Raw genomic sequence first — 144,179 nt, 5'->3', positions numbered from 1 at the left:
CTTGGGGCAGATGGGGTCTCCAGCTGACTCTCTTCCCACTCCTCCTCTTTCTTACAGTAACTTGTCTTCCTCTGAATGTCCTCTCTTCATTGGCCAAGTTGTATTTTACTCCGTGGCAGATTTATGCAAAGAATTCATCAGCACTTGCCCATCACTTGCTGAAGACTTTTGTAACTTGAAACAACCATAGTCAGCACTTGTAAAATCATAGCAACAGCCAGAAGAAATCATGTACAAGTAAAGTTTAAGTGTCACAAGTAGGCTTACATTAACACTGCAATGAAGTTACTGTGAAAATCCCCATACTCTGGCGCCTGTTCAGTACACTGAGGGAGAATTTAGTATGGCCAATGCACCTAACTGGCACGTCTTTCGGACTGTGGAAGGAAACTGGAGCACCCAGAGGAAACCCACGCAAAACCCACACAAAAGGGAACCTGCCATAGAAAGTGATCACTCTGTAATTGTACCCTCTGGCTTGTGATCTGGTTCAGTGTCAATATGGTACCTACAATAGAGGGAAAGTGTAATAAAAGTGTGGCAAGTTTGCGTTACAAATGGGGACATTAGAATTTCTGATGTAAAATCTTTACGTATGTAGATTTGTACACGTGTATAAAATTTGTGTCCTACCACATATGAGACTAGCAGTACCCATGAGACTTGCTAATGGCTCAAAAATATATTGAGATTAGGCTGTTATTAATTGGTTACAATCTATTACAATTATATTTTTCCTTTATTGGTTGGTTCTTTTTGTGCTTCCTCTGTCCGTGCCCCCGTTTGATAGCATATACTCATCCTTGAAAGAATAGACAGTTATTCTGGTCCTCAGAACGCTTGCCAATGCCACTCTGAACCATTTGGCAGGAGGTACTTGAGATCAGGTCATATTGAGGATCTCTTTAGCTTTCTTTTCATTTTTGGATGGTTTGGTTGATCCCGGTACTCACTAAATCGAGAAACTTTGGAGTTCAGTTTTGACATTTAGGAGCAATCGTATAACAACGGTATGTTTCATACATTTGTATGAAACATTTCACTTGGGATTTATCCAGGTCTGTCTTGAATGCACTCACTCTGTTAGCAGTCCATTCCATACTTCATCACGCTCTCTATAAAGCACTTAAATCTAAACTGTCCATGATAGAGGAACTAACTGAAGATGCTGGGAATCATTCAAATACTGTACCTACCAACATAAAAAATCACTTGGTGCCAAGAACAAGTTTACAACTGCATTGTCTCACTTGGTAGCACAGGCACTGACTGCACCAATGTGGAACATCAAAGGCTCCCTCGGTAAATTTATCCAAACACCCAGCTGATAAATGTCTTCGTTTTAGAATTTTGTGCACTTCATCAAACTTTATTCCAATATAAAGACTTCTAATATAAAAGCACAAATGTCATTTTGAAAAATAAATAATCAAAAGTAAAGACTGTTAATTATTTCTGCTGGGCCTAACACACAGCAATAAAGAAGATTACAGTTCAAATGAAAGGGCACTAAAACTTAATGAAAAGGTTCGATATGGAAGTATTGATTGAGATGTCAAACATTGTTATCTAGGTTCACTTTTCCATGTGTATGCATGTCAAAAATCATCATATCTTTCATGATAGCAATAGATGCAGTTTGACATTGTTGTTATTGATTGAAGATTTTTAGTAGCAATAGACCAGTCAATCAACTTGAAAAAAAACATGGGTGGCATCTCAGCATACCATGTTTCATATTGATTCTGTTTCGCCACCAGTTGTATCCTGTCTTGGTTACTGATTGTCCATAAGTCCAAATATGGTGATGGCTGTTACCCTTATGTCAATGCATATGTGTAAACATTCTCTGAAACTTTGAATGAACTTTGCTTCCGTTAGGTAGCACATAAGTCAAAAACATAAAGTTCCATTACTTTTTGCATCCTTGCATTCACTTCTCTCTCCCATGGTTGTGATGAATGGCAGAGCAGGCTCCAAGGGCCAAATGGCCACCTCCTGTTCCTATCTTCTATGATTCCCATTCTCACCTGAAAAGAGTACTTTGGTCTGCCAAAGCAATTTGGATAACTGAAAGCTGCTTTTGAGTAGTTCGGAAAGATTTGGACTAGCAACACATTAACATGGCTGCCTCACAGTGTCAGGGACCGAGATCAATTCCGGCTTGGGTCACTATCTGTGCGGAGTTTGCACGTTCTCCCTGTGTCCGCATGGGTTTCCTCCAGTTTCCTTCCACAGTCTGAAAGATATGCTGGTTAGGTGTATTGGCTATGCTAAATTCTCCCTCAGTGTACCTGAGCAGGCACTGGAGTGTGGCGACCAGGGGATTTTCACAGTAACTTCATTGCAGTGTTAATGTAAGCCTACTTGTGACACGAATAAATAAACTTTAAAACTTTATACAGAGAATAAGAGAGTTAGACAGGGATAGTAAATGGCACTTGTTAGCTATGTCCAGTACTTGGTGTTTAGGGAGCAAGACCACAAAGCAATCTAACAGTAAGATGTTGGGAAAGCAGACGGAAAAAAGTAGCAAACTGTGCATGTCAAAGATTATAATGAATAATGAGGAAGATTGATATTGGCTCAGGATTTGACCTTATTGGGGTGAGTGCATACAAATACCTGTAGTTTGTCACAAACCACGCTGGTGTTATCGATGAGAACACCTTGAAGTAGTACACCAGTTCATGGTGGTGTATATTATTGTTTTTTTTAACGGTATAAGGAGTCTCATGAAACCACCCATGAGAATAAGCAGCCCAGTCGTAGTGTACCAATTACTAAAGGCTATTTATTGAATGAAAGAAAAGTTAACGACACACAAACAGGACTATAATTCTATAAGGCACAAAAATATACATTCAGTTTTATCTAGAAATTACCGCTTGTTCCAAACTATGTCCCTAATATTTTAACTTAACAAGACTTCCTCGTTCCCCAAATAACATCCATCTTAAACACATCTGAAAGTTAAATCTAGCTTATAGTGTCACACATTGCCAGGAGCATGATCCAATCTGAGAAGTGCCTTTGCTTGGTTCAGTGATTGTAGGTAATCTGCCTTTGTGAGGGTTTCTTCATTAACTTCGCAGCAAAACTTTTAAACTGACCTCTGTTGTTAGCTAGCTTGCTGTTGGATGCTACTCTGGCCATCCTGTGAGATGTTAAGCTGGCCTTCCAAAGAGATATTCAATTGGCCTATCTGCTTCTGCAGCAGTTGACAATTATATCCCTGGCTCTCTTTGATTTTGCTCACCATATATTAGGCTGTCCAGCTATATTAGCTGGAGAATGTCTCTCCTACATCCCTGACTCTAGAAAATTAGCATCTGCATGCCTCCCCTCACCTCTCAGTCATCTCAGTGAACAACTTCCTGATTGCAAGGCCATTAACATCTTATCTTATCTAGATGTCTGCTAATCTTAATACTGGGAAAATGACAAATCTCATCAGCCCCTTTTAATGTGGGCTGCTGGCAGATTCTCCCTTGTTGCTAGGTAGATTACAACCCATCATTTGTTAATTCTGGGTTTGGTTGTTATCGGGCAAATCCATGACAAGTTATGGTGTGGGTTATCTGAAAGGGAAACGGAGGGTAGCAAACTTCACGCACAATTCAACAGGGGATGTCTGGGAGTGAGGTAGAAATTAAAGTTTGGATGGGAACCAATGGTGCAAGAAAAGAAAGATGAAGTAGAAGACATTGCAGTGAGGTCTGACAAAAATTGCTTGTTGAAATAAACCTCTTTAAAATAAATGGGTGTACTGCTCTGCGAAGATGGAAAAGGGATGAATTCAGGTGAATACATTAAATGTTCAAATCTATTATCCCACATCATCACAAGGTCACTTTCTGCTTCTTCATGACAAGGTAAACCTGTGTAATGATGTGAAAGTGCAAGTATTGTGTTGTCAGAGTGTTGTTTCCTCAAAGCATAAGATGTTTGCCTGACCTTCAGCACGACATTAGGAAAATAATTAAATTTCTAAATCTAATTTTCTTGGGGGAGGGGGAAGCTGAAGAAATGTAGAAATAAACACATTATAATTGTGTTTTAAAATTACAAACTGTGATATTTAATCTTATAATACATTTGAACTCTCTGCTCAGTGCTTGTCACTCAGCATGTTTGTTGAACAATTACTTTCTACTGCTATGTTTAATAAAATGTGTCTTGACATGTTGCTGATTGGCATTTGATGACTATCTAATGTTGAGAAATCAATCTGAAGCCATGGGAGACCAAAGAATTTTTAAATTTGTTTAAGAGTGGGCATGTTTCCTATTTTATTACACATAAATCAAAGGATTAATGAATAATAGGCACGTGTTTTTTGTGATCTGGGTGAAAATTGCCCTCAAAATTGTGCAAGTTTTTAGAAGCATTTTTTCTTGCTTCAGTTTCCACTCAAACTCATTTGCAAAACCCCAAGTGTAAAATCTTCCATGAACCAGCATAATAAAGTATTTTAGAACATGGCAGATGGAATATAATATCGGAAAATGTGAAATTATGCATGGTAAGGAGAATAAAGGAGCTGAACACTATTTAAATGGAGAAAGACTGCAGAAAGCTGCAACACAGATGGATTTGGGGGTCCTGATGCATAAATCCCAAAAAGCTAACATGCAGGTAATAGGGAAGGCAAATGGGATATTGGCCTTTATTTCAAAGGGAATGGAGTATAAAGAAGGGAAGTCTTGCTAAATGTATAAAAGACACTGGTTAGATTGCACCTGGAATACTGTCAACAATTTTGGTCCCCTTATCTAAGGAAAGATATACTGGCATTGCAGGCAGATCAGAGAAGGTTCACTAGGTTGATACCATTATGGGGGGGATTTTCTTATGAGGAGAGGTTGAGTAGGTTGGGCCTGTACTCAATGGAGTTTAGAAGAATGTTTAAGGCTGAGATAGGCAGATTTTTAATCAGTAATGGTATTAAAGGTTATGGGGGTAAGGTGGGAAAGTGGAGTTGAGGATTATTAGATCAGTCATGAATATTTGAATATTGGAGCAGACTCGATGGGCTGAATGGCCTACATTTGCTCTGAGATCTTATGGTCTTATAACTTTCCAAAAAAATTGACAAAATGTGTGAAAAAAAATCTTCTCAAATATATTTAAGAATGGCAATCTGCTGTAGTTTTATTAATATAATTGAAAATGGCTTTCTCGCACAAAATATATGCATTTGGAATCAGTGTCTAGTCCTCTAGTTGTGTATAAACTGATTTTGATTAATTGAAAATGACTTTAAAAAGCTACAAAGAACCATTTATTGTCTCATAAGTACAGTAGTGAGTTTTGCATCAATTATTTAGAAAAGCTTTTGAAAGGTTCCCATTAGTACTGTTGCACCAAGATAAACCTTCTCATAGTCCCACAAGCAGGCAAAATTAGTGGAAAGATTTGTTTGCGGGGCAAGCTGCCAGCACATTGTTTTTTAAATTAGTGCAAAAGATCATGGAAATTTGATTTGCGCTGAACATAATTTGTGCTTGAAATTCCCCGATCTTGTTCAGTTATGGCCAAATTGTACTGAAAATACAGCACAACCTAATGAAAACTCCAGCCCACAAGAACAAAACTTTGTAACATGGGGAACATCAATTTTTGCTATTTTGAGCATAGTACAAATTCCAAACAGGGTTTATTACTAAAACTAAAAAGTAGGAAAATAAACCGCATTGTTTATTCATTCATCCATGGAGTGTAGATGCCACTGGCAAATTAATTTAATTAAATCAGCAGAGATTAAGAGAGACAGCTTGTCTCTGAGAAGTGAGAGATTAAGGGGTAAAACATGTATGCATTTGTAATGAGAGTCATGATGTGGAGATACCGGCGTTGGACTGGGGTAAACACAGTAAGAGTTTTTAACAACCTGGTGTTGTTAAAACTCTTACTTTGTAATGAGAGGCCATGGTGAAGTGGATTTACAAGTCAATAGGTTGAGTTTTAAAATTTACATTTGCAGATAGATTGGCTTTTCAGCTGTTAAATTTCAAAGGGGAGGTGAAGGGACTTTTACAACTTATAAAGGTTTCATAAGTAAACAAGGCAAGTGTAATAAGTCCTCGGAGGCAGAAGTCTCCTCACCAAAATCCCTGTATTTACAAGTCTGACAACAGAATACGGAGTGCTTTCAGTTAGCTGTCTACATTAGGTGTCATGATGTGGAGATGCCAGCGTTGGACTGGGGTAAACACAGTAAGGAGTCTCACAACACCAGGTTAAAGTCCAACAGGGTTATTTGGTAGCAAAAGCCACTAGCTTTCAGAGCGCTGCTCCTTCGTCAAGTAAGTGGGAGTTCTGCTCACAAACAGGGCATATAAAGACACAAACTCAATTTACAAAATAATGATTGGAATGCGAGTCTTTACAGGTAATCAAGTCTTAAAGGTACAGACAATGTGAATGGAGAGAGGGTTAAGCACAGGTTAAAGAGATGTGTATTGTCTCCAGACAGGACAGTTAGTGAGATTTTGCAAGCCCAGGCAAGTCGTGGGGGTTACAGATAGTGTGACATGAACCCAAGATCCCAGTTGAGGCCATCCTCATGTGTGCGGAACTTGGCCATCAGTCTCTGCTCAGCGACTTTGCGTTGCCATGTGTCGTGAAGGCCGCCTTGGGTAAGCGTTCTCCAAGGCATATATCTCTGGAGCAATGACTAATGTGAGGCTATCTGATCTCTGGTACAAGGTACCCCAGAAACTTATTATGATTTTGCATTGTTCAGATTAAATGTTAACCTGAGTCCCTGTCTGTATTCTTAGATGGGCATAGAAGATAAGATGGCACAGTTTCAAAGAACCCCAGTGTCCTGATCATCATTTATCCCTCAACAAACATCGCTAAAACAGATTAGGCAAATGTTATCGCATTTCTGAATATGGGACTTTGTTATGTGCAATTCGATGTTGCAAGTCTTTGCATTACAATATTGGCTTTACTTGAAAAATATTTCATTGACTGTACGGCACTTTGGCACAGGTAGTGAAAGGTGTTGTGTGAAAGCAAGTTCTTTCCTTTCTAGATGATGTGATGCTAAAATTGTGAGGCAGTGAGGTTCTTTGCCTCTATGGGAAAATCCTGTTGGGAGACAAAGGGAATATTTAAACTATTACCGAGTTTAATGTTGGGAGTTTAAGAGATCAAAGCCAGTGAGACTCAGAAGGAAGCTCAGAACAAAATGGGTGGCATGGTGGCAGAGTTGTTAGCACTGCTGCCTCATGGCGCTCATGACCCGGGTTTGATTCTGGTCTTGGGTGACTGTCTTGTGAAGTCTGCATGTTCTTCCTACATCTGCGCGGGTTTCCCCCGGGTGCTCTGATTTCTTCCCATAGTCCAAAGATTGGCCATGCTAAATTGCCCTTAGTGTCAGGGGGATTAGTAGGGTAAATACATGAGGTTTATAGGCATAGGGCCTGGGTGGGATTGATATTGGTGCAGGTTCAATGGGCCAAATGGCCTCCTCTGCACTTTAGGGATTCTATGATTCCAAAATGTTTAACTTTGCAGACCGAAAGGCAGTTATTGAACATAGAACATAGAACAGTACAGCACAGAACAGGCCCTTCGGCCCACGATGTTGTGCCGAGCTTTATCTGAAACCAAGATCAAGTTATCCCACTCCCTATCATCCTGGTGTGCTCCATGTGCCTACCCAATAACCGCTTAAATGTTCCTAAAGTGTCTGACTCCACTATCACTGCAGGCAGTCCATTCCACACCCCAACCACTCTCTGAGTAAAGAACCTACCTCGGACATCCTTCCTATATCTCCCACCATGAACCCTATAGTTATGCCCCCTTGTAATAGCTCCATCCACCCGAGGAAATAGTCTTTGAACGTTCACTCTATCTATCCCCTTCATCATTTTATAAACCTCTATTAAGTCTCCCCTCAACCTCCTCCGCTCCAGAGAGAACAGCCCTAGCTCCCTCAACCTTTCCTCATAAGACCTACCCTCCAAACCAGGCAGCATCCTGGTAAATCTCCTCTGCATTCTTTCCAGCGCTTCCACATCCTTCTTATAGTGAGGTGACCAGAACTGCACACAATATTCCAAATGTGGTCTCACCAAGGTCCTGTACTGTTGCAGCATAACCCCACGGCTCTTAAACTCCAACCCCCTGTTAATAAAAGCTAACACACTATAGGCCTTCTTCACAGCTCTATCCACTTAGTGGCAACCTTCAGAGATCTGTGGATATGGACTCCAAGATCTTTCTGTTCCTCCACAGTCTTCAGAACCCTACCTTTGATCCTGTAATCCACATTTAAATTTGTCCTACCAAAATGAATCACCTCACATTTATCAGGGTTAAACTCCATCTGCCATTTCTCAGCCCAACTTTGCATCCTATCTATGTCGCTTTGCAGTCTACAACAGCCCTCCACCTCATCCACTACTCCACCAATCTTGGTGTCATCAGCAAATTTACTGATCCACCCTTCAGCCCCCTCCTCTAGGTCATTAATAAAAATCACAAATAGCAGAGGACCAAGCATTGATCCCTGTGGCATTCCGCTAGCAACCTGCCTCCAGTCTGAAAATTTTCCATCCACCACCACCCTCTGTCTTCGATCAGATATGATGTGGAGATGCCGGCGTTGGACTGGGGTAAACACAGTAAGAAGTTTAACAACACCAGGTTAAAGTCCAACAGGTTTATTTGGTAGCAAAAGCCACACAAGCTTTCGGAGCTCCAAGCCCCTTCTTCAGGTGGGCTTGGAGCTCCGAAAGCTTGTGTGGCTTTTGCTACCAAATAAACCTGTTGGACTTTAACCTGGTGTTGTTAAACTTCTTACTTCGATCAGATAGCCAGTTACCTATCCAATCTTTCCCTCTATTCCACACCTCCTTAGTAGCATAAGCCGACCATGGGGGACCTTATCAAACGCCTTACTAAAATCCATGTATATGACATCAACTGCCCTACCTTCATCAACACACTTAGCAACCAAGAAAATTGAGAATTTTCTTCGGACAAGTATTGTGGACAATGAGAATTATCTGCAAGATGACAATTATAAATGGTTTCACATCTATTGTTAGATGTTCTCAATTTAGGGAAATGGGTATATTCAATATTATCACGTTACATTGTTGAATTAAGTATAAGTGGCATGTGGCAAACAAAGAAATTGTGATCAGTCTTGCAAGGATGAAGTAACTCTTTCATTTGTGTGGCATATAGAAAAGGATTGACACATTCGTGATTTCTCAGCATTACCAGATCATACCTGTTCATGATTATTTAAATAGATTCTAAATGAAACAAGTGTGACGGAATCGTTTTTTTAAAGCAAAATTATAACATAATTATCGGTTAATCAAACACAATTGTAGGCTGTGATTCTGAAAAACATCTGCAATTGTTACTTCACTATAATTAATCCATTCAACTCATTAACATGGATCATTATTGCTTCAAAGTTATTCTGAATGATGTTCTTTTCATTGCAATGTGACTTTTTTCCTCTTGTAGTTAGGTGGCATCATTATTATTAATGAATACGGATGAGGCCATCAAGTTGCCATTATATTTCTCATGAACGAGGAAGAATTAGCAATCAGAATATCATGAAATATGATCGCAAAATCAGAGCCCATTAAATTTGTGAGTAATTTATTTACCATTCACCACCAAAAACTTTTGACAATATTTCAGTCAGAGGAATAGTTTAAGGAAAAGGAAAATCATGCAAGAAACTCCTAAGGTGAGTCAGTCACAGACGTGGGTAAGGCCTCTCTAGAGCAGTTTTGTTGAATGTTATTTTTCCTTCACTCTTATTTCTCTCATTGAATTGCAGAATGTCATTCTCTTAAATTTAGCATGGGGGCTGCACCACCTAGTTCATGTTGCATGTTTTAAAATGTTTCTAATCTTCCTTAATATGCATATCTATTCTACTGATTTCTCACTGTGCCTACATAGAAATATAGAATCCCTACAGTGCAGAAGGAGGTCATTTGGCCCGTCAAGTCTGCTTACCCAGGCTTACCCTGTGATACCACATACTTACCCCGTTAATCCCCCTAACCTATATGTCTTGGGCCACTAAGGGGCAATTTAACATGGCCAATCCACCTAACCTGCACCCCTTTGGACTGTGGGAGGAAACCGGAGCCACAGAAGAAACCCACGCAGACATGGTGAGAGCGTGCAAACTCCACACAGACTGTCACCCCAAGGCCGGAATTGAACCCAGGCCCCTGGCACTGTGAGGCAGTAATGCTAACCACTCTGTCACCGGGCTGCCCCAAAAACCTCCTCCTTACTACTGAAACTTAACTGATGCAGCTTTTCCAATCAAGCACACTTAAACAGGAATCTTACCAGTTGCAATACTGTTTACCTCCATTTATTAAAGCAGCCACTTGTTTGGCATTTGGCAGGCTAACAGTTCATTCAACATAATTTACATACAATCTGATAGGGGCAGCACAGTGGCATTGTGTTTGGCACTGCTGCCTCAGCGCCAGGGTTCAATTCTGGCCCCTGGTCACTGTCTGTGTGGAGTTTACACGCTCTCCCTGCATCTGCGTGGGTTTCCTCCGGGTGCTCTGGTTTCCTCCCACAGTCCAAAGATGTGCAGGTTAGGTAGATTGGCCATGATAAATTGCCCCTTACTGTCAGGGAGATTAGCAGGGTAAATAAGTGGGGTTACGGGGTTATGGCCTGGGTGGGATTGTGGTCAATGCAGACCTGATGGGCCAAATGACCTCCTTCTGCACTGTAGGGATGCTATGATAGATGGGCAGTCTTGTAGTATACCTTTCAGATGTGAGTATGCCCTGCATGTATCACCAGAAGGGAAATGATATCGAGACAGTGTTGTAGTTTTTGATTCACTTTTGCTTTAAGCAGCAAACAATACAACTCCTAATGTCTCCAAGCTTTACAACAATGCAAGATTGGTCTCATGTGTCTAATCTTAATAAATGAATCCACAATGTGTTTACCCAATTCCTTATCATTGATTAGTACTTTGTGTTTTACACAGCAAATAAGCTGAAATACTTATATCATCGTAAGAACAGACAGACAGTCTGGGATTACCAAAAATTCATTTCAGGCCTAATGGAAACAAACAAAAAGCACAATCCAAATAGAAGGAATGAACCAATGGCGAAATTTACTTAGATACGGTACATTGCTGTACCGATCCTCCGTACATACTGAGCCAAATGTTTACGTGCAATATGAACAATCTGTACACTTCAGATACAGGAGAATAGGTCAGACTTCTGAAAGAACCAGTTTCTCGCAGAACAAATCCAGTGGCTGGGATTTTCTGCTCCCGTTCACATCGGGCGCATTCGGTTATGGGAGCAGAAACTACCGTGAGAAGTCGTGTTTTATGTTGGCATAAATACATGACATGATTGTCCCCTCCCCTTGTCAGTGGTGGGGTGTGTTTCCTGATTTCAACGTCAGGAACATCATTATAATAAATTAACATATCATTATCAGGCCCAAATGCCAGAATCATTTCCCCACCCCATCGAAACATCCTTCCATGGCAGCACGATGGCAGAACGGTGTGAAAGCCAACTGGTTTCCAAAGGCATGCATCTGGTGAGCAGATCTCCCAGTGGAGTTTGTGAGTGCCATGCTTAGGGGAGACAGGGTCATGCCCGAGCACTGTCTGGGCACCCTCCTGACACTGCCAAGGCAGTGTTGGGGTGGTGCCCAGGGAGGAGGAGTTTCCAGGGGAATTTCAGGGTTAACTGGTTTTAGTTGCTGTGAGCTGGCGTGGCCTTTCGAAATGATCTTCATGTTTCTACTTCGCTGGTGGGGTCGGTGAATCAGAGGCCGATGATAACGTCGTGGGACCCAATACTTGAAGTTTCCTTTCTCAAAGTGCTGCGCTGTGTGGTGGAGAAAGCTGCCATTGCCATTTGCATGTCAACGCCATTTTCCCCGCCTGCCAACGGCTTTTGTCGATTTTTGGGAAAATCTCACCCATTACGTTTTTCACACAGAGAGTGGTGGGGGCCTGGAATGCGCTGCCAAGTAGGGTGGTGGAGGCAGACACGCTGGCATCATTTAAGACTTACTTGGATAGTCGCATGAGCAGTCTGGGAATGGAGGGACCAAGGAGCGGCACAGGCTTGGAGGGCCGAAGGGCCTGTTTCCTGTGCTGTACTGTACTGTTCTTTGTTCTTTGTTCTTATTATATCATCTTAATGTTTGGAAAATAATTCCAGTGACTAAGTGAGCAGCCGAACTGTACAGACAAGGCAAGTGTCAGGTTTGTTCTCTAGCGTGCGCTTAGTTAGCTGAAAAGTAAGTTTTTGTACTTGATTTCAGATAATTTCGGGTCAGGGTACTTAACGCTAGCCAATGAAACCCTTCACAAAATATGAAAGACATTCGTCAGTTTTAATAGAAAGCTTTCTAGAAATGTTAGTTAAACTTAAGTTTTATTGAAAGCTTCTAGACAACCTCAACTGGAGCAACTAGAAATAGGTAAAACACTAAGATTTTCCTCTCTTGACTATTAATGGTGGGAGGTTTCTCAAGTATATGGACCATTAAATTAAGGTGATTCTTTTAAGAAAAACTGTAATGATAGATCGCAAATTATTTTGCTGCTAGAAATCTGAAGAAAATACCTGGAATGAAGAGCTTGTCGTATGAGGAACAGTTGAGGATTCTGGGTCTGTACTCGTTGGTGTTTAGAAGGATGAGGGGGGATCTTATTGAAACTTACAGGATACTGCGAGGCCTGGATGGAGTGGACATGGAGAGGATGTTTCCACTAGTAGGAAAAACTAGAACCAGAGGGCACAACCTCAGGCTGAAGAGACGATCCTTCAAAACAGAGGTGAGGAGGAATTTCTTCAGCCAGAGAGTGATGAATCTGTGGAACTCTTTGCCGCAGAAGGCTGTGGAGGCCAGGTCATTGAGTGTCTTTAAGACAGAGATAGATAGATAGATTCTTGATTGATAAGGGATCAGGGGTTATGGGAAAAGGCAGCAGAATGAGGATGAGAAAAATATCAGCCATGATTGAATGGCGGAGCAGATTCAATAGGCCGAGTGGCCTAATTCTGCTCCTATGTCTTATGGTCTTATACAATGATAATGGATAAATCACATCTTTGGGTTGACGTCTGACCAGTTATAGTTTTATATTCAATGAATGTATCTGATTATTAGAACAAGATTTGCAGCCATTAACAAAATTACAGAGTGCTTCTGAACAGTGATGGTTTTGAAGAAAAGCCAGCACACTCTCTTAGGCACCATGTCTAACTCAGTGCAGTACGTTTAGGTAATATTATTGATTGGTTGAAAACCTATTTAACATTATTTAATTTACACCAAACATGGAACTTCTCTGCCATGCTGCTTTCAAAATGTGAGTAAAATTAAGTTTCTTCTGAGGCAATACTGATAATTAAATCTCCAAAAACGATGTTAAGGTGTTCGGAATGATTTGAAGTGGCACTTATCTATGCAGAGGCACAGAAAGGGTTCTGCACCTAAGGGAAAAGTGCTGCGTATCCTCGTGCCAAAGGCCTTTTCCAAACTGCTTCACTATATCTGTCAAAATAGTCTTCGTGGCGACATGTTGCCTCTTATTTGAATGCTGAGCATAATTCTTTTTGCTGTAAAACAATTCAAACAACATCGCTATTGCAGCTTTAGAAAGCAAAACACAAACTGCATTTTTATTGTTGCATTTTAACCAAAACATGGAAAAAACTTGACATGTAAAATCAAACAGCTGTGTTTTTAAAACCAAAAATTCCGACATTGATCTTTAATTAACTTTTGCGGGGGTGGGGGAGGGGGAGAGACATCTGGGTTTGAAGTCAGCTCAGACTGATGGATGAATCCCTTCACTCTTAACAGCTGCATATGGTCCCATATGAAATAATTTTACACCATCTCAGCTCACTTCCTACGAGATGCAAGTCTACAGTATAAAAACAGTACATAATTCAGCACTAATTGGCAAGGGAAGGATTGCAGACATTTACAGGATCCCTCATTGGCTTGGTCTTGTAATTTGTCCCTGGAGTCATTTGGATTATTGGAAGCATACTATATTCACTCTTGCGCAGTGAATGCATTACTGATTCATATCAACATCACCCAGCTAGAGAGAGGATACCAATTTACAGTGACAAAGTGTTGCTGCTGGATTGAATATCACTGGGTTTCTTTTTGCAGTAGATTATTTCTGAAACAGGCACTTTAATTGCTTTAATTGGGTGAAGCAAAATGTGATGTATGTCTATGTATATCACGTGACCCCACTCAAACAAACTATTCTCCTTCATTCTGACATTTTCTGTCGGTTGCTATTAGTTGATACCTCCCAAGATGTCCATTTCTTGCAGATAACTTCTTAAAATTTATTTTGAAAAGAATCCTTCCTTATTTTCGGTGGTTATTTACTGTGGTTAGCACTGCTGCCTCAGAGTACCAGGGAACCGGGTTCAATTTTGGCCTCGGGTGACTGTCTGTGTGGAGTTTGCATACTCTCAACATGTCTGCATGGGTTTCCTCCAGGTGCTCCGGTTTCCCTCCACAGTCCAATGACGTGCGGGTTAGGTGGATTGGCCATGGTAGAATTGCCCCTTAGTGTCAGGAGGATTAGCTAGGGTAAATACATGGGGTTATGAGGATAGGGCCTGGGTGGGATTGTGGTCGGTGCAGGCACAATGGGTGGAATGGCCTCCTTCTGTACTGTAGGGATTCTATGACTTTTAACTCCCCATAGTTTTATAGTTTAACCTTCTCACTGAACTGATCAGCTAACCTGTGAGCATATTGCAGGGCAAGTGCTCTCTGTCACAAAGGATGCAGCACTGCTGCCCAGCTAAAAGCTCACAGAATAAGCAGCATTGTGCTGAGAAAGTAACAGTGATCTTAACGTGTAAACTGTTATTCATGCATAAATAACCCAGCAATTTAGGGTGAGAGGTGAGAGCTGTGTCATGTGTTGTAAATCACCACAAATTGTTGGTGTTCTGTTGTTAACCTGGATCTCACTGTCAACCTGTTAGTATTAAGAAATTGCTGCATTTGCCCCAGAAATATGAATTAAACTTACTACAGAAAGTAAGGACTGGTATTTAACAACATAAGACCATAAGAACATAAGAACTAGGAGCAGGAGTAGGCCATCTGGCCCCTCGAGCCTGCTCCGCCATTCAATAAGATCATGGCTGATCTTTTCGTGGACTCAGCTCCACTTACCCGCCCACTCACCATAATCCTTAATTCCTTTACTGTTCAAAAATTTTATCCATCTTTGCCTTAAAAACATTCAACGAGGTAGCCTCAACTGCTTCACCTCAACTGCTTCACTGGGCAGGGAATTCCATAGATTCACAACCCTTAGTGTGAAGAAGTTCCTCCTCAACTCAGTCCTAAATCTGCTGCCCCTTATTTTGAGGCCATGCCCCCCTAGTTCTCATTTCACGCACCAGTGGAAACAACTTCCCTGCTTCTATGTTATCTATTCCCTTCATAATCTTATATGTTTCTATAAGATCTCCCCTCATTCTTCTGAATTCCAATGAGTATAGCCCCTGTCTACTCAGTCTCTCCTCATAAGCCAACCCTCTCAACTCCGGAATCAACCTAGTGAATCTCCTCTGCACCCCCTCCAGTGCCAGTCTATCCTTCCTCAAGTAAGGAGACCAAAACTGTACACAGTACTCCAGGTGTGGCCTCAGCAGCACCTTATACAGCTGCAACATAACCTCGCTGTTTTTAAACTCCATCCCTCTAGCAATGAAGGACAAAATTCTATTTGCCTTCTTAATTACCTGCTGCACCTGCAAACCAACTCATTGAGATTCCTGCATAAGGACACCCAGGTCCCTCTGCACAGCAGCATGCTGCAATTTTTTACTATTTAAATAATAGTCCATTTTGCTGTTATTCCTACCAAAATGAATGACCTCACATTTACCAACATTGTATTCCATCTGCCAGACCCTCACTCACTCACTTAGATTATCTATATCCCTTTGCAGACTTTCAGCGTCCTCTGCACACTTTGCTCTGCCACTCATCTTAGTGTCATCTGTGAATTTTGACACACTACACTTGGTCCCCAACTCCAAACCATTTATGTAAATCGTAAACAATTGCGGTCCCAACACTGACCCTGAGACACACCACTAGTCACTGATCGATGAGAATTAACAGCCTGGAAATTACAGGCCTCTTGTCAACGAGCTGCCACTTGTTGCTGTCATTATTTTCTGGCTCAAAGGGCCGAATGGCCTGCTCCTGCTCCTAATTCGTATGTTTGTGTGATGGCAACTTCAGGATTTAGTGCAAAAGTGCTGATTGATATGGAAATGCTGAAGTTGCGATCTGTCACTCAATGCATCGCCACAGGCAGTGCCATGGACCCCACCCCCCCCACCACCTTTCCCATGTCCCCACTCCCTCTCCCACCTCCCCATCCCCTCTCCCACCTCCCCATCCCCTCTCCCACCTCCCCATCCCCTCTCCCACCTCCCCACCCCCTCTCCCAACAGCTCCAAAGCAACTATCAGTGAAATCAAAGGTTCCTAATGATTTTTTATTTACAAGGGAGTCAAATGTAATGGAGGACAAGCAGGAAAGTGGTGTTCCATCATGATAAGATTCACCATTGTCTAACTGAATGATGGGGTAGTTTCGATGGGCTAACTCACCTGCTCGTGTTTGTATTCCTTATGTTTTTATGTCCTTAAGTCAGTTAATGTGATGAAAATTTCCATTCTCACATGTTTAAAATCCCATTAAAACATTACACTTTGTCTAATGCAGTATAACTCGGTGTATAAAGGCAATCTGAGTAACAACTACTGCTGAAATCTGATTTAGGCCTGAAAAGTATATTATATTGATGCACTGTTTTTAAGTATCTCTGGTATATTTAATTGCCAGATTTTTGGATAGAATTCATTTCTTTTAAAAATTTGTTCTTGGTATTTCAGTTTCTATGTGGCTGTCTCAATCTGTATTTTGCTCTCTATCAAATGTTTGAAAAGTGATTTGATTGTATGCCCACATATCTGTCCTTAGCCTGCTACAATGTTCCAGTGAAGCTCAACGCAAACTGGAGGAACAGCATCTCATCTTCCGGCTGGACACTTTACAGCCTTCTGGCCTCAACATCAAATTCAACAACTTCAGATGATTAGCTGTACCCCACCTCAACCCCTTTGTTTTCATTTACTTTTTATTTCTTTATTGTCTTTCTTTATTTTTCTTTCTCTCTTCCCCCCACCCTCCCCCACTCTTTCCCCCTTTTATCCCCCCTTTCCTTACATTTTCTCCCCCTTTGCTGCCCCTTTCCCCCTTTTTCTTAATTTTATCTCTCCCCCCCCCCCTCCCCCACACCTTCATCTATCACAGTTTACCCTCTGATTTCAGCTTCTCTGCCGTTTGGCCAGTCACACCTTTTATTCTCTCTGTGGACTGCCATTAGCAGCCCTTTACCCTGGTTTCTGTGGCTATGAATCATCTTTCATTCTCTCACCCTGCAGTATAAATATCTCCCACTTTCTGTGCCTTTTAGCTTTGACAAAAGGTCATCTGGACTCGGAATGTCAGCTCTTTTCTCTCCTTACAGGTCCTGCCAGACCCGCTGAGATTTTCCAGCATTTTCTCTTTTGGATTTGGTTGTCAGTTTTTTTTCGTTCTCTCATTGGCTCCTGGCGATAATTCTTTAATGTGATTGGCTGCTTGGACAGCTTGATAATATCACTGCAGCTTGGTGCTAGGAATCCACAATTAATTACACGATGAGGGAGTTAAACTTCGAGCTACAGAGATTGCTAAATCTCCCGGTGCAGTTTTCTTCAAGGTCAGCAGTGAGCAGCCTTGCTTCATTGCTGACTGTATAGCCTGAGCCTGTGTTCTTACAATGACACTCGCCCACGGAAGTCTAGAACAGGAGCAGTTGTAACTGTGGAGTTTCACAGATTAACCTGGTGTTGTTAAACTTCTTACTGAGTTTCACAGATGCAGGCAGTAAATTGTTCTTAACAGTTTTTGAAACTTCAACTTTTTACTATCTTCCTACTTTTTCTTTCTTGGGAGATGAGAATGATTGCCCTTGAGTCCAAAGCAGAATTTGATTGACTGTGGCATCAGGAAGTCTGAGCAAAATTTAAGTGAATGGGAATCAGAGAAAAAACACTCTCTTGGTTGGAGTCATACCTAGCACATAGGCAGATGGTTTGTGATTGTTGAAGGCCAAACATCTTATCCCCAGGATTTTATTGGAGGAGTTCTTTAGCGTAATGACCTAAACCCAATCCTCTTCAGCAGTTTTAATGACCTTTCCTCCATCTTAGGCCAGAAGTGGGGGGTGCTCACTGTTGATTGCACAATGTTCAGCACAACTCAACTCCTCTGATGATAAAGCAGTCCATGCCTGCAAGAGCAGGACCTGGGCAACATTTAGACTTTGGCTGATAAGTGCCAAGTGAGATTGATGCCACACAGATTCCAGGCAATAATCATGTCCAGCAAGACCACCCCACCTCACACTACTGCCCATGACATTCAATGGCATTACCATTGCTGAATTCCCCACCATCAACATCCTGGGGGTTACCATTGACCAGAAAGTAACTAGACTAGCCATATAAATACTGTGGCTATGGAAGCAAGTCAGAGGCTGGGAATTCTGTGGAGAGTAACTCACCTCCGGACTCCCCAAAGCCTGTCCACCACCTACAAGGCACAACTGGTCTCAGACTGTTCACTAGCTACATTCCCACCTGGAACTTGAAATCAATTCCTCAGTGTCTTGGGGCACATATAGAGAATGGTTGAATGGTTACAGCACAGAAGGAGGGCTTTCGATTCATCCTGACTGCACCAGCTCTCTGAAAGAAGGGGCTTGGGGGAGATTGCGGCAAAGTGGTAATATCATTGGACAGGTATTTCGGAGGCAAAGGCTAATGCTGTGGGTTCAAATCCCAGCATGGCAGCTGGTGAACTTAAATTCAGTTAATTTTTAGAAAAATAATCTGGAACATGCTACTCTCACGAATGGTAACCTTGACCGTTATCAGCGATTGTTGTAAAAACTCATCTGGCTCACTAATGTCCTTAAGGGAGGAAAGTCTGCCACCATTACCCAGTCTGGCCTACATATGAGTCCACATTAGTAGCAATGTGGTTAACTCTTAACTGCCCTCTGAAATGTCTTGGCAAATGGACAGCAAATGCTGGCCTCACCAGCAATGTCCACAGCCCATGAAAAAATGAATAAAAAGAACAATTCAAATAGTCCTGCTCTCCTCTACCTTTTGCCGGTAACCCTGCAAATTCTTTCATTTCAGATCATTTTCCAATTCTCTTATAAAGGCCTTGATTGAATCTGGCTCCACTGCACTCATGGGCAGTGCGTGCTAGATCCTAACCATGCGCTGTATTAAAAGAGTTTTTCCACATGTCATTAGTTGTCATTCTTATGACAATCACTTTAATGGCCTAGTCGTATTATTGCTAGAATATTAATCCAGAAACTCAGCTAGTGTTCTGGGATCCGGGTTCGAATCCCATCACGGCAGATGGCAAAATTTGAATTCAATAAAAAATATCTGGAATTAAGAATCTACTGATGACCATGAAACCATTGTCAATTGTCGGAAAAACCCATCTGATTCACTGATGTCCTTGAGGGAGGAGATCTGCCATCCTTACCTGGTCTGGCCTACATGTGGCTCCAAACCCACAGCAAAGTGATTGACTCTCAGCTGCCCTCTGAACAAAGGCAGCAAATGATGGGAAGTAAATGCTAACCAACCAGCGATGCCCATGTCCCATGAATGAATAAAAAAAAATCTTTAAATCAGTGACCTCTGCTTCTCCCCCCTAACATCAACAGGAACTGTTTCTCCCTATCTGACCTGTCCAGACCACTGATGATTTTGAACACCTCTATCAAATATCCTTGTAACCTTCTCTTCTCCAAGGAAAACAACCCCAACTTCTCCAATCTATCGGTTCCTCACCCCTGGAAACCATTTTCAAGAAACATTTCTGTTCCCTCTCTAATGCCCTCACATTCTTCAGTGCACGGGACTGGATGCAATACTTCCTTGCTTTATGACTCAGTGCTCCTATTATAAAGCCACAGATGCTGTATGCTTTATTAACTGCTTTCACAATCTGCCCTGCCACCTTCAATGATTTGTGCACATATACCCCCAGGTCCTCGGCCAGCACTCCCTTTACAATTGTACACTCTATTTTATATTGTCTCTTGCCATTCTTCCTTCAGGAATGAATCATTTCACACTTCTCTGCATTAACATTCATCTGCCACTTACTTTTTTAATTTCTCTGGCCTGTCAATGTCCTTTTGAAGTTTATCACCTTCCCTACAGTTGAGAATACTTCCAAGTTTTTGCATCATCTGCAAATTTTGAAATTACACCCTGTACACCAAAGTCTAGGTCATTATTATTCATCAAGAAAAGCAGTGGTATTAACACTGAGCCTGGGGAACCCCACTGGATAACTTACCGGCCAAGTTTGTACCCATGCTGTCACCATCCCTTTTATTGCATGGGCTTCAGCTTTGCAGGCAAGGCTGTTATGTGACATGTTATCAAATGCCTTTTGGAAGTCCACATACGTCACACCAACCGCCTCTGTTACTTCATTTGAAGTAAGTTAGTAAAACACGATTTATCCTAAATAAATCCAAGTGAGCTTTCCTTAACTAATCCACATTTGTTCAAGTAACTGCCAATTTTGTCCTGATTTCTAAATGCTTTCCCATCACCAAGATTAAACTGACTGTCTGGGTTTATCCTTGCACTTTTTTAGAACAGGGATGGCACATCATGGTGGCACAGTTGTTAGCACTGTGCCAAGCACCCAGGTTCGATGTCAGCCTTGGGTAGAGTTTGCATGTTATCCCCATGCTTGCATGAATTTCCTCCGTGGGCTCCAGTTTCCTCCCACAGTCCAAAGATGTGCAGGTTAGATGGGCTGGCTGTGCTGAATTGCCCTTAGTGTCCAAAGATGTGCAGGTTAGGTGGATTAGCCATGTTAAATGCACGGGGGTTAAGGGGATAGGGTGCGTGGGTGGGCCTGGATAAGGTGCTCTTTCGGGAGAGTCGGTGCAGACTCAATGGACCAAGTGGCCTCCTGCTGCACTGTAGGGATTATATGGATATGGATGTGGCATTAGAAATTCCCCAGTCCTCTGTCATGACCTCTGTATCAAAAGGAGGATTATAAGGTTATGACCAGTGCCTTTGCAATTTCACCTGATGAAGGAGCAGCGCTCCGAAAGCTAGTGATTCCAAATAAACCTGTTGAACTTTAACCTGGCGTTGTCAGACTTCTTACCGTGCCCACCCCAGTCCAACGCCGGCATCTCCACATCTTTGCAATTTCCACACTTGGATGCATCTTTAGATGCATCTCATCTAGCTCTGGCTACTTATCAACATTTAATACAGCCAGCTTTCCTAATACTTCTTTTTTAGCCCATGTAGTGTTTCAGCTACCTCCTCTTTCACTATGACCTGGACAGTATCTTCTGCATTGATAAAGACAGATGCAAAGTACTCATTTAGTATCTCACCATGCCCCCCTGCATGAATTCCCTTTTTGGTTCCTAATTGGCCCCTCTCCTCCTCATACCACCCTTTCACTATGTATGTGTCCGATGAAGATTTTTGAATTGCCTTTCATGTTAGCTGCCAGTCCCTTCTTGTACTCTTTCTTTGCTTCTCTTATTCCATCTTTCATTTCCCCCTCTGAACTTTACACATTCAGCCTAGTTCCCAATAGTATTTTCAACCTGATATCCACACTCTATCACTGCCACCATCAAGGGAGATCTGGATTTGTTTGTCCAAGCTTCTTCCATTGGAGAGGCCTCTACTGTGTCCTGAATTATCTCCCCTTTGAAGGCTGCCCATTTTTCTGGTGCAGTTTTGCCAGAAGACTCCCAACTGGGTGAGATCCTTGGGAATATTCCCTTACCCCCACCATTAGAAGTGGACAGAAAGCTTCATAACCCTTCAAGCTGTTATAGGAACTAAAGGTGATTTGTCGTTCAGGGAAAATAAATTACCAGTGAATCAGATTTGCATAACTCACTCTTTGGTCTCAGGAATTATGTGTCTGATGTCGCTTTGTGATTTAATTTCTTTTGTGTAATTTTTTTGAGCCCTGCTGCGTATTCCATACATAATGCATTAGCGTGAAGAGAGCAGTATGAACCACTTCGAAATTGTTGAATAAAGAGTGTAAATGGGGGGAAAGAAAAGAGGCAGTTAAGTATTTTCAAGCTTCCTCTGCTCTGGTGGGTTGACAGCTCAAAGCTGTCTGACTCTGATAAGCCACAGTGCAGCTGCTGTTTATTTTCACACCCCACAGGAAGCTGAACCAGTCCCAAGCGAAGAGCGGTGGCACTGCGCACCCAGAATACCAGTCCAGAGACTGACATCCCAACTCGAACATGTCCACCCCACCCTTCAGCACCATGAGATACGGCTCCACAAAATTCAACCGCTAAAATGATTGAGAATTGCCAATATTCATGTTACGAGAGCCTCCTCAGTATCCTCAAGAATGAAATGTAGCAGTTTTGAACCAGTTCATTCGAAATCAATTTACCGTCTATTTAATGATATCCATCATGCCCTTATTCTTCACGGTTCCCTAGTGAAAAGATACTAGTACTGCTGCTTATTGTTATTACAAGTGCTACATTTCAAATGGATTCTTAAGAGATGTCTCCATACCTATAGCCCAGCGAGAAAATGCTAATTAGTCCTGGCCCTTGGAGAATGGTTTCTGCTGCGTGCCTGTTGCCTATAATGGGCACTTTGGTCATATGGCCAATACTGTGCCCAGTTGATGTTCAGCCCAAATTTTTCTCCCCTTCTCCCTAGGAATAGGTAAAATTCAACTTTGACGGAGTTGACAGTGGTACATTGGTTGCTCATGTACACCCGGCCCAATTTTCCATTTCATTGCAAGAATGTATGATGGGCAATCAATTTGCAACTGCCTGTTATGCGTCTCAACTGCCTCTTTGCTCTCAACTCTGACGAAAGGTCATCTCGACGCGAAACATTGGCTCTATTCTCTCTCCCCACAGACGCTGTCAGATCTGCTGAGATTTTCCAGCATTTGCTGTTTTTGTTTCATAGAATCATAGAAACCCTACAGTGCAGAAAGAGGCCATTTGGCCCATCGAGTCTGCACCGACTACAATCCCCTTAGCCCTACATATTTTACCCGCTAATCCCTCCAACCTACGCATCTCAGGACTCTAAGGGGCAATTTTTAGCATGGCCAATCAACCTAACCCGCACATCTTTGGACTGTGGGAGGAAACTGGAGCACCCGGAGGAAACACACGCAGACACGAGGAGAATATACAAACTCCACACAGACAGTGACCCAAGCCGGGAATCGAACCCAGGACCCTGGAGCTGTGAAGCAGCAGTGCTAACCACTGTGCTACCGTGCCGCCCATATTCCAGCATCAGATTCCAGCATCCGCAGTATTTTGCTTTAATGCCTGTTATGCATTGCTGCTAGAGTTGAATTTCATCTGAGATGTTCTCTAGATTGCATTACTTAATGAAATGCTGGCAATAAAACACTGAATTTTGAGCCAAAACAAACCTTTGGTGTTCTGATTAACTCTTGCCCAATATCTTCTCAGAAGCTGCTTTGTAAACTTCCATCCCCTTCTGAAGAAATATCTGAAAATGCTGGAACTCCCTTGCAGGTTAATCAGCATCTGATTATCATCACATCTTGGCTGTGAACCTCTCAAGATTTGATTTGATTTATTATTGTCACATGTATTGGGATACCGTTAAAAAGTATTGTTTCTTGCGTGCTATACAGACAAAACATGCCATTCGTAGAGTACATAAGGGAGATGGAAAGGATAGGGTGCAGAATATAGTGTTGCAGTTACACATAGGGTGTAGAGAAAGATTAGCTTAATATGTGATAGGACCATTCAAAAGTCTGATGGCAGCAGGGAAGAAGCTGTTCTATTTGAGAAGTAGTGAATAATTATCCCAGATATGTTTGTTTTTTTCTGCTTCGGATGCATCTGTTCTCCATTTCCATCGTTTTCTGGTCTTGTTTCATTCCCTGCTTTCTTTTTTCTCCAGTTGTTTCTGACCTCTCACTGCTACCTGAATGTTACCAGCTGCTTTTGCGGTCGTTCAGGGACATGTTTTTGTGCATTCATTGACTTCCTCTGGGGCGAGAAATTTCCTTATGAAAAATGTTACAATAGCTGGGAAATAAAGATCATTTATTGTTCTAAAGGAAGTTCAGAAAGTCCCTCTCTTTTTTTGGACACAGTGTAAGCATTTCTAAGCATCCTTTCTTTGCTGCTTTTTGGATTTTACTGTTCGCCTTCCTAAGCTTCAAATTATTTAGCATTGCACCAGGTACCTTGTGATGCCAAATACTGTATCTCTAAAGCATGCAATTCTGCAGTAAAATATTCAATACAATAACTATGTAGAGTCAGGTGTTATGCAGAGTGCAGACAGTGTCAGTTCATGTTAGTCTACATATTAATCTGGCAACTCAGTAAGTTGCTTGAAAAATGACAAGCGTTCAGCAGGAGGCTGAAACATATGTTTTCACAGAAAGCAACTCCTCTGGGCTGCAACTGAGAGAGTGGGCATAAAACAGACTATTCTATGCTTTCCATTTTATATTAAAGGAATCCATCACAGGTACCTTCAGTTTTGGCCCAAATAATTTGGGAAATGCTGGTGATGTACGCACGGATTTGATTGAAATCCTGCATGTTGTACATTACCATCCTGTACTCGACACGGTAAATGATAAACAAGAATAGAGGACGCTGGAAAAACTCAGCAGGTCTGTCAGCATCTATTAGGAGAGAAACAGAGTTAATGTTTCGAGCCCTTTTAACTCTTTGCCAGAATGGAAAGTAGGGAGAATGTGTTAGAACTGTAGGAACTGCATTAAAAAGGGCGGCACGGTGGCACAGTTGTTAGCACTGCTGCCTCACGGCACCAGGGATCTGGGTTCGATTCCCCACTTGGGTTACTGTCTGTGCGGAGTCTGCACATTCTCCCCGTGTCTGCGTGGGTTTCCTCCGGGTGCTCTAGTTTCCTCCCACAGTCCGAAAGACATGCTGATTAGGTGCACTGGCCATGCTAAATTCTCCCTCGGTATACCCGAGGGGACTAGGGGATTTTCACAGTAACTTCATTGCAGTGTTATTATAAGCCTACTTGTGACAATAAATAAATAAACTTTAAACTCTAAGTAGCAACCTTAAGAGCAAAGGCAGGTAGCCTGGTGTGGGAGGGGGAGAGGGTTTGCATCGAGGGAATACATGTCAGGAATTTTTATTTAAAAAGAGTTTAAGATGGAGGAGAAAGGTCAGAATCTAAAGCTGCCGAGCTCAATGTTGTGTCCCGGGGGCTGCACAGTACACAGCCGGGAGATGAGATGCTGCTCCTTCAGCTTGTGCCGGGCTTCACTGGAGCATTGCAGCAGGCCAAGGATGGACATGTGGGCATGAGAGCAAAGTGCTGAGTTATGGTAAATGATAAACCGGCTAATAACTCCGGAATTGTTGCTGCTGCCACAAAGAAATGTTGATGTGCCTTTAACGTTCACCTTGTCATTGCTGAGCATGAGATATTGTGCGTCAGTCTCTCACTTTTCCTTAAACTACGGGCAGAATTCTCCCAAAAAGTTTCAAAGTGTTGCCCCCAGCGGGAAAACCGGTGACGTTCCCGCTGGGTGGTTTAGTGTCAATCAGGTCGCAATTCACCCACACTTCAAAACTTTTTTGGAGCCTGGGAGGATCCTCAGTGAATTGACCCACATAGAATTAGTTCTGGAGTGGGCACCTGAAGACGCTGGCAAACACGGCTCCTGTGAAACGGGCTCTCCAACCTCCAGACAACTCTACACACCCCTTCCCATCCTATTCCCCGGTTAAGACACCCCCCACTCACTGGTACCAGCTCTCCCCACCCCCAAGTGAGTGACACCCCGATATGAGGTCGCTAAACACCCCCCCCACCCCCACTTTCACTCCATGACCCCCCCTTTCAAGCCCTCCCTGTGGCACTGCCAACATGCCACCCTGCCAGGGCACTATCCTGCTATTTCCTATGACCACATGAATCTTCAATGGCTTCTGAGCCTCCCCCTCACCGGCATGGCCATCACAGCTGGTTTCCATTTGTAGAGACCATAGTAATTCGCGCCAGGTTCCCGCTGCGCCCGAGGGTCGGAGAAATGCAGGAGCCTGGAGAATCCGACCCTGCATTTTTAATTAATATTTGAACATGCTAATCTGGTTACCACCCTCGCTGGCTGGGAGTCAGATTACGTTGGGGTGTGGGGGGCTGGGAGAATCCCAAAAGGGGTTCTCGCCGACACTAACTATGCTATGACCTCCCCCCTGCAATTCTCCAGAGTTAATGCAATTTACCCCTGAGCGCCCGGGACCAGAGAATCGTGCTGTATGTTTGTAAATGTCTTACTCCCAGATCCACTGTTGCCTTCTGTGTTTCCTATCACTGTTCTCAGTCTTGTAGCTTTGCCTCTCTTTGTGGCTCTCACCAAATCCCATTAGAACTGCAGTGACATTGTTTTCTGACAAATCAGGTTGTACACTGCTCTTCAAGGACAGGAGTGTTGCACCAAATGATTCACAATGTATTGTTCTGCCACTAAAATGGAATTCTACCCCTTTTCAGCCACAACATCTCGTTGCTAAGTAAGCACAGGTTAAGGTCAATCAGAGCGTATTTATTGTTTGGTCAGGCAATTTTGCAGGTTCAAAAACTCATTGCGAGTTTCAGGTTCTGTCAACATGTGGCTTTGTTTATCTTTTACAGATTATTAAGTGTGATTCTGGTATTCAATGGAGTTAGACAGGCCCAGCAGGTGGAAATTTTGAGGACTCGTAGCTATGGTGGGGTTGGCATTCAGCACTGGCAGGGACTGGCATTCAGCAGACAATTTAAGCCTGTTTAATGACTGCGGGTGGAAGGAAAAACAAATGCAATGTACCCAGTTTTCTGTGTGTAATACAGTAAAATCGCAATGCGTCAAACTTGGCCGACACAAAATTCAGGTTATGTTGAAGTCGTCAACCATTCTGCCAGCAGAATGTCAAATTCCATAGAAGGGGATGCCCATGATAAGCCGAAATTCTGCGCTGGGATTTCTGGACCAGTCAAGCTTGTTTAAGTTAACCATATGACCTCACTGACCAATCAGGGCAGGGTTGGACCGCACGAGCACAAAAGCATGGAACCCAATGAGGTCAATGACCCTGAAGAATCTGATGGATGTGCATCTGATCGCCCACTTATTTCCCGAGTCGATGCCACAAAAGCCATAGAGATGCTGGATGATTTTGCACTGTAACACAAAAAACATGGCTGACTGTATCATGCACATCAGGAAAAGTAAGAAGTTTAACAACACCAGGTTAAAGTCCAACAGGTTTATTTGGTAGCAAAAGCCACACAAGCTTTCAGAGCTGCAAGCCCCTTCTTCAGGTGAGTGGGAATTCTGTTCACAAGCAGGGCATATAAAGACAGAGACTCAATTTACATGAATAATGGTTGGAATGCGAATACTTACAGCTAATCAAGTCTTTAAGAAACAAAGCAATGTGAGTGGAGAGAGCATCAAGACAGGCATCAAAACTATACCGCAAGCCCACGGATAACCTCACGATGCTCCACTTCTCCAGCTTCCACCTTAAACACGTTAAAGAAGCCATCCCCTACGGACAAGCCCTCCGTATACACAGGATCTGCTCGGATGAGGAGGATCGCAACAGACACCTCCAGATGCTGAAAGATGCCCTCATAAGAACAGGATATAGCGCTCGACTCATCGATCAACAGTTCCAACGCGCCACAGCGAAAAACCGCACCGACCTCCTCAGAAGACAAACACGGGACACAGTGGACAGAGTATCCTTTGTCGTCCAGTACTTCCCCAGAGCGGAGAAGCTACGGCATCTCCTCCGGAGCCTTCAACATGTCATTGATGAAGACGAACATCTCGCCAAGGCCATCCCCACACCCCCACTTCTTGCCTTCAAACAACCGCACAATCTCAAACAGACCATTGTCCGCAGCAAACTACCCAGCCTTCAGGAGAACACGACACCACACAACCCTGCCACAGCAACCTCTGCAAGACGTGCCGGATCATCGACACAGATGCCATCATCTCACGTGAGAACACCATCCACCAGGTACACGGTACATACTCTTGCAACTCGGCCAACGTTGTCTACCTGATATGCTGCAGGAAAGGATGTCCAGAGGCATGGTACATTGGGGAAACTATGCAGACGCTGCGACAACGGATGAATGAACACTGCTCGATAATCACCAGGCAAGACTGTTCTCTTCCTGTTGGGGAGCACTTCAGCAGTCACGGGCATTCGGCCTCTGATATTCGGGTAAGCGTTCTCCAAGGCGGCCTTCGCGACACACGACAGCGCAGAGTCGCTGAGCAGAAACTGATAGCCAAGTTCCGCACACACGAGGACGGCCTGAACCGGGATATTGGGTTCATGTCACACTATCTGTAACCCCCACAGTTGCCTGGACCTGCCGAGTTTCACTGGCTGTCTTGTCTGGAGACAATACACATCTTTTTAGCCTGTCTTGATGCTCTCTCCACTCACATTGTTTTGTTTCTTAAAGACTTGATCAGTTGTAAGTATTCGCATTCCAACCATTATTCATGTAAATTGAGTCTGTGTCTTTATATGCCCTGTTTGTGAACAGAATTCCCACTCACCTGAAGAAGGGGCTTGGAGCTCCGAAAGCTTGTGTGGCTTTTGCTACCAAATAAACCTGTTGGACTTTAACCTGGTGTTGTTAAACTTCTTACTGTGTTTACCCCAGTCCAACGCCGGCATCTCCACATCATCAGGAAAAGATCATGGAGCTTTTCCAGAGCTAACTTCGACACTTTTCAATGCAAAGTTTCAGCCTTTTATGAGGCCAGGCCATTGTGAAGTTGAACAAATTGAATAAAGGTTTTTTTGCACATTTACTGCTCAACTGTGTTTTTGTTTGGCATTTGATACTGTTGATTTTGACGTGGACCAGATTTGTAGACATATTGGGTTACGAAGAGATGCATTCATGTGGAAATTGGACATCCTCTGACATCACAAAGTTCTACTTAACACAAATTTGTGGGCCCATCCCCTGGGATTCAGCAATGTAAAGGATAATGCATTTTCTTAAAGTATAGGTGTTGATCGAGTTACGCCTACATGGTGCAATTGCTCCATATTGCTGAAGCATACATTAAGCTGTAGATTACCCCCATGGTTTTATTCATGAGGGAGTTAATTTAGGAGCTGCGGATAACCTGGCTTTGGTATTGGGTATGATCCAGAAATTTGAATTAGACAATGTTGACACACTCCAGACTCTACGGAATGCAAGTTGTATGTATTTACTTTTGTCGGTCCCAGTAAAAATGCTCAGTATCTATTAGTGCTCATGACTAAATGTGACACAATGATTTGTCCTGTCTATACTTATTTCCTTCACCCTGAAATCATAACAGGAGAGGCAGCTGCAGCTGTTAGCCTTCTAGTTTACAATGAGTTTTAAGGTCGTATATAGTTAACGTAAGACACCAAATATTTGGCAGCATAATCCATCAGGCTTTACAGTCCCACCAACCTTTCTTAAAATGAAATTCATTCTAGCTTTGCAGACTCCGTATATTTATCACTCCTCTTTTTGTCCATGCTGTTGAAAGATGACAGTCATGTTGTTGGATCGTTTATTCAATTGGATGAATCTTTTAGCTTCGCAATAATGAGAAAAATTCCGAGGAACCTGGAGGAATTAGTGTTTCGGTTTCTTCATTCTTAAAGGTAAGTCAGCCAGAGATTGATTAGTCATGTTTGAATTGACGTCATTTTCGTTTGTGGAGTCCATAGGGTCGCCTTGCTGAACAGATGGCGAAGAGCTATTGGTGTTAATATGCACATGGTTCAGTAGCTAATGTTTAAGTTTTCCTCCCTTGCCTGGGGAGTGGAGAAAGCTACCCACCTGCATCATCTGCTGCTCCTGGTGATTTTCATTTCCTCCACTGTTTGTGCTTTTTCACACGGCCTAGTGGTCAGATTGTGTGTGTCCTTGCTTCAATCAGGACACAGCTCGCACAGACCGTACTTAATAAACATTTCTCCCTTTATCTATGCTGAATGCAATTACAGGGAATAATAAAGCCACCTTGATCCTGGATTTATTTTTAATTTCTTTGCCAATTTCTGATGATGTGTTCACTCTCTGGCAATTGATTGATTAAAAATTTGAAACCAACGTGAATTTAAATAATTAATAAGTTTGCCATTGAGTCAGCAAGTGCTGTTGAAACATCCGAACGTTCAACCCATTCAAAGACTGATGACATTCTCTGATAACAAGGCTGAAACTGAAATATAGCTTGATAACTGAGAAATTGACATACATACAACCTGAAAAATAGCTGATGAACAAACTGGGTTTAATTCTGTGTGATGTTTATACATTATTGTGCCAATTACTGAATGCAACCAAGAATCTTTATAGAATTTTTATAATGCCTTTACTTGCCTGGATATTTCATTTAGTTACTGTGTGCAGGCCTTGAAATTTGATTATACTGTAGCAGCTTTACAGACATATATAGTGGGCAATATGGGCGTGCTTAGTCCATGCTGGCAATACACTGCCTGCCACCTTGTATTAGCTCCGCTATAGGTGCCCAGAGCACATGTGGAATAACTGAAAATGCTCCTTATCAATTTAAAACAAGGGTTCTTGCTGTAGGGCTTCATGTGGAAGTGGTCTGCTCGAGCACTGGACTTCCCACAGGGTAAATGTGCTCAGTAACCTGTGGCGCTCACAGTCAGGAACAATCCTTCAGCAAGCTGATTTAAAGGATCCATTCGCTTCATGAGGGTTGGATGCTGATTTGCTATTTTAGGCTACTGGTTAACCTGGACAGTTTCTGCCTTTTCTTTACCTTCTACAATTGATTTGTGACTTCCAGCCACAACCTGCGGTGTGAAGTGCTTTGGTCTGCCTTCGAAACCATCATGAGTGCTAGGTCTGCTAGGTCTCCCTTTGGAACTGAAGGATCAAGCGGGGCAATAAAGAAGATAGGAACAGCTGGGAGAAGAGGCAGGAGGAGGACAGTGGAAAGTAGACCAGACCGTTTAGGTTTTTCAGGCGCTTTGCTTCAGCAAGGAGGCTATCACCAAAATACATCATCTGTTGCAACCACAACTCAAAATCTGGGTATGGACAACATTGCCTACGATTGCCAAGGTCACTGTGGCCTTTATCTTTGCTGCTTTGATTGCTTCCAGGCAGCAGTGGGTGATACTTGTGACATATAGCAGTTTACCATTCACTTTTATGTCAGGAAGATGACAGATCTCTGCCACAAGGAAGACATTCATCATGCTAAGCAGGATAAGAGAGCATCAGGCTTTGCCCACATTGCAGACCTTCGCAGTGCACCAGGTACCATAGACTGCACTAACGTTGCCATGTGTTCCCACCACCATCCATTGTTTTGTTTAATAAAATGCAATTCCACTCCCTCAGCATCCAGCTTGATTGTGAGTAAAGGCAGCACATAATGCAGCTCGGTCTCTGGCTTCCCAGCAACAGTTATGATTCATTCATCCCATGCTCGTCCTCTTTGCTTCCTTTATTCAGACCAGGCCATGAGGTAATTATTCTGGTTACAGTGCAACAAAGGGTTCCTCCTTTAGACATGGCTCCTGATCGCTGTCAGGAACACGGGCACAGCAGAACTGGCATACGAGAGCCATTGCCACGTCATTGAGAGCAGTCAGCATGCCCAACCAATAGCTTTACTGTCTGGACTGCCCAGGTGGAGGTTTGCAGAACAGCTGCATCAGCACTGGTCCCCAGAGTAAGATGACAGCTCTCTGAGATTTCATGGCAACAATTGAAATGATCAGAACTATCAACAGAGGTTACATCATGCTGGGACCTGTTATCAAGTTCATGGAGCTTGCTACATGCTCAGTATTGGACACAAGGGCTTCCATGCCCTATATGAAGCTATGATGCCAGCTGGAGCTGGACTTCCCCATGCTCTCAATCAATGCGTTCTAGCTTTCTGGCAGGCTGCCCAGTGTGTGTAGTATTTCTTGGTGTATGTCCACCAGCCTTCTTCGGTAACCTGGATCCTTGTAATCAATTTCTGAGTCCTCAGTGGTAGTTTGTGATCTTGTCTAGTGAGATGCCACTTATATGAAGTCCAGCCTTGGCCTTCAGTTCATGTTGTACATAGCTCTCACCTAAAAGAAAGGAGTATGTTTGTGATATAGTTTTGAGAATGTGCCTGTCAAAACAGAACCATTTTTATGTTGTGTCTTAGATGTGGGGTGTCTGGAATTGAGAGTTGCCAGGGTGGTGAGAGTAGGAAGTGAAGAATGTGAGTGTAGGAGAAGGTGGAGAGTGATGCATCAACTGTAAGTGAGTGAAGGGAAGCAGGGAGGAAATGACTGAGAGCAGTGAAACTATAGGGAGTGGATGTGTAATCAGAGTAAGGGAATTTAAAAGTTAGGATTCCTATCTTGCCAACTCTGGTAAAGTTATTGAATTTTTTCTCGCATTTTCCAAATTGCAGCCATGTCCTGGCAGCTAAATTTATCTGCATCTCTTACTGCTGGCAGCAAAAGTAGAGCATGTAGGGCTTTCCCTCCTCCTGTACTCCATCTGGACCAGGGCTCTATATAAACAGCAATCTGCGTGCAGGTATTGCAGTCATTTCTTTCAATACATGCATTCCCTGCTATTTGCAACCAGAGTGCATGTGTCCTTTTTGTAGGTGCTGCCTAGATGTGGCATTGGTGAAACCTGATTTCCCCACAGTCCAGTCTATTCCCCATATGGGTATGCAGCCAATGAATAGTGCGGGCGGTGCTGGCTCATTCATTGTAATGACTTGGTGATAACAAAAGCTCTTGTGCCGCTAGTTTCTAACACAATTGAATTTCTAGGTTGTAATATCCAAACATCAGAATCAGCCAATGCGGACTGAATTAATGTTTCTGTCACATGAGAAACCTGGTGTGCTGAGCTAATGTTGTTCTTCCCACCTGCATATCCCAGTTCTATCAAATAGCCCACATGCAATGTTTGCATTCTGCAGTCAGCAGAGATCCCACTGCCATAAATTTTAAATACTAGAAGAGTAGCTAGGAGAAAGGATATTTTTATGTGTCAAACTCCAAAGAAGAATGGTACTTTTCTCCATAGCTGGACTGTATGTTATCCATTGAATGTGGTTTGTCGTACACAATGGTAGGTCTCAATGTCGATTTCCATTTGTGGGGGAGAAATTGAAACTAGCCACAACTTTGTGAGGTATTTGATCATTTGTGAATGCCATCTGAATATTCTTTTATTTACAACAGCCGAACAGCCTGCACAGAGGAGTAGGCTGTCTGAAATCTTTAGTTTGAGGTTAGTCTTTACATAGCTTTTTATTTGATTTATTATCGTCAAATATATTGGTATACAATGAAAAGTATTGATTCATGCATGTGATACAGACAAAGCATACCGTACATAGAATACATAGGGGAGAAGGAAAGGAGAGGGTGAAGAATGTGGTGTTACATTCATAGCTAGAGTGTAAAGAAAGATCAACTTAAAATAAGATAGCTTGCTCATCTCAAGGGACAATATCAGTATGGTTGGTGAACATGCCATTCCTACTTGTATTTATTTGAACTTATTTTGGATTTTGGCTCTAAGGGTGTCAGTTTCTGCTGGTATATGTTGAAATTTCTTCCCTGCCACCAGACTTTTGAATGGACCTACCTCGTATTAAGTTAATTTTTCTCTACACCCTGGCTATGATGTAATACTACATTCTGCACCCTTTCCTTTTCTTCTCTATGAACGGTATGCTTTGTCTGTATAGCGTGCAAGAAACAATACTTTTCACTGTATATAATACATGTGACAATAATAAATCAAATCAAATCAAAATTTATCTTCCCAGTCTGGTTTTTGGTTATAGAATCATAGAATCCTATAGTGCAGAAGGAGGCCATTCAGCCCGTCGGATCTGCACCGACCACAATCCCACCCAGGCCCTATCCCCATAACCCCATGCATTTACCCTAGCTCGTCCCCCTGGCACTATAGGGCAATTTAGCATTGCCAATCCACCTAACCTGCAAATCTTTTGGACTGTGGGAGGAAACCGGAGCACCCGGAGGAAACCCACGCAGACACGGGGAGACATGGAAACTCCACACAGACAGTGACCCAAGCCGAGAATCGTACCTGGGTCCCTGGCATTATGAGGTATTAGTGCTAACCACTGTGAACCGTGCTGCCCTATTGATTAGATTCAAGGCCTTACTGAATGCTCACACATTTATTTCAGTAACTTGCCTGATAACAATGACATCTTCACTTGGCTGCTATTAACTGTTTTGATAGCTTTAATGGTCTTGCGTTCCGTTCTCTTGCAACCCTAAAGCAAATGATTCATATGTAACAGAACGCACGCTGCCAAAGCAGGGCTGAGTAATACATTCATATCACAATGAATTAAACTCTGATTGCTCATCTGACGCTTTTCAGCTGATATATGTCAATTGCTTTGCTGTTAAAGTAAAGATCAAGCTACCTTTCAGTTTTTTGCTTTGTTGTCAGGGCGGTGTCATCAGTCTTCTGTGAATGGTTTGAATGTTTCACATATTTTAACAGCACTTGCTGACTCAGTGGCAAGCTGATTAATTATTCAACTTTATGTTGGTTTCAAATTGTAATCAATTAATTGGCACTGAGCTTAAAAAGATTAGTCGAAGGTGGGCAGAGAAATTAAAATCAAATCTCACGTTAACGTTTCTCATTATTCTTAGCTATTGGGTTTTCTATAAAGGTCACTAGGCGGGAGATGAATAGCAGAGTTTTATATATGGAGATGGATAAATATTTTAAAGTTTGGCTTTGATTGCCTTTGGGAAGTGTTAATTTCGCCTCAGAAGATTAAACAGATGTGGGGGGGGGAGTCGAGGATAAAGACTGAATTGCACACGTGGACAGATTTATTGTTAACCATGTTAACCTGTCCTTTTAGCTTACTGAGGGGGTGGGGAGCATCTTAGCTCCCCAGAATCTTTGCTCTGTATATGGCTTCTTTTTCCCTTTTCCAGAGAGAGAACAGCCAGCATGAAATGTGCACTTGTGATCCAGGGTAGGTGTGCACCATTATCCTGAGTGACTTCTAATTTTACAAAAGATGTGCTGAGTTTACCAGCTAATTGTAGAATAGCACAGCCACCACAGTGATGGCTGGCTTCAACTGTAGGATGGAGCAGCATTTAGATTGGTGCCTCAGTAAGATTTCTCTTCCGCAAGCTCACTCGGCACTCAAGTAAGGTTTCCAGTTTGAACGATACTGAATGGAGCAAATTTTAATAGGACAAAGTTCATAACATTTAATATCCCTAAGTTACAAACATATGAACAAGCAAACAAATTAGGAGCAGGAGTAGCCCATTCGACCCCTAGAGGCAATTCCACCACAGGACAAGACATGGCTGATCTGAATGTGGCCTCTTCTGCCTACCCTTTGACTCCCTTGTCAATCAAGAATCCATCAAGCTCAGCATTAAAAATATTCAGTGACCCAGCGAACGATATTTCCAAAGTACTTGAGAGGGATGCAGAATGCCTCACTTCCAAATAGTGCCCCCAAGCTCTGTGCAACACTATTTGATCTGTAACGACACTAACCAGCAGCACATCTGAGATTGTGTCTTGTGCCATTGGGCTGCGGAGAGTGATCACAAATGCTGCTGGCTTTCCAGGGAATGTTAATGAACCTGCTTCCCTGCAGTTCCCTTTTAATACATGCACAGGACAGACATGTGCCTGGCAGTGTCAACACTGTAAGAAGTCTAACAACACCAGGTTGAAGTCCAATAGGTTTATTTGGTAGCAAAAGCCACTCGGGTTGACTACCAGTGTCAACACTACCAGAGAAACGCTGGTTTATGTATGACAGTTGCTTAACTACCAGCTAACTCGGGCAGTCCTGGAGAACTATTTTAACCATCAATCACTTGACTGGCTCAGGATACATGCCCCACACACCCCGGACACTCTCTCTTCCACCTGCTTCCATCGGGACAAAGATACTAAAGTCTGAGGACATGTACCAAACAACTCAAGAACAGCTTATTTCCTGCTGCCATCAGACTTTGGAATGGACCTTCCTTGCATTAAGTTAATCTTTCTCTACATCCTAGCTATGACTGTAACATTACATCCTGCATCCTCTTTCCTTCTCTCTGTGCAGTAAGCTTTGTCTGTATAGCGCGCAAGAAACAATACTTTTCACTGTATACTAATACATGTGACAAATCAAATCAAATACTTCTCATTGGTGTAACAAACTAGAATCTGCAGCAAGTATATTAGTGCGCACCTTCCAGTCATTCACTGGTAAATCCTTTCAACTGCAGTGTGTGGGGCTGGGATGTGGAATTGGCTGCATGCCGAGCCCAGAACAAAAATCCTATGCCTGGTCTCTCCCCTTCTCCCATCATTAAAGCCTCCAAATTGCTTCTGAAACACAGGGAGTGCTTTCTCTGGCCTGTTTCTCCATTTGTTACCTTTTGCCTTCCAGCCAAGGCTTCTGTTTGTCAAACTCACGTTTCATAAATACAGGTACCCTTTAAGAGGGCCAAGCTGCCTTTAAAAGGTCCATTGCTAATTGTGTGTGAGTTGTGCCAGCCATGCACACAGCTGGACACCCTGTCAAGCATGCAGCTGGGCTACATGTAACAACCATTAAAATGAGCAGGCAACATGCTGTTTTTGTGCTGTCTACCTCAACAGGACCGCCCGCCATCAGCTAATGAGCATCTCAATCCCTGCCCCTGAAAATGGGCCCATTGAATTTCTACCTCCCCCCACCCGTACTCTCACGAACCCTCATTATTTCTCTGGCATTTCCTTTTGTCCTTGATCCAGATTTGATCACCTAAGTCAGAAATCTGGTTTAACCATCCATTGCCAGTTGTAATTGGATCGTGTAAAGCACTCGGGATTTCAGCTTTATGATGTTAAAACTGTTCGCTATTCAGAGATCATTCTGGGATACAAATAAAATCCCTGGTTTCTCTTAAATTACCATCTTGTGCCTCCTCCAATGATAAGTGTAAGGGCTCATAGGTTTTGTGGACACACTGGGCCAAACTTCCTACTGTGCTCCCCTAATCCCTGAATTTGTATCTTTCTCTAGTTTCCACCTCCTGCTGCGTCCATTCTTAGCTCATACTGTCCCTAAGACCCATGTCCAGCTCCCTCAATACTGTTCCCATCAAACTGTTGACTGGCGTGTTTCTCAGCGGTGGGAGGTGGGCCACTGCTAACCGGTGGCAGTATCTTCTCATCCCACCATTACCCAACTGGTGGCAGTATCTTCTCGTCCTGCCACTGTCAATGGGATTTCCTATTGAATCCACCCCACCCGCCGCTGGGAAGCCCGGCAGGTCGGAAAATCCCAACAGGTGGAGAGGGTGGGAAAACCCACCCCAAAACTCCACAAATACTTGAACCAAAAGAAAAAATGCTGGAAAATCTCAGCAGGTCTGGCAGCATCTGTAAGGAGAGAAGACAGCTGACGTTTTGAGTCCAGATGACCCTTTGTCAAAGCTAACAGGCATAGAAAGTGGGAGATATTTATACTGTAGGGTGAGGGAATGAAAGATGAGTCATAGCCACAGAAACCTGGGGAAAGGCTGCTAATGGCAGTCCATAGAGAGAATAAAGGGTGTGAATGGTCAAACAGCAGAGAAGCTAAAATCAGAGGGTAAGCTGTGACAGATGAAGATATTGGGGGAGGCGGGGGAATGGGTGGGACAGAGGTAAAATTTAGAAAAGGGGAAGAAAAGGGGGAGAAAAGGTAAGGGAAAGGGGATAAAGTGGGGGGAAAGAATGGGGGGGAAGAAAAATAAAGACAATAAAGAAATAAAAGGTAGAGAACAGTAAAAAATTAAATTAAATTAAATTAAAACCAAGGGGTCGAGGTGGGGTAGAGTAAATCATCTGAAGTTGTTGAATTTGATGCTGAGACCGGAAAGCTGTAACATGTCTAGCTGGAAGATGAGATGCTGTTCCTCCAGTTTGCGTTGAACTTCACTGGAACATTGCAGCAAGCCAAGGACAGACCTGTGGGCATGGGAGCAGGATTGTGTGTTAAAATGGCAAGCAACCGGAACATCAGGATCTTGATTGCGCACAGACTGAAGGTGCTCAGCAAAGCAATCACCCAGTTTACGCTTGGTCTCTTCGATATAGAGGAAACCACATTGGGAGCAGCGAATGCAATAGACCAAGTTGAAAGAGGTGCAGGTGAAACGCTGCTTAACCTGGAATGAATGTTTTGGACCTTGGATAATAAGCGTGGAAGAGGTAAAGGGACACGTGTTACACCTTCTGCGATTGCATGAGTGATGGGAGAGGTGTTGGGTATAATGGAGGAGTGGACTAGGTTATCCCAGAGTGAACTGTCTCTGCGGAATGCTGACAGAGAGAGTGAAGGGAAGATGTGTTTGGTGGTGGCATCACGCTGGAGTTGGCGAAAATGGCGTAAGATTATGCTTTGCATGTGGTGGCTGGTGAGGTGAAATGTGAGAACGAGGGGGACTGTATTTTTGTTCTGGGAGGAAATGGAGGGGGTGAGGGTCATGGCGCGGGAGATGGACTGCACGCCGTTGAGGGCCCTGTCGACAACTGTAGATGGGAATCCACAGTTGAGGAAAAAGGGGCACATATTAGAAGCACCACTTTGGGAAGTGGCATTATTGGAACAAATGCAAAGGAAGCAAAATTGCGGAGAGAAAGGAATGGAGTCCTTACAGGATTCCGGGTGTGAAGAGCAGTAGTCCAGATAGCTGTGGGAGTCAGTGGGCTTGTAATGGATCTTGCCGGAAATGGAGACAGAAAGGCCAAGGAAGGGAAGGGGAGTGTCTGAGATGGACCAGGTGAAGGTGATGGAGGGGTGGAAACTGGAAGTGAAGTTGATGAATTTTTCGAGGTCTGGACGAGAGAATGACGCGGCACCAAAATAGTCATCAATGTACCGGTAAAAGAGTTGTGGGAGGGGACCTGGGTAGGCCCGGAACAAGGAATGTTCTACATACCCCATAAAAAGACAAGCGAAGCTAGGACCAATGCGGGTACCCATTGTTACTCCTTTGATTTGGAGAAAGTGGGATGAGTTAAAGGAGAAGTTGTTGAGAGATAGAACGAGTTCAGCCAGGCGGAGGAGAGTGGTGGTGGACGGGAATTGTTCAGGCAGATTCCAGCATCTGCAGCAATTTGCTTTTATCCACAAATACTTTCCCATTTTTCCATGTTTGAAATCTTACAATCATGTTTCTGACCCTTCCAGACTAGTAAAACAGGCTTTATCGAAGTCCCAAGTAAAATGTGACTGTTACCGTGGCAAAATAGCCCTCTTCAATTTCCCACCCTATCTGCAGTCTTCACAGTTGATGACACCATACCATCCAATACCTCTCCTCCATCACCTGGCTGGGTGGTAATGCCCTCATCTCACTGCATTCTCTGGCTATTGAATCCTAGTAAGAAGTCTCACAACACCAGGTTAAAGTCTAACAGGTTTATTTGGTAGCAAATACCATGAATCCTAGCCAGAGAATTGTCTGTAATGGTTTTTCTTTCAATTCTATTCTCAACGACATGCTGCCTCTCATCTGAAAATACATCAGGCTCCATATATCCACCAATGGCACTCCGCTGTATCTCACCATCACTTCCCTGCTCTGTCAGAGGTGCCCTTGTATATCCTGGGATTCGGCTGCTCCTATCTACTAGTTTCTCCAGTATGAATTGCAGCCACAAGAACCCTGGTGGAGTCATGCAGAGCTCCCGGCCTACATTGAGTGAATGAGGTGCCAGGACCTTCACCCCCATGAGGTAAAGATGGGCCAGGAAACTTCCTGCCCACCCTGCTCTGAGATTCACCAAGTTCCTCACATAATTAGTGAGTTGAGAAGTGGGAGATCACATGAGGTGGGAACCACACCGAGTTTCCAGCCTGCCAATGCACTTAGTTTCCAGAATGGTCAATGCTTCATCTGAAAGACTGCATTTCTACCATTGCAACAGCTTTTCAATACCTTGCTGAAGTACAAAAGCAAAACTACTGCACATTCTGGAAATCAGAAATGAAATCTGGAAATACTCAGATTTTGAACTAACTTTGCCAGTGAAGTGATGTGGAACATGCTGGGGAAGGGCAGGAACCTAATTTGAATGCATCAACGTATCACTGGGGAGCAATCACTGCAGATATTGAGGCTGCACTAATTATTCAGCTGGCACTGGTGTGACGCCACGCCAGTGCCATTTATGACAGCGCCATTGGAGCGTGAACTTGACGACTTCACCTCCGAGGAGGATATCGGAGGTGAGCGCTCCAATGGCCTGATTGAAGTCATTACAGCTGGCAAGATTCACATGGTGTGCTGCACGGAGAAGGCTTCTGTGCCAGAGAAGCAGGAGGTAAAATTTTCACCTGAATTTCTCTGCTCTTTCAACTAATGGAGAGCCCATCACTGAGGGATAGTCTTCAGCAGGTCCAGAACATCCTGCCGGCGGAAAGAGCTGGAAAATCCCGCCCGTGGAATACTTTGAGAGGTTTCGTAGTAACATCCAGATATTTCCAAGGAAAGGATGATGTAAGTGATCAAATAATGGACTTTGCTTATCTTTTATTGAATAAACAGATGTACAATTCACATACATTAATGCTTAACCTGATTTGTTTGGCAGTTCTCTTCCCTATATGTAGGAAAGTAACGCAATCAGATTTTAAGCACTTCAGCCAAGTTGTGCAATGAAAGGACAAAAAGTGCATTTCAAATGTGCGAGACTTTAAACCAATTCCATGTCAGACCGGCTGAGATTTTCCAGCATTTTCTGGTTTTGTTTCAGATTCCAGCATCCGCAGTAATTTGCTTTTATCTTAAAACCAATCCCGTTTGGTTTGTTTGCATTGATACAAACTGTATACATTTAATTATCTCATCTATACACCTCGTATTTAGGCAATTAAATCATTCAGTTACAATTACATGCAAAGCAGTTAAAAATAACACACTGAGGTTTACCCTAAAAATGCAGAATCATTGTTACGGGGGAAAAAGGTTCATTAACTAAACGGTGAACAGTGTTAAATAGGTGAAGACATTCTGATGATTCACAACAGTTTTATTGTGATACTTTAGTTCAGTACGCATATTGGTTTCACTCTACCTTTCTGGATCCTCTCCCTGTCCAGAAACAAGCCATGATGTGGTGATGCCGGCGTTGGACTGGGGTAAGCACAGTAAGAAGTCTCACAACACCAGGTTAAAGTCCAACAGGTTTATTTGGTAGCAAATACCATAAGCTTTCGGAGCACAGCTCCTTCGTCAGATGGAGTGGTTATCTGTTCTCAAACAGTGCAAACAGACACAGAAAGGCCACTCCATCTGACGAAGGAGCTGTGCTCCGAAAGCTTATGGTATTTGCTACCAAATAAACCTGTTGGACTTTAACCTGGTGTTGTGAGACTTCTTACTGAAACAAGCCTCCCACTGATGGAAAACCCAGCTCTTAAAGATAAGCTTCAGTGAACATCTGCTCTGAATTCACTGTGAAGCTTGTTTTGGTTTACTCTTAAAGGGACGTCTATTTCTAACACTGACAAACAGCATCATGTGGATTATTTTCAGTGTGTGATATGGCACATCTGAGCACTAAAGTAAACATCTCGTTACATTCATATCACTGATGGGGAGTTTGTAAGCTGGAAAATTAAGTCAGACGATTTATTTTAAAATTGTTACTTCCATTTTGTGTTGTCAGTGAAATCAGAATTCAGAAGCTTTATTGCAATAAAGGAATGTCTATTTAACTGAAAGAAGCCATCTGCTTTTAGAAATCAATCTGTCACCTCAGCAGCAGATAAATCATGATGCAGATAACATATACTTCTGTATAAACTATCCTTTCCTCTCCACTCCTGGGCATTGTAAAACTTAGGAAATTGTTTCTTCATTCACCTCGTCCTCCCTCTTTTCAACCTGTAATGCACTGGGGAGCTTATACATGTTTCTCATTCATGTTAACAGAATGTTTACCCCACACTCTGCAATTTGTATTTTCCATTGTAAGTACCAATGTTTTATTCTACCTCAATAACTGCTCTGTACTTTAATTCTTGCTCACGATATAAAAGCAGATTGAGTGTCTGTGTGGAGTTTGCACGTTCATCCCGTATCTGCATAGGTTTCCTCCCACAGTCCAAAGATGTGCAGGTTAGGTGGATTGGCCATGGTAAATTGCCCCTCAGAGTCCCAAGTTGTACAGGTAAGGTGGACTAGGGGTTACAGCAATTGCAGGGGGGGTGGGGTGGGGGGGCCTAGGTAAGATTCTGAGTTGGTGCAGTCCCGATGGGCCGAATAATCTCCTTTTGCAGTGTAGTGATTTTATGTTAGCTTAAAAACATAAAGAGAAAACACATGGGGCGAAATCTTCTGGATCTTCATGCCAGTGGGATCTCCTGGTCCTGCCGATGGTGCACACCTGCTGTGGATTTCCCGATGGTCTGAGGTAGAATCAATGGGAAATCCCAGTGATAGCGGCGGGACCATAAGATCCCACTGCCGGCCAATGATGCGCAGCAGGAAGACAAGAGAATTTTGTCCACCGTGTGTTATACGAACATTGACAGCAGTGAGTTGCAACATGAAAACAGACCATTGGACAACAGCAAAATGTACCACTTTTACTATAAAGCTGAGAATAAATTCTGATGTTTAAAGAGTTGCCATATGTAAAGAAAAATGCTTTCACATTTTGTTCATTTTGATGTCAGTTTGCAATAATGCTTAATTACGTGATACCAGTGGGAGCGACAGGATAGAAACCACTAGCCCCTTATAGAATAAATCGTGGACTACAATTATCGAGAGATTTGGTCGAAAGATTTCCCTATGTACACAATTACGAAGCAATGAATATGGGCCTCTATGGAATAGAAGTCGCGTACATTAATTTTGCAACACATCCCTACCATTGATTATTGAGAAGCTGGGATGTGCAGGCCCTGCTGTCTTTACAGTTTTTGTCCTTGTCAATATTTGTTCTTTGCAGAGAATTTAAAATTTAATTCTGAGTCCCAGAGTGAAATAAGATAAAGAAGTATTGGAAGTTTGGAGCTGTAAGACAAATCATCATCTCCTCCAAATTGGAAGGGTGCACAAGACACTTAACGGACATGCCAACTCTTGGGAATTGATTGCAGGAGTTGAGATTTCTCACTCATAATCAGTCTTACTCATGATCACACAGGAGGACACTGTAAACTCAGACTTTATAGCACTTGTTCTGTGCGTGCAATCCAATCAGTCATGACCACACATATTCAGAGCTGACCGGAGAGGAAATTGGAAATGGAGCCTGCTAAAGCACTCATCTAATTGTAACAGGATTTTAAAATTTAAATGGAAGTATTTGCTAATTCTGTAAATATTTAACTGTTTGTGTACTGTGATCTTGAAATAATGAATTGGAAATATTTTTTTGAGTTTAACTAAGAAAGAGGTTAGTTTTATTGTACTTTGCTTTATTCTTTCATGGGATATGGGCCTCACTGGCAAGGCCTGCATTTGTTTCCCTTTGAAATGAGTGGTTTGCTCAGCCTTTTCAGAGGGCCATGAACAGTCAAGCACCAGGTAGGCCAGACCATGTAAAGACAGCAGATTCCCTTCCTGACCAGACATTGATGACCTAGACGTGTTCTTACAACAATCAATGATCGTTTCATGGTCACCATTACTGAGACTAGTTTTACATTCCAAATTTATTAACTGAATTCAAATTCTACTAGCTGCCGTGGTGAGATTTGAACCCATGTCCCCAGAACATTAAGCTGGGCCTCTGGATTACTAGTCCAGGGGCTTGCACCAATCTGAATAAAATAATACAATGCATACCAACTTTCAGATGCACACACACACTCTGGACACACACACATGCACACTCGCACGCAAACCCACACGCAGACCACACTACACCACACCAAATCCACTTACTTCTCGATTTAAATTTCCAGCTGGTTAATCTGGTTATTCCTCTGGAGACCGGGGTGTTGAGTAGAAGTTCTGTTTTATGAATTCGGTTCAAGTAGGCACGCCTCTGGTTGATCTCAACCAACAAAAAGGTGTGAAGCATGGTAGGGAGAGAGAGCAAGACTCAACAGTTTCAGCTGCCTGTCCTCATCAGCATCGTAGTCTCAACTCTGCAAAATGTGTCTATATAGGAGTTTGCTGGTCATGTGCTCATGGCACAAGTGATTAGATTTAATGTTCCATCTCCAACATTTGAATCTCAGGTGCCTTGTCTTAATGCCTTGTTAATGGCGTAGGAGTTAGGGTCTTTCACATTCCATTGGGGCTTATTGTCCCTGGTGTGGTCTTCACAGATCCAGCACCTCCATCTGAATGAAGTGGAGTGTGGAATGCATGGTGAAACAAGTTAGGAAACCATTTTGTCTGTATTTTCTAGTCATCTTTTTTAACGTGTTGTTTTAAAAAGTCTGTTCTTAAAAATTCAAGTCCACATTTCCGAACAGCAGATTAAAAAGCAGTGTTTAAATAAGCACATCTTGCTGACACTCATTTTGACCAATAGAACTACACCATAAGATTTCTCCTCTTTTGGCAAAATGTGCAGGTTAGGTGGATTGGCCATGCTAAAATTGTCCCTTAGTGTCAGGGGGATTAGAAGGGTAAATGCGCGGGGATAGGGCCTGAGCGGAATTGTGTTGATGCAAGCTCAATGGGCCAAATGGCCTCCTTCTGCACTAGGGATTCTATGAAAACCATACAAAAACACATGTTTTTAACTTATCAATATGGTTTATGACTGGATATATTATGCACTCAGATTTACTTCCTACTTCCCCCATTAATTCCCTTATAAGACTCATCATTCTTAAAATTATTCACTTCTTTACAAAACATTTATGGTTCTGGTTACTTTTCCAATACTCCCAAGTTAATCTGCTTGGTCCTTCCTTTTGCAATAAGACACTGTGAGGCCTAATGTAGATTACCCCACTAGCCACAAACTAGGCGAACATTCCAGCTTCTGTTCCTCACAAGATTCAAATTGAGATTAAACCTCACCTGGCTTGCACATAGTCAATGATGAAGTGTAGGTCTATTGAATTGTCATTTATTTCAGTTAACATCTGTCAGTGAGCTGCAAATCACAAGAGATCCAAACTGCAACTCTCATCAGACGCCCTGATAAAGTGAAACCAGAAAGTCTCCCAAGCTCCACCCATCTGCATGACAATGAAGCTTGTTCTGGGCTATCCTCAAACTGATTTTTAAGATCTCTCATTTACAGTTTCTTTTTTTGATCCGATGGACTAAATGTTTTTTATAACCTTTCAGGAATCGCTGAATGTTTTTCAACTGATTTAGCTCTGGCTCCTGAAACAAAACCATCCCTCTGGATTGCCATTTCTGCAAAGCTAGAAGGCATCCTGGGTTGATCTTTACGAGATTTTTTTCTAAGTGTCCAGCTAGTCCAAAAATGGGAGAGTTCCAGATCTGTTTTTTGGGCGAGTTTTCACACCTAATCTTATGCACTCTGTCTCTGAAAAGATGGGCTAGTCAGTTTCTAGCCAGAGAGGCTGTGGGTGGGGCTTAATTCACCAGACCGCCTGTAGAGGGAGGTATTGAGCATGTGCAGACCTCTAATGCTGCACATGCGCATTAACAGTAGCAGGGGTCTGACAGACAGACAGAGAGAGAACTGTTAGGCCCAGGCTAGTGCAGGCAGCCTCAAACAGCAACACCCCCCCCCAAACAATTGTGGGGGCACTTGGCCCGATATGCAGCCCCCACCACCCTCCTCCACCGATCGTGGCCCACTGCTATCCCCCACCAATCGTGGCCCCACCGCCCTCCCCTACCAATCACATGCAGAGTGGCAGTGGGCCCCTACATTGGCCCTGCCCTGCCACTGCCCAGTGGGCATTGCCCAGGTGCCAGGGTGGCACTGCCTGTCTGGCACTGCCCAGGGGGAACCCGCACCTTCCAGTCGGTCTCCCTGGGGGGGCCTCAATGGCCTCTAGTTCCACCGGCAAGGGCAACACGACTGTTCCCCATTCATGGGGCGCAGGGGTTTTCCTCGCTGGAGAGAACCTCTCCTGTCGAAGCCATAAAGGCAAGCGAGCCTGGGCGATTGAGCACCAGACTCGCTAAACACATGCAAATCACTATTTTAATCAATTTAAATTACTTAATCAGCCTCTCGGTCATTTCGGCGAGAGACTGACCGCGCCAGAAATCCGGGTGTCATAAAATCGTGTTGGTCCCGAAAACCAGCGCCAATCGCGCTAGCCGCTTTACGCCCAACTTTATAACATTGTCCCACTGCACAACGGGCATAAAACAGCCGTAAAATTCCTCCCCGTCTACAGTTCCTCAGCAAAGTAAACCGATGTGCTGTTTAAAATCTCCATCTCTTCTTTTCTGACTTTATTAAACAAACATGGGCAACCTTCTGAACTGCTGTTTATTCAACTCTGGAAATCACTGAAGCCCAGTATCTGAATTATTTAACCTCCATAACAATAATCTTCCCAGAAAACAAGAACTAGATATTTGAAACAAGGTTCACACAGAGATTTGTTAGTACAAATTATCCAAAGACGCCTACTCTTACCCTAAGAATTGAGTCTTTCCCTTCCTCTGTTCAGTTCTCAGAATGTGAGGTGTTAGTTTTGACTTCAGTAGCTCTCTGCAAGTAGCACAAACCAGCAACATTCAATGACCATCAAACTAATCTTCCTCACCCCTTCTCCATTTTCTCTATCCTCTGACACCATGTTAAATTTACTTTAAAGCTTTAAATATCCAGAATCACCAACACCAGAATTCTGCACCTTCATGTACTCCATCTAGGCTCCTATTTTGTCCCATCCTAATTCTGCATGCATTGTTGGCATTGTTACTTCTCCAAGGTGTCTCAATGTTGTGTGTAAAGTAATCACACATTCTCTGTATCAACATTGATGGGGAGAGAGGAATTAGTTGCTACATAATTTATATACTTGAGAAAGAGAACATTGCTGGGTCTATGGGGAAGTACAGGGAAAGTAATAAATTGGATAGCCATCATCATACCCAGATAACAGTTGGAATTTTAAAAAGGTTTTTCATAAAGCACGTTCAGATGCAGTAGTATATAGTTTCTGAAAAGAGCTCTGACCTGATAGAGCTTAAATAAACCACTAATGAGGTTTATAAACTGACCATCAATCTATATTGGAAATATAGCAACTCACTTTTATACCAAGATTCTTGAGTTTCAAGAGTCTATCTCTTGATTTATGAGATGGTGGGGTTGAATGTCTGATTTAGCCACATTCCGTAAGTCAAAATGATGCCAGAAATGCATCAGTCATGAGTGGAAAAATAGATCTCGCTGTAATTAGGTTTGGTCATACGTTGGAGTAGATAGCTCCAACAGAGTGGCGAGCATCAGCACATGAAAGTATCAATACTTTGAGACCTGTAATTTCTGATTCTTTTATATTTCTGAAAAGAGAGACAAGTTGCCAAAGCTTTTTGTCTTGCGCTCACCAGGAAAAAGACAAGAATACGATTGTTTGAAACCTAGCATTCTTGTATTTGTTCTGATGAGAGCAAGATGCAAATCTTTGACTACCTGTCTCCTTTTTCGGCAGTAGCCAAGTTGCGTACTGGCAAGTAACTGATTATTTGCTTAGTTGTGCTTTTCTTGCCTTGCACCTCCTAAACCTCGGTCTTTCTGCTTTTCTTCAATTGTTTTTCAAGGCTTATTTTTCCTGTCTCTTCTAGACATCTTGCACATTTACTCTTCTTGATGCATTGACATATTTCTGTCCGACAATTTCCCTGGCTCTTGCTCCATCTCAGGCTGCTTTTCTGGGTGGCTGAAGATGTGACTCACCAACGAAAAACATGTGGTACAGCCTGCAAGGGAAGAGTTAGTCAGACTGACTTGAAGTGTGCTAATCTAATTGCTGCAATTGATTTTTATTTCATTGTATTGTAGTAATGCTCGCCTTTAACCTTTCTTTGTTATTTAGGGAAATATTCAATTTTAAATTAGTGACAACTCAATGTTTGAACTGAGACTGACCCTAAAATACCACATGGTTTTAGTATGTAGTAACCACTTGCTCAATGAGGGAATTTAATTGGAAAGCTACTATATTACAGTGGTTAGCACTGCTGCCTCAGCGCCAGGGACCCAGGTTTGATTTCCGGCTTGGGTCTCTGTGCAGAGTTTGCACGTTCTCCCCGTGTCTGCATGTTTTTCCTCCGGGTGCTCCAGTTTCCTCCCACAGTCCAAAAGACATGCTAGTTAGGTGCATTGGCCATGCTAAATTCTCCCTCAGTGTACCCGAACAGATGCTGGTGTGTGGCGACTAGGGGATTTTCACAGTAACTTCAATGCAGTGTAATGTAAGTCTACTTGTGACACACATTAATCAATAAACTTATACTGGTAGGTTACAATCAATATTAATAATAGTTAGCCCAGCGAAATTAAAAGATCTGGGTAATATGATGTTTACATTACGCTTTCTAGAGAATATGGGTTGGGAGGGGATCAAGCTGGTGCTGATTTATACAGAGACATAGACAGATTCATATTTGTTATTCCACCAAGTGATATTACTAATTATATGTAATAAGTGAGAAATATATGTGATAACAATAAGGCAGTTACAATGATCTTGGCAGCCAAACTCACAAAGAGACTGTTAGTAAGGAAATCAGTTCATTAATTGAAGATATTGATAAAGCATCGGTCAAATTTGATTTTCCATACATGGACCTGTGCTCCTGAGAAAGTGGAAAGGAAGGTATTGACATCTTCACCCATGTCACTTGATAGAAGTGTTGGAAATTTACCGGTTAGTTGCTGCTTTGCAGTTTAAAGATGCATTATATGCTATACAAGTGAACAAGACATTTCATTAAGGGACTCAGTTCAGAAATGTATCGGAAAAAATGAGATTTGGTTTCAAACCTGAATACTGAGCTGAGAATCTGAGCACCTTTGAATCCCAATGCATCGGTCATACATTTTGAGTGTATGCCATTAGTGGTATTACATTTGTTGAATGCTTCATAAAACTGTGAAAGCTTGTGTTTAGAAAACCCTGATGGATTTTGAGGAATAGTTGGAATCTCTTGCATCAATAAAAAGCACTCTCTGACAAAAATGAATGACAATGACTTTTTTTTTTGAAGTTACACTTATCTACACTTTATATGTTACACTTATTTACCATTGTATTATGTAATGCTTATCCTAAAGAAAAGCCTCTATTGAGATTTTTAAGATGCGATGCTGTAAGGATGTAGACCAGACTCAAGACTTTTACTTATGTGAATGTATACATTTCCTTAAATTGTTCATTTATTTTGTGAGAATGCAACAAATGATCATATGAACATTTTTGAAATTGTATAATAACTATGCAGTCTACTACTAATCTTGGTTTTATATCAGTATAAAAATGGATACATTTTTACCCCGATCAAATCCTTCAGTAAGAATACAGCATTAGCTTTGAGTAGTGTGCATACCAGTATAATGCCATGTAAAAAAAACCTAAAGTACAGCTAGATCATACTAATTCATCTTTTAAAAGATTTTTTTTCTTAAAAGATGCGTCAGGGAGGATTGTGTAGTGTTCCTGGTGTCTGTTATTTTCTTGAATGTCACTGTTCTTAGCTTCATACAGATTGCTTTTGGTCCCTTGTCCCTTCAAGGACACACATTCTTCCTGAAAAATGGCTTTTTTCTATGAAGCTGGTCTGTGGCATAATAGACTTAGTACATCATCAACTCTTGAAATGTACTTTGTACCAAATAACTACTGATTCCTACCTGATTCAAATTGGTACAGCTCCCTAATTCAATACAGAGTTAGTTTCCAATGCCAACATGGTGAAGAAAGATAAAATGTGTTCCCCACAGATGCAGGTACAAATCTATTATACACTTTGGTCCTGGTGCAAAAAGATCAAACTTGAGCTTTGGAGCAGTAATATTGGGGCCGATATCTTTCACAGTTTATACTCATCTACTGACTTACTTGAGGCAGGGGTCCAGGAGAACGACTACTGAAGATGCAGTACTGATCAGACTTTGTTGAATCTTTCATTGTTAATGGACTCTGATGCCTCTGTTTATACATCTTTTTCTAAGACCAACAATCTAGAAACACCTGAGATGCTGGTCATGAGAAGATCTTGCATATTGAGCTGTTGTTGCTCTGTGCCCTCAAGTACAGTAGTTGCAAACTAAAATTGGAAAACTAAAAAAAAAAGGGTGGCACAGTAGTTAACACTGCTGCCTCACAGTGCCAGGAAACTGAGTTTGATTCCAGCCTTGGGTCACTGTCTGTGTGGAGTTTGCACGTTCACCCCGGATCTGCGTGGGTTTCCTCCGGGTGCTTCGGTTTCCTCCCTCAGTCTGAAGATGTGCAGGTTAGGTGGATTGGCCATGGTGAATGTGCAGGGTTACGGGGATAGGGCGGAGGGGAGGGCCTGGGTGGAATGCTCTTTTGGAGAGTGGGTACAGACTTGATGGGGCGAATGACCCTTTTCTGCATTGTAAGGATGCTATAGTCCTATCAGAAAACAACATTGTTGTGTGGTTACACAGAATGATTTTTAACTGAAAGCCAAAAGATTGCATTGTTTTGCCTGGAACTATCCAATGTGAGTTAAAAATGGTACCTGCATTTTTACACAAATGTGTGGTAAAATTTGCTTAGGTTACTTAACATGTAAGCAGGTGATGGGTGTGGCAATGTCACAGGTAATTTGCTTGGTTGTAAAAAAGCAACTGCCATCTAAACAGTGCAGATTATTTCAAATAGAACTAAATAACAAAACTACCAACAAAAAAATCAACAAAACACATGACACTCAACAACTAACAAGTGTGAAGATGAAAACAATGAGAAATTATCAACCAAACTGTGAAAAAGTTTTTCCCCAAATTGTGAATAGGATCAGCCCATAAAGCTTTGGCCCATAATTCTATTCTGTATGATGTAATCTCCCCAAATAACCTTCTTTCCTGTGGAGTGACATATCAGTGGTCAGAAATGGCCTGCACACTCTTACATTAAAGAGGAGGATGATTTATGGTAAATTAGGAAACTTTAGCACAAAAAAAACAAGCAAATTATTCAAAATACTTTGCCAACATTCCTGGGAGGTCATATCGGTTTCAGGTCACTGACGAATATATGTCTATTAAGATTAAATCCAGACCATATTAAAAACATTTAAACACTTCTTTAAAATATCACTAAACTTGTCTATAAATATAATTTTCTTTTAGAAATAACTACAAGTTTTCTCCACATGAACTGACTCTTTCTTTGGGGTTGGAGCTTGGGTTCAGCTTCATTTCTGGAGCCTAACACATTTTCTGGGCATTCCTCTGATTTCTTGCAAATTCACCTCGGTAAAACCTTAAGTTCCTGTCCTGAGCTTGCAGTCTATGACAGTTGAGAAACACCAATATTTCATTTCCCTCTCCTGAGATAAATAAAGCAACACAATTTATTTCTTCACTTCCAAAGAAAAGAAGGAAGTTGGGCTGTAAAATTTCCTGCTCTTTTATAGAAATAGAAACCTTACAGCACAGAAGGAGGCCATTTGGCCCATCGAGTCTGCACCGAACACAATCCCACCCAGGTCCTATCCCCGTCACCCCATATATTTATCCCGCTAATCCCTCTAATCTACGCATCCCCTGATACTAAGGGGCAATTTAGCATGGCCAATCCGCACATCTTTGGAGTGTGGGAGGAAACCGGAACACCCGGAGGAAACCCACACAGACACGGGGAGAATGTACAAATTCTACACAGACAGTGACCCAAGCCGGGAATCGAACCATATCCCTGTAACTGTGAGGCGGCAGTGCTAACCGCTGTGCCACCCTGCTTCATTCCCTGCTTCCCCCACCCTACCCGACGTTTTCCTTTCCTACATTTACTTTCCCAGGCTTCCACCCAGCCAGGACAGGAAAGAAAATCCAAGGGCCACTCTCCCCGAGTGCTGCCATTCCTGAAAGTGCTTCCAGACTCCTGATCAGCACTCCATTTTTACTCTCCCCATGTGCTTCCGAGTTTCAGACCACAAATTAAACAAAAAAACTCCCCCATGTGCTGATGTTTCTTAATTTACCGTAAATCAGCCTCCTCTTTAATGCAAAAATGTGCAAGCCATTTTTGACCACTAATACGTCATTCTACAGGAAGAAACGTTATTCAGGGAGGTTACATCACGCAGAAAAGAAGTATAGGCCAGAATTTTACAGGGCAGTGGTGACCCCATTCATAATTTGGGGAAAATCTTTCTCCACTGGTTCCAGGAGATTTGACCAGTTTTTATGCCCATCGGGCAGCTCATCAGTTGTTGACAGGGATCCTGTCCTTTTAATTCCACCTCCAAGAGTTGGTGGCCAATCGGAGGGTCAGCAGCTCCACCTGGAGTGCTCACCATTGGAACTGCACCCACCCCAAAGATGGAGCATGGACATTGCCCTCGAACACATGGAAGTGGGGTCAGGGTCACCGGGGCCAATCAGGCAAACCCCAGAGAGATTGGGGGAGGGGGAGTGGCCATTGCCAATGGGAAGTCCCTTCATGATCCAAAAATTGTCCAAAATGCCTGCAGCAGGGGAAAGAGGTCCTTAACCAGTCCATAATTCGTCACTTAAGGGCATCAATTGGCTGATGGGTAGAAGAGCCATCTGCCATATTTCCCATGCTGGTAAAATGCCAGCGATGGCAGGAAGGTGACAGGCATTCCAAAACTCCCCTATCCTCCCAACCAATGTTCCCTAATTACCTCCTCAAAGCCATTCAGAATGTTTAATTTCTCTATCAGGGCCCCTCTAACCGACCTATGTCCTAGTAAAAAAGGTCAAAATTTCTTCAGTATATTATAACTGAAGTCCCTCATTCATGGTATTATGTTCAAGCATCTCTTTAGTACCATTGTCAAAGCCTTGATATCCTTTCTAAAGCACTGGAAGCAGTACTCCAACTAATGCCTGAATAATGACTGTACAAACTTGCCATTACCTCTTTGCTTTAATATCCTAATTCCTATTTATAAAACCTGAGCTCCCATATCTTATTTTTATTGCAACATTGTCAACTTTACTCTCTCTTGTAAAGATTTGTGTATGCCTGTTGCATTGCTTGCACTTTCCAATGGAATGAATAGGTAACCTTTGTTAGTCCAGGTCTGATCTATGAGGCTGCCAGCAACATCAAGGACTTACATCTCGCATACCAATCACAATTTGTATGGAATACCGATACTGAGAAAACCGACAGGTCACTGGGCATTCCAAAGAGAGGAGCCAAGCAACAGTTAAAGATCCAATACAATAGGCTTATGGCTGATGGCTATTTTCCTGACCTCAGGATGTGACAATTTTAACCATTTAGAGTACTTGAACATTGGGCTGATGGAGATGGGCCAAAAAAGCAGTTAAACGTCACCATGGTGCTCCAGAACTCAGACTACCCAGAGCAACATCATAGAAGATGAGTTGATGTTATATATATATATAAAAAATAGTCATGGGGGAAATAAAGCTACCTGAAAAAAATGAAATATCCCATTTTTTCTTCTTTTCAAGACTAAACTAATATCAGGAAATATAATTGATTGACTCTCCCCTTTGACCATCTATCATTCTATATTTGATGACAGTTCTTTCTTTTTATTATTTTAGCTGGAACATTTGCTCAAAGGATGGACCCACCAACAGCTTGTGTGCCTTGGCATAGCCCACCTCACACACACAGCCGACAAAACATGCCTAGTAGCATCGATCTGGAGCAAAATGTCATCTACTCGGTGAGTGCAATTAGTTTTGCAGTTGTAGTCTCTGCAAGATTGACAGTGCCACTGACAGGGTGGCTGAGTCTGTGCAGATCAGCATACACTAGCTGACAGATCTACCAGTGAAACCTTCCCCCACATCTCTCCGGCAGGTAAATCCCTATAATCCACTGCCTGGCTGACGGCTATTTTCACAAGCTGACGCTGGTGAAGAGTCCCATAGTATGCAGCTATGAAATCTCATTAAGCAAGTCTTTCACACTCTGTTATCCCAGCGTTACATATTATAATGAGTCATTGTGATGAGGTAAAAAAAACACTTCTTAATGAGCAAGATAAATTTTATGTTACAGTGGGCTTTGATTAATGAACCAAAGTCATTGATGGAGTTGTATACCATGATTGATCCGTGATCTTTCAATATAAAACACTTTGGATGAAAGCAACTATGGATCAAATAACCTTCTTCACAGAGTTGCCAATGTGTAATTGAGACTTAAGTCAGTATTCTAATAAGTCTGATTATAACTGGTGAGTTTTATAAATCAGGCTCTACAGAATAATTAAAAGCACAGCAATCATGCTATGGGTAACAGTTTGAGATGATTACTTGATTAAGGCAATGCAAAACAAACAGATCCAAGTTATATTACCATTTTTACATTGTACTCTGGTCATTAAGATCAAAGCAAAGCCAGATAACGTTTTCATGTTAGCAAAGAGCCTATAGAATGATTTCATTGATAGTCAGGGAATATTTTAAGCTTCCCATTGCACAAATTTCAGCGATGCTTCAGTCAGTGGGAAGGGGAAGTGATGTGACAGTACATCTGTGAAGCAGTTTGCGGTTCTTATAAGGATATAATCCAGTTCATGAGCAGGATTTTCCGGCCGCACTCACTGGAAAATCCCGCCCATGAACTGGATGAAAGGTCAACCATGAAAGGTCAACGGATCTTTGCATGGTCCATCCCACGCCCGCTACGATTCCCGTGGCAGGCGGGATGGGAAAATTCCCCCCCATGCCACTTGAGTAATGTTGCACAATTAGCATTGATGGTCAAGATATTTTTGTTACGATGCTTTTTTTTCAAGAAATGGAATTGATAATTTATCCTATTACAATATTTGAGATGAATCTGCTAAATATAAACAGCTGTTTAGTGATTAGCACCATTGGGCAAGAGACTTTAATCAGCTAGATTGAAAGATGGTTAATCATTGATATTGCTCATCAATCTCTCAAATGATCCCTGAAACACAATTAGAAATTCGAATTCAAGTAATAATCAAAGATTTAATCAAACTAACAATGTATTAGTTGAAAAGTTAACTGGTCACAAGAATAATTCAAATAATACTCTAGTTTTTAACTTGGAAGATGATAACACAGACCTGGTCACCCCGTGAACATTGGGACACTTGTTTGCCTCGAAAGTCCTGAGTTCCATTGAGTCCTTAACTTGGCAGATTTAGTAATACACCTCATTAATGGCATAGAACTAAGAAATTTAGGTCTGCTATTTCCCATGTAGCTTAGTATACTATATATATTTATGATCACTTTTTAAAACACATTATATATTAATGATTTGGAAAAGGGAACTAAATGTATTATCTCCAAATTTGCAGTGGGTACAAAGTTGGGTGGGAGGGTGAGCTGTGAGGAGGATGCAGAGATGCTTCAGCATGATTTGGACAGGCTGAGTGTGTGGGCACATGCATCGCAGATTTGTGGATGAGTGTGAGGTTATCCACTTTAGTAGCAATAATAGGAAGATAGAGTATCACTTGAATGGGTGTAAATTGAGAGAGGTGGATACTCAGCGAGACCTTAGTGTCCTCGTGCATCAGTCACTGAAAGTAAGCACATAGGTACAGCAGGCAGTCAAGGAGGCAAATGGTATGTTGGCCTTCATTGCAAGAGGATTTGAGTATTAATGATTACTGCAATTGTGTAGAATGTTGGTGAGGCCACACTGGAGTATTGTGTGGAGTTTTGGTGTCCTTATCCGAGAAAGGGTGTCCTTGCTATAGAGGGGGTACAACGAAGGTTTACCAGGCTAGTTCCTGGGATGACAGGTCTGTCATATGAGGAGAGACTAAGTCAGTATGGATTATATTCACTGGAGTTTAGAAGAGTGAGAGGGGATCTCGCAGAAATGTATAAAATTCAAATAGGGTTAAACAGGGTAGATTCAGAAAGAATGTTTCCGATGGTGGAAGAGGCCAGAACTAGGGGTCATAGTTGAGGATAAGTGGTAAACCTTTTAGGACTGAGGTGAGGAGAAATTTCTTCACCCAAGGGTGGTGAATGTGTGGAATTCACTACCACAGAAAGTAGTTGAGGCCAAAACGTTGTCTGATTTCAAGAAATTAGATATAGTTCTTGGGGCTAAAGGGATCAAGGGATATGGGGGCAAGGGGGAGAATCAGGATATTGAATTTGATGATCAGCCATGATCAAAATGAATGGCGGAGCAGGCTCGAAGGGCCAAATGGCCTACTCCTGCTTCTAATTTCTATGTTTCTATGTAAAACACCTCCTTTCAAGACTGAAAAGCCTCATTAATGTCTCATTATTGCATGGACCTGTTTAATGTATAGAATAATATCTGATAGATAATAGCAGCTTTTCAATGAATTCTTTCTGGATTCAATTGAAGTACACATATTGGTGATGCTGAATTCTGGCTCAATCAAACATTTTCCCATATCACTGCATCAGATCAAAGGTGCTTTTTTTTCAATATGGATTAATTATTTTAAAAGAATATCATATCCTAATTACAAAAAATGCTTTTTATTAGGGTGTTATAGTTTTTGTAACATTAAGCTTGAATTATTTGTAGAACCTCTGTACCCTGGATGAACTTAATATCAGCAAGTCAGCCAAAGGAAATGCATTTGGTACACGGATCCAGATAAAAGAAGTGCCAATACCACAACTGTACCGGAAAGCACTACACAATGTTCCTAGCAGCCCAGTTGCCAAGGGAGTGAGAACTGTGGTGGTTTCCTCTGCTAGATGGGAGGTGAGTACAATCACAGTTTCACTTTCAGTGTGATGTGTAATACCTGATGATCAGTTGTTGGAACCAAGTGGGCATCTTGCAGAAAATTAGAAAGTTTGCAAATCCAAAGTACGCATTTGTGCTATATCTGGAATTATTTCACATGCTATTTCACACATTTCATATGCATTTTTCATATAAGCAATAGGCGTATTTCACATGCTTATTTTTATTTGAATGAGAGAGGAGGTTGGAGAGAGAAATGTTCAGATGTATAAGTAAGTGAGAGGTATTTGAAGTGGGAAAAGAGAAGGAAGCCCAGGTTCACCAAGAAAAGATTCAACTTTTGAGGAGATGAAGAATATTTTGATTTGATTTGATTTATTATTGTCACATGTATTAACATACAGTGAAAAGTATTGTTTCTTGCGCACTATCCAGACAAGGCATACCGTTCATAGAGAAGTAAACAAGAAAGTGCAGAATATACTATTACAGTCATAGCTAGGGTATAGAGAAAGATCAACTTAATGCAAGGTAAGTACATTCAAAAGTCTGATAGCAGCAGGGAAGAAGCAGTTCTTGAGTCAGTTGGTACATGGCCTCAGACTTTTGTATCTTTTTCCCGAAGGAAGAAGGCGGAACAGAGAATGTCCAGAGTGCGTGGGGTCCTTAATTATGCTGGCTGCTTTGCCAAGGCAGCAGGAAGTGTAGACAGAGTCAATGGATGGGAGGCTGGTTTGCGTGATGGATTGGGCTACATTCACGATCTTTTGTAGTTCCTTGCAGTCTTGGGCAGAGCAGGAGCCATTCCAAGCTGTGATACAACCAGAAAGAATGCTTTCTAAGGTGCATCTGTAAAAGTTGGTGAGAGTCGTAGTTGACATGCCAAATTTCCTTAGTCTTCTGAGAAAGTAGAAGCGTTGATGGGCGTTCTTAACTATAGTTAATGTCCGGCATGAGAAAATAAGTTTAGACATGTGGAGAACTGCAGATACACACAGCAGTTAGGAGAAGAAAATCACTGTTCCACATATATAATAAAAGCAGAAAATGCTGGAAAAACCCAGCACGTCTGGCAGCATCTATGGAGAGAGAAACAGAGCTAACGTTTGATGTCAGTATGACTTCTTCAGAACTGTTTCATGTAGGTGGATAGAGAAGAGAATCATCAACCACAAAAAGGAACAGGGTTTAGATTGTTTAAAGCCACTGATGTACTTGCCATAGCACAACCACCAATTAGAGTGCACTCACAAACTATTAAAATCTATTTTGTTCAAGTGCTTCTGAATTCTACTCCAACAACATCAGCTATGCCCACATCTTATAGGATCTTAATAAGGGCAATTATTGCATAATTTCATTACAATAGGCTCAGTAAGCGCTGCAATTGAATTATGCACTCAGCAGATACATTGGGAGAAAGATGTTCTTCACACTATCGGGTGTGATAGTTTTAATGCTTTGCACCATTCCTGCAATAGTACAATTAGGAAATGCTTTGTTACATTGTGCACACATGATGCAGAATAGCAAAGTTCCATACATCTATACTCAAAATTGCGTACAAGGATTGTAGTCACTGAGTTACCTGCACCATTGTTGCATTTTCTACCAATTGAAAAGTATTGATGTGATTCACAGATGCTTTTAGTTGGAAGAAACTCTAATTTAAAAAGAAAATGAGGTAAGAACAGATATTGGACATACTCATCGATTGTATAGCTATTGTGACCCACCTGCAGTTTGAGCCCTTCCGATGCGGTATCTATTCTATCCATAGCTGATGTGATTCACAGATCTTTTTGGTTGGAGGAAGTCAAAAAGATAAATAGATATTGGAAATTACTCTGCTATTGTATAGCTTAGAGACTCACTTATTGTTTGAGACCTTCCAATATAGTGTCTGTTATATGCATAACTCATTCATTCCAGGCAAAATCCTGTGTAACACTGACCATGGCTTGCTGTCCACACTTGCACCTGTCAACCTTTTAGTCACCCATGGCACTGTTAGTTATTCTATTCTCTTTCACCACTTTTTCTTGACAGCAGATCTCCATACCGGTGCTGCCATGGATACGTTGCAATCATCTCATTTCCTAGAATAGCGCATGCTGTTGCCTGTGGTATATCCATGGCTCCAATTTGTGTCCTCTCTGATTAATTGTTACGTGCTACCCCTCAATTTTAGACTTCACCAATTTGAAAACTTATGCTCATTACTGCCTGTTCAGTGATTTGAGTTCTGGTCAATCTGGAACGGGAACAGAGGCAGAATAGGCCAGAAAGCTTTGACTATAATTATGTTTTCACAGGTTATGAAACTAGTGAGAATAGAATTGTTAAAATGCTAACTTTCCTATATGGAGTTATGATTCAATTAAGAGACTGGGGAAACCAGTACAATATTGTACTCAAGAAAGCTGGGGATATCAAACAGCTTATTCCAGTGGTGAATGAATAATTGAGGAAGGTAGAGTGTTGCGTTGCATCTGTAGATAGAACTGATCACACCCCCCACCTCAACATTGTGAACTAACCGAATGTCTCAAGGGGTGGCACAATGGCACAGTGGTTAGTGCTGCTGCCTCACAGCGCCAGGGACCCGGGTTCAATTCCGGCCTTGGATCACTGTCTGTGTGGAGTATGTACATTCACCCCGTGTCTGCGTGGGTTTCCTCCAGATCCTCTGGTTTCCTCCCACAGTCCAAAGATGGGTAAGTTAGGGGAATTGGCCATGCTAAATTGTCTCTTAGTGTCCTCAGGTGTGTAGGTTAGGGAGGATTCGCAAGGTAAATATGTGGGGTAACGGGGATCAAGTCTTTTCCAAGAGTCGGTACGGACTCGATGGGCTGAATAGCCACCTTCTGCACTGTAGAGATTCTATGATTAATGACAAGATTCCACCAAAGTGCTTCAAGAGTCATTTTATTTCATGGCTCCTCACAAAATGATCTTCCTTACTTCACTAAATAGATACCCACCCTCACCTCTGTATAGTGTGATATGGATGTCAGCAGCCATTGAGAGTGAGAATTTCCACTGAGTTGCTGCCACTGCAATGGGATGGAGACCCCAGTGAAGTAAGACCCTGACAACACCTAGGAAATTCTCCCAGGAAAAAGTATTTATTGCCAGGGAAATTTTAAATGGGTAACTGTCCCAAAAAACAAACTAATGCATGGAGAAAAATGCATTGCAAGTTTCTTAAATGCTCAAAAATAAACTTTATCCACAGCAGAAAACACTTTCTAATAGAGACCTATGAGAGTAAGATTTCCTCATCTCTGCCCTTTATGAACAAGGAGAGCACATTCAGTGGATCCTCACCCAAAACAGAAAAGTTCTTTTCAGTAAGACTGACATGTTAAATTGAGGCTGCCCGTGTTGGTTGCACCACTCCATAAGATAAGGTAGAAGAGCAGAATTAGGCCATTCGGCCCATCGAGTCTGCTCCACCATTCAATCATGGCAACTCCTATTGTTTACTACCAATTCACTCACTGCGTGCTTGATTTCCACCACCCTCTGTGAGGCTTTGTGCTGCCTCTGGGCCTCAGGGCATTCAAGTTATATTGTGCCAACAATATAGCAATCTGCAATTATGCTCCAACAGACAAATTTCTGCATCCTCGTTCTCATGGCCATATTTTACTAGTACAACTATTTGACAAGATTTTTAACATTTGAAATCAATTTCACGCCTTCTTGTGACTTAATACCCATAATGTGGACTGTTAGAAGGGTATAAATTATGAAATATAAATGGTATACTAAGTATTGTAGAAACTAGGTTGATAGTGCGAGGCAGGAACTCTTTCTGGTTGTGTTTACCTGTTTGTGTGTTCGACTTTAGGGTTGCTCATAAGAGGTTTGAAGGAGGGTTTGTGTTAAACATGGTTTTGGATCTCGAAGCAGAGATGGTGTACAAAACATTTCTTCCACTTCAAATATCGACCGATGATAATACATCCAGCAAGTCCCAGGCAAGCAAGATGTCCGTCAGTCAGCTACTTGGCAGATTTATGTATTTGCGGTCCATTTTTATAATCTGGTGGGTGAATGAGGCAGAAAACAAAAGACGTTCTGGATGCTTTTCATGAGTAAATGTGTATTAAATTGGCATGGATTTTAATTCTCTGGTTTGAATTTGGGGGTCAGACGTTGTAGAGCGAATGCTGGGAAGGAACAAATCACTGCAGTGAAATTTTGGTTTTAATTTCTGTTATGAGTTATCACATCACTAAGTAATGAAATGATCCCCAATGCCCACAGAATAATAATAAGGCAATCAGTCTAAGCTATCTCCTGTGGAGATTATTTTAATATTTCAAATAATGTGCATTTCCAGTCATATCTGAGGACGGATACTGCTGTAATTTCACAGCTTCTTGAAGTGTGTTTGTTGTTAAAGATCTGACATTGCGATATTATATCATTTGCAACGTGCTGGTAGTGGCAGATAATACAACTTATTCCTATTAGTGACCACATTTCTTTAAGAGGAATATTATAACAGGCAGTAGTAAATTCCCAATAGACTTAAACCACAATCCATGGAAATTGTTTAATGTTTTCATGACTCCGGTAAAAGGAACATTGAAACAATTACCATTTCATTCTTGGCTCAGTCCGAGTATCCTCGGATTTAGCTGATGTTCTGTGGGCATCTCCAGTTCTATTTTATAGCATTGACACCACTTTACTTCTGCAGAGGTTATGCAACAGTCCAAATGTCTGTTCAGCAAGCTGAAGAAGTCTTTGAGATCTCAAGATGAATTAATGAGGAAATTCAGAACCTACTTTTCACCAGCAATCCCCCAATTATTAGTATCAATTATTTGCAGTTAATGATTGAGAGCATTAATATTTAATATTTATCAAAATAATTGTATCTGGCTTGTAAAGGGGGAAGTTGAGGTGGAGAAATAGATTCCTGTGCATGTGTCTTTGTGACTGATGCCATGGCCATCAATGGTAGACCATGAAGAGCGGGAAAGATACAAAAATCCAAAGTTGTAACAACAGAGGGTTCAGAGTAATTAGAGTCTTGAGCAATACAGCACAGAAACAGAGATCCGCTGTCCAGTCGTGGTGACATGTGCTGACATCTCCCAGAATTCCTCTCAGTGACATCTCCCTGCCACCTTCTGATTCGATGCTCTTCCTCGCGTTGATCACGGAGGGTGTCCTGCCGAGATCTGCTGTCCAGTCACGGTGACTGCGCCGACCATCCCAGAATTCCTCTCAGTGACACCTCCCTGCCACCCTCTGATTCGAAGTGTGAGGCTGGAGGAACTTACAATCGGAAGGGATTGAAACACAAAGATGAGAATTTTAAATTGGAGTCATAGAGGGGCCTGCAGGTAATGCAAGTCAGCAAGAACAAGGACGATAGGTGACAGAGACTTGGTGCATGATAGGGAGACGGGCAGCATTGTTTTTGTTGACCTGATGTCCATGGAGGATGGGTGGCTGGCAGCAACTGAGGAAATGATGAGGAAGTTTTTACCTGAAACTTACAGATGAATCTTGTTGGGACCTAACCTATTTACCACTTCATTGTGCAGAGAATCCACTAACAGTTGTCTATCCTGGAAAAACATCCAGCAAGCAAATTGGGTCTTGGAGACTGCAGAGCCACCCATTTGGAACATTTGATCTGTAATAGATCTATGTATCTTAGGCAAGTAAATTTGTTTAATTTCCACTGCACGAGGTAGGGATGGAAGTAATCAGGTGCTGTTCCTGACAACAGCTACAAGGCCGAGACACTGCAGAAAATTTAAGTCAAAGGCCACCATGACTGACAATAGCACAAGTCTGTCGTTCAATTTGGTACGGCACGGTGGCACAGTGGTTAGCCTCACAGCGCCAGGGTCCCAGGTTTAATTCCAGCCTCAAGTCATTGTCTATGTGGACTTTGCACTTTCTCCCTGTGTCTGTGTAGGTTTCCTCTGGGTGCTCCGGTTTCCTCCCACAGTCCAAAGGTGTGCGGGTTAGGTTGATTGGACGTGCTAAATTGCTCTGAGTGTCAAGGGGATTAGCAGAGTAAATGAGCAGGTTACGGGAATAGGGCCTGGGTGGGATTGTGGTCAATACAGACTTGATGGGCTGCATGGCCATCTTCTGTAATGTAGGGATTCTATGACTGATTCCCATGTTCACTCAAGCTATTTAAAAGATTCATCTGAGGCCAAATTGGGCACTTCTCTAAATGACACTGACTTCCCAGGGACAAGGGGAAAGAGGAAAATTGGGACACAAGTTTCTCCAGAGCATTTCCTACCCAATGCATAAATGGTCTTCATACAAGATCTAGATTTACTTGCCACGGGAGGTGGAATGATCACAATATTGAAAATTTTTTCAAAGAAGCTCAAATAAACAAGAAAACAAAGCTTTTAGAATTACTTTATTCATTGTGTTTCCTTCTGAAAGGTATACTCATACAATGATGATGGTTTGTATTCAAATGTGACTAAAGGGGAGATTTCTCTATTATATTTTTAGATTGATGGGATTAATAGGATCTAAAAATTCACCTCCAGTAACTGTGACCACAATTTTCAGGGCCCATTCACCAAGAGCGCAAATCCCATTAAGGCCGCTAACTCTCGCGAGAGGCCAAAACCAGATTTTGTAGAATCCCCACAATGCAGAAGGAGGCCATTCGGCCCATCAAGTTTGCACTGACTCTCCGACAGATCATCTTCCTCAAACCCACACCCTTAACCCCATGCATTTACCTGCTAATCCCCCTACCATACACACATTGGGACACTAAGGTGCAATTTAGCATGGCCAATTTGTGCCAGTGAGAATTCCGAACACAATGTTTCTGGGCTGGTGGCGGGATCTTCTGGTCTCGCTGCTGTCAAATGAGATTTCCCATTGGATCCACCCCATGCCGCCAGGAAACCCGCAGCTGGGGAGCGCCATCGGCAGGACCAGAAGATCCTGCCAGCGTGAACAGCTGGAAAGTTCCGGCCTTTTGCCATTTTGTAGGAAAATTGTGCCAGTATCTTTGAGTGAAGCTCAGTAGTTCTGGAACAAGGATGGTAAATATGCAACAGTAACATTTAATATGATTGTGGCAATGGGAAATGTCTGTCCTGGATGAATCCCCATTTGTTTGAGTCAAAATTTATGTTCAAACGATTGAGTCCAAAATTGCTTTATGGCTAGGACAGGCTGTTTGATACATTCAGCCAAGTGGATGAACAGATTGAGAGCAGATGTATTCAGTTACATTGATCGCTTCGCCAATAAAGCAAAGGCAATAATATCCCAGATGTGCAATGACATGACTACAATAGGTCCATTTCAGGCTGGATTTTCCAAGTAAGTGGGGTGCCCACCAGAAATACACCGAGGTGCACATTAATCTGATTCTGCTTAAATGTTGCAACGTCAGGCTTGCTTTTACAATGACGATGGGCCCCTAACACTTTATAGAGAGCTGAACGTTGACAAGGAGGAAAGTCTACAAGATTATGAGGGGCATGGACGAGAGTGGATAGTCAGAAGCTTTTTCCCAGGGTGGAAGAGTCAATTACCAGGGGGCATGGGTTTAAGGTGCGAGGGACAAGGTTTAAAGGAGATGTATGAGGCAAGTTTTTTTACACAGAGGGTGGTGAGTGCCTGGAACTCTCTGCTGGAGGAGGTCGTGGAAGCAGATACGTTAGTGACTCTTAAGGGGCATCTTGACAAATACATGAATAGGATGGGAATAGAGGGATATGGTCCCGGAAGGGTAGGGGGTTTTAGTTCAAATGGGCAGCATGGTTGGTGCAGGCTTGGAGGGCGGAAGGGACTGTTCCTGTACTGTAATTTTCTTTGTTCTTTGTAAATCATTGCAACAGAATATTGAGTCTATCCACTGTCATATGCCCTTTCATTTTGAAAATATCATTTTTCAACTGACTAGAAATTTTGCAATTTTAAATGAGACAGAACAAAGTACTTAAAAATGGAAGTCCACCTTCCAAGGTGAATGTAGAAAAACAAAGGGACCAGCGACACATCAAAACTCGTAAAGGAAGAGATATTAAAATGCAAAGTATTGGGTATCAAAACAATGGCTGCAAGATGTGCGGGTTAGGTTGATTGGCCATGCTAAAATTGCCCCTTAGTGTCCTGGGATGCGTAGATTAGAGGGATTAGCGGGTAAAATATATAGGGATATGGGGGTAGGGCCTGGGTGGGATTGTGGTCGGTGCAGACTCGATGGGCTGAATGGCCTCTTTCTGTACTGTAGGGATTCTATGACTTCTATGAACAGATAGATCCACTCAAAACTCCTTAGGGATATACAAAAGGCAAAATTCTCCCATGTCTCTGCCGGCAGGATCAGTAGTGGACGGGAGACAAGATTTTGGCTGGAGGCACAAAAAAATCGGTTTCACGCCAAATGACAGTGGGATCGTCCGATGTTGCTGCCAGAATCATTCCCACCCCCCGCCCCCCTCAAACCCCCATGCCCGATTTTCCGCAGCACCAGCAGAAAAACACTTTGGTCCAGAATATGTACAAAAGTCAGGGCTGAGCTGAAGAAGGTTTGGGGCTGCCTCCAGGGTTCAAGATGGATGTCGCCAATGACTCTGGACCCTGGACCACCATGGTGAAGAGTGGGAGGAGTGTTTATCAGGTGGATCTTCCAGCTTCAGTGCCTTCACGGAGGTCCATCTTCCAGCCTTAGAGTGTTCCTGGAGATCCACCTTTTTTCAGAAGGTCCACTTTTTTGCTTGAATGGTTGGTCAGTGAGGTCGGGCAGCTTTCACACGTGGTGCCAGGATATGATGGCAGGATATGTCCTGCCATGGAAGGCAGTGTGAAACCCCCGGATGTATAATTTAGTATGTTGGGATTGGAAGATATGCCATGGGTTTCCCATTGGCCTCTGCAGCAGGGCACAGTCCCCATCCCCAACATGGGACTTAGTCCTGGAAGGGAGAGTTCTGGAAGGGAGAGTTCTGCCCAATGGGTGAAGTATAACAGAGTAAGAGTTTTAACAACACCAGGTTAAATTCCAACAGGTTTATTTGGTAGCAAATACCATTAGCTTTCGGAGCGCTGCTCCTTCGTCAGATGGAGTGGAAATGTGCTCTCAAACAGGGCACAGAGACACAAAATCAAGTTACAGAATACTAATTAGAATGCGAATCCCTACAACCAACCAGATCTTAAAGATACAGACAATGTGAGTGGAGGGAGCATCAACACATCATGAAGTATATCAGGCCAGATTGCAGTCACTGCAGGGAGATTTCAGGTGAGACAGGGAATGTTAGGAAAGTTTTTCAGCCGTGGGAACAAGCTGGAAAGCTGCGCACTCTCCCTCTCTCCCTTTTGGAAAAAGTGCGTGTCACCCAGTTTGAGAAGTCAGAAATCAGAAACCTATCAGCAAATTGCGATCTCATTAAAAATTGCAACATCTTCTACATCTGACTGCATCCACGAAACTACCTAACCTTAATCGGCCCGCAATGTTTAAAAATCTACACTTCAAGGACAATGAAAGGACACTTAACCATGCATTCTTTTAACTTTTTTTATTGGACTCTAGCTTCCCTTATTTCAGACAACTATGTGGATGTAATCTTACTGCCCGTTTACGTCACGCTCCCGCTGTAACAAAGACGGAGAATTTGGCAGCCAGCCAAATCTCCATTCACTGCAGCGGGATGGGAAAATCCCACCGGTGTGAACGGTTGGAAAATTCCGGCCTGTGTGTCTGACATCGTGTTTTTATTATTTATCTCTGGTTGAACAGTTAAGAAATTTGCTCTTTCTTTAATGCAATTGAACCTTGGCTCCTTATTGTTCACTGTATAAATAGTTAAATACTTTTGGATTCGGAAAAGGCATTTCCTCATGAAAAGGAAACATTTGTTGTGACCAACCAACAGGATTGAACAGAGGGGTGCCAGTTTATCCCATAGAACCATAGAACCATAGAAAATTACAGCTCAGAAACAGGCCTTTTGGCCCTTCTTGTCTGTGCCGAACCATTTTATGCCTAGTCCCACTGACCTACACTTGGACCATATCCCTCCACACCCCTCTCATCCATGAACCCGTCCAAGTTTTTCTTAAATGTTAAAAGTGACCCCGCATTTACCACTTTATCTGGCAGCTCATTCCACACTCCCACCACTCTCTGCGTGAAGAAGCCCCCCCTAATATTCCTTTTAAACTTTTCTCCTTTCACCCTTAACCCATGCCCTCTGGTTTTTTTCTCCCCGAGCTTCAGCGGAAAAAGCCTGCTTGCATTCACTCTATCTATACCCATCAAAATCTTATACACCTCTATCAAATCTCCCCTCAATCTTCTACGCTCCAGGGAATAAAGTCCCAACCTATTCAATCTCTCTCTGTAACTCAGCTTCTCAAGTCCCGGCAACAAGTCCCATCTCATCTGGTCACAATACCATCAATTTCTGTATGGAAAACATATTTCCCAAGAACACTCAGTGGAACACAGAGCCATGGCACTCATAGCCTCCACAGTAGAGCTTATCTTTTCCTTAATTAACGTTAAGAGGGAGAAAATATTTTGGGATCGGGAAGGAAGGCAATAAAAAGAATGGCCCAGACACGGTGAAAGGAGATAATCTTGGAGCCACCTTCATCAACCTACACATCACAGCTCAGTGCTTCATGAAGTTCTGTGCCAATACCAGAACAGCCTAGGCAAGGTGGGGCGAGTCAGCCCAATGTGCCAATATGCACATTTTAATTGCTGTCGTAGGCCGGAATTGGCTGAGCACCAAATTCTCTGTCCTCGTTTGCAGCAGCACCGGAGTATGAAAGGCCGGAAAATCCTGGCCCTAATGTTCAATACCATTTACAACATACCTTTGATACCTTCTTCCTTCCCTTGCAAGTGTCCTTTCACTGATAGCCTAAGGCAGCGGTCTCCAAACTTCCAGCCGGATGTGGCCCGCTGCAGGCCGGATGTGGCCCGCGGGCCATAGTTTGGAGACCCCTGGCCTAAGGTGAAGGGAAGTAATTAGAGCTTTTAGTTTGAATGCATTTACTTGTTTTCTGCACCAATTATTATTCTGATTAAGGAATGTTTATTAATATTTGGCTTGGTAACCGTATATCGAAAATTAGGTCTCTTGTACTGTCTACTTGCTTCTAAAAGGGAAATTTCCCTATAAGCAACAGCAGAAAATAGGCGAGAGTAGTGGATTATCGATTTCTCTCAGCTCCACCCTCTTGCCCAATATGATGTAGAAACCCACAGACAGAGTGAGGAAAGGGCATTAGAAGCAGAGGTCAGTCATAGAATTTGGGTGGGATTTTCTGCACCTCCCACCGCATGTTTCGCGATGGCCTACCATTGGCCGGCAGCAGGATCTTGTGCTCCCACCATTGTCAATGGGGTTTGCCGTTGAATACACACCCTCCGTCGCTGCCAGGAAACCTGTGGCAGAGGTGCACTGTTGGCAAGACCAGAAGATCACACCAGCATGAACAGCCAGAAACTTCCAGCCTTTGTCTTTCATGTTCCATCAGCTCCTTTAGGACAAATCATCGATCATCATGAAACAAGGTGCAGGGTGGTAATTGCTGGACACGTAATTCAGATGCCTGAAGTGGAATTTAATGCTCTCCCAGAGGTGGGTTCTGAGGTGCGTGTGTGTGGGGGGGTGGGGGGGATCGTGAGTTGGGAAGGCATGAGTTGGAGGTACTGCTACTTTCCCACTTCCTTCTCGTAAGTCCAGCGTGGGATGGTTTAAGAATGGCCTTTGTGTAAGAGGCCACTTGAGGCCCTGAAGCTGGCTTCCAATTGGCAGTTGCATCCAGAGGTGGGACTTTGGCCTCACACCAAGATTCCTGGGGAGAGGATCTCCTGATGTGGAGATGCCGGCGTTGGACTGGGGTAAACACAGTAAGAAGTCTCACAACACCAGGTTAAAGTCCAACAGGTTTATTTGGTAGCAAAAGCCACTAGCTTGTGAAGCGCTGCTCCAAATTCAGGACTGGCAGTTAAACATCCAGGGATTCACAACCTATCGAAAAGACAGAGGGGTGGGTAGAGGGGGCGGGGTTGCCTTGTTAATTAGAAATGAAATTAAATCAATAGCACTAAACGACATAGGGTCAGACGATGTGGAGTCTGTGTGGGTAGAGTTGAGGAACCACAAAGGCAAAAAAACCATAATGGGAGTTATGTACAGGCCTCCTGACAGTGGTCAGGACCAGGGGCACAAAATGCACCACGAAATAGAAAGGGCATGTCAGAAAGGCAAGGTCACAGTGATCATGGGGGATTTCAATATGCAGGTGGACTGGGTAAATAATGTTGCCAGTGGACCCAAAGAAAGGGAATTCATTGAATGTTTACAGGACGGCTTTTTGGAACAGCTTGTGATGGAGCCCACGAGGGAACAGGCTATTCTGGACTTAGTGTTATGTAATGAGCCAGACGTGATAAAAGATCTTAAAGTAAGGGAACACTTAGGAAGCAGTGATCATAATATGGTAGAATTCAGTCTGCAATTTGAAAGAAGGAAGGCAGAATCAGATGTGAAGGTTCTACAGTTAAATAAAGGTAATTACAGGCGCATGAGGGAGGAACTGACAAAAATCGACTGGAAGCAGAGCCTAGTGGGAAAGACAGTAGAACAGCAATGGCAGGAGTTTCTGGGAGTAATTGAGGACACAGTGCAGAGGTTCATCCCAAACAAAAGAAAGGTTATCAGAGGGGGGATTAGGCAGCCATGGCTGACAAAGGAAGTCAGGGAATGCATCAAGGCAAAAGAGAGAGCCTATAATGTGGCAAAGAGTAGTGGGAAGTCAGAAGATTGGGAAGGCTATAAAAACAAACAGAGGATAACAAAGAGAGAAATAAGGAAGGAGAGGATCAAATATGAAGGTAGGCTAGCCAGTAACATTAGGAATGATAGTAAAAGTTTCTTTAAATACATTAAAAACAAACGGGAGGCAAAAGTAGACATTGGGCCGCTCCAAAATGACGCTGGTAATCTAGTGATGGGAGACGAGGAAATAGCTGAGGAACTTAATAAGTACTTTGCGTCAGTCTTCACAGTAGAAGACATGAGTAATATCCCAACAATTCAGGAAAGTCAGGGGGCAGAGTTGAATATGGTTGCCATCACAAAGGAGAAAGTGCTAGAGAAACTAAAAGGTCTGAAAATTGATAAATCTCCGGGCCCAGATGGGCTACATCCTAGAGTTCTAAAGGAGATAGCTGAAGAAATAGTGGAGGCGTTAGTTATGATCTTTCAAAAGTCACTGGAGTCAGGGAAAGTCCCAGAGGATTGGAAAATCGCTGTTGTAACCCCACTGTTCAAGAAGGGAACAAGAAAAAAGATGGAAAATTATAGGCCAATTAGCCTAACCTCAGTTGTTGGCAAAATTCTAGAATCCATCGTTAAGGATGAGATTTCTAAATTCTTGGAAGTGCAGGGTCGGATTAAGACAAGTCAGCATGGATTTAGTAAGGGGAGGTCGTGCCTGACAAACCTGTTAGAGTTCTTTGAAGAGATAACAAATAGGTTAGACCAAGGAGAGCCAATGGATGTTATCTATCTTGACTTCCAAAAGGCCTTTGACAAGGTGCCTCACGGGAGACTGCTGAGTAAAATAAGGGCCCATGGTATTCGAGGCAAGGTACTAACATGGATTGACGATTGGCTGTCAGACAGAAGGCAGAGAGTTGGGATAAAAGGTTCTTTCTCAGAATGGCAACCGGTGACAAGTGGTGTCCCGCAGGGTTCAGTGTTGGGGCCACAGCTGTTCTCTTTATATATTAACGATCTAGATGACGGGACTGGGAGCATTCTGGCCAAGTTTGCCGATGATACAAAGATAGGTGGAGGGGCAGGTAGTATTGAGGAGGTGGGGAGGCTGCAGAAAGATTTAGACAGTTTAGGAGAGTGGTCCAAGAAGTGGCTGATGAAATTCAACGTGGGCAAGTGCGAGGTCGTACACTTTGGAAAAAAGAATAGAGGCATGGACTATTTTCTAAACGGTGACAAAATTCATAATGCTAAAGTGCAAAGGGACTTGGGAGTCCTAGTCCAGGATTCTCTAAAGGTAAACTTGCAGGTTGAGTCCGTAATTAGGAAAGCAAATGTAATGTTGTCATTTATCTCAAGAGGCTTGGAATACAAAAGCAGGGATGTACTTCTGAGGCTTTATAAAGCACTGGTTAGGCCCCATTTGGAGTACTGTGAGCAATTTTGGGCCCCACACCTCAGGAAGGACATACTGGCACTGGAGCGGGTCCAGCGGAGATTCACACGGATGATCCCAGGAATGGTAGGCCTGACATACGATGAACGTCTGAGGATCGTGGGATTATATTCATTGGAGTTTAGGAGGTTGAGGGGAGATCTGATAGAAACTTACAAGATAATGAACGGCTTAGATAGGATGGACGTAGGGAAGTTGTTTCCATTAACAGGGGAGACTAGGACGCGGGGGCACAGCCTTAGAATAAAAGGGAGTCACTTTAGAACAGAGATGAGGAGAAATTTCTTCAGCCAGAGAGTGGTGGGTCTGTGGAATTCATTGCCACAGAGGGCTGTGGAGGCCGAGACGTTGAGCGTCTTCAAGACAGAAATTGATAAATTCTTGATTTCTCGAGGAATTAAGGGCTATGGGGAGAGAGCGGGTAAATGGAGTTGAAATCAACCATGATTGAATGGTGGAGTGGACTCGATGGGCCGAATGGCCTTACTTCCGCTCCTATGTCTTATGGTCTTATTGTGTTTACCCCAGTCCAACACCGGCATCTCCACATCATGGCTACCGTCGACACCGCAAACTGCCGGCTCCAAGTGGAGAGGATCTCCAAGAAGATCACGCTTATCGACACAGACATCACTCACCTGATGAAGAAGCAGCGCATCGAAAGCTAGTGGCTTTTGCTACCAAATAAACCTGTTGGACTTTAACCTGGTGTTGTGAGACTGCTTACAGAGGATCTCCTCACAGGAGCTGGGAAGCCCGATGGCAGACAGGTATTAGTGCCCAATTGGAACTTAATCCTACCAAGCCTCTCAAAAATGGCAGTGGCATGGTTGCCACTGGTTTTCCTCCTCGAAAAAAAACATTACCCAGCCTATTCAGCCTCTCTTCATGGCTAAAATGTTCCAGCCCAGGCAATATCTAAGTGAATCTCCTCTGCACCCTTTCTGACACAATTACACCCTTCCTATAGTGTGGTGACCAGAACTGCACACAATGCTCTAGCTGTGGCCTAACAAGCATTTTATACACTTTATAACTTCCCCGCTCTCATATTTGTGCCTCAGCTAATAAAGGCAAATATCCCATATATCTTTTTAACCACCTTATCTATCTATCCTGCTGCCTTCAGAGATCTTTGGACATGCACCCCTAATATCCCTCTGGTCCTCTGTATTCTCTGTACTTCCTAGTGATTTACCATTCATTGTGCATTCTCTTGCCTCCTGTAATCTAAGGTTTTCCTCCTCACCATTTACCACACCATAATTTTCATGTCATCTGCAAACTTACTGATCAAACCCCCCACTTTCCAGTATAGCTCATTAATATATGCTACGAACAGCAGGGGACCCAGCACCAGTCCCTGTGGTACACCAGTGGACATAAGCGTCCAGTCACTAAAACAAACTTCAACCATCACCCTCTGCCACTCACTAATCCAATTTTGGATCCAATTTGCCAAATTGCCCTGGATCCGATGGGCTCTTACGTTTTTGATCAGTCTCCCATGCAGGACCTTGTCAAAAAGCTTTCTACAGTCCATGTAGATCACATCAACTGCACTACGTCCATCTAAACACCTAGTCACCACCTCGAAAAACTCAATCAAATTTACTAAACATTATCTTTCCCTGACAATGCTCTGCTGACTATCCTTGATTAATCCTTGCCTCTCCAAGTGGAGATTAATTATGTCCCTCAGAATTTTTTCCAATGATCTCCCTATCACTGATTCACTGACCTGGTTTTTCCTTAATTCCCTTCTTGAATAATGGTACCACGTTAGCTGTCCTCCAGTCCTCTGGCACTCACCTGTGGCCAGAGAGGATTTGAAAATTAGTATCGGAGCCCCTGCCTCCCACAACAGCCTAGGATATATTTCATCCAGGCCTTGGGAATTATCCACTTTTAAGCTTGCTAAAACTGCTAACAGCTCCTCCCTCTTGATGCTAATCTGTTCAATTATATCACAGTCCCCCTCCTTGCTTTCTGGATCTACGTTGTCCTTCTCCATAGTGAACATGGATGAAAAATACTCATTTAATACCTCATCTGTGTCTTTCAGTTCCACACACACACATTGTCCATAAATTGCCTTCCCCTTTCTCTGCTTATCCTCTTGCCCTTTAATATATTTATAAAATACCTTGATTTTCCTTTATTTTGCCCACCAATGTTTTTTCTTGCCCCTTCCTCGCTCTCCTAATTTTCTGTTGCACTCTCTATACTCCTCTTGGGCCTCCATTGTTTTGAGTTCCTGTATCTGCCATAGGCCTCCCACGCTTTCCTTCTCCAATCCTGCATACCCCTTGACACAGTAAGAAGTTTAACAACACCAGGTTAAAGTCCAACAGGTTTATTTGGTAGCAAAAGCCACAAGCTTTCAGAGCCTTAAGCTCCTTCTTCAGGTGAGTGGGAATTCTGTTCACTAACAGGGCACATAAAGACACAGACTCAATTTACAGAATAGTGGTTGGAATGCAAATACTTACAGCTAATCAAGTCTTAAAGGTACAAACAATGTGAGTGGAGAGAGCACCAAGACAGGTCAAAGAGATGTGTATTGTCTCCAGACAGTGTCCTGTCCTGTCTGGAGACAATACACATCTCTTTGACCTGTCTTGGTGCTCTCTCCACTCACATTGTTTGTACCTTTAAGACTTGATTAGCTGTAAGTATTTGCATTCCAACCACTATTCTGTAAATTGAGTCTGTGTCTTTATATGCCCTGTTTGTGAACAGAATTCCCACTCACCTGAAGAAGGAGCTTAAGGCTCCAAAAGCTTGTGGCTTTTGCTACCAAATAAACCTGTTGGACTTTAACGTGGTGTTCTTAAACTTCCTACTGTGTTTACCCCAGTCCAACGCCGACATGTCCACATCATGTCTACCCCTTGACAGTAAGAAGTCTCACAACACCAGGTTAAAGTCCAACAGGTTTATTTGGGAGCAAATGCCATAAGCTTTCGGAGCACAGCTCCTTCGTCAGATGGAGTGGATATCTGTTCTCAAACAGGGCACAGACACAGAAATCAAATTACAGAATACTGATTAGAATGCAAATCTCTACAGCCAGCCAGGTCTTAAATGCACAGACAATGTGGGTGGTTAGCACCCACATTGTCTGTACATTTAAGACGTGGCTGGCTGTAGAGATTTGCATTCTAATCAGTATTCTGTAATTTGATTTCTGTGTCTGTGCCCTGTTTGAGAACAGATATCCACTCCATCTGACGAAGGAGCTCTGCTCCGAAAGCTTATGGTATTTGCTACCAAATAAACCTGTTGGACTTTAACCTGGTGTTGTGAGACTTCTTACTGTGCTTACCCCAGTCCAACGCCGGCATCTCCACATCATGACTATCCCTTGACATCCAGTGTTCTCTGGACTTTTTGATCCCACCCTTTACCTTTACGGAAATGTGTTGGATTTGCATTCTCACTGTTTCTGTTTTGAATTACTCCCACTGTTCTGATGTGGATTTTCCTACTAGTCACTGCTTCCAGAACACTTCGGCCAGATCCTGTTTTATCCTATTAAAATCTGCCTTCCCCACCCCCTCAACTGAGAACCTTTATTTCTGATCTAACTTTGTCCTTTTCCATAACTACCTTAACTTTTACCATGTTATGGTCACTATCACTGAAATGCTCCCCCACTGATACTTTCAACACCCACCGGCTTCATTCTCTAACATTAGGTCCAGCATCTTCTCTACATGCTGGTTCAAAAAGCTCTCCTGGATACATTTTAAGAATTCCGCCCCCTCTAAACCTTTCACACTCTGTTTTGAAGTTTATTTATTAATGTCACAAGCAGGCTTGCATTAAACTGCAATGAAGTTACTGTGAAAATCCCCTATCTGTCTATCCCAATTAATATTGGGGAAGTTGAAATCCCCTACACCAAAAACAGAAAATGCTGGAGAAACTCAGCAGGTCTGACAGCATCTGCGAAGAGAGAATGGAGCCAAAATGTTGAGCCTGGATGACCCTTCATCAGAGCAGAAAGCAAAGAAAATCAGACAGGATTTATACTATGAAGGGGGGGGGGCGGGGGTGGTGGGGGGGTGGGGTGGGGGGGGCGGTGCAGCTGTAATTGGATAAAGGAAATGTAAATGGTGATGATGAAGATTGAAAAGGTGCTAAATGCTTCAGTTAAGTGATCAGGATGTGTGAATGGCAGAACAGAGGTACAGATTGTTAAGGAGCTACCTGAGGAATGTAGCAATCGGCCTGAAAGGCGGAGGGTGGGGGGTTGGAAATGAGATGGAGAGTGAGATTGGAGAAATGGAAAAATAGAAGTAAGAATGAAAAGTGATAAAAATGGATGAACGAGAGGAAAAGAAGAAATGAAATAAAATAAATGGAAATGGGGTGGAGGGGAGAGTTTATGTTCCGAAGTTGTTGAGCTCAATGTTCAGTCCAGAAGGCTGGAAAGTGCCCTATTGGAAGATGAGGTGCTATTCCTCTAGTTTGTGTTAGGGTTCAAATCTTTTCATCTCGTTCATCCATTTGCCACATTCCTCAGGTAGTTCCTTAACAATCTATGCCTCTGTTCTGCCTTTCACACATTCCAATCACTTCATGGGCACTTTCAGCAGGTTTCTCAGCCTTCATCACCATCATTTACATTTCCTTTGTCCAATTACAGCTCCCTCCCCCTCACCCACAATCTTGTCTGTTTTATTCCTTCAGCCCTGACGAAGGGTCATCCAGACTCAAAATGTTGGCTCTATTCTCTCTGTAAGAAGTTTAACAACACCAGGTTAAAGTCCAACAGGTTTATTTGGTAGCAAAAGCCACACAAATCTCCACATCTATTCTCTCTCCACAGATGTTGTCAGACCTTCTGAGACTTTCTAGCATTTTCTGTTTTTGTTTCAGATTCCAGCATCCGCAGTACTTTGCATTTATTTTATTAAAATCTCCTGCAATTATTACCCTATTATTTTTACTCTTCACTGAGATATGCCTGTATATCTACTCTTCTATCTCTCCCTGACTGTTTGGCGGTCTATAGTACACTTCCAGCAACATGATTGCCCCCCTTTTTGTTTTTAAGTTCCACCCATAAGGCCTCAGTTGTGAAGTCTGCTAAGATATGATCCCTTCTCACTGCAGATTTTGACTCCTTGATGAATAATGCAGCAAAACCTAATCTTTTACACCCCTGCCCCCATCTCGCCTGAAGATTGAAGATTCCATACACCGGAATATTGAGCTGCTAATTCTGCCCCTCTCTCTGTGATAGCAATAATATCATACTCCTATGTGTTAATCAATGCCCTCAATTGATCTGCCTTACCTGTAAGACTTCTTGCATTAAAATAAATGCCATCCAGCCTTCTCATATTCCCTCGTGCCTTAACATTTCTATCTTTGCTATGCCTTCCAGACTGACTTGCTTTTATTTCAATATTTGTGCATCACCCATTACTGTACCTCCACTCCGTGCCCTATCCCCCTGTCAAATTAGTTTAAATTCCTGCACAAGCAAACCTCCCTGCAAAGATATTGCTCTCATTCCAGTTCCGATGCAACGCATCTGACTTGTCCAAGTCCCACTTTCCATGTTCATCTGCTCTACCTTCCTATTCTCACTGGCACGTGGCACCGGCAATAACCAGAGATTACAACTTTTGAGGTGCTACTTTTCAATCTGCAACTTAGCTCCCTAAAGTTTTGTTGCAGGACCTCTTTCTATCTATTTTGTTGGTACCAATGTGAACTGTGACCTTGGACTATTCATCCTCTTCCTTCAGAATGCCCTTTAGCCATTCAGCAACATCCTTGGCCCTGGCACCATGGTGTGGCACAATTTCCTAGGCTGTAGAACTGCCTGTCTGTGCCCCTCACTATTGAATCTCCTAACACTATTGCTCTTCCACACTTGCCCCTCGCCCTTGTGCAGCTGAGCCACCCACAGTGCCGTGAACTTGGCTCTGGTTGCACTCTTCAGAGGAACCGTTACTTTTGTCATCTTCCAACACAGAGAAGCAGTTTTCAGGTGAGATGCACTCTGAGGCTTTTCTGACCACCTGCCTGCACCCCTCCTTCTGACTGGTGGTTTGCGCTTCCTTAAGCTGTGGAGTGACCGGATATTCACAAACCCCTCAGCCTCGCAAATACACCGCTGTGCCTCCAGCCGATGCTCAACTCTGAAAACCGGCTCTCAAGCTAGTCAAACCAAGGGCACTTCCTGACCATGTCATCATCAAAGTGATTTTAAACTTTTTATAGGAAGAATAGATTTTTAAAGTCTGGTTTTCTAATTTGCTGTTGTAAGATTTATGAATGTATTTTGAATAGATAAGGAGAGACAATACCATCATAAAAGCTTTTAAAGTTGCTTTGAAAATGCCTTCAGAGCTTTTCCTTATCTTTATTTAGTGTGAAGGAAACTTGAACGGCCCTGATGTTACTTTATGCAAAGCACACAGTGTCTGTTCAACGCCTATCGAAACTAAATTTGGCTAAGATCAAATGTAGTTTTGCTGTCCTGCATTTGGTTGAAGTCATGAGTTAACACTCAGGCTTCATTTGAAGCAATTTTTTAAAGCGGCATCTAGGCCTTTTGGCTAAGATGTAAATGAGATCAAGCCTTGGAGCCAGTACAATGCCTGCTCCAATCAGCTTGGATCATGCAGATCAAGACCACGACAGGAAGTGGTGAGCCTGTCTTGTCAGCTTGAATCTGGAATGTCTCACTTGTTGAGACTTTGAATTGGACTTCTGTCAGCAAGTGCTGGCCATGTATACAGTTTAAGGCTTATTGGTTAAAAAAAATGGCTATACTTAAATATGTGTCCACTTTCTCAATTCTAAAATGTAATTTCTGAAATACATATGAATTCTACCCATTTTTTCATTCATTTCCTTCATGGTGTTACTGAGCCACTCTTGGCCTTTTGGCTAAGATCAAGTGTAGTATGGATCGGCTGCACTTGGTTGAGGTCATTAGGTTACACTGAAGCTTCATATGTTTCATATGAAGCAATTTTTAAAAGCGGCATCTCGGCCTTTTGGCTAAGATGCAAATGAGCTCAAGTCTTGGAGGAGGAACCTCCCCCTTCTCCAATCAGCTTGGCTCATGTAGATCAGGCCCAGGACAGGGTGGTTTGGTCGCTCACCCTGTCTTGTCAGCCTGGATCTGAAATGTCTCAACTTGTTGAGACTCTGAATTGGATTTGATTTGATTGAATTGGAAAAGTATAAAAAAAATTTAAAAATTTTAAAAATGGTGTTACTGAGCCACTCTTGGTGATGGACATTGAAGTCTCCCATGCAGAATACATTGTGCAGCCTCAGTGCCTTCTCCAAGTGCTGTTCAATATGGAGGAGTACTGACTCATTAGCTGAGGAGGGAACTGTACGTGGTAACCAGGGCTACATGTAAATTCAAGCATTTGAACTGGGGATGACCAAGTTAAGATGGGTTACAAGTAAATATGACAAGTAGAAATTTGCATTTGGAGGTAAGTGAGGATCTGGACTTTAGCTGTTGAATTACAACTAAAAGGAGACTTGCCACTAGGAAAGATCATTAATAAATACAGCAAAGTTATTACATTTATTTTACCCAAAAGCAGTGGTCATTGGGAAAACTTGAAAGAATGTTATATTCTGGGAGAGGTAACTTCAAAGGAGGATGAGAACAATGGGTTAAAGATGAAAGAGAAAAACATTAAAGAAAGAATGAAATCTGTTAGAGGAGTGGCCATGTAAGAATCTGCATTGTGCTGTGTCGAGAGAGGGTAGTGAAAGAAACGGAGTGAGCTCTCTCCAGAAACCCCAGAGAAGTGACTGTTCCAGAAAGCTAGATTTTATCTAAAGCACTAGATTATCATTGTTGACAGAGAGTGAAAGAAAAGTAAAGCCCTGTGAAATACCTCTCCTATACAAACGGTGGATGCCTGGCTGTAATGTTAATGCCAATGTTATATATCTATAGAGACTTTTGCCTAAAGGACTGTTTGCTTGTGAGTCTAACTATGTAGAAATCCTTTGGGGAAATGTTTGTAAAACTAATTTTAACTATGTAAATGTAATATTGTGTGTTTAAGTTTTCTTTTCTTTTGTTAATGTTTTAATTTAGTATTTAAAATCTTTAAAAATTGTTATTGGATTACTAATCATTTCCCTTCTCATAATGAAATACAAATTGCAATTTGTTGTGATAGCTTGTTCAAGTTTTACTTTGGAATTTAATACACCTGAAAATTACCACCAGCCATATTATAACTCAGAATATATGCTGCCATGGTCATGGTTACCAATGTGCAAGATCTGTGTCTTCTGGTTGCAGACGGTCTGAACATTCATTGAGTGGAACCCTTTCTGGTTCACAAAGGCCCCCATCTCACCTTGATGGCCACATGAGTGGAGTCAATGGCACCCTGGATGTGGAGGAAGCCTGTAATCACTGCGGAGTCTCTGGCTGTCTCAGCCTTGGTGGCCTTGTCCCTCCGATAATGGATGAATGTCATTACTCATCTGAAGAGAGCACCAGTAACGAGCTTGATGCAACTGTGGGCAGAAGATTTCGACACACCACACAGATCCCACCCCTAGAAAGAACCAGTGGCATAAAGATGCCCAAAGATGTGCAAGTCAGGTAGATTGGCCATGGTAAATTACCCCTTAGTGCCCCAAGATGTGTAGATTAGATGGATTAGTCATGGTAAAAGCGTGGGGCTAAGCAAATTGAGCAAGGGAGAGGACCTGTGTAAGATGCTCTGTTGGAGAGTCAGTGTAGACTCAATGTGCTGAATGGCCTCTTCTGCACGGGAGGGATTCTATGGTTCTATGGAGTTGAGGGCCAGTATGAACTCCTGAGGCACTGGCATAGGGTGGCCACCCATGCAGTTGGAGCCCAATCATCTGGCAGATGGTAGTGACAGTGTTCCTAGAGAGGTGAACTGGACCTTGGACAGGTTGGGGTCATTGGAGCAGTATCTGTACACTCTGGCTGCAGGCTAGCAGCAGCTCCTGTGGACCTTTCCGCCTTGCACTCCCTGCTGGCCCTGCATTCCCTGTGCCTGCTTTTGTCCTCCCACAGGTCGCTCCCTGGGATGATGCCTGCGGTGACCTGACCTCCTCACCCTCCTGGTCCTCGTTTCCCCCTCAGAGGAGGTCTCACCAGCTGAGTATACAATCCAAATGATCAGAAATCCACAAGGCACTGTCTCAATCCCCCTGCTAAAATCTTCACACACATGTGACAAGAAAAAGTATTCCAAACGAAAACTATCCATGCATGGAATGCACCAGAAATGACAGAGAAACATGCATAAATTTCACAACATAAATCTCTAACCTAAACAGACAGATCCTTTTCTCTTGGGGACTTTTATCCCTCCTTTGAATGAAAACTCAAGGAAAATGTGTTGGCCATTTTGCCTCAGCGACAAGTGCAAAATTGCACAGACAAAATTGCAGGGGCTGCATGGTGGCACAATGGTTAGCACTGCTGCCTCACAGCGCCAGGGACCTGGGTTCGATTCCCAGCTTGGGCAACTGTCTGGGTGGAGTTTGTACGTGCTCCCCGTGTTTGCGTGGGTTTCCTCCGGGTGCTCCGGTTTCCTCCCACACGGGTTAGGTGGATTAGCCATGCTAAAATTGCCCTTTAATGTCAGGGGGACTAGCTTGGGTAAATGCGTGGGGTTATGGGGATAGGGCCTGGGTGGTTAATGTAGGTCACTGAAATCAAGGGTGATGGACAAGTAGAACTTGGTGCAGGGATAGGATATGGACGGCAGTATTTTGGATGAGTTGGTGGAGGATGGGATGCTGGACAGATAAATATTGAAATAGTCTGGAAATTACAAAAATATAGAGCATGGTTTTATAGCTGATGACTAAAGAATCAGCAAAGATGGATAATGTTACAGAGGAAGTAGGCTGAGTGATTGTCATGTCTCTAAGACATGAAAGTGATCTGAACTGTTTATATCAAACATTGCCTTCTTGCTTATTTAAATTGTTGGGCCAAAAGATGGCTGCTACAGGTCACATGATTCACAAGTTAACTATAGTTTCTGGAAATTTCCAACAGCAGTCACATGACAAAAATTCAACCCTCAAACTTGTGGAATCACAATGAGGACACATTACAATCAATGAAACCAGGGACCAGTAGAAAATTTTTCTCCCAGCCTGGATTATAACAAAGAACTATCGAAACTCATTATACCTGCAGAGGCGTCAAATGCCACCATTTATCTCCTAAGGTGGACAGTAGATTTTGGCCAGAGGCATAGAAACTGCTTTTTAGCATACAACTGACTCATTAATGGGCAACATTACGTTACCTAAGCTTCTGTCCTTTGGAAAGTTTTGATATTAATTTCCAGATTCACAACTCAGTCTGCGGTTTAGAGTCCAGACTACAGACATCAGGGCAAGACTTCAGGCTGCCCAACAGTCTGCACTTTGTCTGTGCCACCTCAAAGCCTGGTTCTCTGGAAGATTCTTGCCATTGCCTGCTGAGTAGACCAAGTCTCCATGTACCAAACGCGTCTCGTTGCAACACTATCAGCTTTAAATGAGCTCTACAAATACCTACTTTGGCCAGCTGACCCCACCTAAACTGTATCTCCTCCATAATTGAACCCTTGCTGGATTCTGGCAGTCACATGAACTGATATCCCTATCTATGGTTATGCATATTTGTAAAAACACCTCTTTTATCCCTCACTGTGGGCTTGTGTGTACGTGTGTGTAAGAAGTTGTGACCATTTCCTCGGTTTGAATGTGTGAATAAGCTTTAGTTCTGATTTAACCCTAAAGGAAATTTGCTACTAGTCATGTTAAAAATTGATTTCACAATGAGAAGATTTGGGGAAACCCTTCACAGCCTATTTCGTAAATTGAGGCACCTCTGTTTGCAATCAGGCAATGAATAAATAAGGGAGTTCAGTTTTCCCTCCCTCCCATGTCTGTAACACTGATGGAGAAATACAGGTTCAGAGGTCAACTTTGACAGAATATAAGAAAATTCCACTCTTTGGGGATGATCTTACCAAAATAATTCTAAGTGCCAAACAAGTGTGAAAATGAGAGAGAATCACCCCCATTTTGTGGGCGAGCTCTCAGATATGATCTTATGCCACTTAGTGCGAAAATGAGGCAAAGTGTGATTCAGTGATTCACGGCAGGTGGGGAAGTGCATGGAGTCTATTCACACCGGGCAGCCGACTGCATGGGGCACTATTGCACGTGCGCCTTGATTTCTCAGTGCACTGTGTACAAATGCACACAGAACACTGAGAGATCTGTCACTCCCCCCAACCCCAAAACATTGCCCACCCTGATTGCTGGCCATCCCATCAATCACTGGCCACTCCCACGATCATTGGCCTCACTCTTGGTCGCTGGCCTCCCCTCAATCGCTGACCTCCTCAGCCAATTGCTGATCTCCCCCCCCCCCCAACACCAACTCACTGCCCCCCTGACTGACCACAGGTCTCCCCAGAAAATTGCCACTCCAAATGTCCCCCCCCCCCCCACGCAGCCTGTCATTGCCCTAATACCCCCACTGTCCAACCACCACTGCGGCTGATCCTCGTTTGCAGAGTGCGCAACCCTTCCACCTCCCCATCATGACCCCATCTCTTCCCATTATGCCCCACCCCTTGGCACTGCCAGGGTGCCAGGCTGGCACTGCCAGGCTGGCACTCAAAGGGGGCCCTCAATGGCTTCCAGTCCCACCGACGAGGCCATCATGTCTGGTCCTCATTGCTCACTAACTATGTCCCGGGCTCACTAAACATAGTTAAATATGAATTTAAATATCAATCGCAGCCTTGTACGCGGATATTACGCCGGCAATTCAGTGCTGGTAAGATAGCGAGAGGCGGGAAACTGGGAACAAACTCGTTTTTCACCTCTCTTACGATCTTACCAGCTCGTCACGCTGAACAACCGGCATGATCAGCCAGTAAGAATGCGCCCATTGTCTTTTTGTAAAATTCTAATGGAATTTAAAATGACTGTAGCTTATCAGGACTCAAACATCAAACTGATTCTGAGAATGTCACTGTTTCTATTCACTGTGGGGCAGCAACAAAGCAGATGACATGTTTACTGGATCAATGTTGCAACTGCAACATCACTAAAGGTCACTGTCTGTGTGGAGTTTGCACATTCTCCTCGTGTCTGCGTGGGTTTCCTCCGGGTGCTCCGGTTTCCTCCCACAGTCCAAAGATGTGCGGGTTAGGTTGATTGGCCAGGTTAAAAAAAAAAAATTGTCCCTTAGAGTCCTGGGATGCATAGGTTAGAGGGATTAGCGGGTAAAATATGTGGGGGTAGGGCCTGGGTGGGATTGTGGTCGGTGCAGACTCGATGGGCCGAATGGCCTCCTTCTGCACTGTAGGGTTTCTATGATGATCTATGATAAATACATATTGTGCATTAACTCTGCCCATTCTAATTTTATATGTGACTCATCCTGAATTCATATGTAGCAAGTATTCTTAGAATGAAGAATTGGATTTTTTTCATTGTGTTTTGTTTAATATTGTGTTTAGTATTCTAGAAGAACATTAGATTTACATGCTGGTGTACTGATAGTAATGTCATTTCTGAATAATAAACTAGCCAAATTCTTCTGGTTACCAAAACTCACTTTAATGATCTGTCTGACATACAAAACAATTTCTTGTTTTGGAATTCACATATTGATAAATGCAAACCTGGATTTCAACACCGAGGCAACAGTGGCTGGCATCTGTGTCCTACATCTGTCTTTTCCTCTGGTTAGTTCAAATTTGTTGGATTCGCTTTTATTCATGTACAACCAGAACGAACAACATTTCAAAACAAAAGTGCAATGAGGGGAAGAGAATGACCTAATGACGTATTGGTTTCTTTCTGTAACACTGACTTACATTGGACGCAGCTCCTCATATTATAAAGTACTGACATTTGAGGATTGCACATTGCATTCTGTGTGTAATACCTCATAAAGTTTCCCCCAAGCATCAGTGGTGTCCAGAGCCAACACACGTGCTATACACAGATTGAATCTAATTGGGAGTTCTTCCACTAATACGGCTGCAGCACCTCAGTCACGATGCAGATGCTCAGTGTCAATTATAAAAGGTGAGCCCATCGATTAAAGGTTTTGTTTCAGTTTGTTGACTGGAGCATCCCTTTATGTGGGGCCTACCTTCCTACCATTTCCCGTTATGTAAGACCTGCCTTCCTTCCATTTCTCTTTGACCGGGATTTTCCACTCCCATTTTCGTTGGGCGGCTTCGGCAATGGGAGTGGAAAATCGTGCGAGAAATCCAAATCCCATTTCACGCTGATGTAAGCACGTAGTGCGAATTTCCCCTCCCCCTCCCATTAGTGATTTAGCGCATTTTCTGACGTTGAATGCGGGGATGATCGTTTGGGTAGATTACCATATCATTATCAGGCTTCTGCGCCTGAATCAACCCCCACCCCCACCCCTTAAGAAAGCCCATTCGCGTTGGTGGGCAGAATAGTGTGAAATTCAATTGGTCTCCCATAGCGTGCACCTGGCAAGCAGACCTCTCAGAGGAGCTCAAGTGCTTGCTTTGCTGAGGGGAAAAGGGTGGTCATACTCAGTGCCTGGGCAGTGCTGGGGGGGATGCGTTGAGGGAAAGGTTTCCTGGTGAAATATTGTGCCTGGGGCAACCTTAAAAATGACTCCCTGATCTTTGAGGGACGAAGTTGATGGTGGCGTGGGCTCAATGGGTGCCCGCCTGCCAGAGTTACGTTGTGGGATCCGGCCTTTCATGTTTTTTTTGGCCTAAGTCCCAAACAATACAGCGGAGAAAGCTGCCATTTCTGCCAAAGACTTCAGCGCTGCGTTTCCCACCTGTTATTGGCCTTTACCGATATCCGAGAAAAGTTTGCCCTTTGTTTCTATTTTTCACTCCCACCCCATTCCCTTTCCTTTCCATCCCATTCCATTCCCTCCAATTAAACGGAGTCACTTCAGCCCATGTCACTTTTTCTGGCAATTGTTGATGGGTGGCAAAGGATGGTGAATGAAGAACCAGCTGCTGGCTCACAGCGCAGATAATCTCCCCTTTCAAAAAAACCTCCAGTTTTACCCCATCAGCCTGAAAATGATGCCAAGAGAATTTTGCAATGTTTTTAATGCTGCTAACTTTCAAATAGTTTCAATGCATTTTAATCCGATTGTTTTGCAATCTGTGTGTTCTCTCAGGTGTGTTCTCTCAGATCCTTCATCAGACTAAATCAAAGTTCCCCACTGGGTGTACCAGTAATTACCAATATCACTCAGTACTAATTTCTCCCGCAGAATTGATTTTCACTGGTTGTGGATGACTGCTTTTGAGGTGTGACGTACCTTTTTAACCTTTTGGATTTTCATGCATTTTTTTAATAATATGCATGCTAACCGCTATAATCTGTTTCCACAAACAGACTCTATCTCCTTCTGATCTGAAAAGTGAAATTATCACACATTTTCCAAGATAGCTTGTGTCCAGGGCAAACAAGAAACACTTTTTTTACCGTTAATATGTGCACTGAAAATGGTATGGATTGCCCTAGTTAGTCTCCTGACCTCTCTGAAATCAGTGGAAATTAGGCGTTTGAATGGACCTGGCCAGTCAGGCAAATAACTGCTCATTAGTTTCTATTAATAGCCCAAAATAACACAAAAGAAAAAATTGATTAATTCGCAGGATGAATACCGTAACAGGATACTTGGGGGTAGAATTCATATGTGAGTTACAGTTGAACCATTTCTCTGGGGGTTTCTGTTGAAGTTACAGCTGGAGCCTGAAAGAATCCGGTAGATATTGCCGGCTTTGATTTATCGCTGAAACAATTTCAAAACTAATAAATGTTTTTAAAAATATTTTCACAATGCTCTTTAGTGCACACGAGTAAAAAGCTTCGCATGAAAAAAATACTGCAGCCTTTCAAGCAAAGGGGGAACTGCAAGCAAGCGTTCATGGTGGAGTTATATATCTCTCTCCCCTTTGATCCAGGCTGGAACAGAAGATGAAAAGATGTACCTCCAGAATTAATTAAAGCTATCCATCAAAATAGAATTCTAGACACAAAGGTTTCCTGTGTGGTTTCCTAATTCAATCTTCATATATTTAGAAAAAAGCCAACACTCCTCCAGTGGGCGAACCTTCCCCAGGTAGCTGGCAATACAAATAATGGCTTATTTGCAATTCGATAGCAGCTAATAGGTAGCCCAATCGCACCACCACTCCCCCCCCCCCCCTCCCGTCCCCCTACCCCCCCCCCCAGGCATGATAATTCCCACCACAAGTGCTCCAGAACAGGTTAGAATACATATTGGTGGTGATTTTGGAAAATGCTGTATTATGGTGAAAAAATTGAGTTATAATTGAATTGCCACTAACTGCACTTACAGATGTTACTGACCCATCAGGTAGTTTTCTCTAACAATTATGCAATTGTTTTTGCTCATCTCTGGTCAAGAGGCCAAACAGCCAATCTGCTTTTGAGGTCTTTGTCCACCATATTCTTTAACTTGCCAATAGGGATTTTGCAAACAATTTTCTCTTTTGTTGGCTTTCATTCTTTGCCTCTCCTGACAGTCTTAACCAGAGTAATAAATTCCTCTGTGTAGGGAGTTGCCAGTGCAAGACCTCGGCTGAAACCTGAGTAGTAAAATGTATTTATACATCGGCCTGCAAAAAAAAACCTGTCTGCCAACCCCAAACCTCAGTCGTGTTGTTAAAAGGATGATTGAATAAAATACAACTTCCAGCGCTGTCACATAGTCCTTCTTCTTTTAATCATGGGAAAGAACTTTAAATTCCACACTTACCTGTTGTTTGTAACATGACACCTGACATTTTACCTTACTCGGAACAAACGTAATAATTACTTTCACAATTTGCTGCTACCATTGTTGATACTTGGGCAATCTATCAGGCATCATTAAAGAATTTCAGACAACTATTTTGCCATAAATGCTGTTGGTATTTTATTCGAAAATTATCAAGAAACTGGTTTCAAAAGTGCCTGTAACGAGAAGGACTGATATTCTATATTTTTGAAGCTGTCACAGATAATCATAGTAAGAGTTTTAACAACACCAGGTTAAAGTCCAACAGGTTTATTTGGTAGCAAATTATGGCATTTGCTACCAAATAAACCTGTTGGACTTTAACCTGGTGTTGTTAAAACTCTTACTGTGTTTACCCCAGTCCAACGCCGGCATCTCCGCATCACAGATAATCATGACACAGGACTGTTTGTGCAGAGGAATATAATAGATTTTAGAATTGATTTTAATTATGGTGACTTTTTAACGTGATGTATTTTAATGTTGTAATTATATGTCGATCTTCAGATCACAGTAAAAATCACCATAATGACCTACAATTAGGATTTGTTAGTGAGTGAACAAACCGGACATTTTCTCCATCCAATTCTGATGTCTGAACGTTTTAATGTAAGGCTGGTTAACTAATGAGTTATTCTTTGTGGCTAGGAAGTTAAGTGATAGCAAGGGAGCTCAAATTAATAGGAAATCTTACAGAGTAATGTTTGAAATACATTTCAAGTCCAATTGCATCAAGCTTAAAGAAAAATCCTTGACAGGCAAAGCCATATCTGAATACAGACATGATCAAAGCGTATTTAGATGTACTTTCAGCCATTAAAAGTACCTTATGCTGGTATAACTATCGTTTGAAAATAATCGGTCACAGCATGAATAGTTGCCAAGGAAAGAGTCGTTCCACAGAATAAAACAGGACATGCCTATTTCCACATTTTCAAAGTTCTTTTTCAAACAACTTAAGAAACGTTAATTAAGAATTTGTTTCACTTCCTGAATTCGGAGTTCAAAGTGTGTACAGGTTCCCAAAAGACACATTACTCTGGAGAGAACATGCCCTCAACACCAATTGTTACCATTGATTGGTGAAGAAACAAATATGTGTAAAGTGAGGGTGAACAAACAAGGCTCACGCATTATATCACTTGATTTCGGAAGTCAATTCAATCAATCCCAATTATCCTGCCATCCAATCTTTAGCATGCTGAAACAACAATTGATCTGGGGTACCCTATTGTCTCCGAAACTAAAGTGCTGTATACCATCTAATGGGTAGTCAGGTGCAGAAGGTATAGAAACCATAGAAACATAGAAACCCTACAGTGCAGAAGGAGGCCAATCGGCCCATCGAGTCTGCACCGACCACAATCCCACCCAGGCCCTACCCCCACATATTTACCCGCTAATCCCTCTGACCTACACATCTCAGGATTCTAAGGGGCAATTTTTAACCTGGCCAATCAACCTAACCCGCACATCTTTGGACTGTGGGAGGAAACCGGAGCACCCGGAGGAAACCCAAGGTACAAGAGATGGGTTAGAAATGACACCAAAACTGAAGAGTTGCTGACTGCACTGGAAGACAAATCCAACATAACTGGCAAGCGAACCACTTCAGTTAATCTGTGAGCCCCATCCCCCAATATTCACCCTCTTCCCCCCCCCCCCCCCCCCCCCCCCACCCCACCACTACCCCAGTACAAACATTCCTGTTATGTATGTTGGGGCGTAGCCCCTTTATGGGAATGGGTCATGTGACCCGGGATGTGGGGTGAGCTCGTCAGGAACCATCCTGAGACGGCGGCTGTTGTTTGGAGTGTGGCACTAGTAGACAGAATAAAGATGTGTTCCGTGACACCTGGCTGGGGAGTAGTTCTTGAGAGGACTCATTTAACAATTCCTGCATAATGTTCTCAGTGAACTGATAAATCAAAACTATTGCCACCACGAACTGGCCCTCACCTCACACACCATGCATCATCAACCATTCTCCTGCAAGTAAAATCTGTTGGCCTGTGGATATTATTTTGTGTGTTGTGGCAGGGGTATCCTGTCCACCCTGTATCTAATCCACAATCCAAACTCTGCTGGCGACATCGCAGAATTATTTAACTGCGGGCGGTATAGTGAGAGCTCCCCTTTATGCCTGAGCTGCAAGGTGAATTACCCCATTCCAGGTGAGGCCCAATAGTGGTCCCGCTATATTGATGCATTGTTGCATTTTCCTCAACAATACATCTTTACTGTGTTTAATTACCTTGTTACATTGATAGGGTAATATATATCCAGTGGTGACAGTGCTCTGTATGCGGCATTGAATCACTATGGTCAATACAACCAGTCCTGTAAAGACACTTTGACTTCAACATAAAGTTAATTTATCCATTTATACCTAAAAGTAGTAAAGCTATTGTACAATCTTCTTTGAATTCTAATAGCATATCCCTGCTTGAAAGAACACCCTCAAACTAAGTTCAATATGATTATCTGTTTCAGTTTGGCTAAACTGAAGTTTGGACGTATTTCATTTTCTGGCCTATCTTGAGCTCGTCCCTAGACCCAGCGGTATTTGCCACTTAAATTTAATGTTCTCATTTGTCATGTTTCCCTTCCTCTGCAACAACTGTACTTTCCATTGGCCGATCACAGAAAACATTAATGATTTTTTTTTGTGTGTGATTGTCGTCTGTGGCATCCTTAGTCCCAGGCTTATAGCTAAAGCAGGATGTATGGAAACAATGGGTCTTGTGGGAGAATAATTAGAGAAGTAATTTCTAAAAGGCCATAATAATTGGTTAAATGTTACAATAAAAATACAGAAACATTAGACTGGGTGCTATATTTTAAACACGAGCTGAAAAGACTCAGCATACAATGTGCAAATTAGAAAAGGATCAGTTAATTATCTGGGTCAGACCACATGTAGTGTGCTAAGAGCTGAACAAGTAAATGTGAAAATAATTGATCTTTAACTGAGGATTTATGCAGACATAGATTCAATATGCTCTGCTTTATAAAATTTGTCCAGAGGGTGAGGCGGAACGGTTACAGAAAAATTACAACTGTAGACCAACTGAAAACTATACCACTCGATTACATTTGCAAATGTAAAGTGTAACCAACATCCTTGTAAACTTTAGTGTTTATCCAATTACTTTTGTAAGTTTCTCTGATCAATTCAATAGCAGCCACTTTAATTGAAGGTTAATCTGATGCCTACAATTATTAACTATGACGTGGAGATGCCAGGGTTGGATTGAGGTTGGCACAGTAGGAAGTCTCTCAACACAAGGTTAAAGTCCAACAGGTTTATTTGGAATCACGAGCTTCAGAGCACTGCTCCTTCACTCACCTGATGAAGGAGCAGCACTCTGAAGGCTTGTGATACCAAATAAACCTGTTGGACTTTAACCTGGTGTTGTGAGACTCCTTATTGTACAAGTATTAACTGGCAGTGTATAGGTGCCTTACTGGGATGCCTCATCTAATCTATTATTTTTCTACTGTGTGTTGAACTCAGTATTTCAAAGTACTGATTTATAGATGCGTCATTTTGTGAAAGGTTCCCTGACTTTAATATCCACATGTGCAGTGCACTGCTACAAGGTTCATTTTATAATTAGCTGCAAAAATCAAAACTTTGCTCAATACAACTTTAAGTTTAAGTCTAAGCTTTAAGTTTAAGTTTATTTATTAGTGTCACAAGTAGGCTTACATTAACACTGCAATGAAGTTACTGTGAAAATCCCCTCGTCGCCACACTCTGGTGCCTGTACATGTACAGTGAGGGAGAATTTAGCATGGCCAATACTCCTAACCAGTACATCTTTTCGGACTGTGGGAGGAAGCCGGAGCACCCGGAGGAAACCCACACACACACACAGGGAGAACGTGCAGACTCCACACAGACAGTGACCAAAGCTGGGAATTGAACCCGGGTCCCTGGCGCTGTGAGGCAGCAGTGTTAACAGTTGCGTTAGTTGGCGACTGAAAATGAATTTGTTGACAAATTCCTATTTTGTAGGTATGTATGTTAGGGATATTCACAGACACTGATGCTGGGATGACTTCATGCCATCTTGTTTTGCAGGTCATTAGCAGTTAATATTCCCCTTCCTGAAGTGTACACCAATCATGGTAAATTTCGTAATTAAACGCTAAGTCAGACAAGTATTTCTACTGGACGTTTCTGCTCATCAACATTTGTGCTAATGCACCTAACTCATCTAAACAAGCACAAATTCCACTTTAGTGATTAAAGCCACTTTAGCTGACCAATTAGGCATTTTTTTCTTCTGCTAATTTCCCTCCCTATGCACCCCACCCTTTTGTCAAATGTATTGATTTCTTGCTAGAGTACAAATCGTTATGTAGAGAAGCTCGCTGTGTCTGTCAATAGTTAGTGGAAACCATACAGGTCAGTATTATACAATGTCTCCTCACTCTGTAGATCGTATTAGCTTGTTGTCATTTACCTAATGCTGGCCATAATGTAAACAGCAGTAGACTTTTACTTTCATTACTCCTTGTACTTTTTTTTGTTCGCATTGGGTATTGTTTGTTCCTGGATGTTTCTAATTGCAGGTAGATTTCTTCTTATAAATCAGTAATAAGCTGCCTTGTCTCTTTTGTTTATTTGTCTTTCCATCTGTAAGAAAGGAAAGATGTCAATTCTTTGGAACAATAGAATTGATCGACATCCTTTCGACTAATGAAACAACTGACAAGTACAAGTTAAGAAAATTACAATCCAAATAACTCTTTGCCTCAGTCTCTCATGCAGCAACTGAGATTTTTCTCATTACAAGCAGCAGTGCAGGGATCTGGGTGAGAAATGGTGAAGTGTAAGTGCAGTTTCAATCTAATAGATGATGTTGCATCCTTTGAATTAGTATGGTCGGGATATTCTGGCTCTTCCTGCCAGTGGGATCTACTGATCCCGTCAAAGGTTGTCCCCCATGGTGAGTTCCCTGGTAGCGAGATGGGCGGACCACACAAAAAGCCGTAGACATCGGCGGGACTGGAAGATCCCACCGGCGGCCAATGGTGAGCCACCTTCGCTGCCACCCTACGTAACAATAACTGCGCTAGTTAGAGTTAAAATTGAAATACCAAGGCCGGGATTTTCCCGGATATCGGCGGGAAAAGCTGTGTTGAAGCTGTCAATGGGTGGTGGCTTTCTCCGCTATCTAGTCCAGGACTTTGAACAAAAAAATTTACAAATGACCGGCCCCACAACATATTGCTGACTGGGTGACCTCTGATCCACCCTCCCCACCATCAGCTTACACACGCAAAGATCCAGGCCACCATTTTTAAAGATTGCTCCAATGCACAGCGATCAAAGCAGTTCATCCTGGCACTATCTGGGCAGGGCCTGGGCACTAACTGGACATGAAACTCTCCCCACTGTATGCCGCACTCACCTGAACTTCCCTGGGAGGCCTGTTTGTCAGGTGCACACCTCCTGAGACCTGTCATTCGTCATACCGTTCTGCTATCACGCTGCCACGGATAGATTTTCTGATGGGCGTGGGGGTGGGTGGGGAGATGAATCCAGCATACGGACCTGATAATCAGATGTAAATTTATTATAATAATTATCCTGATGTTGGAAATATGACCCGTCACTGATGGATGGAGTGGACAATCACAAAATGCTGTACACCAACGTAAAACACCGACTTTGTACTTAAACAAAGAACAAAGATAATTACAGCACACAAACAGGCCTTTCGGCCCTCCAAGCCTGCACCGATCATGCTTCCCGACTGAACTAAAACTCCCTACCCTTCCGGGGACCACATCCCTCTATTCCCATCCTATTCATGTATTTGTCAAGACGCCCCTTAAAAGTCACTATCATATCTGCTTCCACTACCTCCCACGGCAGCGAGTTCCAGGCACCTCACCACCCTCTGTGTAAAAAAACTTGCCTTGTACATCTCCTGTAAACCTTACCCCTCACACCATAAACCTATGCCTCCTAGTAATTGACTCTTCCACCCTGGGAAAAAGCTTCTGACTATCCTCTCTGCCCATGTCCCTCATAATCTTGTAGACTTCTATCAGGTCACCCCTCAACCTCCGTCGTTCCAGTAAAAACAAACCGAGTTTCTCCAACCTCTCCTCATAGCTAATGCCCTCCATACCAGGCAACATCTTGGTAAATCTTTTCTGTACCCTCTCCAAAGCCTCCACATCCTTCTGGTAGTGTGGCGATCAGAATTGAACACTATATTCCAAGTGTGGCCTAACTAAGGTTCTATAAAGCTGCAACATGACTTGCCAATTTTTGAACTCAATGCCCCAGCTGACAAAGGCAAGCATACCATATGCCTTCCTGACTATCTTCTCCACCTGTGTTGCCACTTTCAGTGATCTGTACACCCAGATCCCTTTGCCTATCAATAGTCTTAAGGATTCTGCCATTATTTCCTCTATATTTCCATATATTTCCTATCTGTATTAGACCTTCCAAAATGCATTACCTCACATTTGTCCAGATTAAACTCCATCTGCCATCTATCCGCCCAAGTCTCCAACCAATCTATATCCTGCTGTATCCTTTGATGTTCCTCATCACCATCCGCAAATCCGCCAACCTTTATGTCATCCGCAAATTTACTAATCAAACCAGTTACACTTTCCTCCAAATCATTTATATATATTACAAACAGCAAAGGTCCCAGCACTGATCCCTGAGGAACGCCACTTGTCACAGCCCTCCATTCAGAAATGCATCCTTCCACTGCTACCCTCTGTCTTCTATGACTGAGCCAGTTCTGTATCCACTTTGCCAGCTCACCTCTGATCCGATGCGACTTCACCTTCTGCACCAGTCTGCCATGAGGGACCTTGTCAAAGGCCTTACTGAAGTCCATGTAGACAACATCCACTGCCCTACCCTCATCAATCATCTTCGTCACTTCCTCGAAAAACTCCATCAAATTAGTGAGACACAACCTTCCCTTCACAAACCATGTTGCCTCTCACTAATACGTCCACTTATTTCCAAGTGGGAGTTAATCCTGTCTCGAAGAATCCTGTCCAATAATTTCCCTACCACTGACGTGAAGCTCACCAGCCTGTAATTGCCTTGATTATTCTTGCTATCCTTCTTAAACAAAGGAACAACATTCGCTATTCTCCAATCCTCTGGAACCTCCCCTGTAGCCAGTGAGGATACAAAGATTTCTCTCAAGGCCCCAGCAATTTCTTCCCTTGCCTCTCTCAGTATTCTAGGATATATCCCATTAGGCCCTGGGGACTTGTCTACCTTAATGTTTCTCAAGAACGCCAATACTTGCTCCTTTTTGATCTCAACATGGCTCAAACTATCTACACACCCTTTCCCAGACTCATCATCCACCAAGTCCTTCTTTTTGGCTACCCCCTTGCTCTTTATATATGTATAAAAAGCCTTGGGATTTTCCTTAATCCTGCTGGCCAATGACTTTTCGTGACCTATTTTAGTCCTCCTTACTCCTTGCTTACGTTTCTTTCTACTTTCCTTGTATTCCATACTTGCTTCGTGTGTTCCCAGCTTCCTAGCCTTGACAAATGCTTCCTTTTTCTCTTTGACTAGGCTCACAATATCTCTCATTTTCCAATGTTCCCGAAACTTGCCATACTAATCCTTCACCCTTACAGGAATGTGCCAGTCCTGAATCCCTATCAGGATTTACTTCTTGCGATATTTTCCACTCCCGTTGCTGAACCCATCCATCGTGAATGGGAGCAAAAATCCCAATCCAAAAGTGTAAAGTGTTGCTGCGAAAATGTTATCAAACACATCACCAATTATTCAAACGTGTGCTCCATCCACCAAAAAACCTCCCTCTATCCTCCTTTTCATTCCGTCTCTTCTGCCCCTTTCCTCCTTGTCACTTCTGCAACTCACCTTTCTCTATTCTCCTCCCCTACTCTTCTCTCCCCTTCCCTCAGTCTCCCCTCTTCATATTCTTTACCAGCTACCACCTCACATCAGCTTTAGCTCTGTGAGAGCATGCCAAGTGTGAAGCCTGTTGGTTTATACCTACCACAGGGACAGGATCTTTTTCTAAGTTGCCTGAGGGTAGGACGAACTGCCAGAGGTGCCATCTTTCAGACAAACTGACAAACAGAGCTGACCTTTCAGATGAAGGTAAAATATTTGAAGAAGAACAAGGGAGTTCTCCAGCTACCCAGGCCAACATTTATTCCTCATCCAACACTGCTTAGAAATAAAGTATCTGGCTATTCATCTTATTGCTCTTTGTGGAATCTTACTGCTTGCAAAGTGACAATTGCTTTTGCTTATGGGCTAAAAGAGAAAACCAGTGTATTTCTCTCCAGAGAAACCAATTCACTTTTTCTCCAGATCTTACGACATTCTGCCGAAAAAAAATCAAGGGGGCGTGTTACCCGCCACCATACAGTGGGGTAGGGCCTAAAAACACCTGCAAAACCCGATGGCGCCCTGATCATAACCTGTATCAACCTCCCCCACCTCCACCATGGAGGTCTCAGGGACTTCCCCACCCCCCCCCCCCCCAACTGATCATCGACCTCGTCTCCCACCGCCCCGATTGTCAGCCCCTTCTCTCCCCTCCCCTCCCCCCATTATCAGCCCCTTCTCCCCCTCACCCCACCCCCGATCGTCAGCCGGTTCTCTCCCTTCCCCTCCCCTCCCCCCTGATTATCAGCCCCATCTCTCCCTCCCCACCCCCCGATCATTGGACCCTTCTTCCTTCCTGATCATCACACCCCCCTAACCCAAGATCTGAACTGGCACTTCCCATCCCCCCCCCCAAAGTCCCCCAATGGTCACCGCCATCATCACCAGCTCCTCCATTCGCTCCAGGTCACCACCACATCTAAATAAATTCCCCAGTCCCCACTGGGGCCAACCCTTGGCATTGCTAAGTTGGCACTACTAGATTGGCATGGGCATGGTGCTGACCTGGCAGTGCCAACCTGTGCCAAGGGTCAGTGTCCCAGAGGACGTTGCCTTGGCCTTGTCCCTCTCCCCCTAGGGGCAATACTGACCTTTACACCCCTGGGGAGCGATCACTACGACAGATTCACGTCTGTGTGAACCTCTTGTAAACCGCGCCGATGTGACATCACATCGGCGCGGTGTTAGTACACGGCAGGGGGTTAATATCTGGCGAGGTGGAGGGGTGCGGGCTAAACAGATTTAAATATCACAAATAAATGTAAAGCCAGTTCACACCCAACGTTGTCGGTGAGGGACAGGGAGATCTGAAATCACGTTCTCATTGGCGAGAACTTTCGGAAGTTGAGGCCTCGCCGGCATTCACACGGACAGCGAACGTGGGCTCAAGATCACCCCTATATTACAATAATGGCAACATTTTCAAAGTCTTTGGTTGGCTGCAAAGTGTGTCAAGGCGGTCTGAGAGCATAACAGCTGCCATATAAATTCAAATATTTCCTTTTTCTTTCTCCTTTCACTTTCCTTCTTTCTGCTTAGACCATAAGACATAGGAACAGAATTAGGCCACTCGGCCCATCGAGTCTGCTTTGCCATTCAATCATGGCTGATATTTTTCTCATCCCCATTCTCCTGCCTTTCCCTCATAACCCCTGACCCCCTTATTAATCAAGAACCTATCTATCTCTGTCTCAAAGACACTCAATGACCTGGCCTCCACAGCCTTCTGCAGCAAAGAGTTCCACGGATTGCAACTGAGATGGTAAGTTTAGCTTCTCAGAAAATATGGCAAGAACATTTATATTTATTATATATAAATTCCTCACAGGAGATCAGCTTGATGTTATAAATTGTAATTCATTAATGTGTAGGTGGTTCTCATCCACCCATTAACAATCACAGCTCTTGGATTGCCACTGCTTGGTATCTTTACAGCTCTCTGAAAGAGAAAGATTGTCTAGCTGTAAAATGTTTTGCTGTAAAATATGAACTTTGAAGGGGAAGGAGCACCGAAAAAATGGTAAGAAAGTAGCTTTAGTGATTTACTGCAATTTAAAATGGGAATGGTCGATGGAAAGATAAAGTGTCAGAGACAGACAAACATCTCCCTTCCTCAGGAGTCAAGCTGGTCAAACTATAGTCAGGTCTTTCTGAATGTGGCAGTAAAAAGAGATGTAATACTTTACGAAATTAGAAATGTGCATGCACTATAATGAATTATTTAATAATCTTCACACTTGAAGTATGAGACACAGCGCAGCAAAACATAAGCACACAACTCTCCTCCTCCTAGCCTGTACCTGAAAAATGGTGCATGACTCACAAGGAAGCTAAAGAGGACAGGCGCTAAAAGCACAGCATGTGTGGAGAGTCATCTTAATGTGCCGTATTCGGCATGTAAACGTAATGCGAGACACTCAGAATCAATGATAGTTCGAGAAGGGGGTGAAGCGTACCGTATAAAACCATTCAATCTGTGGCATCAGTTTCAACTGTAGAGCTGCTCGGACTTACAGAAGCAAAGGAAAATAATGGATCCTAACTCCTGATCTCCAGGGCAGTGTAATTGGAGGATACGCACCCACAAAGACATACTCAGGAAATCCCTCCCGGAAGTTCCCAGATAAGGTTTGCACAGCAATTACCTGGGAAGTGCAAACGTCCCACTGGACAACTTCCCTGCATTGGGAAACATCCAAAAATGCAATTTAAATCTCAAAATTGGGATGGTTCTGACTTTGTTACATCAATAGTTACCCAGAAAAAGTTAGATGAATCAAAACTAATTTCTGGGTAACTGGTGTACAGCCCCACAGGACACCCCCAGCCCCCACAGGATGTCCCACATCCCCTGACTGTGAACTCCATGGGCCTCCATTCCTGACCCCACTTCATGGGACTCATCCTATTTCCAATTACTCACTCCATATGGATTCCCCAGCCGCCCTGGATTCCTCCATTTCCTGATTATCTCTCTGTGGGACTCTTCCCCTCCGTGGGGACTTTCCCCATGCCCCTCAAACAAAACGCTCCTCCCGCGTGGGAATTTTCTACCTCGCCCATGGGGCACACGCCTTAGTGATTCCCAAACCCCCAAGGCTGACTTTCCCTCTTTCTCCCACCAGACTGATTCCCTCCACCAGACGCGTCTCCCGACTCTTACCCCCATCCCTCGCCATTGGCTGAGTGGTGAGGTTATGGAGTGCGCAGCACACCACGACCATGGGGACATACGTGATGGAGCATACTACAATATACTTCCTGTTTTGTCAAAGCATCTGAACATCATTTTCAATAGGCTGATTTTCTGTTTAATGATGGCCCTGGTATTTTCAGGGCTATCATTATAGCTCCTCGCCACTTCTCTCTGGGTGCTCTCACTGGAATCAGGAACTATCTCTTCAATGAGTAACCCTTGTCACCCAGAAGCCATCCATCCTGGACCCCAGGGCCACTGAATAGGTCTGGCACTTGTGAGTTATGCAGAATGAAGGAGCCGTGGCTCTTGTGGATGATGACTGACCAGTTGGACATTCAGCAGGAAGCCCATCCTGTTAATGGAGGTGCAGAACTATCCATCTGGAGCCTTTACGGCATACTGTGTGCAGTCTATGGCTCTCTAGATCTGGGTAAACCTACAATCATCACAAACCCTCTGGCTCTAACCAATTGACTTTGGTTGTCCATTCTGAAAGGGATGTAATTTCCTGCCATCCTGTACATAATGTCAGTGATACAGTTGAGCATAGGAGGCTGTGTTCTGCCACTGAGGTCTTTACATGCTGCCTGAAAGGACCCTGTTGCAAAGACGTTGACTGAATCAGTGACCATGGCAGCTACAGGCATTGATTGGATGACTACCAACACAGTTAGACAAGGTCTCCTCTGTCAGCATGTCACAAAGTGACATTACTGTGGCTCTTGAAAGCCTCGGCCTTCTCTTGCATTGTGCCTTGGGCACCTGCAGATAGCTCAGTCTCTACCTATACACTCAAGGGGCTGCATATGTCCTCTGTGCCATTGTTGGGGATTCATTGTGGCATCATGTCCTTCTGGGTCTGGTCCAGCCTTATCATCCACATTCATCACCAGTGCATCCTAGACCTGCCACTGTCTCCTTCTACCTCTCACTCTCTCCCTCCTTCTTGTCATCCTCCTCAGTGGAGGTTACATTCCCCACAGAAACCCAGGTTTGGCTTAGTTAAAAGGCTGAGGTGATGGTCAACGTCTCAATGGGCCTGTCTTTAGGAGGAATAAGGCTCGCAGACACTGAACTCTGAACTGCGAAGTGGAAATTCAGGGCCCAGATGAACCCTTTAAATCTGTCCTAATGAGGTGCCTCTTAAACAATAAGAAAGTCACCTGACATGAAACACACTCTGCAAATGGTTTATCGCTTACACAACATATTATTCCAGTCAGTTGTCTGATTAATAAGTTTAAATACCTAATTTAATGGCGTTTGAATAATGTGGATGAGGTCCTGATTTTCAGCCCTGTCCACCAGCCAATGTTTCCAGAATTGGCATGATGACGCTGGAGATGTGACCCAATATCAATGCATCCAATAATACGCCGCTCGTGCGCATAACGCTCCTCTTTTTGGAACATATTATTCAGCACTATGTTATAAACATATCTCATTGTACCATTGCTGTAGAAATGGGATAAGGTTGCAGGTTTCCTATGTCCACAGTATGGAATAATTTTTCACAATATTTTAGCTTACAAAGAAAACTCATTTGTTTTCTAAGTAAAGCAAATTATTACAAGTAGTAGCTTTTTAATAAGGTTCTAAATGCACATTGAACTTTATTGATGTTAGGTACATTGTGTTCTTCCAAATTTCACTCAAGGCAACATCTATTTTTTTATGATTTTGATCAAATGTTACTTTTTAGTCACTGTCCTACTGCTGTAATTTCTTTAACTTTCTTGAATAACCGAGTTAATACTTGGGGTTATTTGGTAAAGTGTGAAGTGGTGCATTGGGGAGCTCTCTCTCTATTGGGCTATATTGTTTAAAGTTTATTTATTAGTGTCACAAGTAGGCTTACATTAACACTGCAATGAAGTTACTGTGAAAATCCCCTAGTCGCCACACTCCGGCGCCTGTTCGGGTACACTGAGGGAGAATTTAGTATGGCCATTGCACCTAACCAGCATGTCTTTCGGACTGTGGGAGGAAATCAGAGCACCCGGAGGAAACCCATGCAGACATGAGGAGAAAGTGCAGATTCCACACAGCGACCCAAGCCAGGAATCGAACCTGGGTCCCTGGCGCTGTGAGGCAGCAGTGCTAACCACTGTGCCACCATGCTGCCCTCTATTGTGTGCCACCAGATAGGTCTGAGAGTTCAAACAAAAGCCAAAGCACTTTGAACATCTAATGATATTCCTTTTGGCATCCAATAATATTCTTTATCTTCGGCAGGAGATACAAAAATTGTTGCCACTCATTTGATCAGCGTCTCTTACTTAAACTTCTGCAAAACATAAATGTGCACCCATAATAATAACAGAGTTGAATTACATTGACAGGGACTCTGAAATACAAACTGAATTTCAGATTCTGTTTGAAGTGTAAAGAGCCATTTTGTACCAACAGGTAAATACTACCAAGTTTATAATAATATTCTAGACAGATGTGAAGGGCACACTGATATGCGGCAGAATAGAACAAACATTGTGGCCATTTTCTTTATCAGTAGCATCCTGGGTGATAACTTAATGTTTTAAAAATTCATATTTTTTGATTAACATTTTTATGACCAATGCTCCAGGGAGAATTATGCAGTTTGAATGTTACTATGTAGATGTAAGGTAATCTATTCAGTGTTACCTGGATACATTATTGATGTACATTCTATCCCATCCATTGTAATGCACTGAGCAAGAATTGTACGACAAGTATGGAAAGGCTCTTATTATTTGCTTCACATTATTTTGTCTCCGTATATTGTGAAATGCAGTCCCTTTTATATTCCCATTATACATGCAAAATTAGAATTTACTGATGTCTTGCTGAGCTCCATGTATAAAAACTCCAGTAAAGTGTCCTGTTTACATAATATTCTATTAGGCTTACATTAAGTAAATTTAGAATAGTTAAGTGGTCCATTTGGGAAAAAACATTGAAGGGGATTTTCCGCTCCCATTGTTGGTAGGCAAGATGCCGGTGAGGTATGGAGAAGCTTTTATGTCAGTGGGAACTCCTGTTGCTTTTGTCCTCACCCCCCACCCCCCCCCCCCCCCCCCCCCACCAATGACGTTACGGGGTTCCTGCCATGAAAGGTCAGGAACCCCACTACCATACATTTAAATATCGTTAGTGGGTTTCCCCGCTGTATTAGCGCCCACATGAGGACTTTGCCGGCATGGCATCAGGTCAGCAGGGTTTACAATAGGTCTGGACAGATGGGGACCTGGCAAACAATCCCCACTGGAGATGCACAGGCAAGTACAGCCTCGGAGGGAGAGGCTCATGCCCATGCAATACCTTGGCACTGGCAGAAGGCACTGGCAAGGAGGGGGCTTCTGCTGGGGAGGTTTGGGGTGGAGGGGGATTATACAGGCGCAGGGTGTCAAAGACTGCACACACTTGACAACTCGGGCACTCCAGATCAATCAGGTGTATTTGGGAACCACAATGGCCTCCCCTTCATCTATATGCGCACAAAAAATTGTTTACACAGGTGTGCTGTGTGGAAGCTTTCATCCTATGGCAGCCCCAGCTCCCTGATCTTTTTGAACTTGGAGGGTGGCTACCAAGTGACAAGGGATATGCACAGCAAACTTGGTCCATGCCACCTGTCAGAAACCCACCCACTGATGTCCAGCAGCATTGCAGTGGACACCACACAATCAACAGATGGCTTGTTGGCGCTATGGTTCAGATGCCTTGACAGATCTGAAGGTATCCTTTAATATGCAGCAGCCAGGGTCTCCAGATATCAATGGTTAATATTATTCCACATAAAGTTGCACAACAACAAGGCTTGAGCCTGCAGGAGGCAAAGAGATCCGATCCTCCTTGGATGATTTGGAAGGACCCATTGATGAAGGTGATGTTTCCCTGATTGCTCACATTGCTGCCAGGGATGCTTTTATTCATGTACGGTTCACTTGGGTTGCTGCTGTGGTTCTATACCATCAGAAAATTCAATGGTGACTCTCCCCAACCTTATCGCTCAATGGCACTGATAGACAAGGCCAGATTTTGGTTCCCGAGGAAGGTAGCTCGATTTGGGAAATTTCCAGCTCCACCTCAGAAAATATTACCCAAACGGTGTGATTGTCATTATGGAGGGACAGGATGGAGACCAGATACATATTGGAGGCTTCTGGGGCTGCCAATTGTCAAGTTGGTTGTTCAAAAAAACAGCCTTGGTTCTCTGGGACTTCATCCCAGTTGTTTCCTTATACATTAGCTCCACTAGCCCTCCCTCAGCTCCCACCCACTTATGCCAACCTATGGTCACCCACCCCAAATGGCCCTTTATTCTCCATGCCCCCACATGAGTCACCTCTTTTGCCCTCCAATGTAAACCCAGTCCCTCCACCCACTGCAATAACCTCTCACACCTTCCTTTTTCACATCATGCTGCCACACACCCCCAAGGTCACATATGGTCCCAAGCCAACTTAATGCCAACTCATGACCCACATCCATCACCTGTAGCCTCTATACCTTTCATACCATCTCACCAGTATACACAACAGGCACCTCAGCATCCATACTAAGATGAAATAAATTTCTAAATCTCTATTGCAGATTTCACTATATAAAAAAGTCCCATCCATGAAATTCTATACAAAACACTTAATTTCACCCTAATACCTAATCCCTTGTGAAAGCAAATGTTTGTATTCATAACTCCATGTCATGGGCAGCTATCCTTTAATCACTTCTTTGAATTGTCGATCAAACTGTAAACTTAAAACACCCCCTTCACTATAATGATTGGCCTTTTAAACAATCCACTTCAGAATTTGGCAGCACCAGTATGAAGATACTGTGCTATTAATATATTTTTTATTTAAGGAGGACTGCTTTAAGATTCAGTGTTTTGTGACACAGAATTGGTTTGCCTGGTAGGAATATAACAGATGCTGGAAAGCAGAATAGTTACTCATTTTAGCCTTGTAAGTGGTTATTTAGCTAAAGGCTTAATGGGCTTTTGTTTATGAAAGAAAGGGACCCCTGGGGTGTTTATTTGATTAAAGTAATAGAAGATGAATTAGGGTCATATAGTCATGTGATACTGGAAATGGGAGGAGCAGGCCGTGCAGCAGAAAAAGTAGTTTCATTTTCATTTTTAAAAAGAGCATTTGGTGACTGAGCTGGTAAATAGAAGAGGCGCTCTCTTTCTCGCTCTCTCTCTGAAAGCTCCACAGCTGTTACTCAAGTCAGAGCAAGTATATCTGTGTTTTGCTGGCTATATTTAAAGTGGGGTTTAAGTCTATAAAAGAAATATTGCTTAATTGGAGCTAAAATGGCGATAAGTTAGAAGTTAAGGGTATTTTTTTCATGCCTAAAGATTGTTCAATGATTAAGAGCTAAACTGTTTCATTTTGTTAGACTTATACTTAAATTGTTTTATGAATAAAGTTTGTTTTGATAAAATGATCCCCAGTTTGTCAGTGGAAGTACACTTGAGGCAAGGCATTCTTTCCTCACAGTTATATCAAAAAAGAAAAATTGTTGGGGTCGAGCCTGACTTCACAATATACCTTGAGGTTCTGGTCTGGTGTTAGGGTAAACACAGTAAGAAGTCTAACAACACCAGGTTAAAGTCCAACAGGTTTATTTGGTAGCAAAAGCCACTAGCTTTCGGAACAGGTTGTTCCTTCATCAGGTGGGAGGGAGTTCTGATCACAAACAGGGCACCAGACCAGATCCTCAAGGTATATTATGAAGTATCCAATCTGTGTTGAGGGGTGATGGGCCTGTGTTGAGGGGTGATGGGCCTGCGTTGAGGGGTGATGTGCCTGCGCTGAGGGGTGATGTGCCTGCGCTGAGGGGTGATGGGCCTGCGCTGAGGGGTGATGGGCCTGCGCTGAGGGGTGATGGGCCTGCGCTGAGGGGTGATGGGCCTGCATTGAGGGGTGATGGGCCTGCATTGAGGGGTGATGGGCCTGCATTGAGGGGTGATGGGTCTGTGTTGAGGGATGATGGGCCTTACTCCATCCCGTACTCACCTCCTGGAATGAAGATGCTGCCATTTAGGCACTTTTTCCTGAGGCGTTGGACACTTTCCAACACTACATACCCACCTCAGGAGCAAAAACCCAGGCCCAGGAATGTGGGACCATGGTCCTCCTGCTGCCAACTTCTTCCACAACCTCTCCAACACCTTCATTCTGTGAGCGACAGGCTTCCTCTTCTTACTGGGAGAAAAGAGTATGTTTCTCCCACTCAGCACAGTCCCCAGGAGCATAACCAGAACTGAAACAGAATGCAGCCTTCTTCCATTAGGACTCCACTCTGACAGTTCCAGTTCTCTGACAGCCAATTCCTTCAAGCTGTCTATTTGGATTTCACCTTTAAATACTGGAGTTGAGATTGTGTCATGTGGGTCCATGTTGTGCCTCTTGGTGCTAATTGGATGAGAAACCCAGAGGTAAAATGAGGTGGCTGTGTTAGAACACCACTGACAGATATGCTGCACCTTGTTTGGAGTTTCCCACAGACAATTGGGGACATCACTTCATCCCACTGCCTTGCACTGTGTGGCAAACTTAAAATTGAGGCCTGGGTGCGTGGCTTAGCGCTTGTCTCGAGTTGAACTCCATAATAGGAATACATCCATCATTTATGACTGCCTAATTGTTGCAGTATACTCTACTCTGGCAACTGTATTGTGAAGATGTCCTGAAAATTGACAAGAGTATCAATGGATACCAATAACACACTGATAGTTTATTTGAAACATATGACAAAAATGCTTTTGCTGACAGTTGTGATAAATGTTCTTTTGTCAGAGCGGTCTCCAATGTGCCGTATAGCTCAATGTGTGACTTGATTCAAGAACATCAGACCATCAACCTTTTCCGACATTATTGCTTCTAAAGATCTGCTGGAGTAAAAAAAAAGCCAAATATCAAATCAACAAAACCACATGAGAATTGAATCAGCTGGACTGATATTTGACCAGGGACGTCTGAAACTTAGTTTTATATATCTTTGGTTCTGATTTTTAGTTTCTTTAAAAGGCAAGTTTTTATGTTTTGAGTCGAAACTAGAGGGGTGATTCTCCCTAAAGTGCTGAATTGGCGGGAAAACTGTTCTAATTCCCGACTGTTTTCTCAGTTCAGCTTCTCACCCGAATCTCCGCACTCTGTGCACTGCAGAGGTCCCAGTCATGAATCTCATTGAAAGGGGGGGGGGGGGGGGGGCATTCGCGCAGAGTCTGACAGTTCTGGAACTCTCTGCATGCACCCGACCTGTCCACAATAGGCCCTGCCCCCTTGGCACTGCCCAATGCCTGGTGAGCAGTGCCAAGGTGCCCCCTAGGCATGGGCACTTTGCCCCTTGGGCAGTGCCAGGGTGCCCATGCCTAGGGGGCACCTTGGCACTGCTCACCAGGCATTGGGCACCCGATCTTCTGGGGGGGCCCCGATTACCCCCTCTTCATTCCAGTGGGGTCTCCCGCTAGTTCCCCGAACGTGGAGAGCTACTCTAAACCCCACTGGAATGAAGTACTCCTGGCGGAGTGGGAGATTCAATTGGGACCCGAAAGTTCCTGATAATTTAATTTAAAACATATTTAAAATACATTTTTAAAAGATTCAAATAACTTACCTGCCTTCCTGCCGGTTTCCAGCGTGGTCTGACTGGCGACTGTTCACCAGCTCTGGGAGATGCGCATGCATTCCCAGCGCATGCGCAAATCCCTGTCCAAGGCCGCAGGCGCACATCTCCCACCACGACCCGCCAGAAAAGTTGCGGGTCGCGATGGAAGAATCGCGGCCTACGTTTCTTGTGGTATGGTTTACAGATTGTCCAGGCCCTAGAATGTAAACTCTGATGTTTACAGGCAGTTGTAATAGCCCAAACACAACCAAGCCTCACTCATTGGCGCACTGTTGCACGTTTACAGATGTAGGGTGAGATTCTCCAGCCCCCCCGCCGTATGTTTGCCGCCGGCGGGAGGTGGTGCGTTATTTGCCAGCGGCGGATTCTCTGGTCCCGCCGCTGTTGATGGGAATTGACAGGCGGGCGGGGGCGCACTGCCGGCGGGAACGGAGAATCCCACCAACGTGAACGGCCAAAGAATTTCGGCCGTAATCTATCACAGTAATGCACAATTCAAAAATATCACCTAGAAACATAGCAGGTGATTCATCTTCTTGAGCCTGTACAAACCATTAGATCATGGCGGATCTCCATCTTAACTCTGTTTACCTGACCTATATCCCTTAATATGTTCATCTAACAAAAATCTATCAATCTCTGTTCTGAAATTTTCAGTGCACCTTACTCATACCGAAAGATACTGAACACAAAAGGTGGAATTCTCCCATTGCCGCCTGCGGTGGGTTTGGTGGCGGGCGGGAGCAGAGAATCTAGCGGGAGCCAAAGCGCAGAATTGTCCCATTCCAACCGCCACGGGAATCATAGCGGGCGGGACACGGACCATGAAAAGGTCCGTTGACCTCGGGCAGGATTTTCCAGTCTTGGGGCAAGTGTGGCCGGAAAGCCCCGCCCAAAAAGTCAGCAACCCACCAGCATAAAATCACGTTGCAATTGTCCCTATGGCGGGTTAATGGTGGGTTGGTCTTCACGCTGGCTGGTGGTGTAAACACCATTGTATCCTTTGCATCTTACTAAAACAGCTGCCCGCCAGAATTGTGCCAGGCCTTCCAATCTTGTCTCATGGCAGTGTGAAATTACATTGGTCTAAAACTCGATTGATAAAGAGTGACATGAACAAGACGGTTCTCAGTTCACCAGAGACTTCAAGGTGAATGGACAAAGCCTTTCTGCTGTCAAGCTGCGCTGCTCCTGATACGCATTTCACTGCTCTGCTGAGGCAGACCAGTTCCTGCCCTCCATCTCCTTGGCAAGCTGGTCGTCATGGACAACACTGTGCTATTGAACCCTTGGACCCTCCTGTGTCACCGAGTCATGTTCAGTACTGTGCCTGGGGTTGGGGAGTACAGCATTCTCCTTCCCCCCTCCCCGGTGCCACATACTAGTGTCTATCTGGACAGCACTGTGCTGTGGGACTCATGTAGTCACCACTACAAAGCTCCGAAGTCTGACCAGGGGTGGAATGTGAAGTGAGACCAGGGGAGAGGCGGAGTGTTGGACACTGGTGGCGGCCTGACCTGATGAAGTCAAGGGGGGCAGTGAAGAAGGAGGGTTGTGCAAATTTGAGGGGGAAGGGTGAGGGCTCACAATGGCAGGCAGAGGGGCAAGGAGGTGGATGAAGAAGACAAACGCAGAGGCAAGATTGAGGGGAGGGAACCTGGACCCCAACGAGGCTACATGAGAAGCCCAAACACAAGGGGTCAAAGGGATAGCATATTGTTTAATGGAAAGGGATACACAAAGACTGCAGGTACGGTGGGTAGAGGTCCAAATGAGACATGGTCATCTCTCAGATCATGGGCTAGGGTGAGTGAAGGAACAGATTTCCACTTGAGACTGTTAGCCTTCTGCCTCTGTGTTGCTGACATCTTGCAAAGTCTGGTGAAGACAGTTGGGCTGGAGAGAATGATAGGAGTGCGCTGGACTGGTGTTTAAATGTTGTGCCAAGACCTTCGAACCCACCAGCTGAGGGCAAGCAGATAAATCAGCTGCTGGTCAGCCATGTAATTCTCAGGGGAATTTATCTGTGGACAATTACTGGGGTTTCAAACGCAGAATCTGGCATGGGATTTTGCCATTCTGGCCAGGAAGAAAGTTGCTGCCAGAACCATCCATCACCATATTTAGTCTCAAAAACAGGGAATTCTGCCGAAAGTTACTGGTCTCAATGTTTATGCAAGGATCATGTATGTGGATGCAATAGAAGTCTAGAATTCAAAGTCTATTGATGACTATGCAACCATTGTTGATTGTTGTAAAAACCCATCTGGTTCACTAATGTCCTTTAGCGAAGGAAATCTGCCATCCTTACCTAGTCTGGCCTACATGTGACTCCAGACCTCCAGCAGTGTGGTTGGTTATTAAAATGCCCTCTGAAATGGCCGAGCAACCACTCAGTTCAAGGACAATTAGAGATGGGCCCAGCCAGCGATGCCAAATCCCAAGAATGATTTTTTTTAAATGTTGGAGAAGGTTTTCCAGTGCCAAATGACCAAATCATACTCCTATTTCTTATGTTTTTCTGGTGGTAAAAGTGCCCAAACCTGCCACCATAGGGGCCAATCCAGTAAATAACTTGTAGCCATAGGGACTTCATTTCATTTGGCAGGTCGGGACTGCAACATTGTGGAGGCTGGTCCTCTTCATTTGTCCTGGGGTACTGGTTGTTACTTCTATATCAGGTCCCCATACACACAAACACTCACCCGCACACTTCCCTGCGGTTTCCGAGTGGAAAATCGTGGACAAGATAGGAATGACCATCTCACTGACAACAATGAGGTGTCAAATAATTTGCCACCAGACCTGGAGCACTACCGCCACTTGCCTCAAATCACTCCCAAGGCTTTAAATCATATCATATATATGTTGCATTTTCTGTGATCAGTGCCTGGTATTTACTCTCTTTAAGATGAAAGAATTGCATCTGGGGTTGCAAAAGATTAAAGCGTCAAGTCTCCTATAACTGATTCTGTACTCTTCTTCAGTAACGGGATCAAATGCCAGTAAGTGATTGTAAATCACACATTGTGAGATCCCTCAGGTGAGTACAAGGAAAGGTTAATTTAGAAAAATAGCCACTTGTCTAGCTTTATGCACATATCAGCAGAAATGAATTGGAAATTAAATTACTAGGTGTACCAGTGTAGCAAAACATGCTGTCTGCCAACATTTTAATTGAATTTTATGATGCTATTTTCCTATGACACTTACAGGAATGGAATCACAATGGAGATAGAGCTTGGTGCGGAGATTTAAAACTAATGCTCCCAAATTACAGCCACCCAGGGATTTTCTTTTGGTTTTCCGTTGTCATGTGAGCAGTTTATAACCATCAAGTCAAAAATTCAACTTATCCCTAATTGATAAGACAGACATTCGCTGTGAAGTCTCTGACTCTATGCAAGGCTGAATGAATTGTCTCCATTGTTATCACGTACCAAAGTGTGGACAAATAAAACTGTTCTTGTGACTTTTATTCTGGAAAGGTTAATGTGCACTAATAACAGTCGTTGCGTTGTTGGTAACTCTAAAAATGTCGAAGTATTATGGAGTAACAAATCGTTGACTTTCACAATAACTTCATTGCGGTGTTAATGTAAGCCTACTTGTGACACTAATAAACTTCAAAATAAAACTTTTTAAAAAACTACACTGTGGACAATTTGGTAAAGTAGTCACTTACCCCATCTCCATATACACTCTCCATGTAGCAGTTAATTACGCAGATTGCATTTTCTACTCTTCCTTCATGCCTTTAGTATTATTCATCCAATACCTTTTAAAATTGTTGGTTTCACATCAATTCACTTCTGCTATTGCATTTCCCATTCTAATAACTACCTGTGTGAAAACAGCCTGAATCTTTGATATCAGACTCTGTTCAGACAAAAACATACACACATACTTTCCTCCGAGGAGAACGTTTCAATGGAGGATCCTGCAGAACGGAATCAGTGCAGCGATCCTCAGAAGGAGCAGTGGAGAGAATCCATGCAGAAACCATGCCCCCTTTTTATGCCGCGAGCTGTCGGATTCTGTAAGAATTTAGGAGTCCGAAAGCTTCTTTGAAAAGCAATGGAGGGACTGCAGTGGTTCAAGAAGGCAGCTCATCATCACCTTCTCGAGGGCAATAAATGCCAGCCTCGTCAGTGATGCCCACATCCCATAAATTAATTTAAAAAGGGAAGGTGAGTTAATAAGGGGGATCAGATGGGTAAGGTAAGTGGGTACGGGTGTAGGGTGGATGAGGGGTAGGGGGCAATGTAAACATGTAAGGGTGTAAGGTGGATAAGGAGATAGGGTAGGTGGGTTGGTTGACGAGTGGCAGGTGAGTAAGGTGGATAGGGTGGTAGTTAGGTAGGGTGGTAGGTGGATAGATTGGCATCTGGTTGAGTGGGTACATGGGTAGGGGGCTGGCCAAGTTGGGTCGGGGTGGGGAGTCGGATGTGGGGGATCCTCCGGTTGGGGGTTGAGGGAGAGCCGGGTGGGCTGATGAGGAATCGGGCAGTGAGGAAAGGCTGGTGAGGTGTTGGGGATAAGGTCTAGTCAGGTTGGGTCAGGAGGTCAATAAGGGAATTGGGAGGTCAAGTGAGGAGTTGTGGACTGGAGGGGGGCGGGGTGGTGGTGGGGAGGCAGCAGTGTCGGATGAATAGCTACCCAAGAATTGTGATTGACTCTCAACTGCCCTCTGAAATGGCCTAGCAAGCCATTCAGTTTCAAGGGCAACTAGGGATGGGCAATAAATGCTGGCCAACCAGTGATGCCCATGTCCCACTAATGAATAAAAAAGTTAGACTTGGTGTTTTTCTGACTAATATATCTTGGGTGTTTTTAAAGTTAGGTGGAACTGTTCAATGTCTCCGACTCTGATTTTTTGGAGGTTCTTGAGGAGCAGGGGAAATGCCCATCTGAAGTTTAAATTTCCTGAACAATTCCCAGAGGGTCCTTGCATTGGGGACTTCCGAGAGGCCCCATGGCCCATCTTGGAGGATACATCCATCTGAATATCCAGAGACGGTAAGATCTGAGCCCGTATTTCTTCCAATTTGCCCTTTTGTGCTTTATTACTAATCTGAAATGTAGGCCTCCTTATTACCAATTTTACATGTTGGAGGAGTTATGTCAAGGCCAGAGGGGGTAATGGGTATTGGAGGTGGTGGGAGAACACTGCGTAGGATATCAGTTTTGGGACCCTAACTTTTTCTAGTTTGTCCATTAACAAAATAAATCCAAAAGCTCAATGCAGTGTTCAACTCTGCATTGGAATCTGGAAATCAGTTTATCAACTGAAGTTACAAGTATGATTATTTGTTTAGACTTTTGAAAGCAACCATTTGTACGTTTAATAGTGAAGAACATATCTTAGTAAGTGTTTCAGAAATAACTGAAATGCAAGTCATGGCTCCTTTCCACGCAATACCATCCGCCCAAAATGAAAACAGGAAAAGGCAGAAGAAACTCAAAATCTAAGAAGAAAAGAAGTGTGATGTTGAATGATATGGTGGAGACGGACATCCCCTTCACCTGAAGCAAGGTCAGTGTGGAGCCAACATGCTCCATGTCGATGTGCCATGCAACCATCATGCATTGAGGGCCGCTAAACGAGGGCCAAGTGGGACTTCCAACCTAACTGGGGATCCAACCTAACCCTCTGGATCCACCAGCCAATCAAATTGGCCAGCAGTTCCATTAGTCCCAGCAGTACCATGAGCACTTTAGTGGCCACCTCCGGAGAAGAAGAAAGAAGATCATGGATCCCCAGAGCAGGTAAGTCTGGGGCAAGGAGGGATTGGGCAGGTCAGGAAGGGGGGTTGGGTGTTTGGGGGTGGGATCAAGGCTGTGGATGAGTTGGAAGAAAGGGTGGGGGGGGGAGGCTGCATGATAGAGAGGGGCTGCCCCCCAATCAGCAAAGGGTGGCCCCCAAAGATTGAACCCTCCTTTTTTTCTCAGCCTTTGAAGAAGTTTTTTTTTAATTGGGCTGCCCGCTCCCACCAGACTGCCCACAACAAACATTTTCCGGTTTGGGCAGCATATTATCAGGATCAGCTGACATGGTAACAAACCTAATTGACATTTGCTTACTTTCTTAAATATGGTGGGTGGGCTACTAATTTCACCCCCCCCCCTCCCCGCCCCCCAACCCAAAACACGCTCAGCGGGAGCACATGAGGTACAGCCCATAAAGGAATAACCAGCAACACAGAGAAATGAATCAAGTTCCCTGACAAATAATGTAGAGTGCCATGCTATAGGGGTGGCTCCTTTACAATTTTCACAGAATGATTAAGAGTCATGGAATTTGATTTGATTTGATGCTTTATTATTGTCACATTACTGGTATATAGTGAAAAGTATTGTTTCTTGCACGCTATACAGACAAAACATGCTGTTCAAAGGGAAGGAAAGGAGAGAGTGCAGAATGTACTGTTACAGTCATAGCTAGGATATAGAGAAAGATCAACTTAATCAAGGTAGGTCCATTCAAAAGTCTGATGGCAGCACAGAAGAAGCTGTTCTTGATCCCCGAAGGATGAGAAATTATATTAGCGCGTTACTTAGTAAAAATAGAATTTGACTTCTTTTGTTGCAGTAGATGAATAGTTATAAAAAAAATTATTGCTTGCTCAGAGTTACAAAGCCAACGTGTCGAGTAGATGGGGCAAGCCCTTAATCCATCTCCTTGCTTGCTCCAAAAACCAATTCAAATTCAAATTGAATCCAATTCATGGTCCCCACAAGAGAGACATATTAGATCTAAGCTGACAAGAAAAGCTTTGCACCTGATCTCATGCTTGATCTTAGTCAAAAGACCGAGAAGCAAATAAATAATTCTTTTTAGAAAAAACATACTTTATTGGTAAAATTTCTGAAAGAACTTTATAAACATTTCAACATGACCATCACACACAGTGCAATAATATTCAGTTTCTCTACATACAACATGTTGCACTCTGAAATGCTTCAATACAGTCAAAGAAACATTACAGACATTTCAAAATGGCCATTACAAATGGTAGAAAGGTATTTCAGTTGTCTACATAGATCAGGTTGCACTCTGAGGTGTTTCATTACAATTGTGATGCATGTAATATTCACTGTATATGTTCAATTTGACTTGTACAGCCCAAGAGGGCTCTATACAATTCCAATCCCCTCAGTTTGCACTGGGCTTCAGTAGAACATTGCAACAGGCCAAGGACAGACATATGGGCATGAGAGCAGGATGCTGAATTGAAGTGGCAAACAACAAGAAGTTTAGCATCATGCTTGCGAACTGAGTGAAGGTGTTCCACAAAGCGGTCACCCTGTCTGCGTTTAGTCTCCCCAATGTCGAGGAGATCACCTTGGGAGCAGCGATTGCAGTAAACCAAATTGAAGGAAGTGCAAGTTGGTTCACCTGAAAGGAATGTTTGGGCCTTGAACAGTGAGGAGGGAGAAGGTAAAGGGGAAGGATGTCCCTTTCTGTGATTGCAAGGAAAGGTGCCTTGGAAAGGGGATGAGGAGTTGGGGGTGAGGGAGGAGTGGGCCAGGGTGTCATGGAGGGCATAGCTCCTGCAAAACACTGACAGGGGATGGTGAGGGGAAGATGTGTTCCATGGTGGCATCATACTGGAGTTGGAGATAATGGCGGAAGCCGACCCTTTGAATGCAGTGGCTGGTGGGGTGGAAAGTGAGAACCAGGGGAGCCTATCATGGTTCTGGGAGGGAGGGGAAGGGGTGAGGACAGAGGTGCGGGATAAGGGTTGGACCCGGTTGCGTGCCCTGTCAACCACAGGGGTGAGGGGACCTCGGTTAAGGAAAAAAGGCAGACATCTCAGAAATGTCATTTTCGAAGGTGGCATCATCAGATCAGATGCAACAGAGGCAGAGAAACTGGGAGAATGGCGTGGAGGGAAGGTGGTGTAAGGAGCTGTAGTCAAGACAGCTGTGGGAGTCAGTGGTTTGTAATGAGTATTGGAATAATAAATGTATCAAGTGGAGCAGTTGTGCATTTTCATTGGATCCTGATCTTTTGCAGGCCTGCAATCACAGATCTAGGAGCCAAAGGTGTGGGGCTGCATCAGACCAGCAAGCTGCTCTCAGTCAGCAAGTGAATCGTTTACAAGAAAACCAGAGGGCCATAGGGCAGTGTAAGGCCCTCAAACAAATAGCACAGGTAAATCATTAGCTTAATTTCCCTGAGCACCTCGCAATGGGATTCAACTTAATTGCACTTACTCATTGAAATCTCAAAAAACTGTGCCTTCAAGGTATTTGAAAAAGTATTAGCACATTCAACACTGAGAACATGGCATCTAACTTTTGGCAAAATTCACCTCAATTCCTGATGATATTTGTGTTTTAAAACCTTGCAGAAAGTTTTGCTAAACCAACATTTCTTTTTCATAGAATCATAGTGCAGAAGGAGGCCATTCGGCCCATGGAGCCTGCACCGACAACAATTCACCCAGGCCCTATCCCCTTAACCCCACGTATTTACCCCGCTAACCCCCCTGATAGTAAAGATCAATTTACCATGGCTAATCAACCTAACCTGCGTATCTTTTCTCTATAATATTCACATATACAAAAGTGTTGCACTCATTTGAAGCAAACTTTTTTTTATTTATTAGTGTCACAAGTAGACTTACATTAACACTGCAATGAATTTACTGTGAAAATCCCCTAGTCGCCACACTCCGGCACCTGTTCAGGTACATTGAGGGAGAATTTAGTATGGCCAATGCACCTAACCAGCACGTCTTTCGGACTATGGGAGGAAATTAGAACACGAAGCAAACACATACAGACATGGGGAGAATGTGCAGACTCCACACAGCCTGTGACCCAAACCAGGAATCGAACCCATGTCCCTGGCATTGTGAGGCAGCAGTGCTAACACTGTGCCACTGTGCAACCCCAGGTCTGGTAATATTTTACTCTTGAATTTCTCTGTTTTTGTGAAGATAATAAGCTTTCTAGTTTCACTCTGTTGATAGAATGGGATAAAGTAAGGTGAGGGATTGCTTGTGTGGGGTGTAAACACCAACAAGGCCTGTTGGGCCAAATATTCTGTTTCTGTGCTGTAAAAACATCACGGATTCAAAAACCGATAAGAGGTTTGGACCTGTTACCCTGTATCTCTACTCACTGGAATCTGATTAACTTTAATATAAGATGAGAATTCACCATCCTTATCCTCCCAGCAGCCACCTGTGCTATACACTGAGGATGCCGGAGAGCCAAACTAAAATACACGCAGCCAGAAATTAAGCTTAAAGATTTGAGAACTTTCTGAACTACACTTCACAAACACCCCAGATCTGCAGCTGGTAATTTCATATAGAATCAACGGCATGGAGACAGGCCCTTCAGCCCAAACTGGTCCATGCCGACTAAAATGCCCATCTAAGCTAACCCCATTTGCCTGCATATCCCTCTAAACCTTTCCTACCCATGTATCTGCGGATCCATGTATTCACCAATCTCTGTGTAAAAAGGTTGCTCCTCAGGTTCCCATTAATTCTTTCCCCTCTTAACTTAAACCTAGACCCTCTAGTTCTCAATTCCCCAAGCCTGGGAAAAAGACTGAGTGCATTCACTCTATCCATGCCTCTCATGATCTTACGCACCTCTCTATAAGATCACCCCTTAGTCTTCTACGCTCCAAAGAAAAAAGTCCTAGCCTGTCCAATCTCTCCCTATAACTCAGTCCCTTGAGTCCTGGCAACATCCTTGTAAATCTCTTCTGCACTCTTCCAGTTTAATAGCATCTTTAAAGCAACATCTTTATAGCAATATCAATGGAGTAAAAGCTTCACCAAGCTATAATGGGGTACTGAATCGAGGAAGGAAATATGAGGAGGGGCTGACAAAAATGTACGATCAAAGGGATAGGTTTAAAGAGGGCTCTTAAATTGGAGAGTCAGAGGCATTTAGGCATGGAATACAGAGTGTGGCGTATCAGCCATGATCTTATTGAATGGCAGAGCAAACTCGAGGGATCAAATGGCCTTCTCATGCTCTTAATTCATATATTTTTATGCCTAGAAAGTTGAAAGTATAGACTCCAATTAAGGGTAGCAGGAGGAGGGGCAGGTGTTGTCGAGTCCAAAGATGTGCAGGTTAGGTTGATTGGCCATACTAAAATTGCTCCTTAGCACCAGGGGTATTAGCATGGTTACGTGGGGTTACAGAGATAGGGCCGGGGTGGGATTGTTGTTGGTGCAGTCTCGATGGGCCGAATAGCCTCCTCTGCACTGTAGGGATTCTATCTGAAAAAAAGCTTAAAGTTGGAAAGACAGAGAACTTGAGGAGAATTGGGAAGCTAATGCAAAATAGAGAGGGGAAGAAGTAGATCACAAATTATGATGAGTAGCAACTCTTCATTGTGTTTAATATATGCACTATTTTGTAAAAAATTCCTTATAAATGTTCCAATTCTGTATTACCAATGTTCTTATTATTTATAATTCACCTCTTGATCAATCAGCACTTTTATATAAAAATAGATGTGAATTTTTTATACTGTTAATCTAATTTACATAAATTCAATGGTCAGAATTTAATGCCACATCCCACTCCCCTGAGGTAAGTTTGCAAGTGGGTTGGGGGGGTGCTGGGTTATGTGATCAGGTGGGACAGTGGGAGTGGAGATCTCGCCACCCTCTGCCTTCTCTCCCATCAAGTATGGGGTGTGAAGGCTAGAAGGGCCTCATCCTTCTGCCATTGATAGTCAACCGTGGAGGTGGGGCACTCACCATCCGAAAAGGGTAGGCGTTCCTGATTGAGGGACCCGGAATTGTAAAGGGAAGAGCCCTGCAGGAAGCAAACCTCTTGCCCTTGCTTCCAAACCCCCTACCCAGAAACCTACTCCCTGTAACCCCCATTCCTTCCATGTTTTTCTCTATATGGGGATGCATTCATCATCCTTGTCCCAATGTAGTGGCATTCAGTGACTCTGTTGGTACTGGAGAGCTGCCAGCCTCTGACTGGCACTGGCTCCTAAGAGAGGCGATGGCCTAGTGGTATTATCATTAGACTAGTAATCCAGAAACTCAGCTAATGTTCTGACCCGGATTTGAATCACACCACAGCAGATGGTGGAATTTTAATTCAATTTTTTAAAAATCTGGAATTAAGAATCCACTGATGACCATGAAACCATTGTCGGAAAAACCCACCCGGTTCACTAATGTCCTTTAGGGATGGAAATCTGCCATCCTTACCTTGTCTGGCCTACATGTGACTCCAGAGCCACAACAATGTGGTTGACTTTCAGCTACCCTCCAAGGACAACAAGGGATGGGCCATAAATGCTAGCCAGCCCACGATGGCCATGTCCCACAAATGAAAACCTCTTAGGGGCAGGATTTCTGCCCCACTGGGGGCTTTATCTGATGGGAGACCTGTGCTGTCCCAGTAAGTGCCTGATTACCTCCAGAGAAAATGGGGCTTCTACCAGTTCTTCAACTTGTCGGCAAGACCCCGGTCATCCACAGTAAATCCTGGCCAATATGTTAAAACACCAGTGAAATTTGCACTTGCAGCCAAAATGTGACTAAACATAATGCACACCGTGACTGTTAAAATGATTCCTACAGATTTTTAAAAATATATTTTGTGTAACCCCTCAAAGTCATTTACAATAAGTATCTGAGTGAATTATGCATTTAAACTCAGGAAGGTACACTATGAAACAAAAATAATTGAGCTTTGCATCTTCAGTATAATACATCATGTAGAGATGAGGAAACTTAGTTACACTCGCTGGGAATTTCCTGAGAAAGTGCCTCTGTTCCACTTCACTTCACTGGAAACATGGAGACCTCATTTGCATCTATAATTATGTGAGGAATGTATTGAATGTACAATACATAAACATAATTAGAAAATAATAAAAAAAGATTAAAATATCATTAAAGCTGTGGTAATCATAAGATTAAGAAGCCCTTCAAATTGATCTGAAGGAATGAGGAATACTAAATACATTAGCAAATGTGGCTGGGGAATGAACATTTCCTGGCTGCTTTATCTGGTATCCACTGGAGATGCCAGTGAAAACATGACTTCCGCAACAAAATAACCAAATGGATCATTTAAATGATTCTGTTGCTAATATTGTATTTTGTATGCAATGTGAAGTCTGACTGACTTCATATCATATTGGCCCTGTTGTTGCAGAAGTTGCAAAGACTCAGATAAAAGCATTAGCAGCTGACTTTCTATTAATGCACTGTTAATTATTAACTTATGGTCAAAATAATTCTGGCTGAGTAACTCTTACGAGCTTGATAAAATCTCCCTCATTGATATGAATGAAATTGTGACAGCTCTGTATTTACTCTGCCAGGAATTAGTCCAGGGGAGAGTAATTGTTGTGGGGGAATCACTAATTGTCCAATCCTTTGAAAGATTGTGCCGCACAGAGTGGATCGACTGTACTACATCTGCGGGAGCCACGTACCAATGCGACCCAAGTACGAAGTGGACATGACTGCATTGAAAAGGTACCAAGACTTTGATCGGGATTTTCCAGCCCTTCCCACTGACAGGATTTTCCAGTCCCACCGAGGGTGATACCCAGTGGCATGCTCCCCCGCGGCACAGCTGGCGGCCATTGGCAAGCCACCTCCGCCACAATAAACACTGCCCCGGGTGGGGGGGTGGGCAGGAATCCCGGCCTTTGTGAAAGGCTTTTAAAAAGAGGGATTGTCTCCTGAGAATGGTGCAATTAAGTTGTAAAAATGGTGCCATTAAAAAAAATTATTTCATAGAAAAGAAAGAACATGCTGCAAATAAAAATTAAAATTGTGAAATACTGGAAATGTACAGCAGGCCAGTCAATATTGTAAAAGAAAATACAGGATATAATGTTTCAAGTGTGTATTTTTGATCAGTTTCTGTTTTTATTTACTGTAAAGATGGTTTTGTCAAAGTATATCATTCAAAAGGAAGTTGATGATGGATAATGCAATATTCATTATTGATATAACTTTGGAGAGGCCAGTGTCCCTCCGTCAAAACAGACTTATTTACAATGGTTTGTAATACTCAGGAGGTACTTCCCAGTGCAGAGTATTCACCCCAAGTGCCGGTGACCTGGGCACTCCACATTCTATATCTCTGTAGAGCTCCCTGATTGGGCAGACTTCAGAGGTCTCAATTAGGGACATCTTTTTGTGTCCAACCAAATAAACAAAATCAACTTAACTTAGGGACAACTCAAAAGGGGCAACTCCCTAAAAGGAGGGGAACCGCCTGAAACAAAAGATACAGCGGAAAGGAAACTTAAACCATCAAATTAAAATGTGATTAAAGGGGTCAATAATACACCCCAGTCTCTGTGGTGCCCAGCGGGTACGGAAGGCATCAACTGTGCAAGATCTCAGTTAGGGAGCTCATATTGCAGAAGTCCAACTTATGGACCTTGTTGAAGTCATTACAATTGCCACCTCAGAATCTTGCTTGAGTGTTTGCCAGAGGTTGGGGAGACCAAAGTAACAGGTCCCTAAGATTTCCTTACAGACCCGAGAGGACAGTCGTGCTCCTCTTGGCCCCAGAAGGAAACTTAAAAAATAAACCGTCCTCCCTGGGCCTGGCCGTTGTTTTGCCTTGCTACCATGCTCAGATGTCAAGTGAAAATGGAAGGCTAGGTCTCAATCACAGAGCCCAATCTGTGTATTTAAAGTAGATCATGGTAGATTGGGGCAAGTACCCTTGCTCCATCCAATTTAAAATGACGTGTAAATTGGCCAAAGCAGTGTGCAAGTGAACAGGTAAGACCGCATTCCGTTTCAACTGCACCTCACTCCACTGGCCTGGATTCTGCAGCAGGGAGAGTTGAAATCTTCAACGTGAGAGGTCATCACCGATAAGAATAATGCAATTCAGACATAAACACTTCCAGCAGGGGTTACTGAAGAACCAGTCTCAAGATACCAGCGTGGTTGACTCTTTACTAATTCAGTAGTTCTGAGTCTATTGGATCACAGGTGACAGCCATTTACCACAGAACCAAAGAACTATAGAATGCCCACAACGCAGAAGGAAACATAATGGGGACGATTCTCCCAGCCCGCTGCGCTGCTCCAGCGGGCCGGGAGATTTAAGCGGAGGCCGTGTAGCGGGCTTCCCGTTGGGCACCATGGCCTCTGCTTGTCTCTGGCCACCAGATTTCCAACATCATCAGCTCCATGGCAGAAATTGGCACGGAGCTGAATAAATTATTCAAATATGGATTTAAATCTGATTAGTGGGCCTGGTACTGAAGTCGGGGGGCGGTTCCGGGAGGTCAGCGATCGGGGTGTGGGGGCATCACACAGCCAGCAATGGGGGCTCACGGAGCTGGCCAGTGATCGGGAAGCTGGCAGTGGGAGCTACTGCGCATGCGCCGGCCTCTCCAGTGGGAATAGGCTCCATCCACTGATTTTTAGCGTCATTCACTCTAGGGCACTCTGTGATGCACAGAATGTGAGAGATTCATTTTGAAAATCCCGCCGAAGAAACCAGCGGCATTTACTCCAGTTTTTAAGTGAATTCTATCCTTGTTCTGGGAGGGAGGGGAGGGGGTGAGGGTCATGGTGCGGGAGATAGACCGCATGCTGTTGAGGGCCCTGTCAACAACTGTAGGTGGGAAATTACGGTTGAGGAAGGAGGAGCAAACAAAGAATTTTTTGGGAGGAATCCCACTCATTGGCGGGACTTTCCGTCCATGCTCATCCCAAGGCCGGAAAATCCCACCCGAGGTCAACCACCCGCTACGATTCCCGTGGTGGACAGGAAGGGAAAATTCTAGCCTTTGTTTCCCTTGTTAAAACTAAATGTCAAGCACTTCAGCCTATTATAGCAAAGGCCTTCAGTGTGTCACATGTACAAAAGTGAATGCGGTATAGATTATTAAATGAATTTGTACACCAGGTCTAACCTTGCTTAATTAATACACTGCATTGAGGTTTATTTAATTGTCTTCAATTACAATTTCCTGGCAGGGTAGCTATACTACACACTTAGGGATACCAAGCTCTCATCTATTTGTTTACACTTTGGGGATTTTAAAAGTGAAGGGTAGCTGGGTAGTCTGTTGTTTGGAACTTGATGACTGGATAACTTCCGATGTAATTAGATTGATTTGTGCACTTTATTTATAGACAACTGCATCAGATTTAAAAAAATACCGCTCGATGGACAACTTTGTCAGACGTTGCTGGAGTAAACAGAATGATTAATCTAATTATGTGCTAAAATGCAATTATTATGAAGTTTGTGGTCTGAGACTTTGCTTCCAGTACATATTGCAGCACAAACATCATCCGCTGTGAAAGTCATTCGATGTTCAAAAGGCACGTGTAATGGCAGCACATGTATTTTGTGATTATATTACCATTTTGTTTTAGCAATGTGCATATTTAATCATTGGATAAAAGCAAATTCCTGCGGATGCTGGAATCTGAAACCAAAAGAGAAAAAGCTGGAAAATCTCAGCAGGTCTGGCAGCATCTGTAAGGAGAGAAAAGAAATGATGTTTCAAGTCCAGATGCCCTTTGTCAAAGCCAAAAGGCATAGAAAGTGGGAGATATTTATACTGTAGGCAGAGGGAATGAAAGATGAGTCATCGTTACAAAACAAAGGGAAAGGCTAAGAGGTGTGGCCCTACTCACCTGATGAACGAGCACTGCTCCAAAAGTTCTTGATCCCAAATAAACCTGTTGGACTTTAACCTGGTGTTGTGAGACTTCTCACTGTGCCCATCCCAATCCAACACTGGCATCTCCACAACATGCCTATCAGGACAGGCCTTTTTGTGGATTTTGTGGATTTTCCAGTTCGCAGGCCCTAACTGTCTCCTATATACCATGGACGTGCACAGTGCTGGATTTAGGCATAAGCTAAACAAGCTACGGCTTAGGGCCTCACAATCCGCAGGGGCCTCACAAAATTTCAGAAGGTTTACAATGAAGAGAACATTTAAGAGCGGATGCCAGAAAAGTAAAAGAAAGCACCAGCTTGAAGAGCAACTCAAAAAGTTACCAAAATTACCAAAATCTATGAGAGATCAAGCCAGCCAAATGATAAATATGTAATCAGTAAATGCATTTATTTGAAAATAATTTGTATTTTTTGCTTTAAATACCTTGCTATTAAATAATTAAAAGGCATAATTATGTTTTCAATTTTTTTTGTGGCGACCCAAGGTCCTGTTTTGGAACGCACCTTTGTGAGACCTTTTGGTGTAACTTTTTAGCAAGGGGCCTCCAAGCTTTATATAGCTTAGGGTCTCACCAAGTCTAAATCCGGCACTGGATGTGCAGTCTCTCTACACTTCCATCCCACACCAGGATGGCCTGAGAGCTCGTCACTTCTTTTTTTGAAAAGAGGCCTGAACAATTCCTCTCCACCCCACTCTCCTCCGCCTGGCTGAACTCATTCTCTCTCTCAACAACTTCTCCTTTAACTCATCCCACTATGTCCAAATCAAAGGAGTAACAATGGGTACCCGCATGGGTCCTAGCTATGCTTGTCTTTTTATGGGGTATGTGAAACATTCCTTGGTTAAGACCTACCCGGGTCCCCTCCCACAACTCCTTTACTGGTACATCAATGACTATTTTGGTGCCGCTTCATGCTTTCGTCCAGACTTGGAAAAATTCATCAACTTCGCTTCCAGTTTCCACCCCTCCATCGCCTTCACCTGATCCATCTCAGACACTCCCCTTCCCTTCCTTGACCTTTCTGTCTCCATTTCCGGCAATAGACTTTCTACCAATATTAATTACAAGCCCACTGACTACAACCCTTCGCATCCTACATCCTGTAAGGACTCCATCTCTTTCTCTCAGCTCCTTCGCCTCCATCGCATTTGTTCCGATGATTCCACTTCCAAAGTGGTGCTTCTAATATGTGTTCCTCCTTCCTCAGCCACAATTTCCCACCAACAGTTGTTGACAGGGCCCTCAACAGCATGTGGTCTATCTCCCGCACCATGACCCTCACCCCTACCCCTCCCTCCCAGAACAAAGATAAAGTCCCCCTTGTTCTCATATTTCACCCCACCAGCCTCCACATGCAAAGCATAATCCTCCGCCATTTTTGCCAACTCCAGTGTGATGCCACCACTAAACGCATCTTCCCTTCACTCTCTCTGTCAGCATTCTGCAGAGACCGTTCCCTCCGGGATAACCTAGTCCATTCCTCCACTTTACCCAACACCTCTCCCATCACCCATGGCACCTTCCCATGCAATCGCAGAAGGTGTAACGCCTGCCCCTTTACCTCTTCCATGCTCATCATCCAAGGTCCAATACATTCATTTAAGGTTAAGCAGCGTTTCACCTGCACCTCTTTCAATTTGGTCTATTGCATTCGCTGTTCCCAATGTGGTCTCCTCTATATCAGAGACCAAATGTAGACTGGGCGATTGCTTTGCTGAGCGCATTTGGTCTCTGCGCAATCAGGACCCTGACTTCCCATTGCTTACCATTTTAACACACGATCCTGCTCCCATGCCCACAGGTCTGTCCTTGGCTTGCTGCAATGTTCCAGTGAAGCTCAACGCAAACTGGAGGAACAGCATCTCATCTTCCAGCTGGACATGTTATAGCTTTCCAGTCTCAGCATCGAATTCAACAACGTCAGATGATTAGCCCTACCCCAAATCGACCCCTTTATTTGCATGCTATTAAATTTTAACTGTTCTTTACCTTTTCTCTATCATCTCTCTTTATTTTTCTTTTCACCACCCACTCTTTCCTCTATTTTATGCCCCTTTTATCTTTTCTCCCTCTTTGCTTCCCTTTCCCCCCCTTTTCTCAATTTTACCTCTCTCCCACTATCTCCCCCCTTCCCCCACTTCTTCATCTGTCACAGTTTATCCTCTGATTTCAGCTTCTTTGTCCTTTGGCCATTCACACCCTTTATTCTCTCTATGGACTGCCATTAGCACCTCTTAGCCTTTCCCCTTGTTTTTGTGGCTGCGACTCATCTTTCATTCCCTCACCCTACAGTATAAATATCTCCCACTTTCTATGCCTTTTGGCTTTGACAAAGGGTCATCTGGACTCGAAACGTCAGCTCTTATCTCTCCTTACAGATGTTGCCAGACTGCTGAGATTCTCCAGCATTTTCTCTTTTGGTTGCATATTTAATCACCTCTTTAGTGCTTAATCCATGCTTATTTGAGAAAACTCTATACATATTTCATTTGAGCACTGTGAGTCCCCGCTGCATCCTATGGTCATTATCACCCATAGCACTATACAAAAAAAAGGCCTGGTTTTAAATCTGACCATTGATACACTTACTGAATGAGAAACATAGTTCACAAGTACAGTTTTCATTATTCAGAGCAATGCACAGTTATAAACCATGGGTGTGGCATAGTACATTCATACTCATGACAGTTTACCAAATATTCTCTAAACCTCACTGGCTAGTAAATCAATTAAGGTTTTTTTTTCAAAATGTGGATTTGATTTTAATTGTTATATAATTACAAACTGACATCTTTCCCCATGAATAAAAGTCGGTGTTATTTGCTGTAACAGGCGGTCAGATTGGGAACATATATAAACTGAGGTAATTTGGATTGAATCATGCTAATCTTTGCCCCAGGCACCAAGATTGCATTCAGACTCAAAACGATCTAAATTGAGGCCATGGCGTTTAGGGTGCCGCGGTGACAGGCGTCACACACAATTGAAGGCAACAAAACTGATGTTGAAGCAATGAAGAACCTGCTGGTGAAGAGGATGCTGGGTAATTACAGGAGGAATGGCGAAAGCCGTTCTTGGCGACAACAGAAACAAGAGCAAAATTCAATGAACGTTGGACGCCTAAACTAAAAACCAGGAAACACTAAGCAAGTCAAACAGCACCTTTGGACATTACCGTCCAGTTGACTTCAGCCATTCAGGATAAGCGAGGACATGACCCTTCTGAAAAAACCCCCAGTGGTAGCGGGTTTAGGGGAGAGGAAACCTCGACTGAAGGCTCGAGGTGAGCCTAAGTGGGCATAAGCGGGGGATAGTCCTGCTCTGGAGATGGGAGGGCACCAGAGCTGGGATTGTCCAATCACTGCTCTGGGACTGGCTGCTTCCAGGTCAGGAACGCCAGTGGATTAGGGAAGATAATGATAATCAGCAGCTGCCACAACTGGACTCTCTCTCTCTCTCTCTCTCTTTCTCTGATCTCTCGCAGGATTCTGAGTGATATCGGGATGGAACCAATGGAGCTGGCTATATTACTAAACACAGTGCTGGAAGGGCACAGACTCCAGGAGCAACAGCAGTGGCTCCAAGGGGACACCCTGCAAGACACAGACCAGGAGTCCGCATGGCAGGATCAGGGGCTGGAGGCTGCACCAGCCACACAAGGGCTGCAAAAGCATTGAAGAGAATCGAAGGTATACTGGACTCGTGTCTCCTTCCTGGAGTTGTCCAACGCCATGTGTCAACAAAGACTCCACCCAACTAAGGAGATGATGTGACACCTGTGCCATGTCCTTGTGGATTTGGTGCCATGTGGCAGTGAAGGTTACCCGCTCCCTGTGGCTGTCGAGGTCATGGCAGCCCTTAACTTCATCATGGGGTCCTTCCAGAGCTCCACCAGGGACATCTGTTGTATCTCTAAGGATTCCGACCATTAGTGCATTTGTGAGGTGACGGATGCATTGTATACAAGGGCTGCCAGCTACATCCATTTCGACCTGGACCAGGCCCGGCTGGACGAGAGGGCAACAGGGTTTGGGCAGATTGCTGATCTGCCACAGGTGCAAGGAGTGATAGACTGCACCCATGTTGCTCTCCGCACCCCATGGCACCAGAAGTCCTTCATCAACCAGAAGGGGTTCCATTCCCTCAATGTCCCTCATGCACATGTTTTCCTTTTTTCCAGGGAGTGTGCGTGACAACCACATCCTTGCTCAGTCAGGGACCTTCCAGGGAAACCCCAGGCTACAGGGATGGTTCATTGGAGGCTGGGGATATCCCCTCTGGTCATGGCTAATGATGCCAGTGTGGAGGCCACAGACCACAGCAGAGGCCAGGTGCAATGAGGGGCACAGTATGGCCTGATATGTCATCGAGTGGTCCATCAGCCTGCTGAAGATGGGTTTGTTGCCTTGCTATGTCTGATGGGGCCTGTCAATACAGCCCCAGAGGGTCTCCCATATTGTTGCGGACTGCTGTGTCCCCCACAACATCACTCTGCATGGGGGCAAGGAGCTTCCCAAGGACAGCTATGAGGAGTGGCACATGTCCTTGGATGAGGAGGATGTGTCTGACGAAGCCTAGGAGGAAGAACTCGCTGAGGAGCCTGACGATGGGGGCCAAGCAGGGATGAGGGTGCACATGGGCCAAAGATCTAGAGATGCCCTTTGCCTCCCATTTCATAGATGAAGACCAGCTCGCTGGCCTACAGCGTGACCCCTGTCCACAGAACATTGTGACCCCCGCCCACAGAACATTGTGACCCCCCCACCCTCCCCACAGGACAGTGTGACGCCCCTCCCCAGGGCATTGTTACCCCTCTGTGACCAGGGGATAAAAGGTTTGGACTACACAGAACTCATGTGAGTTTGGTCATCCGGATGAATGTGCAATGGCTCCTCATTTTTCTCTCGCAGGCCCACCTCGCTGTCAGCACAGGCCCACTCCCGTTCTTCCCATACCAATTCTGGGGCCCTTGCCTCAGAAGGAGTCAGGGTCTTCAGCTATGGCATCCCATCGCCATCTTTGCTGGCTTACAACGGTTGTGGGTGAGCTTATCCTGCAGGAACATAAATGAGAATGATATTAGCTGGCCTCATGGCGGGTCAGATGTCGATGAAACCTGGCATGTGTGGGCACAGTACGTGAGCAGGGAGGGCCTGTGAGAGAGGAGTCCCAGGGGGTGTGGAGAAGTTTGTGGGAGGTTGGGTGCTGGAGCCCTGCGAGGTGACAGCAGGTGGGGCCGAGGTAAGGTGTAGTGCGGAGAGGATACATGGAGCACTTACCTTGGCAGAATGGAGTACATCATTCATCTTCTTGTGGTATTGCACCCCCGTCCTCCTGTGGAGGGTGCTGGCACTCACCAGTGCTGCCATCATCTTCCAGGAGGGGTTCATGATATAGCAGGAGGGTCTCCAGCCAGCCTGAGGGTAGATAGTTCCCTTTCTCTTCTCTATAACAAAGAACAAAGAAAATTACAGCACAGGAACAGGCCCTTCGGCCCTCCAAGCCTGCACCGACCATGCTGCCCAACTGAACTAAAACCTCCACCCTTCCAGGGACCATATCCCTGTTTTCCCATCCTATTCATGTATTTGTCCAGATGCCCCTTAAAACTCACTAAAGTATTTGCTTCCACTACCTCCCCTGGCAGCGAGTTCCAGGCACCCACTACTCTCTGTGTAAAACACTTGCCTCGTACATCTCCTTTAAACCTAGCCCCTCACACCTTAAACCTATGCCCCCTAGTAATTGACTCTTCCACCCTGGGAAAAAGCTTCTGACTCTCCACTCTGTCCATGCCCCTCATAAACTTGTAGACGTCTATCAGATCACCCCTCAACCTCCATCGTTCCAGTGAGAACGAACCAAGTTTCGCCAACCTCTCCTCATAACTAATGCTCTCCATGCCAGGCAACATCTTGGTAAATCTTTTCGTATCCTCTTCAAAGCCTCCACATCCTTCTGGTAGTGTGAGGTGACCAGAATTGAACACTATATTCCAAGTGCGGCCTAACTAACATCAAGCAGATTGGTGAGGGTCCCCTCTGAAGTGCTTCCCCGGGGCGGGCGAATCAGACGGTTTGTGCCACAGGCATGCTGTTTTTCACATGGGGATTTTTTTTTAAGTGCCGAAAAATTGTAATCTGGGTCATGCTGCCAGAGGCAGTGGGATCCGCACCTGTCTTCACATCGCAAGTGACACTTAGCCAAGTTTTGCAAAAACTCCACCCATGATAATTGGATAGAGTTTCATATGCCAATGCTGTACTCTGAATTTTATTACTGGAGAAGGAGTGCATAGGGGTTGGACTTCGGTTAATTTAAGTTTTGCTGAAGGATAACATTCTCTTATTGAGAATTCAGACTAGTAATCCTGCCCCTGTACAACCTTGCTGAGATGGGTTAAGTCAGTGGAAAACTGATTCCCAAACCATAACCATTTTATCATTTTGCTGAGTCAATTTATAAGAGCCTTTCCTGAAATGGATAAATCAATTTTTAGTTAAATCAAATTGCCAGGCATAAAACATGTGGTTGACGTGTTTTATAGCTCTCTCTCCTCACCTCTCGATACTACACGATTATCATCATTGAACTAATTTATTTGATATTAAACGCCAAATTTAATGCAAGAATTTCCAGATTTTTCTGCCCTATGCTTTTTACTTAAAATTTGTGAAGCACATTTGCATTATTCCTTTCCTCTCATTCTTACACACTCAGCACTCAGTCCCAACTGCTGGAGTGATGAAGCAGTGAATCCTTGTGCAACTATTAATGCAGCTCTGTAACCCACAAGACAGTCAGCGTGACACCTTCTCCAATTTTTCATCCTCGCTTTAAAGAAGAGCGTGAACTTAGCGTGCCTACTTCCACAATAGCGCAGCTGAGATTAGGAATCAACTGTGTGGGGAATCACATCAGTGCACTCTTGACCCAATACAGTGCATCTTGGATTGACAGGGTTTTAAAATAATTCACTATGGTGCGCTGGCTTTTGACCAGGTATGTTTCTAATTGGGCAAATGTAGCAATATTTCAAATTCTTTGCACTTGTAGAATTTTGGACTGATTTGAGCACAGAAGGAGACCATTCTGCCTGTCAAATCCGCATTAGCTCTTCGCAGAAGCAATTTAGTTAATCCCACTCCCCTGTCCTTTCCTCGTAGCTCTGCAATTTTTTTCTCTTCAGATAATGATCCAATTCCCTTTTGAAAGACATGATTGAATCTGCCTCCACCACACTCTCAGGCAGTGCCTTCCAGAAGCTAACCACAACTTTATATACTGGACTACACTGCGCTGCAGCATACTTATCCCATGTGTGGATGAAGTTGAAGTTTACCATTCCAAATTATTTTTGCAGCAGGATGGTTATTCACTTCACAGTATAGTTCTTGGATAATATTTATTCTTCATATAGTTCTGCGTGGTGTGTCAAATCAACGATTGCACAAGGTACTTCCAACATACGGGAGTTTTGTTAACTAAAACTCTCATTACCACACCTACACCACTCAAGATCCTGGGTAATCTAACCAATGCATCCACTACCTCTGCCGCCACTTCTTTAATATTCATGTACCTCTGATCTACTACCAAAATCACATTCTGAAGAATATTATGAAGAAATTCATAATTATGAAGAAAATTATAGATTGAAAACTTCCTTGAAGAGTTTTGGTCCGACGCAGCACTGGTTCTTCTTGCATTGTAATCTCGAGCAATTTCTTCCTTTAGCCTCATTATCTTTCATTCTCTATTAGCTCCCTGCTTGCTTTTTGTCAACTTTGTCCCTTTTTGCTCTAACCTGTTCATCTTCCCCTCACTCTGTGTCTCACCTGTGGCTTTCCCTTGTTCAGTAATACCATGCAGTGTTTCAGATCATAATGTATAGGGAACAAAATATTCATGAAAAAAAATGAATGAAATGTGAAAGGAAGTCTGGGATTCATGGTGTAAATTCATCTCAGTTTTTCTGGGGATATACAATCAATGTTGGTGAAAGCATGTCTAAGTTGCAGTGTCAGTGGGGGCACAGTATAGGCCAGGCCACAGGACCCTCTGCTGGGGCCAAAGCCCCTCCTCCAACTCTTGTAGGGGTGCCTAGATATCGATGTCCCTACAATGTGTCCATTGGTCCAAGATATCATGCTGCTAAGTTTGACTGAGATTGGCCAAGGATTTTGGAGGAATTTGCCAACAAACAGATGGATATTTTGCTTTTATAAAGGTTAAAGATATTTTGATATTTGCAGTATTATACGTATTAGAAAAATCAAAGTAATTCAGCCGTTGAATTCTACCACCTGCTTTGCTCATTCAAAGTGATAAACATATGTCAAAGCATTCAGTTTCTTTTTTTAACTTTGGATCTTTCTGTTGTGTTAGGGTTCAGGAAAACAAAGGCTGGCAATGTCGTGCTGACAAAACAATTTGTTTTACATCTTTGTTCCATAACTTGCACTCTGCTTGCCTGGAACCCCACTTGAAACATTCACTCCCTTCACCAATACATTGTGTACCAGCTACAAGATACACTGTCGCTAGGCACCAATGCTTCATCGACAGCACCTTCCAAACTAATGAGCAGAACAAACTCACCATCAAATGTCCCACCTGCAAGTTCACTTCCAAGTCACACCATCTCGACTTGGATATCTGTCACTCTTTCTTCATTGTCCCCAGCTCTAAGTCCTGGCACTACTTTCCTAATGGCACTGTGGGTGTACCTACACACACTGCACTGTGAAGATAGCACCACCTTCTCAAGCGACATTGCAGATGTTACCATCTTCTCTTCGACATGGTCAAAGTATTGGTAGAACACCACAATGTGGGTTCTCTATTTGAAGATGTGACTTACCTTTAAAGAATCAAACTATATATATGAAAGCAAAAGAATATGATGTTGTGTGGGGATACCATCATACAGATCAATACATTTACAAGTCACTGAAACATATCGGTGGTTTGCTTATCTGTCCAGACTAGGTCACGGTGATCCTTGTTGAAGGCTGCTGCAGTGCATTTTCAGAATATTAGTTAGGTATGTCTTGTTTGTGTTGAACGTTAGACCATGTTCTGTTCGCAATAGAATTGCCCGATGTTTCTAGTTGTTCTCATTTAGCATCTGTTTCATCACACTGTCATACTATTTGGTGTTCATACATGTGTTGCAATGTTTGTTCTGGGTACCTGCTGATGGTTTCTGCTGGATTCCATCAGTTTGATGTTGTATCAAACTTGCTGTCCAATGTTCAGTTTGAGTAGTTGGTTATCTATATGCTGATCATGAGCATGTTTCATCTTCCCCTGTGTTTCAATTAATTCATCTTGTGTACCTGGGAGTACTGATGGACAATGACCGGGGAGGGTTGTCTGCTGCATACTCACCCACCTAACCTCTCTTCATAACCTAAATGTTCCATCCCAGGCAACATCCGGGTAAATCTCCTCTGCACCTCCTCCAGTGCAATCACACCCTTCCTATAATGTGGTGACTAGAACTGCACACAGTACTCCAGCTGTACTCTAAATGCTTAAACTTTGCAATAAGTAGACTTATACTGATTAAACTCTCCCAAATTCAAATAGTATTACCAGGACCTGCTGTTTCTGCGATGTGACCCCAGAACAAAGGTATAGTGTGTAGAATGAATGTTGAGTTTCAATAGTTGTTTCGTCTCTTGCGTGTATGAAGGGTTGAGTTTTGTATAGCTAGCAGTCAAATCATCCAAAATCATGCTGCTACCATGTAAACGTACCAACCATCGACAATGACTGATAAAAAAAAATGTGGGTTCTTTGTTTGAAGGCAAGACTATATTCAGTTAGAGTTAACTGCATATGGTAACTATATGCATCTGACAACCTACTGCTTATTGACTGAAAGTAAGTCATGGGACTGATACATTACATCCCACTGAGGTGATGGTAAGTGACAGCAGTTTAAGACATGCTCCCTTAAAGGTACATAAACTTGTATGATAACAGTGGAGGGGCAATGAATGCTGGCCTTACCAGCAATGCCTATGTCTTGTGAATATTTAAAAAATATATGGTGAGTTCAATGCTTATCTTGGGCCCCAATTACCTGCACTCACTTTTATGTTTTGGTGTATTCTGGAGCAATTTGCAGTAAATGTGTGTGTAACATGACACTAGCAGAGCAGACATGGGAATGGGTGCATTTTTGTGTCTAGTTTCCGGGTTGCACCTGAATTCTAGTCCCTGAAGATTATTTTTAAAAATTCTTGCTTTGTTCATTAGTGATTATAATTTTTTTTGGCATAAAATATATTAGCTGCTGTATTTTGAAGACCGATCCCTCTCTGTCCTAGCAAAGTAATTCCAATCACACACAGTTTGGTGACCAAAGGTACATTTAAATGTGAAGCACAAGGATTTCTGATGGAAAATATTAGCTTGTGAATCTTCCATGTTATTCCAGATGAGTGCCAAGGGATTTAAATTCATCATAAAACATTGCTACTAACTAGTAATAGTTAATTGAAATCAATAACCGCAAACTAAACTCTCAAAAGAGATGTATCACTTAAGAAGTGAACACTGCTACAAAGAACACTGCTACACGAGATATGCTACTTTCAGCCATCATATGCCCCTTTTAACACAAATGAGTGCAATCTCTTACCAATAACATTCATCACATCTGTAATACTAAAGTTAACTGCCTGGACTAAACAGGGATTTTTGTAATGAAGTTTAAAGAGGTTACATGGATTCCCTGATGCAGAAAAACAAAGTAAACAGCACTGCGACATATGGGCGGCACGGTAGCACAGTGGTTAGCACTGCTGCTTCACAGCTCCAGGGACCTGGGTTCGATTCCTGGCTTGGGTCACTGTCTGTGTGGAGTTTGCACATTCTCCTCGTGTCTGCGTGGGTTTCCTCCGGGTGCTCCGGTTTCCTCCCACAGTCCAAAGATGTGCGGGTTAGGTTGATTGGCCATGCTAAAAATTGCCCCTTAGAGTCCTGAAATGCGTAGGTTAGAGGGATTAGCGGGTAAATATGTAGGGATATGGGGGTAGGGCCTGGGTGGGATTGTGGTCGGTGCAGACTCGATGGGCTGAATGGCCTCCTTCTGCACTGTAGGGTTTCTATGATTTCTGTTTCTATATATTTCCAGTTTACTGTTGCCCTTTTTTTAAAATTAAAAATAACATTCCTATTTTGCTTCCTTCTCTCATTAATAAATATTTAAGAATAGAATTGAAGGTTTGGAGATAAAAGATAAATACAGATAATCAAATAGCAAAAGCACAATCATTCTTGGGTTAATGAAACCATAAACATGATTAAAATACTGCTTCGTAATCCATTATAAAAGGCTAACGTAAGGACAAAAATAGTTTGTTCCAGTTTGTAATCAAAGCTGCTCAAGATGCAACACAGGATTTAATTAGCCTTATTGGCAAAAGTCTCAATTTGACTGATCATTTCCTGTGAATGGTTGATAAATCACATCCAATTCTTTTTATTTCCCCAACCATTGTCAGTAGACACTGCATATTGTGTTCATTTGCATTACTTAACGGATACATGTGGCCTTATTTTCTTGATGTTGTCCTTTGTTGGTTAATTTATTTAATTGGTCTAAGACCTTTCGAATGTGTCTTTCCAATTCGGGTCGCAGACGCACAGCTTAGAATCTTAGGCAAAATTCATAATATTTAGAAGAGTTTGAATCATATCTGAATCATGTAAACCATACATTATCCATAACTCATGGAGTGTTCCATTAGTTACTGGTTCCAGAGGGGATAAAAATGACAGCTAAGTTCCGCACGCATGAAGATGGCCTCCACCGGGATTTTGGGTTTATATCACACTACATGCAACCCACACCATTTGGCCTGGGCTTGCAAAATCTTATTAACTGTCCTGGCTTGAGACAATTCACACCTCTTTAACCTGTGATTATCCCTCTCTCCACATATATTGTCTGTACCTGTAAAGACTTGACTACCTATAAAGACTCGCATTCCAACCATCATCTTGCAATTTTGTCTTTGTCTATACATGCCGTGTTTGTGAAACCGACCTCTTCACTCACCTGATGAAGGGGCAGCGCTCCAAAAGCTCGTGATTCCAAATAAATCCGTTGGACTTTAAAGTTTAAAGTTAAAGTTTATTTATTAGTCACAAATAGGCTTACATTAACACTGCAATGAAGTTACTGTGAAAATCCCCTAGTTGCCACACTCCGGCAGCTGTTCGGGTACACCGAGGGAGAATTTAGCATGGCCAATGTACCGAACCTTCACATCTTTCGGACTGTGGGAGGAAACCAGAGCATCCGGAGGAAACTCACAAAGACACGGGGAGAACGTGCAAACTCCACACAGACAGTGACCCAAGCCAGGAATCAAAACCAAGTCCCTGGTGCTGTGAGGCAGCAGTGCTAACCACTGTGCCACCGTTCCGCCCACCTGCTGTTGTGAGACTTCTTACTGTGTCCACCCAAGTCCAACGCCAGCATCCTCACATCAAAAAAATGATGGCCATTTACCATCATCTACCATCTTTTGCCAGGTCTTTTTCTCAATCCAACTACAGTAAAAACTTTATCACATATAACCTGAATGTTCTTTTGCAAACATGTTCCTAATTTCAGAACAAAAAAAAGAGGGGGAGGGGGAGCAATTCTCCTCTGCAATCCTACCCCTGATCCCATATTCCCTTCATCACAAAGAACACCTGCACCTCTCTCCATTACATTACTGACCCCAGATCCTTCCTCAGCCATTGATAACTGTAACTGTCTTCCATGACTTTACCACTTGCGTGCTTGGCTATTCTGATATTCTCCTCTTACTACTAAGTCCCCACTCAATCATTAATGAAATGAGAGAAAACAAACCTCTGCAAATGTTAATTAGTCAATCATCAATAAACTTCAGATGACATAGAATATAGAAGATGGGAGCAGGAGGAAGCCATTTGCCCCTTTGAGCCTGCTCCGCCATTCATTACGATCATGGCTGATCGTCCAACTCAGTAGCTTAATCCTGCTTTCTCCCCATAACCTTTCATCCCATTTGCCCCAAGTGCTATAGCCAACCACCTCTTGAATACATTCAATGTTTTGGCATCAACTATTGGATCCTCATTAAAGGATTTAAAGTGTACTCATTCCAATTATAGGGCCTCGAAAGAGTGGCGGCATGGAGACACAGTGGTTAGCACTGCTGCCTTACAGCACCAGGGACTCGGATTCAATTCAAGCCTCGGTGACTGTGTGGAGTTTGCACATTCTCCCTGTGTCTGCGTGGGTTTCCTCCGGGTGCTTCAGTTTCCTACCACAGTCCAAAGATGTGTGGGTTAGGTTGATTGGCCATGGTAAAATTGCCCCTTAGTGTTAGGGGGATTAGTGGGGTAATATATGGGATTATGGGAATAGGGCCTGAGTGAGATTGTGGTCGGTGTAGACTTGATGGGCTGAATGACCACCTTCTGCACTGTAGGGATTCTATGACAAGACATTGGCTGGAATTCTCTGGCCGTTCACGCCCTGCCGCTGCTGCCAGCCAGAACAGAGAATTTGGTGCTCAGCCAAATCCTTGTTCATTGCAACAGGACTGGTGAATCCCACCCGTGGGTGAGGTTGGAGAATTTGGCCCATTATTTGATTTCTTTACATTTATAAATACAAGAAATCAAAGATATGTGACAGTACAGCACGGATTAACATTGTTTCTGACCTCCTCTTCCAATGCAGGGGAATGACTATGAAAATCAGGTTTTAAACCTTACTCTATGTTCAGGAAGGATAGAAGGAAGAGGGAGCCGCTGCATTTGTCTGTCACATCTCAGGGTTTCACTGACCGAGTCTATTTGCATTCAGCATGTGATAAAACTAACTACTAACACATTGATCAATTGGTGGTGCTGACGGTTCAGGCCTTTTCCACTTTTTAATTCTTTATAATTGTAATCTATATCAAATGGATACATGTTATTCTAATTTGCAGCAATTTTCATGCTAAATCATTGCTTCTTACAATCAATCCATCTTTTAAAGAAAAAATAAGTTATTTGAGTAGAAATATATTTAAGTCAACTTTGCTAGCCCACAGAGGGTAAACTGTTGGTAAAACATCGCTCAATTTTTATTTTACCAGTCAGGTATAAGATAATTGAGAGATTGTTCATCTCAAATCTGCAATGATTTGATTTGATTTTGATAAACTGCACCCAAATTATTAGCAACATATTAATATTCACAATCTAATTTGAATACATTTACAGCTCATCAGAAATCTAACTAAATTCCCAATGCAAACTGAGCAGAATGTCCTCCAACATTATGGGAATGCAGAGAAAAAAAGATCTTGCTAAAATATTGCTCAGTCCTTGAGAAATCTCTTGCACATGAGATGTCAATTTGTTTAAATTTTAATAATTTATTAATTTTAACAGTACAACATTACTGCTGCCACTTCTGATGTGGGGGGTAATAATTATGGAAATTGAAGCTTAACACAATAACTCAAACCCAAAGTGGTTTGAGCTGAAGTTTTGAGATTTTGCGTGGTTCAGACAATATGGAGTTCGACTTGACTTGAAAGGCAACTTAAAATTTAAAGTTTATTAGTGTTATTAGTAGGCTTACATTAACACTGCAATAAAGCCACTGTGAAAATCCCCGAGTCGCCGCATTCCGGCACCTGTTCGGGTACACCGAGAGAGAATTTAGCATGGCCAATGCACCTAACCAGCACGTCTTCGGACTGTGGGAGGAAACCGGAGCACCTGGAGGGAACCTGCGCAGACACGGGGACAATGTACAGACTCCGCACCCGGGTCCCTGGCACTGCAAGGCAGCAGTGCTAAACACTGTGCCACCATGCCGCCTTGAAACTCAAATCCATTCTGGCTGCGGTGAGAGCCTACCTGTTGGTGTTAATAAATCTGAGCATTGTTTATTAGCTTCTATTTGCAAATTTGATGCACTATCACAAAGAAAGATTAAAATTCCTAAAGTTTTGAAAGAATGAGCTACATTCACTGAAAGAAATGTGCACCCAATTTAAGCTAAATAAACTTTTCAGCTGAACGTACACAAGTTGTCCTTCAGTAAAATAGCAAAGTACACTTATATTTTATTGAGCATCAGTGCCTTTGTGGTTAATGCCTGTACATACTGCTGACACCAAGAAAACTACCCCTTCCATAATTTGGCTTGACTCTGAGCTTTGGAAAGTCAATCACTCAGCATGTTGAACTATAAACTACATTTTTTTGCTCAATTTGGTTGCCTGGCATTGTTCACTTAATTTGACATTAGATTCTTCTTTGTTTGTACTGCACAACATGTTTTTTTTTGCTCTGGAAGTATTGCCACATTTTCCCCGTTTTATTTCTAGCAGAGTGTTTTAAGCATAAGGCGAAGGACTAACATTCAATGTTAGTAATGGAGTTTCAGAGCACTCTGTTTTCAGTTCACTCTAAATGGCCTGAAGCTTACATTGCAGGTTTTTGTTGGAACACTACTCATTTTTCCTGGTGTGAATGGTTCTCCACTATTGCTGAAGGGAGCCAGCAGAAAACGAGGATGCATCAATTGTGTCTGTAAATGTGAAAACGTGACTTATCTTTGTGCTAAAAAGGTCTGATAGGATAGATGTAAAGAAACCATTTTTTCATTCTATTCAAACTCCATGTCTGAATTTTGTAGATCAGTACATTCCTAATGTCAGATTTTTAAAATTAAATTCAAATTCCATCATTTCCCACGGTGGGATTCGAACCCAGGTCCCCAGAACATTAGCTGGGTTCCTGGATTAATAGTCTAGCAATAATACCACTCGGCCATTGCCTCCCCTCAAATCCCTCCAGGTTTCAACTCCTGCCACATTACTGAAACAGCTCTTACCAAAGTTACAAATAACATTTAAAGTGACTATGACAAAGGTAAGCTACTCCTCTTTGACCTGTCTATAGTCTTTCACATGGTTGGCCACACAATTCTCCTCCAATGCCTGTCTCAGTTCATCTGCTGCTGAAGCCTTCATCGTTGCCTGTTACTTCGAGACTTGGCTATTCCAATACACTCCTGGCTGACCTCCCAACCTTCACCCTCTTGATGGCACCCAAAACTCTACAGCTGATGTCATAGCTTGCAATAAATCCAGTTGTGCTGTGCTCCCTAACTTATAAATAATGGCTCCCAGATAAGCCAAGTCTCAATTTTAAAGTTCTCCTCCTCCTTTTCAAATCCTTCCACGGCCATACCCTTTCCATGTCTCCTCAACTTCCTCCAGCCCTACAATACTGAAATATTTGCGCTCCTCTAATTCTGACTTGTTGTGCAACCCTGATTTTAATTGCACCACCATTGGTAGCCATGCCTTCAGCTGCAGAGTTCCTAAGCTCTGGAATTCACTCCTTAAATCTCTCCCCCTTTCTGCCTCTTTTTCATCCTACATGACACTCCTTACAATGTGCCCATTTGACTAAGGAACTCAGAATCAAACTTCCTTTGACAACCCTCCTGTGAAGCACCTTGGGATGTTTCCCGATGTTAAAAGTGTTTTGTGTATTAATACAAGTTGACAGCAATGTGACAGCAATATCTGGAATTCGCACATATTCAGTTAAATCTGGAAATCCAGAAGTTACTGTCAGTAAGTCCCCACTTATCCAAATGCTGCGCACTTAAAGTAATTACAAATGGGGAAAAAAAATAGAAATCACTGAATAGACTGGAACCTTTTACACTATAATGTCACTTTTAAATATGCCTGGAAAAGTTATGCCTTGTTAATGAGATGTAACCAAGTTTTTAATTGCATACAAAGTCGCAACTATTGCTGAAGAAATTCTCTGGCCATAGAAATCTAATTCTATATTGTATAATGTCATTTTTTGCCATTTTGTTAAAAGAAACCCATAGTTTTATGACTATAATAAGCTGGGTTAATTGAGTTGAAATATAGATTAGCTGTGATCTCATTGAAAGGGACAGCAGGCTTGAGGATCTGAATAGCCTCCGCCTGTTCCAATGTTTCCAAAGCTTCCAACTTGGATAAAGTAAATAAGAATTAATATTTTAATTTTTCAGTGCTGGAGTCTCTTGTCATACAGTAATACTCATGATTTAAGTAGATCCGATAGAAACATAGAAAATAAGAGCAGGAGTAGGCCATTTGGCCCTTTGGCCTGCTCCACCATTCATCATGATCATGGCTGATCATCCGCCTCAATAGCCTGATCCCATCTTCCCCCCCATATCTTTTGATTGCCTTCGCCCCAAGAGCAATATCTAACTCCTTCTTGAAAACATACAATGTTTTAGCCTCAACTGCTTTCTGTGGTAGCAAATTCCACAGACTTACCACTCTCTGGGTGAAGAAATTTCTCCTCATCTCAGTCCTAAAAGGTTTAACCTGTATCATTAGACTATGAGCCGTGGTTCTGGATATCCCCACCATCGGGAACGCCCTTCCTGCAACTACCAAGTCTAATCCTGCCAGAATGTTGTAGGTTTCTACGAAATCCCCCCCTCATTCTTCTAAACTCCAGTGAATATAATCCTAACCAACTCAATCTCTCCTCATTCATCAGTCCTGTCATCCCAGGAATCAGACTGGTAAACCTTCTCTGTACTCCTTCTACAGTAAGAACATCCTTCCTCAACTAAGGAGACCAAAACTGCACACAATATCCCAGGTGTGGCCCCACCAAGGTCCTGTATAATTGCAGCAAGACATCCCTGCTCCTGCACTCAAATCCTCTCACAATGAAGAGCAACATACCATTTGCCTTCTTTACTGCCTGCTGCATCTGCATGCATACCTTTAGCAACTGGTGTACAAGGACACACAGGTCTCATTGCACATTTCCCGCTCTTAATTCATAGCCATTCAAATAATAATCTAAATTCCTGTTTTTACTACTAAAGTGGATAATCTCACATTTGTGCACATTATACTACATTCATTTGCCCATTCACTCAACTTGTCCAAATCACACTGAAGCACCTCTGTATCTTCTTCACAGCTCACCCTCCCACCCAGCTTTGTATCATCTGCAAATTTCGAGATATGATATTTAGTTCCCGCATCTAAATCATTAATATATATTGTGAATAAGGTAAAGTTCATTTATTAGTCACAAGTAGACTTACATTAACACTACAATGAAGTTACTGAAAATCCCCTAGTCACCACACTCCGGCACCTGTTTGGGTATACTGAGGGAGAATTTAACATGGTCAATTCATCTAACCTGCACATCCTTTGGACTGTGGGAGGAAACAGGAGCACCCGGGGAGAATGTACAAACTCCACACAGACAGTGACCCAAGCCAGCAATTGAACCCGGGTCCCTGGCACTGTGAAACAGCAGTGCTAACCACTGTGCCACCGTGCCGCCCATAGCTGGGGTCCTAGCACCAAATCCTATAGTCCTCCACTTGTCACTGCCTGCCATTCAGAAAATGACCTGTTTATTCCTACTCTTTTTCTTGTCTGCCAACCAGTTTTCTATCCATCTCAATACACTACCCCAATCACATGTGCTTTACTTTTACACTTATGTGGGACTTTGTCAAAAGCCTTTGAAAGTCCAAATAAACTACATCCACTGGCTCCCCCTCATTAAAGTTACTCGTTACATCCTCGAAGGATTCCAGTAGATTTGTCAAGCATGATTTCCTTTTCGTATGCTGACTCTGTCCAATTCTACCACTGTTTACCAAGTGCTCTGCTATAAAGTATACATTGAGTGTAATTTTGCAGCATTGTATATTAATGCTGTTTGACCTGACTGTATAAAACATCAGCACTCAAATTTTATCTCGCGCCGCAGTGGGGTTACCAGCTCGGATAAATAAAATTAAATCCTGACAGCTATAACAAAGTTCTGCTTTCAACCTCCCTTCTTCCAAATCAAGAGAGGAACATGGAGAACATATTGTTCATGTTTATTCAAATTCTATGCAGGAAATTCTGTGAAAGGAAATAAGCCAATCAGTGACAGAGCATCCATCAAATAAATCAGTGACACCCGACCCTATCTGACCCTGGTTTTATGACTTTCATATCTTTGACGGTATAAAGGGAAGATAAGAGATGACAGGTGCTGTGTTTTGAAAAATGTCTCACTTTAATTTTGGTCTCTTGTGCGACACAACATCTCAAAGAGTTTTAGTTAAATTCTGTAAAATAATTAGTTCTTGTACTTTACGATTATTTGGCAAAAAGGAATTGGACAAACAAAATACCACCCAATCATTTGCATCTGAAATATGTGGTTTTCCTCAAATCCCTCAAAAGTCCATCAAGTAAGTAAATTTAAATTTTATACCCTTTGCTAGAATTTAATCTGATTAGTAAACTCGGGGGGAAAAAAACTCAGGTTAAATGAAATTTCTAAAACAATGAATATTTTAAAAGCATATTTTTACACTGGGGCAGAAAACAGAATGGAAAGCAAAGATTTTCGACGGAGGTGTTTAATCACAGCAAGGATGACTGGCACTCACTCATACTGAAAACACTTTTTCACAATTTTAATAAACAGCTGACCCAAATTCAAAGTTGACTTAATAAGTCACTCATTATTCAGTGTCGACGACTTCTGTATGTTATAGCTGAGAGCATGCCTGTCTCTGTGACAATGGTTTTGGACTTGAATGCTTGAGATTTTATGAAAGGTTTATTGGATTTTGCAGTCCCTAAAGGGGCAACCCTTAAAATGTCTCTGCAATTATAAGTCTAATAACACTTTCAGCTCTTGGACAAAGCCTTGACTTGACAAAGATAAGGAACTGGAAGTTGCACAGTCAATACAAAGCTATTAATCTTTGTCACCTGGCTGTCACTGTGGTTCAGCAAAACAATGTCGTTTCTTGACCTACGTGCAGACATGTAGCGATTTTATTCAGTATGTCAGCATTCATCAGTGCAAATTTTGTCACCTTGCAGCTCACTTGCCTTTATTCTTTATCTTGCCTTCAGTGACACTCATCGGCTTGCAGTAGTTTGTTTTGTCTCACTCTGTCAAATAGTGCTCAATAATGTGTGGAAGCACTTCCAAACTTTTTTTGCGATGTAATAAAGAATTGACACGCACACTGTTACACAATTAACATTTTTTAAAAGCTAAATCCGGCATTGGCCACCTAGTCAGGGTGGAATGAGGTTTGTGTGGCCCACTTTACGCCGAGGGCTTACTAACCTCTCCATATCAGTGACATCAACATTGGAAGGGTGGGTGGGAGAGGAGAGGGTGCGGAGGGCAAAGTAAATTAAATAGACAAGATCATTGCCTGCTCTTGATATACCCTGTCCAATTTTCCTTACTTGATGGTTTTGCCCTCCCACAAAAGCTGAACGTTTCTGGTGTAGATGTCTCAATCACCTGTTTAAATGATATCTCAATTAAGGTAGATGTCAGACTTTTTGGAGAAGGAAATGCAATTAATTACTCTAATTTGGGCTCAGTTGTGTTTGGATATGCTGTTGTTCCTTTGGAGGTTGAGTTTGGGAGCTTTATAATGTTTAATTACATCTCTCCAACTAACGTATTTTACATTTTCTTGCGCATGATGTGCGTGTGTTATTTAAGCTGTGTGTAATCGCCATTTGTCAAGTTGCACAACTGCCATGTACGTTTGTGAATTCACTTGCAAACCTTGACCGGAATTCTCTGATGTCATACGCCAGGCCGCCGCTACCAGCGAGAATGGATAATTTGACCCTCAACTAAATCTCCATTCACTGCAGTGGGACTGGAGAATCCCAACCTCGGACGAGGTCAGAGAATTCCAGTCCACGAGCTCTAATTCCTGCCACACAGCCAGTAAATATGACATGGGTCCAATGGCCATAACTTTGTTCATAGACATAACATATTGCTACATTATATTGCATTGCGGTGTGAAGACATACAGAGGTCTGAAAACATTCTGAGCTGGTCTATGCATTTTGCTGTATCTACATTCATTATCTGGAGCTAAGCAGCAAAGTCCTGTGTTTCAAACAATGTTTGAAAAAAAAGCACAACTTCAAGACTGCAACAGTTTGGATTGAAACCTGAATAGTTAACTGAATTTGAAGATGATTTAAAGGATCAATATTAATGTTCTGAGAAAAATGCCACAGTGGAAAAGAATGCAGAATCAGAACATTAAGTTACTCATGCGTGATGGTGAGGTGGTTGTCTGCTGCAAAAGCTTTACGTTTCCCAATCTTGGCTGAACGATCATAAAGGGAAGAGGCAATATGATCAGTGGGAAATGAAGAATATCAAAAGTTAAGGCTCATCTGCTGAACCCAGTCTCCAGTTGAAGAGCTACAGTGGAAGAGATCTGGGAAGAATTCATCAAACTCGGCAATAAGGAACAGGGACTCAAAAAGGGAGATAGTAACAAAGATTGAAAGCATTTTAATCCATGTTATTGCACATCAAGTAGCTCTTTTAGTGATGTATTTTCTGTGTGTGCACTTCCTGATTGATTTGAAGCTATTATTATTTGTATTACTAAAATAGACAGGAAAACATCTAACCCTTTAGTTAAAGATGATGTGGAGATGCCGGTGTTGGACTGGGGTAGGTAGAGTAAGAAGTCTCACTACACCAGGTTAAAGTCCAACAGGTTCATTTGGAATCACGAGCTTTCAGACCGCTACTCCTTCATCAGGTGAACCCTTTAGTTAAAGAATCTGGCATTTGTTTAGTTCAACAAATGTAAGTGAATTGTCTTCTGAACTCTTATAAAATTCGTGGCCGGAATTCTCTGGCCGCTCACGCTCTGCCGCTGCTACAAGCGAAGATGGAGAATTTGGTGTGCAACCAAATCTCTGTTCACTGCAGTGGGACCAAAGAATCCCGCTGACGTCCTTTAGAATTCTGGCCAAAATTCTACAATATTATCAAATAGAAATTTGTAATCCTATAATTCTTATAATTTGATAAAATACAAATTCAATAAAATTCTTTTATTTTTTAAGGAACTTGTGCAATAGCCGGCAAAGATAATGGATTTGTTTTTTTATTTGTAACTTGCTGGGAAAATGCTGCTCCTCTGGAATGTGGAGATTGTCCCCTTGAGGACAACACAACAGAAGAGGGTCACCTGGCATGGGAGACCAATTGGGACCAATATAAGGTAATCACCCCAGGGGGGTGGAGACCTCACTTGGGCAGAAGACAATCTGAAGACATGTAGAAGACATGAAGGATCTGGGGTAGCCGGTGGGCTGCTCCAGGACAGCTGGGGGGCGGGTAGCCTCTGTACAGGTTTTCCTTGTTAATAATTATCTTTTGTGATCCTGATAAAGGGCCGAAATTTCCTGTCCCGCCCGCCACGGGAATCATAGCAGGTGGGACATGGACCATGGAAAGGTCTATTGACCTCAGACAGGATTTTCCGATTTTGGGGCAAGCGCGGATAGAAAATCCCACCCTTAGTTTGTGAATGTGCATCATTACACAGGGGAGGCCTAGTGGTATTATCACTAGACAATTAATCCAGATACTCAGCTAATGTTCTGGGGACGCAGGTTCAAATCCTGCCATGGCAGATGGTGG

The 144,179-nt window shown here is 43.1% G+C and overlaps 1 protein-coding gene across 1 annotated transcript; it reads left to right on the top strand.

The window, feature by feature from the left end:
* The first annotated feature begins 40,490 nt into the window (after nucleotides 1-40,490).
* LOC144493097 (uncharacterized) lies at nucleotides 40,491-118,880 on the top strand. The gene is made up of 6 exons (XM_078211999.1): nucleotides 40,491-40,643; nucleotides 47,752-47,812; nucleotides 53,979-54,103; nucleotides 56,941-57,123; nucleotides 113,948-114,085; nucleotides 118,833-118,880. The coding sequence occupies exons 1-6, from the start codon at nucleotides 40,491-40,493 to the stop codon at nucleotides 118,878-118,880; spliced, it is 708 nt and encodes a 235-aa protein (XP_078068125.1).
* Nucleotides 118,881-144,179: the final 25,299 nt, after the last annotated feature.

The sequence above is a fragment of the Mustelus asterias genome, chromosome 4 (genome assembly GCF_964213995.1).
Source record: "Mustelus asterias chromosome 4, sMusAst1.hap1.1, whole genome shotgun sequence".
NCBI lineage: Eukaryota > Metazoa > Chordata > Chondrichthyes > Carcharhiniformes > Triakidae > Mustelus > Mustelus asterias.
Note: the sequence above shows the minus strand (reverse complement) of the source record. Positions and strands in the feature narration are given on the sequence as shown.

Coding starts and splice junctions, on each gene's coding strand:
- LOC144493097 (XM_078211999.1), top strand. CDS start 40,491: ATGACAGCGCCATTGGAGCGTGAACTTGACGACTTCACCTCCGAGGAG. Junction 47,813..53,978: donor AAAAAGACAAGAATACGATT/GTTTGAAACCTA, acceptor TTATTATTTTAG/CTGGAACATTTGCTCAAAGG. Junction 57,124..113,947: donor TTTCCTCTGCTAGATGGGAG/GTGAGTACAATC, acceptor GATCTTTTGCAG/GCCTGCAATCACAGATCTAG.